This window comes from Podarcis melisellensis, assembly GCF_964234715.1.
Source record: "Podarcis melisellensis genome assembly, chromosome: 9".
Classification (NCBI taxonomy): domain Eukaryota; kingdom Metazoa; phylum Chordata; class Lepidosauria; order Squamata; family Lacertidae; genus Podarcis; species Podarcis melisellensis.
Genome location: NC_138541.1, coordinates 72832721 through 72945168, shown reverse-complemented (window position 1 = coordinate 72945168; position 112448 = coordinate 72832721). Strand labels below are relative to the sequence as shown.

General features: G+C 48.9%; 5 protein-coding genes and 1 long non-coding RNA gene across 12 annotated transcripts in view; 4 read left to right on the top strand and 2 right to left on the bottom strand.

Moving 5' to 3' along the window:
• Positions 1–17350: 17350 nt before the first annotated feature.
• On the top strand, positions 17351–20494 carry LOC309378031. The gene is made up of 2 exons (XR_014171800.1): positions 17351–18285; positions 19809–20494. It is a non-coding gene; the product is annotated as an uncharacterized lncRNA (long non-coding RNA).
• ISLR2 (immunoglobulin superfamily containing leucine rich repeat 2) lies at positions 19559–25375 on the bottom strand. Of its 3 annotated transcripts, none has more exons than XM_081925616.1 (2): positions 24771–25375; positions 19559–23201 (listed from the first exon to the last, which is right to left on the bottom strand). In XM_081925616.1, the coding sequence occupies exons 1-2, from the start codon at positions 24776–24778 to the stop codon at positions 21083–21085; spliced, it is 2127 nt and encodes a 708-aa protein (XP_081781742.1). In that variant the 5' UTR covers positions 24779–25375; the 3' UTR covers positions 19559–21082. The 3 variants fall into 3 exon arrangements, with proteins under 3 accessions (XP_081781742.1, XP_081781743.1, XP_081781741.1); XM_081925617.1 differs by lacking the exon at positions 24771–25375 and adding an exon at positions 24439–24457; XM_081925615.1 differs by lacking the exon at positions 24771–25375 and adding an exon at positions 24187–24389.
• Positions 25376–43126: 17751 nt separating this feature from the next.
• PML (PML nuclear body scaffold) lies at positions 43127–62316 on the bottom strand. Of its 2 annotated transcripts, none has more exons than XM_081925651.1 (9): positions 62128–62316; positions 58987–59456; positions 56465–56842; positions 54441–54649; positions 52025–52080; positions 51467–51550; positions 50210–50462; positions 48774–48826; positions 43127–43375 (listed from the first exon to the last, which is right to left on the bottom strand). In XM_081925651.1, the coding sequence occupies exons 1-9, from the start codon at positions 62311–62313 to the stop codon at positions 43373–43375; spliced, it is 1692 nt and encodes a 563-aa protein (XP_081781777.1). In that variant the 5' UTR covers positions 62314–62316; the 3' UTR covers positions 43127–43372. The 2 variants fall into 2 exon arrangements, with proteins under 2 accessions (XP_081781777.1, XP_081781778.1); XM_081925652.1 differs by having other exon boundaries at positions 43128–43375; positions 62095–62230.
• An 11-nt stretch (positions 62317–62327) lies between these two features.
• On the top strand, positions 62328–82548 carry STOML1 (stomatin like 1). The gene is made up of 9 exons (XM_081925710.1): positions 62328–62465; positions 62506–62536; positions 64678–64909; positions 67265–67371; positions 70034–70183; positions 71124–71327; positions 74406–74637; positions 79389–79616; positions 82065–82548. Exons 3-9 carry the CDS (start codon positions 64762–64764, stop codon positions 82265–82267), a joined length of 1272 nt encoding a protein of 423 aa, XP_081781836.1. The 5' UTR covers positions 62328–62465; positions 62506–62536; positions 64678–64761; the 3' UTR covers positions 82268–82548.
• A 5167-nt stretch (positions 82549–87715) lies between these two features.
• Positions 87716–106932, top strand: LOC309377916 (protein PML-like). Of its 3 annotated transcripts, none has more exons than XM_081925592.1 (9): positions 87716–87992; positions 90096–90568; positions 91858–92432; positions 93267–93301; positions 94858–94971; positions 96731–96998; positions 98342–98397; positions 100509–100626; positions 105818–106932. In XM_081925592.1, the coding sequence occupies exons 1-9, from the start codon at positions 87954–87956 to the stop codon at positions 106636–106638; spliced, it is 2499 nt and encodes an 832-aa protein (XP_081781718.1). In that variant the 5' UTR covers positions 87716–87953; the 3' UTR covers positions 106639–106932. The 3 variants fall into 3 exon arrangements, with proteins under 3 accessions (XP_081781718.1, XP_081781719.1, XP_081781717.1); XM_081925591.1 differs by having other exon boundaries at positions 87717–87992; positions 93264–93301; XM_081925593.1 differs by lacking the exon at positions 94858–94971 and having other exon boundaries at positions 93264–93301.
• A 1255-nt stretch (positions 106933–108187) lies between these two features.
• Positions 108188–112448, top strand: part of LOC309377965 (zona pellucida sperm-binding protein 3-like) — a 15644-nt gene continuing 11383 nt past the window's right edge. For both annotated transcript variants that reach the window (XM_081925702.1, XM_081925701.1), the window contains exons 1-3: positions 108188–108586; positions 110503–110621; positions 111315–111418. In XM_081925702.1, the coding sequence (XP_081781828.1) occupies positions 108203–108586; positions 110503–110621; positions 111315–111418 (607 nt within the window). In that variant the 5' untranslated portion in view covers positions 108188–108202. The remainder of the gene's footprint in view (positions 108587–110502; positions 110622–111314; positions 111419–112448) is intronic.

Genomic DNA, 112448 nt, shown 5'->3' with positions numbered 1-112448 from the left:
ATCAAAGAGTCAGTCAGTCAGTCAGTGTGTCAGAGAGAGAGAGACTGAGTGTTAGAGATCGTGTGTAGAGATAAGGTTGCTGCTAAGAGCAGCTGCAGACACTCAGTGTAGTGCAGCATTCATTTATGCTTAGACCTCATTAAGCTCTGTATATAGTTGTATAATAGTTGTAGATAGAATAAAAGAAGATATTCTACGGAGCTGCTCTCCGAGTCGTTTATGCTCTGCTAGACTCTGCTATACTCTGCTGTGCGACGACTGTCTTCTTGTTGGAGTGAATCCGGTGCTCACAACTCTAAGCTGTGAGTCCACAGCACTTTGACCTGTTCCTGTGCAGAAGGTGGTCTCTGGAAGTGCTACTCGCCTAGCCCAGTCGGGGCTGAAGTGGATGAGCCCAGTTAGTGGCACTGGCTCAAGGGTGATGCTGACAATTCGTATAAATATTTTCATGGAAATAAGTTCCATTGAACTCAACAGGGCTTACTTCCGAGTAGATGTTATTGGATTGCAGTGTTACACTTTCAACCAGAGGCTTCAGTCTGCAGCTTGTTCCAAATCCATGGCGGGTTTTCGTTTCACCTTCTCTCTCTCTTTTTCATTGCACAAACTCACTTAATAATTCACACATTCGCTGTCTCCTCCAGGCTGTGAAGAGCAGAGAGAAAGAGTAAAACGGTGATTGTTTTTCTCCCCAGTGAATAACTGATGAAGCAAGACCCTGTTAAAAGCACATTCCCAGACACACTTCTCCTTGGCTGCGAAGTCCTGTGGACTTCAAGTGGCTTACTCCCGGGTAAGTGGATACAGGACTGCATCCTAAGATGCACACCAGGGGCAGGCTTTGGGCCAAAGTCATTTCTCCTTGCAGCTGAAAATTTCTCCATAAGTATATAAAGAAGTCCATCCTGGTCTCCTTTGTTGTAAAATGGCTATTTTATTCTCTTCTGAAGATGCTTGCAAGGACAAGGGAGCGCTTTCAGCTATGCCAGACTAAGGCCATTTCAGGCTTTAAAACCAGCACAATCCTAGGCACACCTAAGAGTAAATACCATTTGTCACGGCCACCCAGGATGGGTCCCAGCTCACAAGAGACCTCACTCCGTTGCAGTTTATTTACAGGAAAAGTTTATTGAAGATTTCTGCTTCTCATACAGTTCAGCATTGTGGCCGTACGTCTGTCACGTTAGACCGCTGAAGTCCCCTCTGACTCCTCCCCTCTTCCACACCAACTTAATAGCCTGGCTCTAGACCACCTCTTCCTCTCCTTTCTTTTCCGCAGGGTCTTCCTGCCCCCCTGGGTTCCCTCTCTCCGTGACTCGCCTGAGGCTGAATCCTCTGCCGCCTCTTCCCCCCTCCTTCTGGCTTTGGGGCCGGGCTCCTCCCCTGAGCTCTCTCCACTTCCGTGCGCCTCTACGTTTGAACTTGGCGCGCGTACGTTGCTCCTGACCTTTCTTTCGACCGCTACACCACCCTTTGTTCTGCTCTCCACCCTTTCCGGCTGAACACCTTGCTCCAACCCCCTTTCTCTGTTCTCTCCTAATCCTGCTCCCTCCGAGAGGCTGACGACTCCACCCCCTTTACTCCGTTCCAGCTGAGACGCCTCTTGCTGCGTCTGTCTTCCACTGGGCTCCTCTCCGCTTCTCCCTTCTCCTCCCTTTTGCTTGATTAAGGTAACCCCCTTTTGAGAATCCTCTGACTCGCTGCTCAGACTCGTGGATTCCCTTAGAATTCCGTCATCTTCTTCCTCATCCTTCTGCCCCTCCTCCCACTCGCTCTCCGTCTCCTCTGTCATCTCCTCCTCTCTCCCAGAAACCCTGACATCCATCCCCCCCTCGAAGCCCCCCCTTCCCCCCTCCCGCTCGCCGGGTGCAGGTTGAGGAAAACGTGGTTCTTCCGGGGTCGGTTCAGGATACAGGTTGTCCACTTCAACGTTCTCCACTGGCAGCTCCGTATATGTGTGTTCGAACTCGGGTTCCCCACCCAAAGACATCACAGTCTCTTCCTCCATCACTGTTTCTCCTGGCGCTGCCTGCCAAGGACCTACCATCCATCTCTGACTCCATGCCTCCCTTGGCTGATCCACCCACCAACAAGGGCCTGTCTCCTCCCCCCCCAGTCTCGGATCCCTGGTCGGGCTTGTTTCGGGCGTATGGCCCTCGGGCGAGGAGAAACCCTCGAACGTGCTGTCCGACAAAGTGGGCGTGAAAAGCCAATCATCAAAATACTCCTCGGGCATGGGCTTGTGCGGAAAAAGTGCATGGAACTCCTCCTTCAACAGGGGTTCGTCCAACGCGTAACCCGGCACCCAGCTATTGGCAGAGGCCGGAGTGCCTTCCCTGGCGAGAAAATATTCAACTCCCTCCTCCCCCCATCTCGAGTCCAGTATCTCTGTGACCTCGTTAAGAGGTTCTGGTCTTGGCGATTCCCCCCTCTCAGGCGCCCTCCTACGTGGCTCTGGGGGTGCTCCTGACTCTTGAAACCTGTGTGGGGTTTTGTAGGGAGTGAGCACCGACCTATGAAAGACCGGGTGCACCCTGGAACCCTCCGGAAGGGCTAGACGAAAAGCCACCGGATTGATCTTAGCCTCAACTTGATATGGCCCTAGCTGCCTGTGTCCTAACTTCTTCTTGGCCAATGACCTGGCCGGCATCGCGTGGGCTGCTAACCACACCCAGTCCCCAACCTGGATGTCCTCTCCCGCCCTCCTGTGCTTATCGGCCTGCACCTTATACGCCTGTTTTGCCAGCTCCAAATGTCTCCGCAGCTCCTCGTGCACCTCTTGCAACTCCGCTGCAAACTGGTCGGCATCTTGAGGCCCCCCCCCTCCTGGTGCCGCAAATCTCGGGAAGGTCCTGGGATGACGGCCATTGTTCGCGAAGAAAGGCGTCACCCCGGTGGATGCGTGTTTCGTGTTGTTGTAGGCGAATTCAGCCATCGGCAGATAGTCCACCCACGCCGCAGGTCGCTGGTTGGCGTAGCACCGCAGGTACTGCTGCATGATCGCGTTGACCCTCTCCGCTTGACCGTTGGTTTGTGGATGCCTCGCCGATGTCAGGTTGATTTTGACGTGCAAGATGCCCAGAAGCTTTCGCCAGAAAGTGGAAACAAACTGGCGCCCCCTGTCGGACAAGACGGACTGCGGAAGTCCATGCACTCTGAAGACGTGATCGATGAAGAGCTTTGCGGTCTGTTCTGCCGTCGCCACCTTGGCACAAGGGATGAAGTGCGCCATCTTGGTGAACAAGTCCACCACCACTAACACCGCCGTCTTACCTCTGGAGCTGGGCAGGTCTGTAACAAAGTCCAACGCTACCCTCTCCCACGGTTGCTGCGGTGTCTCCAGCGGTTCTAGCAATCCCGCCTGCTTCTGGTGCACTGGTTTGGACCTCTGGCAGATATCACACCTGGCGACGTAGTCCGCCACCTCTCCTCTCATCTGGGGCCACCAAAAGTCTCTAGCCACCAACTCCATCGTCTTCTCTTTGCCGAAATGGCCTGCACTAGGGGCGTCATGCAATTGTTGCAGAACCTTGGCTCGAAGCTCGTCGGTGGGCACGTAAAGGGCACCCTTACGAGTCAAAAGTCCATCTTGCAATTGAAACTCATCGTTGTCTCGCGACCCTCCGCGTAGTTCCTCCATCTTAGACTGTGCAAACTGATCCCTTTGCAACGCGCGTCGCACCGCGTCCAGGTCGACTGCGATGGTAGCGCACGTCCACGCCTGTGGTGCGAAAATGTGCTTTGCTGCGATTGGAGCTGCTTCCTCCAAGTATTGCGGCTTTCGGGATAGCGCGTCTGCAATAACATTGGAGTCTCCTGGGATGTATTCTATTTTGAAGTCGAAGTCCGCGAAGAACTCCGCCCAGCGCATGTGTCGCTGGGTCTGCAACTTAGCCGTCCGCCAATACTCTAAGTTCTTGTGATCCGTGCGGACCTGCACCGTGTGCTTGGCTCCTATCAAGAAGTGTCGCCACGCTTTGAAAGCTGCATGAATGGCCAACAACTCCCTGTCCCATATGGTATAATTGCGCTCCGTCTTGCTGAGCTTCCGGGAGTAGAACGCACCCGGTCTCCAGTTGCCTTGTGAATCCTCTTGCAAAAGAACGGCCCCAACCGCTCTGTCTGACGCATCGGTCTCTACCCGCATGGGTCTGCCGGGATTCACGTGGAGCAGCTGCTCTTCGGAGGCGAAAAGACCCTTAAGCGTCCGGAAGGACCGCTCCGCTTGTTCGGTCCAGACGAACTTCTTCTTCTTGGAACTGAGGGTGTCAGTGATAGCCGCCGTCGCGTTCGCAAAGCCTTTAATAAACTTGCGGTAAAAATTGGCAAAGCCGATGAACCTCTGGACCTCTTTCCGATTTCGAGGGCTTTTCCAGTCCAACAGCGCTTGAACCTTAGCCCTGTCCATGGCCAGTCCCTCGTCGGACAACTTGTAGCCAAGGAAATCAACCTCTCTGACATCAAACTGGCATTTTTCCAACTTGGCGTACAGCCTGTGTTCCTTCAGCCTCTGCAGGACCTCCCTCACGTCCTTATCGTGATCCTCCGGCGATTCCGAGAAAATCAGGATATCGTCGAGAAAGCAGACACACTTTTTGTAGAGGAGACCTGCTAGCACGTGGTGCATAAATGCTTGAAAAACGTGGCTGCCATTTTGGAGGCCGAAAGGCATGACTCTGTATTCGTATGTGCCCAGAGGGGTGAACATGGCGGTCTTCCACTCATCTCCTTTCCGGATGCGGATGAGATTGTAAGCTCCACGTAGGTCCAGCTTGGTGAAAATCTTGCCCTTCCTGACGGTCGCTAAAAGGTCGTCAATCTTGGGCATGGGGAAAGCTTTGGGCTTAGTCAAGCTGTTTATGAACCTGTAATCCACTATAAGCCTTTTTTGGGGCGTGTCTTTCTTCTTCACAAAGAAAACAGGGCTGCCTCCCGCTGCTTTAGATTCCTGGATGAAACCGCGCTTGAGGTTATGGTCTATGAACTCCCGAAGCTCTTGCATTTCGTCCTCCGACATGGAGTACAGCTTGGCAGCAGGCAGTTGCGCCCCTGGCACTAAATCAATCGCGCAGTCGTAAGGTCTGTGAGGCGGCAACTTGTCAGCTTCCTTCTCACAGAAAACCTCCAAGAAGTCCTGGTACTTGTGAGGCACTGTTTGCACCATACCCAGATGCAACTGCTGCTCGGCTTCTCCTCCCTGATCGGTCTGAAAGCAATGCTGAGCACAATACGATGAACAAAAGGTGATCTGCCGCTGATACCACGCAACCGCGGGACTGTGCCTCTCCAGCCAACTCATGCCTAACACGATGGGCGTGTCCGATAAGTGGGTGACATTGAAACTAATAAGTTCTCGATGGTTGCCAATCTGCATCAGCATGGGAGGGGTTTGCTGCACCACTTGCCCTCCCAGCAACTTCCTGCCGTCTACCGTGACCACGTTCAGAGGCGTCGTTGCAGGCAGGAGCGCCATGTTGTGCTGCTTAACGAACTGCAGTCCCACGAAGTCGGCGTTGCTTCCCGAATCGATCGTTATTGGAACCTCGAGGAGTCTCCCATCAGGCAGCTGGAGTGTTGCTGTGAGCAGAACTGCCGGTTTGGGAGGCAAAGGGTCCACGCTCTGCGGCGATGCTGGGGGCTTGTCTACAGATCCGCCTGGCTGAGCCCCAGGAGCTCTGCTTCCAGCCAGGCACTGTCGTTTCCCTGAAGTCGCTCCCCTGGTTGCACCTCTGCTGTCACAGTTGCCAGTGCCGCAGTGTGCTTCTGGAGCCTCTGGGGGCACTCTTTCGCCATATGGTGCGCACTGTCACAGATGTAACACTTCCTGGTTCCTCTAGGAGGCTTCGCTTTGGCTGCACCAGGGACAGGGCTCTGGGATGGCTTCTGAGCCCTAGCACCACCAATCTCCATTGGCTCCTCGCTGTCCTTCCCCATTGGCGAGGGGTGCGCACGGCTGAAATCCCTGTGCACAAAAGGGAGAGTCCTCGCTTGCGCACGCGCTTGGGGCCCGTCCTCCTCGTGCCACGGACGTCCCTCATGTCGAATTCCAATAGCTAAAGCCCGTTGCACCACGTCTTCTAGGGTCTGGGGTCTGTCCCCCCTAGCGATCTCATCCTTGATGGGGGGGCTCAATCCCTCCCAAAAAAGATCTCTGACCGGTTTACTGTCCTTTGGCCAATCTAAGGCGGTGAGCAATGCAAAAAATTTAGAGTGGTATTGGCGCACAGTCGCTTTCCCCTGCCTCAGCCCGTGCATTTGACGGCGCGCAATGTCCACATCCACAGAGGATTGAAAACAAGAATCCATCGCTTTGATGAACGCAGTTGAATTGCGACGGGCCGGTCCATCTTCGCGCCACAGATTGCGTAGCCAAGCCCTGGCCTCCCCATGCAGGTGCGAAACAATGAACCCCACTTTCTCCTCCTCATCTTTAAAATCGTGACGGAGTAAATGCAGTGCATACACGACGTCCGCTCTGAAATTGGGATAGTCTTGCAAGTTGCCATTAAAATGCGGAACCAGGGCACCCCCCCGCCGTCCAAGCGCAATGCCCTCCGCTCTGGATCCTGGGGCCCCCGCCCTGTCCGCGTGTTCCCACCTTGCCTGCAAATCCTGGCACGTCTTCTCCAAGTCGTCATTCTTCTTCTGCGAAGCAATGACTGCCGATGTGAGAGCGGTAACCTGATCCCGCAGTGCAACCAGCTGCTCCTCAGCGCTCATGGCTGCTCCCGTTCGTGAGCTTCGCAAAAAAAAATTTTTTGCTTTCAGAGAGGGGACTTACTGTCACGGCTACCCAGGATGGGTCCCAGCTCACAAGAGACCTCACTCCGTTGCAGTTTATTTACAGGAAAAGTTTATTGAAGATTTCTGCTTCTCATACAGTTCAGCATTGTGGCCGTACGTCTGTCACGTTAGACCGCTGAAGTCCCCTCTGACTCCTCCCCTCTTCCACACCAACTTAATAGCCTGGCTCTAGACCACCTCTTCCTCTCCTTTCTTTTCCGCAGGGTCTTCCTGCCCCCCTGGGTTCCCTCTCTCCGTGACTCGCCTGAGGCTGAATCCTCTGCCGCCTCTTCCCCCCTCCTTCTGGCTTTGGGGCCGGGCTCCTCCCCTGAGCTCTCTCCACTTCCGTGCGCCTCTACGTTTGAACTTGGCGCGCGTACGTTGCTCCTGACCTTTCTTTCGACCGCTACACCACCCTTTGTTCTGCTCTCCACCCTTTCCGGCTGAACACCTTGCTCCAACCCCCTTTCTCTGTTCTCTCCTAATCCTGCTCCCTCCGAGAGGCTGACGACTCCACCCCCTTTACTCCGTTCCAGCTGAGACGCCTCTTGCTGCGTCTGTCTTCCACTGGGCTCCTCTCCGCTTCTCCCTTCTCCTCCCTTTTGCTTGATTAAGGTAACCCCCTTTTGAGAATCCTCTGACTCGCTGCTCAGACTCGTGGATTCCCTTAGAATTCCGTCATCTTCTTCCTCATCCTTCTGCCCCTCCTCCCACTCGCTCTCCGTCTCCTCTGTCATCTCCTCCTCTCTCCCAGAAACCCTGACACCATTGAACATAGTGGTACTTATTTCTGAGTAAAATGTATGGCAGCCATGGCACACTGCCCAAGCTACACCCCTTGCCAGCCCTGCTCTGCACCTTCCCACTATTCCCACTATTTTCCGGATGGAATGTGCCTTCGAATTGCATCCATGCCTCTTGCCCTCCTGGAAGGAGGATGGTTTGATGGCATGTATAAAAACCTCTGGCATTCATGTAGGGGAATGCAGCCTCCCATCGAAGGGTAAGCGTTGTGGGATGTGAAACACAAGAGCAGTCAACATTCCTAGAGTGAACATGTTTACACATGGGGAGAAATGTTTGTCCAGCCACCAGGTAAACTTCCTGTTTCCTTCTGGGCTGGGATAGACTTCCTCTGCATGTGACTAGAGATGGGTGTGGCCTCACCTGTGCAGGTAACGACAAAAGCACAGGGCAGGGCAGCCATATCTTTCTCTTTCATTACATGCATCGAAGAAGCAAAGCCAGAGATGCTTCCAGCCAAGAGAGGACAAAGGGACTGTCTTCTTATGAGATAGTTTCTAGGTATATGTTACTTTTCTAAGCTAAGTCTGCCTTCTGGGATCCTATTGTGAACCGAATGATGTGTGAGTAAACCTTTTTTATACTTTTATGGAAGACTGTGTCGTGTCTTATCTTTTATGAGGGAATAAGGGGGAAATACCAGGACAGTTATTATGGAGGCTTTAGCGAGCCTGAGCAAACGCATCCGCTGAGTTTAAAGAGGGGAATGTTACTCTGCTAAATTGTGAACTTGTTAACACAAGTTGGAAATGCTATAATCAGACAATATATCCTCTCCTGCGTCCCTGAACATTCCCACAAGGCTCACAAACACAGCACCACGCACTGCAGCCTTTGGCCCCGCCCACTACTGGCACACCGGCCCATCCAAAGGGAGATGCAGGCCTTGGGGCGGGAAAGGTCCCCCAACCCCCAGTAAGGCAAAACTAGCAACTTATATGGTTCTTGCCATATTGTCTTCACAACAACCTTGTGAGGTAGGTTAGGCAGTGAGATCAGTAACTCAGACCCATGGCTGAATGGTGATTTGAATGTGGACCTCCCCACTCCTAAGGGGCACCCACACCCTGCCTTTAAAGTGCATGGCTTCCCCTCAAAAATTCCTGGGAACTGTCCTTTGTTAAGGGTGCTAGGAATTGTAGCTACGTGAGGGTAAAATACAGTTCCCAAGATTCTTCTGAGGGGGTGCTTGGAATGTGCTTTAAACATACGGCATGTGTACTGGAGATGGTCAGAGGATGGGTGGCAGCTAACAGATTGAGGTTGAATTCTGACAAGACAGAAATACTGTTTTGGGGGGACAGGGAGCGGGCAGGTGTGGGGGACTCCCTGGTCCTGAATGGGGTAACTGTGCCCCTGAAGAACCAGCTGCACAGCGTGGCAGTCATTTTGGACTCACAGCTGTCCATGGAGGCGCAGGTCAATTCTGTGTCCAGGGCAGCTGTTTATCAGCTCCATCTGGTATGCAGGATGAGACCCTACCTGCCCGTGAAGTGCCTCGCCAGAGTGGTGCATGCTCTGGTTATTTCCCACTTGGACTACTGCAATACGCTCTACGTCGGGCTACCTTTGAAAGTGACCCAGAAACTACAACTAATCCAGAATTTGGCAGATGCTGTAAGATGCCTTTCAAATCCCTCCTAAAAGAATAAAGACACCACAGTCTTATTCATAAGCAATAAAAAGAAAGTTTACTCATGATCAGGCAGAGCACAGTGTGATTCCTGAAGGCAGGCTTTAGGCTTAAAGTTACAAACATGTACAGACAGGTTTACCCCATAAGGGAGATGTCCTGGGGGACTGCTTGGCTGACAGCCAGCAGTTCATTCCAGGAAGTTCGCAGGACGAAAGGAAGATGGAAAAAGAGAGAGAGTGGCAGCATGCCTTGGCCTTTTACCAGGCCTGGAAAGGTCACGCCCACAAGCAGGAAGGATGCTCCAGGCCAGGAGGAACAGGAAGTTTCGACTGGCTGGACCAAACATTCCCTTGCATGTCCACTCTAGCAAAACAAGGAATGTTGTATTTGACTGCTCCCAGTGAAATTTGACATTCCAGACTGAAAGACCTATATTGGCTCCCAGTAAGTTTCCAAGCACAATTCAAAGTGTTGGTGCTGACCTTTAAAGCCCTAAATTGCCTTGGTCCGGTATACCTGAAGGAGCGTCTCCACTCCATCATTCTCCCTGGACACTGAGGTCCAGCACCAAGGGCCTTCTGGTGGTTCCCTCCCTGTGAGAAGTAAGGTTACAGGGAACCAGACAGAGGACCTTCTCGGTAGTGGCGCCTGTGGAATGCCCTCCCATCAGATGTTAAGGAAATAAACAATTACAGTGGTACCTCAGGTTACATACACTTCAGGTTACAGACAATTCAGGTTACAGACTCCACTAAAACCAGAAATAGTACCTCGGGTTAACAACCATTAACCCAGCACTTCATTGGGAAGCTAGGCTGGATTATATTTTAACCCTTGCAGGGTCTAGGGGTTAAAAGGTCTGGCACCCACAAACTCATAGCAATATTTTGAAAATAATTTTATAGAATGCCACATATCTCATGCTCTCGGATGGAACGTGTTATGTACTGAGTTGAATAGGATCCAAACTGCAGCAGTCTGATTGGTCCTAGAACAATAGGATTCAGAATGCAGCAGTCTGATTGGTCCTAGAACAATGCAGCAGTATGATTGGTTAGCAGGAACCACCCAATCATGCTCCAGATAGCAGTGAATCCACAACCTGATTGGCTTACAGTAGAATTCCAGAATTAGCCAATCATGTGCAGCCTATTGTGTAAATAATGTATATAAAGCAGATACTTTGAGGGGACATTTATTCATTCCTCCTCACCACTATGAGCTGAATAAAGAGCATGAAATCACTTTGCGACTCTGAGTATATTTCAGAACGTGAGCCCTGACAGAGCAAATGCCCCTGGAACTTCTCACCACTTGAGGAAGCAAGGGGCATATGGCAATGTTTTGAACAAAGCACTCATTTAATTCACCGTTAACAGGAACCTTTCCATGCAGATGTCCGAAATAGATGGTTGGCTTTTTCTTGCTCCCTCTGCCCAAGAGCTCTTGATTCAACTCCCAGGCCTGTCTGAGGGGGCCACAGACAGCTTGGGGGGGGGGGACATGATTGGCTGACCTCAATTATCTGAGCATGGCAGGGGGAGAACAGAGAACTGTGGGGAGAGAGAAGGGAGAAGAGAAACCTTTGTAGGAACTGGTCAAAATAGCAGCAGTGGTTTCTGTGTCTGCCTTTGCCCTGGACAACGTTCTTGGTTCTTTCCTTACCTGCCTAGAGTCCTAATCAACACCTGTCCTAAAGATACCACAGTCTCCGCTGTGCCTCATTTCCAGATGGAAACACAGGCCCTGGGTGAGCGCTTGTAACCCCTAGAATCTCACCCTGCTCAGAAATTGGGTTGGTGTGCAACTGCATGCGAGTGGAGCAGAAGGGAAGGAAAACAAGGCAGATGAGAGAGAGCCGATTCCAAAGCTTACTGTATCCCATTGGGAGCTAGGTCACATTTAAAGGTAAAGGTAAAGGACCCCTGACCGTTATGTCCAGTCGCGGACAACTCTGGTGTTGCGGCGCTCGTCTCGCTTTACTGGCCGAGGGAGCCGGCATACAGCTTCCGGGTCATGTGGCCAGAATGACTAAGCTGCTTCTGGCGAACCAGAGCAGCACACGGAAACACCATTTACCTTCCCGCCGGAGTGGTACCTATTTATCTACTTGCACTCTGATGTGCTTTCGAACTGCTAGGTTAGCAGGAGTAGGGACCGAGCAACAGGAGCTCACCCCGTTGTGGGGATTCAAACCACCAGCCTTCTGATCGGCAAGCCCTAGGCTCTGTGGTTTAACCCACAGCGCCACCCGCATCCCTAGGTCACATTTGTTGTTGTTGTTGTTTAGTTGTTTAGTCGTGTCTGACTCTTCCTGACCCCATGGACCAGAGCACACCAGGCACTCCTGTCTTCCACTGCCTCCCACAGTTGGAGGACACATGAATTTCCCCCCTCCTTGTTTCATCCACACAACAACCCTGTGTGGTAGGTTAGACTGAGAGAAAGAGAGAGTAACTGGCCCAAGGGCCACCCAGTGAGTTTCATGGCTGAGTGCAGATTTGAACCCTGGTCTCTCCCAGTCCCAGGTGCTAGTCTGACACTCCAGCTACTACACATCACTGTTTCTTCTGCAAACCTTGAAATGTGCCAGAGTCTGATAGTACCTCCTTGTTTTGCATGAGTGTTCATGCCTTGGATACAGGTTTGAGATTGCTACTGGCACATATGGCAGAACCCACAACAAATGATGTTGGAAACGCTTCAGATCCACAGGATGTGGTCTGCTATATATTGTCAACACTCTCTTGAGACAAAAATTCACTCTATTTGCCTATTTCCATTCTGCTCCCAGGCTCAGAAGAAATGGCGCTGCAGAATCCAACTCCAATAACTCATCATAACTAGATTCCCGGTAGAAATATTAGGGGGCGCAGGAAAAGAAATCTATTACTCTCTTAATTAAATGGATGTGGAGAGGGCTGCATTTCCTCTCGTCTTTGTATGTCTTAAAGCATAAAACTCAATTAAAATGTACTCACAAGAGGCCATTTATCCATAATGAGAATTCTACATTTCTAATGCGCATTAAAATGTTGATATTGTTATCAGCTAAGGAGATAGAAAAGAGAAAGCACCATCTCATTTCTGATCTTGATTCCATAGGGGTGTAAATCAGAATAAGCCTCAATAGTTTTACAAAATTGGCACCAGTGCAACTTTGCCTCAGAGCCTGACAAGTATCTATCATCTGCATGTCTGGAAAGATTTTTGCATTTTGCATTTTTCCACTCTTCTTTGTTATTTCATATTCCTTCTTTTCCATACAAGCTAGACAATGACTTCATGCACGCTGACAAAAGCTGAGCTTTTGTAGCATAGAAGGGGCGGGGGCGGGGGGGAATCCTGAGAGGGATTGAAGGGAAAGTCAATGGTTCCAAAAAATTCATGCATTTTCCATAGTCCAGCAGACGTCCTTTGGCAAAGGATGTTGCATTTTTGAAATCCTTGAGCTTCAAGATGTTATTATTTATTGCATTGTATTTACACCCCACCTTTTCATCCAATGAGCTTGAGGCGGCTTGAGGGTCTCCCCCTCCTCATTTATTTCCCGCAACAACCCTGTAAGGTAGGTAGGCACTCAATGACTGCCCCAGTGATACCCTACTTTGGGGGGGGGGAGGAGGAAAGAATCACAGGCCATGGGGCTGCATTATCTGGATGGCGGTGGGAAGTAAGGCGGTGATGGTGCTGTGGTTGCAGTCTTGGACTAGGACCTGGGAGACCAGGGTTCAGATCCCTGCTCAGCCATGAAACTCATCTGGAGATCTTTCTTTTAGGAATTACAGGGAACGAAATTAGAAGAAAAGACTGTAAACTTTTTCAATACGCAGCCACAGCAGCAAGAATTCTACTGGCCCAGAAATGGAAACAAGAGGAGATACCGACAATAGAAGATTGGAGACTGAAGCTGACTGACTATGCAGAATTGGACAGATTAACCGGAAAAATTAGATATCTTCAAGACCATCGAGGACTGGGGGAAATTTGTTGAATATCTGAAAAGAATATGTGATGTGCAAACAACACTGGTGGGATTTCAAGAAGCACTGTGAACACAGAGATATATTGTTAAAAACAAATAGGAGTGGGAGGGAAGTTTAATGGCAATATAAACAGAGAAATGCGTAAACTGAGAAGAAATTATGGGTGATTGTCAGAGAAGCCGAAGGAAGTCTAAAAAGTATCAAATTTGTGAAAATTTGGCATAATTGTATTTTTGTGTTGGAAAATAATAAAAATTATTCCAAAAAAAAGAAACTCATCTGGAGTGACCTTGACCCAGAAAGCCATTGTATGAGTACAAGCAAAATGTGAAATACTAAGGCAGAGGGGGAATTTATCTCCCCACCCGCTGCAACCCCCCCCCCCCTCACTAACACTGCTTCAGCCTGGCTGGAATGAGTCTCTGAACTCTGATAACGTCTCTTGCTTGTCTCAGTGCAGGACCTGTGCAGACATTAGGACTTTAACTCCAAACCAGCATTTCCCCCTCCCCCTCCTTGAACCCTGCCCAACATCCAGAGCCCCTTGTTTTGCATGTAGAAGGCCTGGGGCCACCCCACCCCAGATGATGTTGGGCTTCATCTCCCATCAGCCCCAGCAAGCAGGGCCAGTGGTCACATCTGCACCATCCACAGAAAGCTCTCTTCTCACCCTTTAAGAGCCATGGCTTGACCCAAAGACTCCTGGGAGCTGCAGTTTGTGAAGGCTGCTGGGAATTGTAGGTCCTAAACCCAGTGGCATAGCGTGGAGGGTGCAGGGGGTGCTGGCCGCCCCGGGCGCAACATCTGGGGGTTAGGGTTAGGGGGCGCAAATCCACGGGTTAGGGGGTGCAAATCCGTGGGTTAGGGGGCGCAAATCCACAAGTTAGGGGGCGCAAATCCACGGGTTAGGGGGTGCAAATTATTTGCCTTGCCCCGGGTGCTGACAACCCACGCTACGCCACTGCCTAAACCCCCCAGCCTTCATTCCCTGGCAGGAGGGGTTGTGTCTAAGAAGGTTTGTGGTGGTCGGTCTGACACATACACAAACTATCTAAAAGCAAGCAAATCTGACTGGGGAAGGGCAATTGTCCAGGGGGAGAAGGTCTCTGGTGCAGGACACACGGAGGTCTCCAGGTAGGGCTGGGAATATTCGTGGTCTGAAACCCTGGAGACAATACTGAGTTAAATGGACCACTTGGTCTAACGGAGTCTAAGGCATAGCTGTCAACTTTTCCCTTTTCTTGCGAGGGATCCTATTCAGAATAAGGGAATTTCCCTTTAAAAAAGGGAAATGTTGACAGCTATGGTCTAAGGCAGCACCCAAAATTCCTATCCAGCCTGATGGACAAAGAACTCTGGTGGACGCAAAAGTTTGCTTGCTATTTTGTGACATCTGGGCTGTTCTTCATAAAGGGGCTTTGAATTTTGTTTGGGGGAGTAAGTGGCGTTTAACCCGCGTGCTAATGTAGCTCTATTTTCTCGGTACACTTGATGGACTCTCCCCCCCCCCCCCGTGAACGGCAGATTTATTCGCCAGGCCAACAGTGCCCAGGAGATGACATCATTACCCCTGACGTGGAAGACGCGGCTGCCCCAACCCATGCACGGCCTTTTCCGGCTCCTCCTCCACCAGCGCCCCGAGGGAGAAGCGCCACGTGCCAAGACCAAAAGCTGGAGGGGGGGCGCGCGTCAGTTTCTGCCCCTAAAGCACACATGCCAAAACCCTGGCATTGTGGCTACAAACCATCATTGCTGGAGCCAGTAAATGCTTTTAAATGAAGGTTGCTGAAAGCCACAGGAGGGAGAGTTTCTCTTGTGCTCAAGCTCTGCTTATCTGGTTGGCATCTGTGAGAACAGCATGCTGCACTAGGTTGGCCATTGGGCTCATCCAGCCGGCTCCTCTTAGGTTTTGATGGAGCCTCCAGGTCCAGGGGCAGTCTATCGAGATTCCTATGTTCTTAGGGGTATTTGCCCACGGTGAGAAGAGGGTGAAAGACCAGGTGGGCCATTGGCCTCATCCAACAGTCTCTTCTTACCTTCTTATCGGAGAGATGTGGTTGCACAGCTCAAGACTGGCTATGGCCAAAAGATGCTTTAAGCCAGGCTTCCTCAACCTCGGCCCTCCAGATGTTTTTGGCCCACAACTCCCATGATTCATAGCTAGCAGGACCAGTGGTCAGGGATTATGGGAACTGTAGTCGGTCCTAAACGGCCTCGGTCCTGTATACCTGAAGGAGTGTCTCCACCCCCATCGTTCAGCCCGGACACTGAGATCCAGCGCCGAGGGCCTTCTTGCGGTTCCCTCATTGCAAGAAGTGAGGCTACAGGGAACCAGACAGAGGGCCTTCTCGGTAGTGGCGCCCGCCCTGTGGAACGCCCTCCCATCAGATGTCAAAGAGATAAAGAATTACCTGACATTCAGAAGACATCTTAAGGCAGCCCTGTTCAGGGAAGTTTTTAATATGTAATGCTGTACTGTTTTTAACACTGATTGGGAGCCGCCCAGAGTGGCTGGGGAAACTCAGCCAGATGGGTGAGGTATAAATAAATAAATTATTATTATTATTATTATTATTATTATTATTATTATTATTATTATTGTCTCAAAACATCTGGAGGGCCGAGTTTGAGGAAGCTTTTCCAATGGATGCTTTGTCGGAGAAGGAATTCTTTCATCTGTATTAACGTGTGCACAAGAGCTTATTCCACTTTGCTTAAACCGATTTTAAGGGGGACGAGGGGTGGCGTGATCCTGCAGCAGTGGGGTCTTATCCCAGAGAGAAGATCCCGCTCGGTGGGCGAGGAACTTGCCGAACAACTGTCGAGGGAGTGCATGTTTACCGAGAGGGTAGAGGAAGCCTAGAGGGCAGCTCGGAAAGATTCCGTAGAAATTTCAAGCATCCAGATTAAATTTCATAAGAAGGAAGGGATATGAATCGTGCCCACTTAGCTCTTCTTTGTAATCACAAAGGTGCCCTAGCTTCGGGGGAGAGCACACACCCGGGAGCTTGAATAAAATAACGACTTCTGCTGATATGCAAGCCCCCCCCACACACACCTCAGACGCATTTAAAACATGAGTGTGCGCGCGTGCAGCTTTTTACAAGAGCGTGTGCACAAACACTACCTCTGTGCTACATGCAGGTTGTGTGTTTGTATGATTTAAAACTCTTGCATGCACGCGCACAATTCTATGGGAGCAGGAATACCCAAGCCCAGCTCCCTAACTAACTCACACCCCGCGCCTGCATTTAAAACTGCTGCTTATGCACATGATGCGTGTGCTCGTAAATCTTCACAGTAGCGTGAACACTAAAAGCTTGCTTCCGCGCACATGCAAGCCCCGTCCTTAAGTAAACACGCACACACAATTCATTTGAAACGAGGGCCGGCCGCGCACAAAGCGTCCCCGTGTTTCTGGCAAGCGGCCACGCCCTTCCCATGAGATCCCAGGAGCCATGCGGAATCCGAGCCAAGGCCCATCTGCTCTGCTCCGCCACCATCCTGCTAATTTTGTCTGGCAGTAATTGATATCCAAAGGCATTTCGCTATCCGTCCACTTTCGCTGCCCTGGCCCTGGAGAAGCCTCTCGTAGAAAGACCCAGCTGTCTGGGCAGGAGAAGACTTCGGGGGCAAAGTCCAGAGCTTTGCGCGGCGGAATGGTCAGGAGCAGGACCCCCAAATGCAGTAGGGCGTTTGTATTAAGTAAGGTACAATTTGCATTGTGTAACCATTAAGGCTGCAACTCCCATGCCCGCTTTTGGGAAAAAGCCTCGCTGAATTCCATGGGACTTACTTCTCAGTCGACGTGCACAGGATTGTGCTGTTAAGTCTTGAATCTAAAATTACCTAAATGCACACAACGGCAGCTGTGCGCGCATAATACAAACATGTGCTAATCATATACCGATATGTGCCAGACAGGCATAGATTGCCTACGTAGTCAATTAAGAATACATCTTTCCACAATGGCTAATAGATGTTGGGTTTAAAAACCTTTTTATATATGCCTTTTATTGCATATTTTTTCGTTTTATTGCTGCGAACTGCTTTGATATTTTTCTTTTGATGATATAGTGGTATATAAATATTTTTATAAATTAAGAAAAACATACCTTTCAAGGATCTGGTTCTGGCTGCTTCTCATGTGTTCCTATTTGGATTTTACTTCCGTCCAAGAAAATGCATGATATAGCCCAAGATATGTATTTTGATATGTATTTTGCTGGGTACACACACAGCAACAAATAAACATGCATTTTGTTGCACACATCGACAGTGTTTCACACTCTCTCTCCTTTCCTATCTGGAAGCGAATAGCCAAGTAGGAATTCTTGTGGCTTTGATCCTGCCATCCCTTTCCATGCACGGAGCTGCAATCCTTTGCACACTCGAGCAAGACCCGCTGCAGACACAATGGAACTTACTTCCGCGTAAACGGCCACAGAATTGTGCAGCAGCCCCTGAGGACTATGAGCTTTTCCTGCTCCCAAAAGCAGTTTGGAAAAACGCATAGGCTGGGTCAGTTTGTGGGACCTGGCAGACGCAGAGCACACCTAAAGTCCCGGTGCATAAGGCAAGGCTGCCTGCACATATGCTCAGCATGCCATTTGCGCTTAACTGTTGTCTTGAAAGAGGCATGTTGGAGCCTCGGGTGGGATGCGGATGGTTCGGAGGGCTCGGGGGTCCCCACCCTCAAAGCCCCTTTGCGCTTCCTGAAGGATGCGCTCCCTTTGCGTTGTCCCAAGCCTGAGACTCCGCTCGCGTTGGAATTCAGCCCTGCGCAAATACGCGCGCCATATGCAAGCTGTTCCGCGCAGCGGAGCGACCTGCCGCAAACTGCGCGGCTCGGCTCCGGCCTGCTCTGGGCGGTGGTGCTTAGTGGGCGCTCCTTGGAACTGAGATGGCGAAGGAGGCCAGCAGCAGGGGGCGCCAGAGCCAACGGACATGCGGAGCCAACGAATTCCTATCGCCGTCCCTGCCCAGCTCCCCCTCGCTGAGTTCCGCAAGGGAGCTGAAGAAGGTAGCAGGAAAAGCCATCCCTCTAAGCTGGAGGGGTTGGGAGAAGACAGGCAGGTGGGTCCTGGCAGAGGGCAGCTGAGGTTGGTGGGCTGGGGGCTCCATTGACCCTAATAGACCAACATCCTGCAGCTCTGGGATGGGCGACGCACCCTTTGCCTGGCTGAGAGTTTCCCTGAACCAGCCGTGATTCCTGTAATGCAGGGCGTTGGACTAGACGACCACCAAGACCTCTTCCAACTCTACAACTGATTCTATGATAGGGGGCTTACGTCGCTCTGCTTCTCTACGCGGCAGACTGGCAGACCTGTTTTGTTCTTTGGCCCAGGCAGGTTTTTTCAAACTCAAAGTCATCCCAAGCCAGAGTGCCCTTTGTGGGGCGTAGGCCGGGGCAATGTGTCCAGACGACAGGACCCCCCCCCCTTTTAGGGTGAGAATAGGAAGCGATGAGGGGTATTTTCATTTTAGGGGTCTTTCCACTTTGCCGTTTTCAAAACACCGCAAACAAAATGTCGTGTCTAGTCTGACACCTCATTTATGGCAGTTTCTTCCCAAAGAAAAACAATGGTATACCCCCTTACCTGAGAGTAAACTCCATTGGACGCAACGGAGTTTCCCCCGAGTAGACATGCACGGGAATTGCAGCGGAAGACACGTTGGGTTGTACTCAGCTGCTGGTTACTCAGAGTCGACCCATTCAAATTTATGGATCTCAATTATCAATGGACATTAATGGGTCTGCTCTGAGTAAAAGTCTGTTGACCACAACCCGTGTTTTACAACGCAGTTCCCATGCATGACTACTCGAAAGTAAGTCCCATTGCGTTTACTGGAGCTTACTTTCAGGTAAGACTTTCAGGTATGATTGCGGCAGCCTTATGTTTCTTAGCGAACAAGTGCGTGCATCTTTTATTTTTCTTTTGACCATTCCACCCCACCAGGAACTGCGGACTTTGCATTCTTCCTCGCCCATAAAAGGCCATCCATACCATTCACCTGTCCATAAAAATCCATAGCAGGTAGATACATCCTAGAGAATCCCATATCCTTTAAAAAGGGAATGATTTGGGTATTAAAGACTCCGGGGTGGGCCGGGGGTGGGGAGCCTGAAAAATAGATGCGGTTTGCTCAGCGCAGCTGTTTTAATGTTCAAAGCCGCCGCGGCATCTGGGTGCAACGTTTGATCGCCAGCTCCGTTTCATGCTAAACGGATCCTGGGGAGATTTGCTCAGACATTCCCTTCCGATCTAGCGCCGCTTTCATTCTCGGCTCTGAAATCTAACATAACACACTTTGCCTATTTGCAAATTACAAAACAAGGCTCCAAATGTCCACTTTTAAGTCTGTTTTTATTATCATTATTCTTGACTTTCCACATACAGAGGCACGGTGAAAAAAGGTTATCGTTGCTCAGCCTGTTCCTTTCTAAAGGATTCCTTGCACAATATTAATTAACAATCACACATTAGTGATAGCATCGTTATTTTTCTCTCTCTCCGCCCTGGAGACGATTGTGCTGGCTTTCTTAGTTGACATTGGGTTGCGCATATATATATATCTCTCTCTTTCTACTTTAAGAGAGGCAAAAACCACCATGATCATTCCAAGCCAAGCACGACTGCACCCTTTGCAAACGATATTTAAATTGTTTCCACTCTCAACACAGCAAAAAAATCAACCCACCGGGACCTCCCATCGTTTTTGCCTTTGAACATCACAGAACCACATCAAGGGCAAGCACGTTTCTCTAGAAGCAAGACTACTCTACCCAATAAACATTTAGCAAATACGGATCTTCGTGGAGGTGACGTGACTCAGACAGGGCTGCAGGGAGGGGGGAAGGGGGTCAGTATCCAGACCAAGAGCTGGGAGCCCTTAGGACTCAAACTCCACGCGTCCACCAGCGGTCCAAAGTCACGCACAGACATAACACACATTTATCTACAGCACGGCTCCATTTATTTAACACAGGTGATCCTGACCAGCCGATGAGACAAGCTGGGGATCTGGGCCGCTGCCTGGCACGGATCCTCATTTCACTGACCTCCTTGACCGCAAGCTCCTTCACACGGGGTTAAGGGGTTGGCGAGGGGAAGGCAATTCGGGGGTGGGGATTCGGGAGCTGTCCAGCACCATTAACCTCCTGAAATGAAATGGATACCCTTTCCCTAAACGCCAAGGGGGACTCTCGCTCCCAGACTAGGGCCAACGACTTTTAATGCGTTGTCGTCGTCGTGTTTTCGTTAATTTCCTTTTTAAAAAACAACAACAAAAAGCAACCATAACCAATTGTAAATTTCAATTTTAGAAAAGAAGTTGCATCTGCGAAAACGCGGAGGCGCGTGGAAAAAGTGGGATGCGTATTTCAGAATATTGGTGCGGGAGCGGACCCTAACCAATTTAGTTTCGAGCCTATCAAATCCACGAAAATGCGGAGGGAGTGCGTGGGAAAGGGGGTGCGTTGTAGAAGACAGGTGATGGGGTGGGGTGGAAAACGTAAGCTTTTGTGTTTGGAGCATATGCAGTAAGAGGGCTTTCAAGAAAGGGGGGGATGAATTTCTCCAGGCTGTGTTGCCCATACCCAACCCATTCTTTTGCCTGAATACTTAGGACATCTCTATAAATCCGTGGGGGGGGGGATCCCTCCTAAAATCAGCCCCTGAACAAAGCCAGCCTTAGGCGCCGGCTGCTGGACGCTCTCGGTGTTGGGGAGACGTCCCTTCCCTTTGGCAGGAGCACCTTTCCAGAGAAGGTCGCAGCCGATCAGGCAAGCGGTGCCCGAGCCCCAGTGAAGAAGGGCGCTTCCCTTCGGTTTCTGCGCGCCCGGAGCTCCGGGAACCGCCCGAGGGAAGCCTCAACGGGGCGGTTGCCTGTAGTTGCCGTTGATCTCCTGGGAGATCGTCACAGCCTCGGCTCCGAGCGGGAGCCGGTCACTGTATTCGGAGCCCACTTCGAATTCCTCCGGGTTTGTTTTGGATTGGGACTCCGGGATGGAGCTGGCGGCCAGGCTCTCGTCTCTCTCCAGCTGTCGTCCCCCAGGCAGCCCCCTCCCCCCCTCCGCCTCTCCCTCCGCCCTCTCCTCCTCTTCCTCCTCGCCTTCCCCTTCCCCCACCTCACTGGGGTCGTAATTCTTCTCGGATTCCAGGTAGGAGGCCCGCGGGTCGAAGTCCGCCGCCATGTGCTTCTCCATCTGGTCCGGGTTCTGGGCTTTCATGATGAGCTTGTAGGTCTTGCCCTGGTACTTGGAGAGCAGGTGGCAGCAAGTGGCGCCCAGCAGAGGGATGGTGGCCAGGCCCAGGAGGAAGACGCTCACCACCACGATGATGACCAGCGAGGGCACCTCCCGCTTGGTGGTGAAGACCACCTGGACCTGGCAGTCCTCCCCGACGTAACTCATGCAGACGGAGTAGTTGGTGCCGGGGCTGAGGCCTTGGAACCAGTAGGAGTTCACCCCTTCCTCGATCTGGGACCACTGCACCAGAGAGTGGCCCCTCCGGCCCGCCTCGCACAGGTAGAGCCTCCTCAGGTGGACCTTCTCTGGCTGGGCGTAGAAAGGGGTGATCTGCACCTTGGCCTCCCTCTCCGAGACATCCAGCGCGATGACCCCCAGGTCGAAACTGTGGGGCTTGAGGGCTCCGCTGCGGTTGAAGGCGTGGTTGGAGACGTACTGGGGGGCCTCGCTCGAGCCGCACTGCTTGGCCAAGACGGGCGGCCCCGACGGCCCGCTGGCGTTCCGGGGGCCGGGCGCGTGGTAGCTCCTGGGCGTGGGTCTCTCCGGAAGGAGCTTGGTCCTCTCCTCGGGCTTCATGACGCTGTTCTTGGAGGCCTTGCCCTCCGGCTTCCGATCCCCGGGCTGGGTCTTGCGGTCCCCCAGCGAGCCCGCCGAGTCCTTCGCGGGGGCGTCCGCCACGGCGACGTGGACCGAGCTCTGGTTGCTGCCCATCTCGTTGGCAGCCAGGCAGGTGTAGGTGCCTTCCTCCTTCTTGCTGAGATGCGGGATGAGCAGCGTGCCGTTGCCAAAGGCCTGGAACCTCTCCCGGTCTCCTCTGGACCAGCCGTCGGAGGGCAGGGCGTTGCCTTCTCCTTCCGCCGCCGGCGCCTTGATCTCCAGGGTCTCGCCGGCGGCCTGGATCCTCCAGGTGACCTCGGGCTGCGGGAGCCCCAGGGCGTGGCAGTGCAAGGCCAGAGCCAAGCCGTAGGAGAGCCGGGTGCGGTCCAGGTTGGGGTGGTAGCTCAAGCGGACGCTAGGGGGCGCGCAGTGCAGGTAGGGCACCTTGGCCAAAGGGAGCCCCTTCCAGGGCTCCGGGGCGGCGCAGGTGATGGCGTTGCGGTCTGGGATGGAGATCAAGGTGTTCTCGGTCCAGTTCTTGAGCCACATGAGCTGGCATGTGCAGTTGAAGGGGTTGTTGTAGATCTGCAGGTGGGACAGGGAGGTGAGCGCCTCGAAGGTCCCCTCGGCCACCTCGGAGAAGCGGTTGTTGTTGATGCGGAGGGAGCGCAGGTCCCGCAGGGTGCGGAACGCCTCTCCCGGCAGGTGGGACATCCGGTTGTTGTTCATCTTGAGGAGCTGGAGGGCGCTGAGGTTGCGCAGGTCTCCCCAGGGGAAGTCGGCGATCTGGTTGTGGCTGACGTCCAGGTTCTTCAGCTGCACCAGGATGGCCAGGGTGCCCTCCTCAATGGCCCCGATCCGGTTGTGCGCCAGCCACAGGGAGGTCACCTGCGTCACCTCCACAAAGGAGCCCCTGCGCAGCTCAGCGATCTTGTTGGCCGACAGACTCAGGGTGGTCACGTTCGACGGCAGCCCGGACGGCACCGCCTCCAGGTTCTTGTAGGCGCAGTCAGCGAACTGCTGGGCGTACTTGTCCACGCAGGCGCAGGGCTCCGGGCAGCCGCGGATCGGGGCCCACAGGAAGGTCGCCGCCAGCCAACAGCGCAGCAGCAGCAGCGGGGACGCCCCCGACAGCATCTTAGCCCTGCAAGGGTGCGGGGAGAGAAAGTAGAAGACCACCGTCAGAGTTGGTCTACAGCACAGCCAGCAGGCGGTTTCCTACCTCCAAAAACATCCACCGCGGCCACTCAACTACAAGTCCCATCACCCATGACCATTGGCCACGCGTGCTGGGGCTGGTGGCAGTGGGAGTCCTTAGGCGTCTCCTCCTATTTCTCCGTTTGCCAGCGTTAATCCATCTAGCCCAGTATTGTCGATACTGGCTGGTAGCAGCGGCTGTCCAGGATTTCAGGCAGGAAGCCTCTCCCAGCGCTACCGGGAGCTGCCTTCTGCATGCCCAGCAGGGGCTCTGGCGCTGAGCCACGGGTCCCTCCCTCCTTTCCGCGCTCTCTCTGCCGAGGCCACCCTTTCCCCTCGAGCTCTGCGACGCTGGTTCCCTCGCCAGAGCGTTCAAGGTGCCGCAGAGCCTGCAGCCCTAACCGTGGCTTCCCGTGGCTTCAGCGGGGCTTGTTCCCAGGATTGCAACCTTACTCTCTTTCTGTGGGGGGCAGAAAAGTCAGTAAATGAGAGAGGGGCTTCTCAGGAGAAAAGGAGCACCCAGCCACTTTCCCGCTCGCTCTGTTTGACTGCCAGCGCCCAGAAAAATAAGGGGTTTCCAAATGATAGAGAGCAGGCTGTCCTCTCTCTCTCTAGCCAGCCCCTCTCCTCTCCTGCCTCGCTCCTTCTCTTTCTCCGTCTAACTTGCAGATCAGCCCCTTCTTCCTTGTCACCAGCTAGCCCCGCTTGTCCTCCAGGTGACACGGATCGACCCCCGCAGATCCCAGCGCAGACTTCCTCCGGTTTCTATCCCCGACGGCAGCCCCTCGACGTCACCCCACCCTCTACACAACCTAACCTCCATATGGAGATAAGAATATCAGAACAATGTCATCCTGTATGGCAGGGGGTGGACTAGATGGCCCCTGGGGGTCCTTTCCAGTGGCCCATCCACTCCAGCATCCTGTTCTTACATTGGCCCCCGGGTGCCCATTATGGGAAGCCCCCCGGCAGGATTTGAGCACAAGAGCCCTCTCCCCTCACAGCGTTGCCAGCAACGGAAGCATCGCTGCCTCCGACTGTGGAGGCAGAGCGTGCTCATCGTGGCTAGTAGACCTCCATAGCCCCCTTCTCTCCATGAATGGGTCCCATCCTCTTCTAAAGCTACGAGAGATGTAGAGATTCACACCTCTTCCTCCCCCCCCCGCCCCCGCCGCACCACACACCCAGCCACTCCTTTCGGGAGGTGCACGGCGGTTTATCTTTGTGTTCCCAGCCTGGCTCTGCTATCTCCCTTCCCAAGCCTTTACTCTGCGCTTTAGGAGAGCCTTCTGCTCTGCAAACCGGGGGGAGCAGCTTCAGCGCCCCCCCAGCCCCCTCCCTACAGTCCGCTGAGCCCCGACAGCGGACTCTGCCGTGCGCCAGCGAGCGCATCCTTCCTCGCTCATCTCCCCGGATGCAGCCGCCTTGGGTACCAACATCCCATCTTCACTGGGTTCCTTCGCGGGAAGTATGTCCCCTCTCTCACGCAAGCCCGAGCCGTGCCCGCCTCCCTTACCGTTCCATCCTGGGCTCCCAAGGGTCCCTTCTAGGGCGGCAGCATCACCCGGAGGGACCCCACCACCGGACGAGTCCTGCGGAACTCCCGGCGCAGGACCGAAGGCGCCGCCATGGAGGCTCCCGTCCCGAGCGCGAAAAAGAGCGGCGGAGAGGCTCTCCCCGGCCCCGGAGATGCCTCCTAGCCCTGGGTCTGCCTGAAGACGGCGGCGGCGGCGGCGCTGAGCTCGCCCCCTCCTCTCCCTTCCTCCCGCACCTCCTCAATTCCAACCCACTTTAAAAAAAATAATAAAAAAAATCACAATCTCTATTACTAGGCCAAGCGCGCGCCCGAGGCGCCCGGGGATGCGCCTCGCTTATCCCACCTCCTTGGGTGGATGTAGAAATCGCAGCCTATGCCCACCCCCAAGTAAAGACCATGCAATATTTATCACGTCAATATGTCTCCAAGTCACCCTCCTTCGCCCTCCGCCACTCCGCAGCAATCCAGCCGGCAGGTGGGCTGCTGCTGTTATGATTATTAATATTATTACTATTTAATCCGCCTTTGAGGCGCAAATTGGAAGCAAATAGCTGAGCAGAGAATTGTATCTGGGGATCCAGGAGGAGATCAGAACGGGTGGAAGGCAGGAGCCGTCGAGATCCCTCTGGTCCTCCCTCCCCGACCTACTCTCATTGCCTCCTCTCCCCCACCCCACCCCCACCCCATTATTCCCGCTTCCTTTATTAATTAATATTTTTATTGATTTAAGTACAAAGTCCAAATTCATTATAAAAACAGGAAATAATCTCAGGCCGTCAGTAAAAACAATCTCCCTCACCCCCACGCGGCACAATAATTCACACGATCCTGATATTTGAGAGGTCAATCAGCTGTTGCAACAAGGAGCTTCGTGAAGGGTCCTGTGTTCAAATCCTCCTCCTTTTTCTCCTCGCCACCTCCTCCTGAACTCAGTTCCAGCAAAATCTCCCAAGTGTTTAATTGCCAGAACTGGACCCCTGCGCCAGCCCTCCGCACACTAAAAGAATAAGCTTGACAGGCTGCTTTTCAGGTTGTGCTTTATAATTTAAAGAAGGGAACGTGTTGCGGGCCAGAGTGCTGGAAGTGACATTTGTCCTTGGCGGGGGGGGGGGCATTTAGCCCAAGGGCCACATCTTATTGTGGCGACCCTTATTGTGGCAGAGCAAGGCAATGGACTCTGACTTCTCTGAACAGTAAGCAGGGCTGGCCCGAGGCATTCGGGAACCTGAGGCGAATTAGAAAATTGCGCCCGCAAGAATACTCGTTTGTTAAGCGTCCTACACGCGCGCCCGCAAGAGACGCGCCTCTTTCTTCTAGCGAAGGCCACGGCATAAATCGCACCGCTGTTGCATATGGTGTTTATCGCAGTTCAGAACGATACACAATTCAAGGAGAGGAAAGTAGGTGGTGCTGGCTGTGCCCGCCCCCCCAAATGCCTACCTTAATTTTTTCTGTGCTTTGTGCAGGAGCAGCAACCGGGCCAGGGAGCTGTGAAAGCGCCCCACTCGCGCGAGAAACCCGCGCTTTTGAAAGTAATTCTGTCGAAAAGCCGGAGATTAGGTTGCAAAGGAGGGTGTCTCCAAAGGAGGAGAGAAGGGCAATCAGAAGGCCAAAGCGAGGCAATAAATGAAAATGAGGACTGAAGTTGGTGCACACTCTTACTTGTGTAAGTAAGTCTCGTTGTTCTGAGTAAACACACCCGGGAATGGAAGTGAGAAATGCAAATTGCATTTCCTGATCGCAAAACCAGGAAGCAAAGCTGAGCACGAACGCGAGCGGTCTGGAGGGAGTGGGGGACGGGCTCTCAGAAAAACCACCTGCAAGGCTTTGCTCGATGGTCCCTCTCCGCCCTGGGGGCGAGCAGGGTGCGGGTGACGCCAGGAAGTAACGCTGCGCTTGCTTGACGGAAAGGGGCGGCAGCTGGAGGAGAAGCTGCTGCAGCCGCTGCTGGGGCAGACATAGCAGCAGCAGCCGCCAGGGCCACCCGGATCTGACCGCGCCCCGCGGATCCTGCCGCCCGAGGCAGTCGCTTCACCTCACCTCATGCGCGAGCCAGCCAGCCCTGGCAGTAAGCTATGTGCGCGCCGCGCAAAAGCCGGTGGCTTTCTATGCACGCGCTCCATAGAACCCACCTCTGCAATCAGAATTGCAGAGTTGCAAGGCACCTCTTAGGGTCATCTAGTGTCCAACCCCGTCATCAACAATCCCTGACTGTCCAACTTCTGTTTAAAAACCTCCTGAGCAGTCCATTCCCCCGTGGAGCAGCTTCAGGCAAGCGAGGCATCCTGGCAGTTCAAAGGCACCTTCTAGCCAGGCGAAGGCGCTCAAGGAGAGGGCAGAACAGGGCTGAGGAGGGGAGTGGCATCGGAGGTGCAAAGTCTGGGGAGAGTCCCGAGGCCTAGAGGTCAGCAGTGATCCACCCACCCAGCAAGTGAAGGCAGCGCAGGTCTTCCTCCTTTCTCAATCAAAATAGACCAGGGGTCAGCAACCTAAGGCCCATGGGCCACAAGTGGCCCACGGGCGTCGTTTAACCGGCCCCTGAGCCGCCCCCCCCAAACCGAGCCGCCCACTTGGCACTGCGCTAAACCAGTGCAACGCAGGGACTCGCTTCCGTGGTGCCGAAAATCATGTCTGTGCATGCGCAGTTGCTGGAAATCACATCTGCACAGATGCAGTCACTGGAAATCGCGTCTGCACAGACACAGATGCCAGAAATTGCGGGTGCACATGCTCGCGCATGCACAATCCAACCCACAGAGCGATCTCCACTGGAGTGAACCGGCCCAGGCAAGGTAAACCTTGCTGACCCCTGAAATAGACTCTTTCTGAAGGGCACTTTGCATGGCCCACTAAGAGAACCATTAATTGCAATTAATTTATTCACACTCCCAGTAAAACTGTTTATTTTAAGCAATTCGACACAAACGATGAACTTGATCTGGTGGTAGTCAGCGAGAGTCATTTACACCTCCGCACATGCACACCCTGCTGCTCCCACGGTCTGTCATGCACACCAGTTCACATTCCAAAGTTCTTTGAAGGTGGCCCATCGCTGGTTTATAACCCAGATCCAACTAGCTCAGATCTGGTTCCCCCTTATGCTGGTGGGGTCGGAAGGTGCGAGGAACATACTCGCCTATGTGGTGGGGATGTAACTGTGCTCAGGAGTTCTGGAACTACTTTGAATGCTGAGTTATGTCTTTTGTCCATTTTTGATGGTGCAAGTGCCAATCCTTTTTGTCAGCAATTCTATATCTGCTGACCACCAGTAGGTTAGTGATCTCTCGAAGATGGAAGGAGGCATCTTTCTACTCTTTGGACTTGTGATTTTAAAAAGTCATGTTTCTCACCATCTCTGAAAAACGGGTCCCCAGGGGGTGAGGCAAACGTTGCTTCTGTTTGTGGGGCTGTTGCTTCTGTTTGTGGGGCTGTTCATGATTAATATGACTCAACAACCTCATGGCCAACACGTTCTTGCCCCATATGGTTTTGTCTGGTGGTGTTTATGAATAGATTTTACTTTACTCTATTTATTTATTTATTTATTTATTTATTTATTTATTACGCTGCCCTTCATCAATAGACCACATTACAACATAATGCAGCAAAACTGTACTGCAGATAAAATTGCAGACAAAAACATTGTGCAATTTTATCTGAGCAAGGAACGTATGAAAAGCTTTAAATGATTAATTGTAGAACAACATTACATCCAAGATATAAACAGACCAGTTCAGGTATAGACACAATGTACTGAAAGCATATAAATTCCGTATTGCAACCAAAGGCAAAAATATGGCAAGGTATTGCTCTTCATTTAACAATATGGAGATTTAGACTGCCAGACTTGCTTCAGGTGTGCAGTTCATTTCCCCCGCTGTGCTCTTTTCCATGACATCACCGAAGGACTTGTGTCAGAGCATTCATTTTGTAAAAATATGAACCTTGTATCCCACTAATGTTTTGCATTAGGGGCCGCATTCACTGGGCGGTGTGTGTGTCCTGTCTAGGGCTGCATGTTGATGCTGGGTGGGGCCAAAGCTGGGAGTGGGTGGAGCCAGTGTCTCCCCAGCCATAGTATGATTGTTAAAAAATATGATCCTCAGAACTAGTTTCAATGCAGTTGTGCTCAGGTCAGGTCCTGCTTATGGGCTGACCACTGGGGCATTTGGTTGGCCACTGTGAGAGCAGGATTCTTGACTAGGTGGACCACTGGCTGGATCCAGAAGGCTCCTTTGATGTCCAGTCCAGTAATTTTTGGCCTCCCTGAGCTAACCTCCCAAGCCGATTCAACTGCAGCATGCACAGCATAAATGAGCACAAAACTGCCCCTTTGTCTTTCATTATGGCACAGAGCGGGTGATCATTGCACTCTCTGAAACAGACTCTGCCACAGGCTCTTGCGGATATTTTTTTATGAATGGTTTAAATTAAGCAATATATTATTGATAACGCTGAATCAGGCAAGCTGCATATTGAACTGCGTTTGGGGAGATTAGTTCAAGTGAGCAAAGCAATATATTGCTCCAAAAAGTAAATGTTATTTCACAGGCTGTTAAAACATTCATGCTTTATTTTCACCAGGATTGGATGGTCCAGGCTCCCTCAACCTCGGCCCTCCAGATGTTTTTGGCCTACAACTCCCATGATCCCTAACTAGCAGGACCAGTGGTCAGAGATGATCGGAATTGTAGTCTCAAAACATCTGGAGGGCTGAGGTTGAGGAAGCCTGGGCTGGACCAACATAAACAGCAACAGCAACAACAGTATGGCCACAGTGCAGAGAAAGAGTGGGCAGTTTGTGTTACTGGACTCCAGCAAAGCCAAGGGATTAGGGAAATGGGAATTGGGGTCCACAGCAGCATCTATAAGGCCACAGGTTACTCTTCCCTGGGGTAGAATGGAATTCCTGTTTCAATGCTTCCCACATATGCATTCAAATCTCATGCATATTTATTTATCTCATGTATATTCCAACTTTTCTGTGGACGTAAGTGTGGCTAACCTGGTTCTCTCTTCCTTCATTGAATCCCCACCATTGTGCTGGCCCCAGGGGGAAGGTTACGTTGGTGTAGTCAAAGTCTGGTCCTGGGTCACTAGCCTGGAAACAGTTCACAAGGAGCGGGGCAAGGTCCGAAGCCGTAAGCCAGGCGGGGACAGGAACACTGGAGGGTCAGGTCTGGGTCCGGGCAGGAACAGGTACTCAACGACGTTGCTCCCGCAACCTGGGACCGGGCTGACTGGCCTTTATCTTCTCTGAGGCCAGGGGCGGTCCCGGCCCCCAGGAGACCCGCCTCTCCTGGCCTTAAGGCGAGCACTCCTCCTGGGAGAAACCAGTTCCCTTCGCCTCTCTGCCCTGAGCCTCTGCAGTTCAGGAGAGGCCGAAGGGTTACTGGGCCCAGGGGGAGACTCACCTGTAGGCACTGAGTCCTCAACCACCTCGGGAGCCAGAGTGGACTCACCTGGTGCCTGCTCCTGAGGATCTGGCACAGGTGCAGGCACTTCAGAATCAAGGCCCTGCCCCAGTTCAGCCGGCCCTGGAGGCGGGGACTCCTGTGCAGGCTGGGATTCCTCTGGTTCAGCCTCTGAATCGGATTCCCAGGCCATCACAACCATAACCCTGTGAGGTAGGTTAGGCTGAGAGAGGCAGCGACTGGTCCCCAAGGTAACCCAGTGAGCTTCATGGCCAAGGGAGTGGGATTTGAACCCTGGTGTCCCAGGTTGTAGGCTGACACTCTAACCACTACGCCACATGGGATCTCGGATTTAGAGCTCTCAGAGCTAGAGTTCCTATCACCCTTGGCCAACTATGTTTCCTGGGATTCTTTGGGGGAAGCTAGTCTCAGAAGAATGAGTAGGAGGGCTCCCCAAACACAGCAAAGCCGACTTACCACATTTGGGAGCAAGTGAAGCAGTACACCTTGCTGTGGGATGTGAAACACAAGAGCAGTCAAGTACAACATTCCTAGAGTGAACATGTTTACACATGGGGAGGAATGTTTGTCTAGCCAGCAGGTAAACTTCCTGTTTCCTTCTGGGCTGGGACAGACTTCCTCTGCATGTGACTAGAGGTGGGCGTGGCCTCACCTGTGCAGGTAATGACAAAAGCACAGGGCAGGGCAGCCATCTCTCTCTCTTTGACTACATGCATCAAAGAAGCAACATCTGCTTAGCCAAAGATCAAGAGACTAGAGGTGGGTGTGGCCTCACCTGTGCAGGTAACGACAAAAGCACAGGGCAGGGCAGCCATCTCTCTCTCTTTCACTACATGCATCAAAGAAGCAACATCTGCTTAGCCAAAGATGCTCTCTTGGCTTCCAGCCCAGAGAGGACAAAGGGACTGTCTCCTTATGAGATAGTTTCCAGGTGTATGTTACGTTTCTAAGCTAAGTCTGCCTTCTGGGATCCAATTGTGAACAGAATGTGAGTAAACTCTTTTTATACTTTTATAGAAGACTGTCGTGTCTTATCTTTTATGAGGGAATAAGAGGAAAATACCAGGACAGTTATTATAGAGGCTTTAGCGAGCCTGAGCAAACGCATCCGCTGTGAGTTTTAAAAAGGGGAGTGTTACTCTGCTAAATTGTGAACTTGTTAACACAAGTTGGAAAAGGCTATAAGCAAACAATATATCATCTCCTGCGTCCCTGAACATTCCCACACTTGCTACCTAAAGAACCCACACGCACACACACCGTAAGATGGCAGAATCATAGAATCATAGAGCTGGAAGGGACCCCCAAAGGTCATCTAGTCCAACCCCCTGCAATGCAGGAATCACAACTAAAGCATCCATGACAGATGGGCATCCAGTCTCTGTTCAAAAACCTCTAACAAATGAGAATCCACCTTGCAAGGGAGTCCATTCCACTGTCAAACAGCTCTTACTGATAAAAAGTTCTTCCTAATGCGTGGTCTGAGTCTCAATCGTTTCTTGTCATCTGAATCCACTGGTTCAGTTCCTCTGGAGCAGCAGAAAACAAGCTGGCTCCACCTTGTTTCCAGAGTTGCAGGGGGTTTTACTAGAGAACTCTTGCAGAGTCTGTAACCTGAAGCATATCAATTGCTGTTATGGCCTAATCTGTATTGAAATTGTCCTTTGTTTTTTCGGGTGTTATGTTTCGCTGACTAGCTGTACGACTTAATCTGGTCTGTGACCGTTTAATAAAAAATTGATTTGACATATGGAACTCCCTTCCAACTCTACAATTCTATGTTATGATTCCTGGTGACAGCCCTTCAGATATCTGAAAATGGCTCATCTGCAAACCAACAAAATAGCGTCTTTCCATCCATCCCTCCCCCACAAAAAAGCCTCTTGCTTTTAGTCATACGCAAATATACGTGTGTCAAATGATTAAACACTCATTTGATGAATCAGCTAAGATTTCCTCAGCCTGGCAATGGCCTTCCTGTCTTCCCCAACACTGCTTGCCAGTTTGCCTTGACATGGCAGCTGTCCGTCTTGCGTGCTCACTGTGTGTGCTGCGAAGTGTGAAGGGGAAATGCATGTCTTCAAACACACTGGGAGAGCGGTGGTGGACGTGCGCCAGGAATGGCCCTTGGCCATGCTCCCTGACACTTCTGCATCACATAGGGACCACAGGGTAGTGGCCAAGCCCTGTGTGTTGCACACAGCAGGAACCAGGTTTGATTCCCGGTCTCTCCGCTGAAAAGGCTCGGTTGCCATGTGGCAGGAAAGTCCACAGCCTGAAACCTTGGAGAGACATGGAAGGATTTGAAGGGCCAATTTTCTGGCTCAGGATGTAGGGAGGGGAGGGAAATTTGCTCCTGTTTGCATTAAAAAAAAGGAAAAATCTTCATTGAATAATAATTTTAAAAACATAAAAAGGAAAGGGAAAAAATGCAGTTTCAAAGAAACAAACAGATGATAGGTAGATAGATAGATGATAGATAGATGATAGAACGATAGATAGATACTGTAGGTAGATAGATAGATGAACGATAGATAGATAGATATTGTAGATAGATAGATTAGATTAGATTTATATACTGCCCCTCACCAAAAGATCTCAGGGTGGTTCACAATATAAAAACACAAGATAAACACACAAATAAATAGTTAAAACGAAAACAATAAAGCAATTAACTCCCCCTATCCCACAAACACATTTAAAAGGCTGTAGAATATTGATCACCTCAAGGCTTAGTTGAAGACAAACATTTTCACCTGGCACCTAAAGGAGTTGTTGTTTAGTCGTTTAGTCGTGTCTGACTCTTCGTGACCCCATGGACCAGAGCACGCCAGGCTCTCCTGTCTTCCACTGCCTCCCGCAGTTTGGTCGAAACTGCAGTGATCCTTCATGGAAGGGGCTTGAATAACTCAGAGAAGCTATGAGCTATGCCATGCAGGGCTACCCAAGATGGATAGGTCATAGTGGAGAGTTTTGACCAAACGTGATCCATCTGGAGCAGGAACCGGCAAGCCACTCCAGTATCCCTGCCAAGAAAACTCCATAGACAAAGACAACCTAAAGGAGAGCAATCCACAAATGGGGAGCTATTGCGGAAAAGGCCGGTTCTCATGTTGCCACCTTCCGAACCTCACATGGAGGAGGCATGTGAAGAAGGGCCCCAAATGATAAGTGCGGAATTGAGGTCAGTTTTTATGGGGACAGGTAGTTCTTGAGGTATTGTGGTCCTGAGCCATATCCAAAACATATCAACCGGGCAGGTAAGCTTGTAATCCATTTCTCGCTGAGTTCAAAATAAATTCCAGAATTTATACATTAAAAACCAAACTCCGCCCCCCCCCCATGTTAGGTACATCGTGTGAAAAGGAAAGGGGAGCCTATGTCCGGTTTGCATTTTCATTAGGAATTTTTTGGTTCATATTTCTCAAAGCAGAGTGCCAAAATGAAACCTGACTTCTCTGAATCCTGCAAGGAATCCAGCCGAATGTTGTGTGCGTGTATTGCAGAAAAGTGTGCATGCCTATACTGATGAAAACATGCCTATACTGATGAAAATAGCATACAAAAATGCATTATGTTAAGTGAAAGTGCTTGCAAAAATGTGCATTGCTCAAGAGTGCATACAAAGAAAATATGTTTATCGGGAGAAATTGGCACAAAAATGCTGGTGAAGTTTTGTGAGTACAGTGGTATCTCGGGTTAAGTACTTAATTCGTTCCGGAGGTCCGTTCTTAACCTGAAACTGTTCCTAACCTGAAGCACCACTTTAGCTCATGGGGCCTCCTGCTGCCGCCATGCCGCTGGAGCACGATTTCTGTTCTCATCCTGAAGCAAAGTTCTTAAAGTACTATTTCTGGGTTAGCGGAGTCTGTAACCTGAAGCGTATGTAACCTGAAGCATATGTAACCCAAGGTACCACTGCACTTCAGAAAAAAATTGGCAAACTGCTATAGAAAGGTAGATAACTGCATTTTGGATTGGGGGCGGGGAGGGAAAGTGAAATTAACAAATTTGTCCCTTTCCCCTTACAGGACAGATGCCCTCCCTTCAGGCTTGGTGGTGTTCTTGATGAATCCCTGAGGCCATTCGTATGGCACTTGACTCATGCACACATCTCTGCAAGCCGTTTTCCTGAATGCCATGCATTTTGGATTCTATTTTCACACCTGCCTTCATTCCTGTGCACGCCTCACTCAAATGTATGGATTCTTGTAGACACCAATTAGAGAACTGCCTCGCAACATACAGAGAAGTGCCAGTCTCCAAGGATGGCTGTGTTTCAGTTTGCATACTTTTGGGGAGAGTGTGACTCTCATAGATCCCATCTGTTAGGGATGCTTTCAGTTGCGATGGGTGGCACTGTGGGTTAAACCACAGAGCCTAGGACTTGCCGATCAGAAGGTTGGCAGTTTGAATCCCCGCGACGGGGTGAGCTCCCGTTGCTCGGTCCCTGCTCCTGCCAACTTAGCAGTTCGAAAGCACCTCAAAGTGCAAGTAGATGAATAGGTACCACTCCAGCGGGAAGGTAAACGTCGTTTCCGTGCGCTGCTCTGGTTTGCCAGAAGCGGCTTAGTCATGCTGGCCACATGACCCAGAAGCTGTATGCTGGCTCCCTCGGCCAATAAAGCAAGATGAGCGTCACAACCCCAGAGTTGGCCACGACTGGACCGAATGGTCAGGGGTCCCTTTACCTTTACCTTTATCTGCATTGTAGGGGTTGGAGTATTTGACTCTTGGGGTGTCCCTTCCAACTCTACCATTCTGTGATTTTATGAAACAAATTCTCGCCTCCATTCCCAGCTCCCATATATTGAATTGGCGGAAGCAGGGGTGCCATCAAAATGTCTTGGGGTGGCCTTGATTATTTCCCACTGCCTTTGCTGAATTAAGAAACTGAGATGAGGCACTGTTCTTCCTGGGGCAGAATTAAAGGTCTGAGTTCTTTCATCCCATCCCATAATTCCTAGTCTTGGATTAGGAGGCGCTGAAGGAGTCCCCCTTGCAAAAGACCTCTTATCTTAAAAGGCAGCCTTCCACTTGGAAGCAGCTAATCGTTCCGCAGTAGGGTACAGCTCCAAGGTATTATGGCCTCCTTGCAAGCAAACTCCCTTCACACCAAGCTCTGCAGGGCCGCTATTATTAGCCCAGGGTGCTGTGTTCTCTGCAAGCCGTCTCTGCTCACCCAGATATTTCAACACAGGAGGCCAAGACAAGGGAAATTGAAAGAGGGTGAGGTGATGGGCTGCGGGAGGGGTCAGCAAACTTTTTCAGCAGGGGGCCAGTCCACTGTCCCTCAGACCTTGTGGGGGGCCGAACTATATTTTTTGGGGGGGATGAACAAATTCCTGTGCCCCACAAATAACCCAGAGATGCATTTTAAACAACAGCACACATTCTACTCATGTAAAAACACCAGGCAGGCCCCACAAATAACCCAGAGATGCATTTTAAATAAAAGGGCACATTCTACTCATGTAAAAACATGCTGATTCCCAGACCATCTGCGGGCCGGATTGAGAAGGCGATTGGGCCACATCTGGCCCCCGGGCCTTAGTTTGTCTACCCATGGGCTGGGGAGTGACTGTTCCTTAGCTCTCCCTCCCTCCTTGTCCCAGACCTGCTTTGATTTCAGTCCAAGCACTGCTGTAAATCACACCTAGGAAGCCTGAGCTGCCTTGGTTACTGGACCGAAGGTCAGTCTCCTGCTAGGTGTTGGGTGCTTGGTTCCTCTGAAAGTGGCTCGAGCAGATGCTGCATTTGCTTGCTGCCTTGACCCCTCCCTCTGGAGCACAGTACTTTTGACAATAGGAGGAAACTACTAACCAGAGACTGCAAGGTTGCAAAATTAGTTGGCGCTGTGGGTTAAACCACAGAGCCTACAACTTGCCGATCAGAAGGTCGGTGGTTCAAATCCCCATGACGGGGTGAGCTCCCGTTGCTTGGTCCCTGCTCCTGCCAACGTAGCAGTGCGAAAGCACATCAAAGTGCAAGTAGATAAATAAGTATCGCTCTGGCGGGAAGGTAAACAGCGTTTCCATGCGCTGTTCTGGTTCGCCAGAAGTGGCTTAGTCATGCTGGCCACATGACCCGGAAGCTGTACACTGGCCTCCTCAGCCAACAAAGCGAGATGAGCGCTGTAACCCCAGAGTCGGCCACGACCGGACCTAATGGTCAGGGGTCCCTTTACCTTTACCTAAGAACAACAGACTTGCAAGCTAAGTGGGTCAGAGCAGCTGGTTTGTGTTGCCTTTTTACATATGTGGTGGGAGTGTCCCAAGGTGAAAGACTTCTGGGAAAAGATTTATAATGAGTTGAAAAAGATGTTGATATATACTTTTATTAAAAAACCAGAAGCCTTTCTACTTGTAATAACAGGTTTGAAACTGCCCAAGAAAGATGTTAGACTGTTTTTGTATGCAACAACTGCAGCAATAATTTTGTTAGCCAAATATTGGAAATTACAAGAAGCACCAACAGTGGAGGAATGGCAGATGAAGATGATGGGCTTTTTGGAGCTGGCCAACCTGACCAGAAGAATCTGTGAACAGAAGGAAGAGGAGTACCAAGAAGAATGGAAGAAATTTAAGGATTATTTAGTAAAATATTCTAAGATAATATAAGTAGAACTATTTGTGTACTTGGCTTAGGAGTTAAATGTTTTAAATTGCATAACATTATGGATATATGTGAATATGATAAGAAAGAAAGATGTTAATTGATTAGGTTAATTTTATTAGAAATTAGTATTGACTTACAATGACTCCTATGGAAACTCAGCTAGAGGGATTTGAGGAACATAAGTTGGTAACTTATGTTACCAACATAACTTATGTTATGTTGGTAACATAAGTAAGATTATAATAGTTAGGATAAATGTTTGTATGTATGTTTGTTTGTTTGTTTGTTATATTGTAAGTAATGTTGTTTTTGTTGTTTGTTATAAATTTGGAAAATCAATAAAAAATTTGGAAAAAGAAAAAAGAACAAGGCAGGCCGAGGCTCAGTGGGGATGCACTATGGCTGAACTCGATGTCAGATGGGTCTGTGGCCTGGGTCCCCGTCCAAGTCACACCCCCAGTTGGCAATTGATCTTAGGCTTTTTCTTTCAAAAGCAGGGGGTGGGGAGTTGAAGGTAAGGTTTGCAGATTGTGCTGGCCCTAACAGACAGCATGTCCCTGCCCAAGGGGTGGGGGCAAGAAGCAGCTTTGCACAATGGGCTCAGTGCCCCCTGGCAATTTCAGTCCAGCAATGCTACCACATTCATAGAATTGCAGGTGGAGGGGTCCCAAAGGTCATCTAGACCAACCCCCTGCAATGCAGGAATCACATTGACCGATCCAATGCTAGTCTTGTTCAGGCACCTGAGGAATGGGTCCATATCCCTTGGCCAGGCCCAGTGGCGTAGCGTGGGTTGTCAGCACCCGGGGCAAGGCAAGTAATTTGCGCCCCCTAACCCGTGGATTTGCGCCCCTAACCCTAACCCCCAGTTGCTGCGCCCGGTGTGGCCGGCCTCCCTGCACCCCCCACGCTACGCCACTGGCCAGGCCTCTAATGTCCTCGTCTGCTCCATTAAGTGGGAAGCTCTGAAGGTGCCTTTGGCTGATCATCCTTCAAAGGCACTGCAGCGTGGAGGTTGCAGTGTCAGAATGTGACCTGGGAGACCAGGGCTGCAATCCCCTCTCGGCCTTGAAGCTCACTGGGCGACCTGGAGATCCAGTCACTGTCCCTCAGCCTGACCTACCTCACAGGGTTGTTGCAGGGATTAAATGAGAGGAGAAACCACTTGGAGAAAAAGGTGGGATATAAATGAAATAATAAGGGAGGATTGTAAGTTTTTTTTTATTGTGGGATGTGGGTACACCCCATTTCCACACATCATTGTCAGGACCTGGAGTATTCACAAAGCCAGTACAGTTCTTTGAATTGTGCCTTCGCTGCAGCAAGTAGGGCTACATTCATTATTGTCCAAGGGCGACACCTGCTGCCTGACATGAAGAAGTCTCTTTTGAATAGGAGTCTTCAAATATTTAACACAAGAAAAAGAAAATACAGTGGTACCTCAGGTTACATACGCTTCAAGTTACAGACTCCGCTAACCCAGAAATAGTACCTCGGGTTAAGAACTTTGCTTCAGGATGAGAACAGAAATCGGGCTCCGGCAGCGGGAGGCCCCATTAGCTAAAGTGGTACCTCAGGTTAAGAACAGTTTCAGGTTATGAACGGACCTCCAGAACGAATTAAGTATTTAGCCTGAGGGACACAGGTGGCGCTGTGGGTTAAAGCCTCAGCCCCTAGGACTTGCTGATCGAAAGGTCGGCGGTTCGAATCCCTGCAGCGGGGTGCGCTCCCGCTGCTCGGTCCCAGCGCCTGCCAACCTAGCAGTTCGAAAGCACCCTCGGGTGCAAGTAGATAAATAGGGACCGCTTACCAGCGGGAAGGTAAACGGCGTTTCCGTGTGCGGCTCTGGCTCGCCAGAGCAGCGATGTCACACTGGCCATGTGACCCGGAAGTGTCTCCGGACAGCGCTGGCCCCTGGCCTCTTGAGTGAGATGGGCGCACAACCCCAGAGTCTGTCAAGACTGGCCCGTACGGGCAGGGGTACCTTTACCTTTACCTTTACCACTGTACCGGAAAAGAGCAGAGTCTGTTCATGGTTTAAACCAGGCATAGGCAACCTTCGGCCATCCAGCTGTTTTGGCCTACAACTCCAATGATCCCTAGCTAACAGGACCAGTGGTCGTGGATGATGGGAATTGTAGTCCAGAACATCTGGAGGGCTGGAGGTTGCCTATGCCTGGTTTAAAATCATTCAAACATAAGAACTCAAGAACAGACCTGCTGAAGGAGAAGAAGAGTTTGGATTTGATATCCTGCTTTATCACTACTCCTCCTTCCTGCAAAGAGCTCAAAATCACTTAATGCCCGCTCCCCCACTTTATCCTACAATAACCCTGCAAGGGAGGTGGGGCTACTTCTGCACTCCACCCCAAGGAAAGCTGAGTCTTGTTCTCCCCTGCCTACGTACCAACTAGTTCCCATTCCAGTATGTGGAGGGGGGATTTGGCAAAGTGTCTCAGAATGCAACCTGACCCACTTTGGAAGAGCTAAAGGCAGCTGCAAACGTGCGAGAGATTATTAAGGCAAGATGCAAGGCTATCCAGTTCCAGCAGCACCTGTTGCAACTGAAAGGTGGACCTGGGGCTTTGTGTACACACAGGACAGCTTTGTTCTCCTGGTCTGGATACATGGTGCTTTGCAGACTTAATACAGATCAAGCCACACTCTTCTGTGCCCAATTTCTCTATCCTTTATCCTCTCCCCACTCTCTCTCTCCCTCTCTCCAGGGAAACAGCCTGAGGGGAAAAAATGCTGCAGGCAAACTAAAGAGAGGCAGAAAGAAGAATTCAATTCATGCATGGATTTTTATTTTCTTCTTCAGATAGAAGCATCCTGCTGGTACCTGTTTGCCATCTGAGGTGCGGTGGCCCAGACACAGGTTTTGCATCTCAGTGAGGACAGGGTCTCAGACTCACCACAGCTATGTGCCAGCAATTCCAAAGGAGGGCCAGAAATTATCAAATGCGTTCAATCAGATATATTATACTTCCATAAGTAAAAAGGTAAAGGGACCCCTGACCATTAGGTCCAGTCGTGACCGGCTCTGGGGTTGTGGCGCTCATCTCGCTTTAGGGGCCGAGGAAGCTGGCGTACAGCTTCTGGGTCATGTGGCCAGCATGACTAAGCCGCTTCTGGTGAACCAAAGCAGCGCATGGAAATGCCGTTTACCTTCCCGCCGGAGCGGTACCTACTTGTACTTTGATGTGCTTTTGAACTGCTAGGTTAGCAGGAGCAGGGACCGAGCAACAGGAGCTCACCCCGTTGTGGAGATTTGAACCGCCGACCTTCTGATCGGCAAGTCCTAGGCTCTGTGGTTTAACCCACAGCGCCACCCACGTCCCTCCATAAGTACTGACTGTAACCAAATGTTTGTTCTGAGTACCCGGCAGCTGTTTGAGAATCCAGGAAGCTCTAGCTTTCATCTGCAACTGGCTGCACATCAGTTTGAGCATTTTGAACTGTTGTGGTGTTGTGGTAGCACCACAAATCCACACAGTAGCATGAAATCTAGACCTGAAGTGGGAAATAGATGGCCCTACGTTGTCCAGGCTGACTGGAGTGCCTAAAAAATACAGCCATGTGGGAAGTTGCCTGATAGCAGTCAGACCATTTGTCCATCTGGCTCCATATTTCCCACCAAAGGCAGTTTTAGACAGCAGTCTCTCCCAAGGCAACCCGGAGATACCATAGTTTGAGCCTGGGCCCTTCTAAATGCACAGTATGTTCTCTACCACCAAGCTATGGCCCTTCTCAGATCTCATATGAGGCAAGTTCAGGTAGACAGTGAAGAGATGACTCACAGGCCCCATCCACCATTTAACTAGGCTGAAAAAGAAGAAGAATTTGGATTTGATATCCCGCTTTATCACTACCCAAAGGATTCTCCAAGCGGCTAACATTCTCCTTTCCCTTCCTCCCCCACAGCAAACTCTCTGTGAGGTGAGTGGGGCTGAGAGACTTCAGAGAAGTGTGACTGGCCCAAGGTCACCCAGCAGCTGCATGTGGAGGAGCGGGGAATCGAACCCAGTTCACCAGATTACGAGTCCACCGCTCTTAACCACTACATCACACTGGCTCTCTGAATCAGTGGCCCATCTAGCCCAGCATCCTCTTCTCACAGGGGCCAACCAGATGCCCATTATGTGAATCCTGCTAGTTGCCGATAGCTTGATCCACCATGAATTTGTCCCATTCCTGCTCATCTGCAGCCGGACATGGGGCACCCCCTCTACAGCACCCCCTGCCAGGAGTTCAGCCTACACTCGAGTAGGACCCTGGCAGAGACACATGCCCGAACACCACAGCGACTGATGCCAACTGACACTGGCACACTTAGGGATCCGCAGAGTTAGCGCAGTTGCGTGACAGACCTCAGCAACTCAGCAGTTAAAACAATGGAAGATGCTGAAATGGCAAAATTGACAATGAAACTAAGAGGAAGAGACATACATGAATTTAAAGAAGAATGGAAAATGTTTATTGCATATATAGAGAAGCATTGTACACAGGTTAATACATTAGCAGGGTTTTAAAATTACATGTAATTTTGTTATGAATGGATAATAAGTAATTTAAACAGGTTTCAAACTGGACAACAGACATGCGCTACATTAAGAAGTAACGGAACCAAGGAAGGGACTAGAGGGAAGCCAATTACTTCTTTTGTAGTGTTGTTGCTTTTATTTTTGTGTGCGTTATCTTTGAAAAATCAATAAATCGTTATTTATTTTTTAAAAAAAAGTGAAATCAACCGCCAACAGACATGACTGAAACTTAAGCTCAAATTTCCAATCAGTGCAGATCCCACAACTTCCTGCTGAAATCCTGATAACTTTTCATACCACTGATCTTGCAGGCTTTTTCTAACATCACCCCCCCCCCTTTGTCGTGCTACAGGGCAGGAATGTCCATCTAGAAAGCAATAATGTGGCAACGCAGGGAAAGCGTCTTAGAACAACTAATGAAGTGGACTGATCTAGGGACAATCCGTAATATTGCACTGATACTGCGTCAATGAATTGCTGCAGAAGAAAAGCAAACACAAGCCCACAACACCAGGCTGGAGGGGCCCTAAAAAAATTGAGCCTGGCTGCTGGATGAGGCCCATGACTCCTGTTCTCACAGTGGCCAACTAGATGCCTCAAATGGGAAACCCACAAGCAAGACATGGAGGGAATGGCCCTCGTCTTCTAGATTTCTCCCCAACAACCAGTAAAGAGTGTCATGCCTAAAGGCCAACATTAAGACATCCTCATTGCTCACAGGCAATGCCTCTATTGCCTTTTTGCTCCCTCCAGTCTTTTAAGTGGGTATCTATGTCCCAGTCTGTACCTGTATACAGTGGTACCTCTACTTACGGACGCGATCCATTCCGGGGTGCCGCTCACACACCGAAAAGTCTGTAAGTAGAGCACCGCTTCTGCGCATGACGTGATAGAGCACTCCTGCGCATGCACGAAGTTTGCAAATCGCTCCTGCAGATGCGCAAAGCACGCAGATCGCTCCTGCGCATATTGGCGAACCCGGAAGTAAACACTTCCAGGTTTGCCGCGTTCGTAACCAGAAAAAACGTAACGTAAACCTAACGCAACTAGAGGTATGACTGTAACTATTTAAAAAAAATCTATTTCTACAGTTAATCTCTTTGGGATGTTTTGTCATGAGTAGCAATCCAGAAATGAAATAAATGTGCCTAATTCTCTGTTAATGCCCTCTAAGGCACCAGCTGGCAGCAGTGAATTTCTGAAATGAGTCAGAATCCAGGTGGGGCTATTGATCTCCCGCCTCTTCTAGGCATCTGGCTGGAAGACAGGCTGGGCCTTTGCTTTGACCCAGCACTGCGCTCCTGAATTTCCAGTCCCCCATAAAAAAAACTGAGCATAACGTTCAGTCTTGCCAACCCTCCTTGATTTTTTCAAGCCTCCTGGGTGCATCTGTTCCCATGGCAGGAGAGAAAATAACCGAGGGGGTGCATGTAGCAAACACTCAGCTTTACGCATTGAACATGTTTCATGACAATAGTACCTTACAAAATTCCTAAGCTAATAATTGGACAGAAGGGATGGCACAGGCCAAATCTCAGCTGCCTTAAGACTGCCACCAGCCCTTGCCAGATAAAAGGAGAGGGGTGGCAAGCCATTGGGGAGAATCGATGGGCGGTGCCTTGGCCCACCGATGGGCTTAAGGTAAAATTCACCGCTGACCAGGGAAACACATGTTCCTTCTCAGAAGACCGCTGCCTGTGATCACCTGTTGCTCCAGGTGGATGCTAAGTACAAGGTATTGCAGCAGCAGCATCATCACCTAAAGGCACTTGTGCTGCCCGGGCAGGAATGAGGAGTGGGCAGCCTCAGGGTCAAGACGTTCTCTGCAGAATCAGCCAGCGGAAGGCAGAAAGAGAGATGTGGGCATCTTGGCAAGCGACGTCATGGCTGGGGTTTCGAGGTCAGCTTTGGAAAAGGCACCTCTGCCCTGCTGCTGTCGACACCCCCTCAGACCTCGGGCGGGCATTCCAGCAGTGGTGGGCAATCACTGAAAGGAAACAGACCATAGTGAATGTTTTCGTCCAGCAGACCAAGTGCAGCAGTGTAATGGCAGGTGCCAATCTGAACTTTTTGTTTTAATTTCTTCCTTTCATAAAATTTGTGCACGGCTTGTTCGTGGAGGAAAACATTGAAGCGGTTTACAAAAAGATAAAGTGAGACAATATGAAAATGCAGCAATACTTTAAAACATACTGTCAGGGGTTCAGGAGCAGAGGCACAGGGGAAAGAGGAAGCGGAGAGCGAAGGGGAACAATCCGAGGGCAGCGTAGGTGAGGATGACAGTGGGGCAAGAGATTCCATGAGCCTGTCCAGTGATTCGGAAGATTCCCAGAAGGGGGCACCGATAGCCAGAGCAAGGGGGGTCCCGGGAGGGACGCACCAGAAGCAAGGGACCAGCGGTGACTCCCAAAGCAGCAGCTGGAGATCGGGACCAGTTTCCCCACCAGAGCGTAGCGGGGGGGAAGAGTCCCAGGTGTCAGGACCGGTTTCCCCTCCAGGGGAAAGAGAAGATGAGTCAGGGCTGACCACGCCCCTATCGCTGAGTGAGGGAATAGAGGGGAAGTCAGATCCAGTTAGCCCCTCCGAAGGGGGAAGCAGTGAAAGAAGCAGTGTAACGGTCAGGAGGAAGGTTACCGGCTGGGCGCGCGCGCCAAGTTCAAATGCACAGGCGCGCGGGACAGCCGGGAGCGCGGACTGGGAGCCAGGTCCTAAAGCACGCCGGAGGCAGGGGGAAGAATCCGGGGACTCTTCAGCATCAGCATCAGAAGAGTCCAGAAAGGGCAACACCCCAGCGGGCAGAAGGACCCAGAGGAGAAAGGAGCAAAGGAGGAGGTGGAGCAAGGCTAGGGTCTTGAACTGGTGTCTGGGGGGAGGAGATTCAGACGGAGCTTCAGCGGTCTAGGGTTGAGACGTAGAGCTGCGCGCCGCGGCTTTGGAATCGAAACTGAACCTTAATAAAGACTTTTGTATATAACAAGAACTGGCATTGGTCCTCTGTGAGCTGGGACCTTGGGCAGCTCTGACACATACAAAAAGATAAAAGACTAAAACAGGTTAAAATTCTGCCCAGTATTTCTAAGCACCTGGGTAGGTTTGTCTAGGCACAAATGTTTTTAGCAGGCATGGACAGAAATACTGTTGAAGGCACCTGCTTGATATCAATAGGTGGGGAGTTCGAAACTTTTTCTGTGGCTTGTTACTGTAGCTCATGGCATCAGTAGGGAGGGCATAAACTTGGATGTAAAATATATCCTTCAATGAACGAAGGAGGAATCCTGGAAGAAATTGACAAGACCGTCTTTCCTTGGACATTTTTGAACAGAGGCTGGATGGCCAGGGATAGTTTGGTTGTTATTCCTGCACTGAAGGAGGTTGGACTAGATTACTCTTGAGGTCCCTTCCACCTCTACAATTCTGTGGTTCTATGATTTCCTAAGTCTTTATATGTAAAGGTCAGCATGGTAATATAAAGGATGTTTCCTGCATTGATTATGGTAAGATAAAGTTAGACATTGATGCCGAAATCCAGCATCGCCTGAGCTCTGCGAGTGTGGCTTTCTCCCAATTGAAGTGCAGAGTCTTTGAGGACCGGGACATTCGCAGGGAAACCCAAATGCTTGTTTACAAATCTATTTTGCTACCAACCTTACTGTATACTTGTGAAACATGCACCACTTACAAAAGCCATCTCCAACTCCTCGAAAGATTCCATCAACGGCATCTCTGAAAATTTTTACACATCACTTGGGAAGACAGGCAAACTAATGCCAGTGTACTGGAAGAAGCAAAGATCACCAGTGTTGAAGCAATGATTCTTCAATATCAACTTCGTTGGACTGGTCATGTTGTGCGGATGCCTGATTATCATCTTCCAAAGCAACTACTCTATTCCAAACTTAAAAATGGAAAGCGTAATGCTGGTGGTCAACAAAAGAGGTTTAAAGACTGTCTCAAAGTAAATCTAAAAAATGTAGTATAAACTCCGACAACTGGGAAACACTTGACTGCGAGCACTCCAGTTGGAGAACAGCCTTTACCAAAGGTGTCGTGGACTTTGAAGACACGCGAACTCAGAAAGTAAGGGGAAAATGTGCTCAGAGGAAGGCACGCTTGGCAAATCCACACCATCAACTCCCGCCCAGGAACCAATGTCCCCAATGTGGAAGGACGTGTGGGTCCAGAATTGGCCTCCAAAGTCATTTACGGACTCATTGTTAAAACCGTGTTCATGGAAGACAATCTTACTCGGCTACGAGTGATCGCCAAAGATGGTAAGATAAAGTTAGAACTCGGGAAACAAAGAAAGATAACCTGTTATTCATTTCTCACTAGGAATATATTCTTTAACTAGCAACTAAATAAGGATGTGGGTGGTGCTGTGGGTTAAACCACAGAACCTAGAACTTCCCGATCAGAAGGTCGGCGGTTCGAATCCCCGCGATGGGGTGAACTCCCGTCGCTCGGTCCCTGCTCCTGCCAACCTAGCAGTTCGAAAGCACGTCAAAGTGCAAGTAGATAAATAGGTACCGCTCCGGCGGGAAGGTAAACGGCGTTTCCGTGCGCTGCTCTGGTTTGCCAGAAGCGGCTTAATCATGCTGGCCACATGACCCGGAAGCTGTACGCCAGCTCCCTTGGCCAATAAAGTGAGATGAGCGCCGCAACCCCAGAGTTGGCCACAACTGGACCTAATGGTCAGGGGTCCCTTTACCTTTTAAATAAGGATAACAATATAAGGAGCAAACAAGAATTTGTAAGAAATGGACAATGAAATGAAGGAATTGTCATGGAATTCTACTCTTATGATCCAAAGCAGAACTCAACGTATAGTTAGCAGTGTAAAAACTTAAAACACGTTGCAGGATTCCCAAACAATAGACGAGAGGCCATTGTATTTCATCCAGCAGAGCTTTACTGCTACGTAAGGCAAATGAGCATGATGGTCGCAAATCCAATACATTCAGGACTGGCACTGTCCATAACTAATCCAGTTGCAGCAGACTTAACTTAAACTTACAATAACTTATAGTAAGACTCAACCTTAACACTGAGCATACGGAACACCAGAAGAAAAGAGAGAAGAGAGAAAGCAAAACCCAGGCTCCTTCTGGCCTCTTATTGTCAGCGTGACCTTGACAGAAGGAGATAACAGAATCAGTTTAAGCCAGCTGTACTCAGCCGCTCCGAAGGAATAACCCAAACACCACGAACCGTCTGCTTGTTTCTTTCACACAGAGAAGCTTCCAGAGAACCCTCTTGAATTAATTAGAGTAGGAAAGATGTCTACGCACAGATCAATACTTTCTGTACTAAGAAATGCATACTGACAGGAATGTCTGTAGGTGTTATGGCCAAATCCTCAACCTGAAGACCTCCTCCCCTCTCCATAACCAAACATGGGGTCAAAACAGCACTTAAACCCCAGATTTGCGATGGTGGGTGAGCTCTCACAAGCTCCAACATGGATCCCCTTTCCATTGTGCTCTCAAGGACCGGCCTGACATGATGCTTCACTCAGTGAAGAGGCCCCCCCCCCCTGCAACCAAATGCTTCTTTTCCATTTCCTCTTACCCCCTCTTACTTCTTAGGAGGCCCAGCTGCCAGTCTGGCCCAGTCTGCTGCCCTCCAGCTCCCTGGCAGCGTGGCCAATGGCTAGAGATGATGGACACTGGAGTCCTACCAGATCTGGAGGACAGGAGCCTGGGAGAGACAGCAACATCATCCTAGCAGCACCAGCAAACTCACTCCCTGCATTGCAGGGGAGCTGGACTAGATGACCCTCAGGGTCCCTGCCACTAGTCTATTACCGCAAGACCTCAAGGACCGCCTCTCCCCATGTGAACCGAACCCTGCAACCCTCTCCTGAGGCCCTTCCCTGGGTGCCTCCTCCAACTCTTTAGGGGCCAGGCAAAAACATTACTCTTCTCTCAGGCCTTTGGGTAACTAAACAATGTATGGGCTTTTAAACCGGGGGGGGGGCGGGGCGTGATGCTTTTGTTTGCTACTATGACATATATTTTTATATTATAAACCACCCTGTGATATTTTTATATTATAAACCACCCTGTGATACTCGGATGAAGGGCAGTATAGAAATTTAATGAATGAGTGCCTGGAGGCGGTAGGAGGATGGATGGCGGCTAACAGATTGAGGTTGAATCCTGATAAGACAGAAATACTGTTTTGGGGGGACAGGGGGCGGGCAGGTATGGAGGACTCCCTGGTCCTGAATGGGGTAACTGTGCCCCTGAAAGACCAGGTGCGCAGCCTGGGAGTCATTTTGGACTCACAGCTGTCCATGGAGGCGCAGGTTAATTCTGTGCCCACCTGGTACGCAGGCTGACACCCTACCTGCCCGCAGACTGTCTCGCCAGAGTGGTGCATGCTCTAGCTATCTCCTGCTTGGACTACTGCAATGTGCTCTACGTGGGGCTACCTTTGAAGGTGACCCGGAAACTGCAATTAATCCAGAATGCGGCAGCTAGACTGGTGACTGGGAGCAGCCGCCAAGACCACATAACACCAGTCCTGAGAGATCTGCATTGGCTCCCAATACGTTTCCGAGCACAATTCAAAGTGTTGGTGCTGACCTTGAAAGCCCTAAATGGCCTCAGTCCTGTATACCTGAAGGAGCGTCTCCACCCCCATTGTTCAGCCCGGACACTGAGGTCCAGCACCGAAGGCCTTCTGGCGGTTCCCTCATTGCGAGAAGTGAGGTTACAGGGAACTAGACAGAGAGCTTTCTCGGTGGTGGTGCCCGCCCTGTGGAACGCCCTCCCACCAGATGTCAAGGAAATAAGCAGCTATCCTATTTTTAAAAAGGCAGTCCTGTTGAGGGAAGTTTTTAATATTTAATGCTGTATTGTTTTTAACACTCGATTGGGAGCCGCCCAGAGTGGCTGGGGAAACTCAGCCAGATGGGCGGGGTATAAATGATGATGATGATGAATGATTCTATGACCTTGGAAGGTGGTGGACTCTTCTACCTTATGGGAGGCTTTTAAGGAGAGGCTGGATGGCCATCTTTATGTCGTTCCCATAATTCTGTACCCATCAACGGACCCTCAATGGACAAAGGGCGTGGGAGAAATCAGCAGGCTTGTAGGAACCTCAAGGTTTGCAGGAATTGGGGTGGGGGGGAGAATGCAATGCTGAGTGTCCAGGGAAAGAGGGGGACCCAAAAACAGACGGACTGGAGTAGCCTGGGAGAGGGCACAGCTGCCTATCTGGAACCCTGCAGAGAAGACCTGTGCCCCACTCCGCTTTGCCGCCGATCCCCCTCGCCTCCTCTAACTCCTGTCACCCCAGGAGTCATGGGACCTCTTGAAATGTGCAGGCTGCAGCTTTCCTTTCCACGGAGCCTGCGGTGGGGTCTCTGGCCTACTCACCATCATGTCGTCTTCAGTGTCCTCGGAGCTGCTGATCAGGATGCTGGCGACCTCTGCAAGCAGATGGAGGACAAACAAAGTGTCACCCACACTTCAGAGCGCACAAACCGTGGAACTCCCTCCTAGCCAGCGGGGCTCTGCTCTGCCCCCCCCCCCTTGCTGGAGACAGCAGGAGCCGAGAGAGCTGCTCTTGTGCTCGGGGGTCCTGCTTGCTCCCTTCCCACAAGGAAAAAGGCACACCAAGAACTCAGGCCAAATGTACCATATTTTCGCCCTATAGGACGCACCGGCCCATAGGACGCACCTAGTTTTTTGGGGGGGAAATAAAGGGGGGAAATTATTCCCCCCCAGCTGCGGATATCTGCCCGAAGCACGGGGTGCTCTGCTTCAGCGTGCCCCACGCTCCGGGCAGCAGGCTGCAGATATCTGCCTGAATCGCGGGGCGCTCTGCTTCGGCGCGCCCCACACTCTGGGCAGCAGGCTGCTATCCGCAGCCTAGGGAGCCCTGCGGGGACTCTCGTGGGCTCCCCAGGCTTGCTGATAGCTTCCTGAAGCCTGGAGAGCGAGAGGGGTCGGTGCGCACTGACCCCTCTCGCTCTCTATGCTTCAGCGAAAGCCTGCATTCGTCCCATAGGACGCACACACATTTCCCCTTCATTTTTGGAGGGGGAAAAGTGCGTCCTATAGGGCGAAAAATACGGTAAGTTTCAATAGTGGGAGTGGACCCTACTCGCAAATCAATAGTCAATAGTAATAAAAACTGATCCATTCAAAAGTATATATTCTGACAAGGATTACAAACTCAAATAGATATTACAAACTCTAACAGAAATTTCAAACTCATAAAGATATGTATAACACAATAATTCATTACAGAATTAGGGATAAGAGTTTATGAGTAGAGATAAGTTCATGTTAGTCCATAGTCAGATTCAACGTGAAGGTCTTAATTTCATTCATTGAGCAGAAGTCAGAAGTCAATTATGGATCAGAAGCCAGGACAGGGCCCTGTTTCGATGTATACACCTTCATCAGCTAATTTTTAAAGGTTCGTGTAAGTTTGAAGACGTTCGGATAAATGTATCCTGTTATTTTCTACATTTCTCATCGAATCTGGACTAACATGAACTTTTCTCTACTCATAAACTCTTATCTCTAATTCTGTAACGAATTATTGTGTTATACATAGCTTTATGAGTTTGAGTTTGTAATCTCTATTTGAGTTTGAAATCCTTATCAGAATACATACTTTTGAATGGATCAGTTTTTGTTAAAATAGACTATTGATTTGTGAGTAGGGACCACTCCCACTATGGAAACTTACATTGGCCTGAGTTCTTGGTGTGTTTTTTTCTTGGTATATTTAATAACAAGAACTCCCTTCTCACAAAGGGGAATCTGGTGAGCAGAGGAGGCCGGGCAAGATAGGACGTTACCCGATTCACAGATCTCGTGCACAGAATTCTCCAAGAGCTCCACCGCATTGACCGCCCCACACTGCTCCCTCTCTGGTGTCGATTCGCGGGGGGAAGGGGACCAGGAACTCAACCCAACATCCTGGACATGCATCTCGGAGTTCTGCCCGTCATCATGGTAGTGGTCCTCCAGCTTCATCACCTTGGGAGAAGCCTGAATGGACTTTTCCGTCTGTCCCATCAGCCGTTTCACTGGGCAGCTGATCGAGGAGACCTAAAAAGCAAGAGTAACACAAATTTAAAAACGAGACCAGCTATTTTTAATCCCAATAAATCAATAATAAATTATTATCAATAGTAAATCCATTGGAGAACCTCAGAAAATCTGCATTTGTGCAACGTGTTATGCGCTTGGGCGACTGCGGAAAAAACGGCAGACGAGCTGTGTGTTTCCAAAACACTTTTTATGACGCCTGGTGGGATTTTATTTCTAGAGCTTCAGATTTAAGATATTTGACTTAAAGATACCCTCCATACCCTCGTCCACAGGGAAACATGGATGCCTCAATTGGCATTGGTGGGTAACCATTTTCTTTTATTATATAATGTTTGCTTGCTTTGTAAATGACATGAAGTAACACACAGGTGGTACTGTGGTCTAAACCACAGAGCCTAGGGCTTGCCGATCAGAAGGTCGGTGGTTCGAATCCCCGTGATGGGTGAGCTCCCGTTGCTCGGTCCCTGCTCCTGCCAACCTAGCAGTTTGAAAGCACATCAAAGTACAAGTAGATAAATAGGTACCACTCTGGCGGGAAGGTAAACGGCATTTCTGTGCGCTGCTCTGGTTCGCCAGAAGCAGCTTAGTCATGCTGGCCACATGACCCGGAAGCTGTATGCCGGCTCTCTTGGCCAGTAAAGCGAGATGAGCACCGCAACCCCAGAGTCGTCCGCAACTGGACCTAATGGTCAGGGGTCCCTTTACCTTTAACACCCTAATACCACACTTTTGGGCTGTTAGTAATGGCAACGAGGGAAATCATTCTTAATAATAATATTAATTCACAACTCATGGATCCTTTAGCTGTGATTCCTGCATTGCAGAGGGGCGGGTAAATGTCTCTTGGGGTCTCCTTCCAGCTCTACAACTTTATGATCTTCCCTTGGCTGAAAGTACAGCACCCATCAGCTCAGAAGGAGCTGGGACAGCCTGTCAGCAAAGAGAGAGAAGAATCAAAAGAACAGAAGACACAAAACTGTTATGAGCAGCAGAGAACTTACAAATCCATGAGGTGTCTTCCTGAGACTGAGGGTGTACGTGGGCGCCTGGCTCCTTGGCTGGCTTTTCTCATTATGAAGACCTTTCTGTACGCAAAAGTGACAAAGGCAGAATTTTTAAAGCGCTGTAACAGTTAGGGGGCGACTGACAGTGAACCTTGGAGACCAAGAAAACAGGCTGATCCTGTTCTTCAGAACAAGCACATTGTTCTCCCGGGCAAACTGTCATCTCACATACCAACTAACCTTACATTCTTCTGTTTAATTTTCAAGAGATGTGTCCTTAAAGTGCTCATACCAGAACAAAGGAAATTTGCAGCAATATGAAACGGCTAAATTACAATACATCAAGAAGTTCAGTCCTATTGCTTGTGCACTGAACTCAGGGAATGATTTTTATTTTTATCCTCCCACATGTTACCAGTGCCAGGATATCTGTGTTCTCAACAGCAATGAATGGCCACTGCTATTTTCCACTGTCTTGGTACTTTCTACATTTTGCTCCCCTCTCAGCTCCCTGTTTCCTCTACGTCCACTTCCACGTTTCCTATCCCAGCTCACCGAACAGACCACCGGGGCAGCTGGCCGAGAAACAGAAGGCAGGCAGCCGACAGCATCTGCAAGAAAAGAAAGAGGGCAGAGTGTTCCAACGTGTTTGGATGAGGCCCTTCACTTCATTTCCCCCATATTATACCACCTTTTTCTCCATGGAGGTCATGACTCTCTCCCGCTCCTCATTTAATCCCAACAACCCTGTGAGGTAGGATAGCCTGAGAGCGAGTGACTGGCCCCAGGTCACATGCAGTGAGCTTCATGGCTGAGTGGAGATTCGAACCCTGGTCTCTCCCAGGTCCTAGTCTCTCTCTTAGCTCAGTTGGGAATGGACTCAGCTGTTCAGCACCAGCAGCAGAGCTCATTTAAGTGTGTGTGATCTAAAACTGAGCACCAAAACCTCCTCTCCTGTGGACTCCACCCACATGAGCTTCTCACGATGGGCTTTATTAAAGCAAAAGGGCTAATTGGACAGCGTCTGAAGGACTTAAGAGCAACAGAACAATCTGGCCATTATAAAGAAACTCTGTCCTTGGTATGCCTTGTTTTTCCCTTCTCAGTTTGATTCCCTGACACCATATTTGTATAAATTAACTATCCCAAAATACAGACGTGCCTTCGCACTGGCCAGATGGAATGTGATGCCCTCTGCCATACTTGAGGGCAGATACCAAAAGATTCCAACTGAGAAACGACTCTGCCCCTGTGTTGATGGCAATATGGAAACAGTGGCTCATGTTCTCCTGTCCTGTCCCCTTTATAAAGATCTGAGGAAGGAGATCATCACCCCATTCTTCCTTACCATCCCAGGCCGCCCATCTGCGGCCACATTGTTCTTTCTTTTATCAGATCAAAATGATCAGACAACAGCAAAGGTTGCTATCTGAAGGCAGCCCTGTTTAGGGAAGCTTTTAATGTTTGATGTATTAGAGTATTTTAATATTTTTTTGGGAAGCCGCCCAGAATGGCTGGGGAAGCCCAGCCAGATGGGCAAGGTATAAATAATAAATTATTATAAATTATTATTATTGCTAGGTTTATCGAGGGTGCAGTGAGATTAAGGGCCACTATCTGAACGATAATCTTGGTCATCTGATTGTCCTTTTTACCCATTGTTGACTTTTTAATTGTATATATTGCTTGTTTTATGTTGCTATGGCTGTTGGCTAATGCGAATTAAGTTTATCTACCGTATTTTTCGCTCTATAAGATGCACCAGACCACAAGACACACCTAGGTTTTGGAGGAGGAAAACAAGAAAAAAATATATATTCTGAATCTCAGAAGCCAGAACAGCAAGAGGGATCGCCGCGCAGTGAAAGCAGCAATCCCTCTTGCTGTTATGGCTTCTGGGGTAGCTGCTCAGCCTGCATTCGCTCCATAAGACGCACACACATTTCCCCTTACTTTTTAGGAGGGAAAAAGTGAGTCTTATAGAGCAAAAAATACGTATCTATCTATCTTTGCACAGAGCTCAAGTCAGCAAAGGAGGACCACAGGTCCAGGGTGGAGAACTTGTAATCTTCCAGCAGGGACTGGAGTCCAGCTCTCACCATCCTTGACCGCTAGCCCTAAGGACAATAGGACAGCCTGCTGAATCAGGCCAGTGGCCCACCTAGTCCAGCATCCTGGTTGCACAGCAGCCAGTAGGACGTCTCCAGGAAGGCTGCAAGCAGGATTCAAGTACAACAGCCATCTCCCGCCCCCTTGGGCCTCTGCAGCTACTGACATGCAGAGGAATGGTGCCTCTGATGGTGGGGGCAGAACAGAGCCCCTATCACTAGCAGCCATCAATAGCTTTATCCCCTTCTGGTGCATTCAGTGCTAGTCCTACTCATAGTAGACCCATTGACGTTAATGGACAAGACTAACCAAGGTTCATGCTTTTGAATTATGGTGCTGGAGGAGACTCTTGAGAGTCCCATGGACTGCAAGAAGATCAAACCTCCATTCTGAAGGAAATCAGCCCTGAGTGCTCACTGGAAGGACAGATCCTGAAGCTGAGGCTCCAATACTTTGGCCACCTCATGAGAAGAGAAGACTCCCTGGAAAAGACCCTGATGCTGGGAAAGATGGAGGGCACAAGGAGAAGGGGACGACAGAGGATGAGGCGGTTGGACAGTGTTCTCGAAGCTACCAGCATGAGTTTGACCAAACTGTGGGAGGCAGTGGAAGACAGAAGTGCCTGGTGTGCTCTGGTCCAGGGGGTCACAAAGAGTTGGACACGACTAAACAACAACAACAACAACAACCAAGGTTCAATGGCCAATGTGCCCTGCGATTCACATTCATTCTCACAACCAGCGGGACAGGGTGACAGAGAATTACGGCAATCGAAGCCCAAAGCTTTTTCCTGCTGAAAAAGCCAGCAGGGCCCCCTGGCAAGGGAGGGGCGAAGAGAGCAGGATTGCAGGAAGTGCCTCACCTTCGCAGCCTCTCACCCTGTTAAACAGGGCCAGGAGTTCGCCTCTGACCTCCGAGATGTTATCCGCCTGGACCCGGAAACCCACGGCCAGCACCTTCTCCCTGCGGAGATCGTCTAGGGACTCCTTGACGAAGGGGGCCATGTCCAGCACCTCCTGGTCCGAAGCAAAGAGGTTCATCTTCTCCACCAGCCGCTCGCCGGACTCCAACCTGCCGTGGTTAGAATCATTTAACAATAATTTATTATTTCTACCCAGCCCACCTGGCTGGGTTTCTCACTGGATCATTACCGCTTTACTGAACTGTCTTGGTGGCTCAGATCCATTTGTTGCTGTGCATTGCTTCAGTTAAATGCTATCATGTTTTAACATTCATATCGATGGCACTGTTTTGCTGTTTCTTAAATTATTATTACTTATTTTATAACATTTATAAACCTCTTGATTGGTAAACAAAAAATAGAAAACACCCCCCAAAGCGGTTTACAGAGAAAACAATAAAATAAAAACTTTAAAATGCTTTAAAACACACAAAAAGTTAAAGGGATTAAGTACAAATAAGTATTATAGTATTAATGCAAAATAAGGTTAAAATATGTTAAGATAATTATATGACAGAAAATAGAGAAAGATGGAAAGGAATTGCCGAAACAATTAATAGAAGTGGAATACAAAAAGGGAGGTGAGAGGAGGTCGTTGAAACAAGGGAATGAAAGATAGGGTATTGAAATGGTACGATGTATGTTTTAAATTGTTTTTGCTCAGTCTTGTTTAGTTTATTGTGTTAATGTTGTGTTGTGTATTGTTTATATAATGTATTGTATTGTTTTTCCTTTCTTTTATCTTTTCTTTTATCTTTTCTTTTTTCTTTTTTGTAAGGTTTAAAAGCAATAAATATTATTTAAAAAAATAAATAAAACACACAAAAAGTTAAAATACTAAAACAGATTAAAAATACCTCAACTTTTTAAAGCATCTAGGTAGGCTGGTCCAAACAAGAATGTTTTCAGCAGGCCCTGAAAGGAATACAGTGAAGACGCCTGCTTGTCTCACTAGGCAGGGAGTTCCAAAGTGTACATGACGTCACACTAAATGACCGAGTCCTTACAAAGGCGGAATGGAGATTATGGGGCATCTGTAACAGGGCTCATTCCGTCAATTGGCACGGTGGAGAGGACATACGTCAAGTAAGCAGATTTTGTGGGCCAACTGGTCTCAAGTCTTTAAGGGCTTTATATACTGTATCATATGTGGTGGGATTGTAGCAAAATTTTAAAAAATTGGTAAATTATATAAGATGAGTTGAAGAAAATGTTCCATTTAAAATTTGTGAAAAAGCCTGAAGCTTTCTTGTTAGGGATTGTGGGAAAAGACCTGCCAAATAAACTAAAAAACATTTTCATGTATGTGACAACGGCGGCAAGAGTCTTATTAGCACAAGGATGGAAGAATGAGGAAATCCCAACTAAAGAGCTGTGGCAAGAAAAACTGATGGACTGTGCGGAATTGGCAAAATTTACACACAAACTACGTGACAAGGATAACTGTGGCGTTAAAGATGAATGGGAACCTTTTACGAAGTATTTGAAGAAACAACAAAATTAACTGTACTTCTTGCAGGTTTTGAATAAACATTCACAAACTCTTCATCGGTAATGTATAGATAGATAAATTAAGGATCTTTACAATTTTACAACAGATAAAATTGTGTGTCGAGGAACCAGAGAGAGTCACTAAGAGAAGTTTCTTTTATCTCTTTTGGGGGGGAGGGGAGGGGGGAATGGGGGGGCAAGAATGTGGATGATGTATTTCTGTTAAAATTGTTATGCTGGAATTCTTAATAAAAACATATAATAAAAAAGGGCTTTATATACTGAGAGTATCGCCTTGAACTTAGCCTAAAATGGCAGCTCCAAAGACCTGGGCATGGGCATTTTTGCGCATATGCAGAACCCTTGGACCCAAACCCCCACGTAAGAGGCAAACGGGCTGCACAAACATTAAACCAAATAAAAACGAAGCCAACCTCTTGACGATGCGCTCGGCGCACTGCAGCTTCCTCTGCACGTCCTCGCGCTCCTGGTGGAGCTGGCTGTCCACCTTCGCCAGGAGCTCCTCCCCCTTATTCTGGATCCACTGGACCATCTCCTCCACCTTCTCCTGGATCTCCTCTCGGGTCTCCTTGCGCACCTTTTCCAGCTGCTGCAGCCGTTCGTGGACGGTACTGTACGTCTTCTCATAGCTCCTCCTCTTCTCAGCAAGCTCCGCCTTTATCCTGCCCAGCTCCTCCTTCCTGCCTTCGATTTCCGCGCGGATGTCGCAGTACAGCTTGGCGTTGTAGTGCTCGCCGTCGAGCAGAGCGCAGGAGCAGCACAGGGGCTTGCGGCATCCGCGGCAGTAGATGCTGTTGACGTAAATACAATGTTCAAGGAATGAATGAATGAATGAATGAATGGCCACGGCAAGAAAAAGAGGCTGGACTACAGTGGATGGGCCATTGGCTTGATCCAGGAGGCTTTCCTTAGGGTCTTAAACAGGAAGGTAGTGTGGCACAGCGGTTAGAGTGCTGGCCTAGGACTTAGGAGACCCAAGTCCCCACTCAGCTACGAAGCCCCCTGGGCGGTCTTGGTCCTGTCAACATCTCTCAGGCTCACCTCCCTCACTGAGCAGAATTCCCTGGAGAACAGGTATAAGTGTAATAATAGATAGATAGATGATAGATAGACAGATAGATAGATGATAGATAAATAGATACTGTAGATAGATAGATAGATGATAGATAGATAGATAGATAGATAGATAGATAGATAGATAGATAGATATAGATATAGATATAGATAGATGATAGATAGATATAGATATAGATATAGATAGATGATAGATAGATAGATAGATAGATAGATAGATAGATAGATAGATAGATAGATAGATAGATAGATAGATAAATAGATAGATAAGCAACACCAGGCTTTGTGCTATCAGTTTCTCTATGGAAGGGGAAGGAGGGAGAACACTGGGAAGAAAGGAAAATGAAAACCGAAGGGGAAGGAAGTGGAAAGTTATGGAGGGACAGATGAGCCTATTTCTCCCCAATACAGTGGTACCTCGGGTTACATACGCTTCAGGTTACAGACTCCGCTAACCCAGAAATAGTACCTCGGGTTAAGAACTTTGCTTCAGGATGAGAACAGAAATCGTGCTCCAGTGGCGCAGCAGCAGCAAGAGGCCCCATTAGCTAAAGTGATGCTTCAGGTTAAGAACAGTTTCAGGTTAAGAACAGACCTCCGGAACAAATTAAGTACTTAACCCGAGGTACCACTGTATCAGTTTTCCATGTACTTGGACCACAGGTCTATTCCATCCAATTTTTTCCAGATTTAAAAACAACATGCTTGAAAAAAATAGCATTTAAACTGTAAGCATTAGAGTGCATTTAAATGTAAGTACTAATTAAAACATAAGTATTAACTGTAAGCACTGCATTTAAACTGTAAACATCAATTTACTGTTGGTAATAACAACAATCATCTTATTGTGCCTTTCCCCCACAAGTAGGATTCAAGGCAGCTCACGAAACTTAGAACAAGCATGGACAAAAACCAGAAAGGTAATGTTAAAAAGTGATTAAACTCTTGAAAAATGAAAACCGTATAAAAAACAAAGCTATTAAAATACAGATAATGAAAACAGCACAGCACCTTTAAAAGCCCTTTCTTTAAAAAGCAGTCCATTCCCAAAGGCCTGTTGGAGTAAAAAAGGTATCCAACTGCCAGTGGAAGGCCCACAATGAAGGCACCAGTCGGGCTTCTCCGGGGAGGGTATTCCAAAGTTGCCTGGGAGAAGCCACCACCGAGAAGGCGCTCTTCTCCTGTCCCCCACCCAGACCTCGCCTGCTCATCATGGGGTCCCAGGTGGCTGGCAATGCAAAATGAAGTTGGACGTGTGCCGTATGAGTGGGCACAGCCCAGATGACTGCCTGCATTCCCTCTCCCCCTTCACAGGCACTGGCCTGGTAAAGGTAAAGGGACCCCTGACCATTAGGTCCAGTCATGGCCGACTCTGGGGTTGCGGAGCTCATCTCGTTTTGCTGGCTGAGGGAGCCGGCGTACAGCTTCCGGGTCATGTGGCCAGCATGACTAAGCCACTTCTGGCGAACCAGAGCAGCGCACGGAAACACCGTTTACCTTCCCGCCGGAGCGGAACCTATTTATCTACATTTATCTACTTGCACTTGACGTGCTTTCGAACTGCTAGGTTGGCAGGAGCTGGGACAGAGCAACGGGAGCTTACCCGTCATGGGGATTCGAACCACTGACCTTCTGGTCGGCAAGCCCTAGGCTCTGTGGTTTAACCCACAGCGCCACCCGCATCCCTTCAGAGAAGTGTGACTAGCCCAAGGTCACCCAGCAGCTGCATATGGAGGAGCGGGGAATCAAACCCGGCTCACCAGATTATGAGTCCACCACTCTTAACCACTACACCACACTGGCTCATAGTGGCCTAGTAGCTTCCTGCAAACTATGCATTCCCCCCCTCCAGTAGCATTACCTTATAACCTGGGTGTGCTCCGAACATAAAAGGTTGCTGGACTTCTTTGCCCCCTCCAGGAAGCTCTGGGCGGTATCCTTCTTCAGATCGGCCAGTTTCTGGGTCTCGTGGCTCTTCTGCTTCAAGTACCACTGGTGAGACTTGTAGCATTTCAGGCAGAGGAACTCGGAGCACTCAGAACACCAGAAGTCGGCCGCATCTTTGCAGTTATCGCACACCAAATCCCTGTCACCGGCGATCTTCCGGTAGGTGTTCAGCTTGGCCTGGAGGCTTGCAAAGAGGACGTTATCTTGGAAGGGGACCCCGGTGGCACGCGCGAAGGAAAACCGGCAGACGGGACACTGGCCCACGGGTTTGTTCTCGTCCAGGCACTCCAGGCAGACGGTGTGAAGGCAGGCCAGGAGCTTGGGGTTCGGGGCCTCCCTCTGGCACCTCCCGCACAGCAAGAACTCAAATTCCTCCTCCATCTCCTGCAAAAAATAATTCTTTTTTAATGAGAGGATGAAGAAGAAGGAGGAGGAGGAGGAGGAAGAGGAGTTTGGATTTGAGACCCAAAGGAGTCTCCAAGCGGCTAACCTTCTCCTTTCCCTTCCTCCCCCACAACAAATACTCTGTGAGGTGAGTGGGGCTGAGAGACTTCAGAGAAGTGCGACTGGCCCAAGGTCACCCAGCAGCTGCACGTGGAGGAGCAGGGAAGCGAACCCAGTTCACCAGATTACGAGACTACTGCTGCAATGATATTGGGAAATCTTAGCAGGTTAAAACTTTGGCTCATGCAAAAAAAGAGCATTATGGAAGAGCCAAAAGCTGTAGAATGCTGGGAATGCGTATCTGGGTTTAATTACAGACTTTCTGTCTTTAAAAGTGTGAACTGGGTTATCTCCTTCATCTGCAGGAAGAGAGCTCCTAGTTGATTTGTAGTTTTGACAACTGGTTGTTTCAGACTTAGATTCAGTGTGAAAAGGTTTATCAGGCTAAATTTACAACTCAAAGAATCTGGTCTGTCTCTGGGAATGAGGGGAGTGGGGCTGAGAAACTTCAAGAAGTGTGACTAACCCAAGGCCACCCAGGGAATCTGTCAACATGGACTAGTGCCTTATCTCGGCTGCAACAACAGGGTGGCTCACAAGAGGCGATGTGATGGGAGTTTATAAAACAATGCACAGAGACAGAGAAATATTTTTCTCCCTCTGTCATAAGACTGGATCTTGTGGACAAAGTTCAATATTGGAAGATTCTGGGCAGATCAAATAAAGTCCTTCAGCCAGCGCAGTTAAACTATGGAACTATGGACGGCTTTTAAGAAAACAGAATGCAATGCAAAGGCTTGACGGAACAGAGCTGCCAAATACTGGAGCTTTGATTTTGGAAAAACAAAAGGGAAACCAGGAGTGGATGCGCAGATGAAAAAGGATAAGACTCTGTGTGCAGTCTGAATGGAACCTGGAAAAGAGGGATATTAATACAGCTGCATTTCTAATGAACTGGAAGAGGAGGAAACGAAAGAACTGACAAACAAGATTGATGGACTGATATAGGAATACAAACCAGGAAGCTGTGGCCCTCCAGATCTTGTCGGCCTCCATTTCCCTTGGGCCCCGGACATCATGGCTGGTGCTCAGGAAATGGTGGGCGTGCACAGAGTAGTCCAAGAACACTGGGAGGGCCACAGGACCCCCCCCCAAGCCCCAGGAACCTAGGAAGCTGCCCTATACATTACACTCAGGTCCGTCCTGTGGGGCAAACATCCGGGCAGGGGGGGCTCAACTGTGGGAAAGGGTTTTTGCATACCACAATTCAGAGTAAGTGAAGTCAGGCACTCCGTCACTTGAAGAGAGGCACACACGTGTATGACAATTCCTAAGAGCAGGGGAAGAGGCTGCTGGATGAGGCCAGTGGCCCATTTAGTTCAGCATCCTGTTCTTTTAGCATCTGAACAGCTGCCTGTGGGAACCTGCAAGCAGGAGATGAGCCAAAGGTTTCACTAGGGCACCACTCCGACCCCCTGGTCATTTTGGCAGCCCTTTTCGGAACCTTTTGGACATGGGTAGGCAAACTAAGGCCCGGGGGCCGGATCCGGCCCAATCACCTTCTAAATCCAGCTTGTGGATCAGCATGTTTTTACATGAGTCGAATGTGTGCTTTTATTTAAAATGCATCTCTGGGTTCTTTGTGGGGCATAGGAATTCGTTCATTTCTCCTCCCCAAAATATAGTCCGCCCCCCCCCCCAAGGTTTGAGGGACAGTGGACTGGCCCCCTGCTGAAAAAGTTTGCTGACCCCTGCTTTTGGAGGATTCCCTCGTTCCTGACCCTCGTCCACACTGTCAGGGGCTTATGGGAACTGTAGTCCAACAGCACCTGGGTGCCCAAAGGTCTTCTTTCCCCCCTGATCTATAGGAGGCGTCACCCAGCTGCACATTAAGAGGCTGTTGCGTCCAGAAAAAGCAGATAAAGTGTGTGTGCATGGGAGGGGCTGGCACAGCGGGCAAGATCCACTCCCCCCCGCCCCCATCTCCAGGCACAGAGCCCCCCCCCCCCACACACAAGGCTCTTTGGCAGTACAGGAGGCTGTTGAGTTACGCAGGCCCCGCAGATTCAGCCAAGCCAAGACCCCCCCCCCCATTCTTCGGACGAGGGAAAGGAATCTAGAGGGTCGGAGAGATCAGGACATAACGGGGGTCAGTGGCGTAGCGTGGGTTGTCAGCACCCGGGGCAAGGCAAGTAATTTGCGCCCCCTAACCCATGGATTTGCGCCCCCTAACCCTAACCCCCAGATGTTGCGCCCGGCCCCCCCTGCACCCCCCACGCTACGCCACTGCGGGGGGTTGGACTAGATGACCCTCCGGGTCCCTCCCGCCTCTACAATCCTTTTTCCCCTCGGCCATGTAGCTCCCTGGGTGACCTTGGGAGCCAGTCCCGCCCTCTCTCAGTCCAACCGACCTCACAAGGTTGTTGTGGGGATGAAATGGGGACGGGGAGGGGGGACCAATTCACGCCCCCTTGCGCTCCCCGGAGAGCCAAGACGTGGCGTATCGACGCAATGCATAAATAAAAGTTAATGCATGAATAAATAAAAGTTAATGCATAAATAAAACGCAGCCACGCACGCAAGTCAAAGGAACTCAGCTGAAAGGCGCGACCTGCAGCGGTGTCCGGATCGCGGAGCAGCAATCGGGTCTGGGGATGGCGGCGGCTGCGAGGCGTCTGGGTTCACTTTCGCTTTGTCCCGGCGAGGAGGCGGCGGAGGAAGCAGCGCGGGGCTGCCGGGAAAGGAGGGCCCTCCGGGAGGGAGGAGCAGCGCTGGCCCGGCCCGCCTGCAGCGGCATCCGGCTCCCTTCAGGTGCTTTCTCGGGGCCAAGCCTCTCCGGTCCCGTGCATGCGTTTACCCGGGAGTAACAAATAGGAAAGGGCCGCGCTGCGTCCGGCAGGACTTGCATAGCATCCCAGGGAGTGGCTGTTGCAACGACAAGCCCGTGCAGCGTGCGGGGAGGGGGGTGGATTTACTTCCGAGGAAACAGGCGCAGAGTCCGGCGGCCTCGCTACAAGGCTGTGTGTACATGCGATGGCTTTAAAGCATTTTTTTTTTCATCGCGATGGATTCTGGCTACTGTAGTTTAAGGGCTGGTGGGGGTGGGAAGTCGGGGAAGGGTAAACTGCAGCGCCCAGAATTAGAAAGTGGGTGCCTCAGGTTTGCTTTAGAAACGCTGCACTGTAGCTTTAGGGTGAACCCCTTTGTTGTTGTTGTTTAGTTGTTTACTCGTGTCCGACGCTTCGTGACCCCATGGACCAGAGCACGCCAGACACTCCTGTCTTCCACTGCCTCCCGCAGTTTGGTCAAACTCATGTTTGTAGCTTCGAGAACATTGTCCCACCATCTCATCCTCTGTCATCCCCTTCTCCTTGTGCCCTCCATCTTTCCCAACATCAGGGTCTTTTCCAGAGAGTCTTCTCTTCTCATGAGGTGGCCAAAGTCTTGGAGCCTCAGCTTCAGGATCTGTCCTTCCAGTGAGCACTCAGGGCTGATTTCCTTCAGAATGGAGAGGTTTGATCTTCTTGCAGTCCATGGGACTCTCAAGAGTCTCCTCCAGCACCAGAATTCAAAAGCATCCATTCTTCAGCAATCAGCCTTCTTTATGGTACAGCTCTCACTTCCATACATCACTACTGGGAAAACCATAGCTTTAACTATATGGACCTTTGTTGGCAAGGTGATGTCTCTGCTTTTTAAGATGCTGTCTAGGTTTGTCATCGCTTTTCTCCCAAGAAGCAGGCGTCTTTCAATTTCGCGACTGCTGTCACCATCTGCAGTGATCATGGAGCCCCAGAAAGTAAAATCTCCCACTGCCTCTATTTCTTCCCCTTCTATTTGCCAGGAGGTGATGGGACCAGTGGTCATGATCTTCGTTTTTTTGATGTTGAGCTTCAAACCATATTTTGCTCTCTCCTCTTTCACCCTCATGAAAAGGTTCTTTAATTCCTCCTCACTTTCTGCCATCAAGGTTGTGTCATCTGCATATCTGAGGTTGTTGATATTTCTTCCAACAATCTTAATTCCAGTTTGGGATTCATCTAGCATATCTGGAACCCAGGCCAGGCTACTGATACACAACGATCTCTGTGCTGTTTTTCCTGCGCTGCAAGGGGTTGGGCTAGATGACTCCCTGAGATCCCTTCCCATCCTACAGCTCTTTGACTCTGCATCCTTTCATAGCTTGTCGGCAGAAGCTTGCAAGGGGACGCTGAGATTTCAAAAGTTGGCATCGGACTTTAGAAACCCATGTGCTTCCCACAGGCTCTCAATGCAGGGGTAGGCAAACTAAGGCCCCGGGGGCCGGATGCGGCCCAATCACCTTCTCAATTGGAATTAGCATGTTTTTACATGAGTCGAATGTGTCTTTTTATTTAAAATGCACCTCTGGGTTACTTGTGGGGCCTGCCTGGTGTTTTTACATGAGTAGAATGTGTCCTTTTATTTAAAATGCACCTCTGGGTTATTTGTGGGGCATAGGAATTTGTTCATTTCCCCCCCCCCCAAAAAATATAGTCTGGCCCCCCCACAAGGTCTGAGGGACAACGGCTGAAAAAGGTTGCTGACCCCTTAATGCATCAAAGTCCTCCTGATGGCAGAGGGAGTAAGTCTTGCAGCTCCCTGGAATTAAAAAACACTCACACACCTGCCTCCTTCCTCTGCTTGTTGTTTGTGTCACTTGTCCAGTGTAACTGACCAAACAGGAAGGAGAAGAAAAGCACCAGCTGCTCTCCTGTGATCAGAGCAAAAGTGTTGAGTGCAAATGTGCTTCTAATGCAAAACGATTTCAACTGAGGTGCAAAATGCATTCATAGTGCCAGTGTGAGATTTCTTGAACACAACTGCAATTGCTGATTGCTCAGGGGCAGAAAATCCAAAAGAAGTAAGTGCTTGGGTGGGGATGAAGATTTGAGATTTCTTGTTGACATGGCTACAACTCAGGCTTTAACGCTCATGTTGGAGCTTTTTCCTGCAGATGAGTGGCTAGTCGTTCCCTCTATTTCTAATGTTCAGGCTGTGGGAGCGCTGATATTTGCAGTAATACAAAAAGCATTTTAAAACAGGGCATTTCGTACAAACAAAAGAGGCGTCAAAACAAGGAGATATGTTCCATGCAGAAACTGCATGCAAACATCTTTCTGCTGATGCTTTGTCATTGCAGAGTTAAAGAATGCAGGGCTCTTTATAATGCACATAAAGGGGGAAAACTAAGAGAGCTACCGGTAACTTGGGAGCTAACCAGAACATGTTCAGCCGGTCAGGATACCAAGCATTGCCATTAGGAGACACTGACCAGTACCAGCAGTCGGGCAACTGGCCAGATGGACCTCGGAAGGCTTTCTTATCACCCGGTCACACATGGAACACACTGAAGCTGATGCAGAAGGGAACAGGTAAGTGGCTGGGTTTGAAGATAGGAGAAAAGTCCAACTGGCTCAGATCAAAGGTCTGCATCTGTCCCAGATAAGCTAATCAGATGCACTGGGGAAGCATGCAAGCGAGAGCCCTCCTTTACTCTTTATTATGACAAGTAAAAAGGATCCAGGGGTCTTAGGAGACTACAAGCTTAACATGAGCCAACAGTGTGATGCAGCAACAAAAAAAGCGGATGCTATTCTCAGTTGCATCAACAGAAGTATGGTGTTCAGCTCAAGGGAAGTAATAGTACCCCTCTATTCCACCTTTGTGGGAAGCGGGTGGCGCTGTGGGTTAAACCACAGAGCCTAGGACTTGCTGATCAGAAGGTCGGCGGTTCGAATCCCCGCAACGGGATGAGCTCCCGTAGCTCGGTCCCTGCTCCTGCCAACCTAGCAGTTTGAAAGCACGCCAAAAAGTGCAAGTAGATAAATAGGTACAGCTCCAGCGGGAGGTAATGACCTGGAAGCTGTACACCGGCTCCCTCTGCCAATAAAGCGAGATGAGTGCTGCAACCCCAGAGTCGGCCACGACGGAACCTAATGGTCAGGGGTCCCTTTACCTTTTATTCCACCTTCGTAAGACCACAGGAGGAATATTGTGTCCAGGTCTGGGCACCACAATTTAAGGAGGGTGTTGATAGGCTGGAACATGTTCAGAGGAGGGTGACTAAGATGATCAAGGGTCAGGAAGCCAAGCCTTATGAGGAATGGTTGAAGGAACAGGGTATGTTTAGCTTGAAAAAGAGGAGACTGGGAGAAGATATGATAGCCATCTTCAAATATCTAGAAGGCTGTCACATGGAAGTTAGTTTGATTCCACTTTGGAGGGTAGAACTCGAACCATTGGCTTCAAGTTACAAGAAAAGAAATTCCAACTAGTAAGAGCTGGTCCACAGTGGAATGGTCTCCCTAGGGAGGCTGTGGACTCTCTTTTCTGGTGGTTTTTAAGCAGTGGTTGGGTGGCCATCTGTCATGGATGCTTCAGCTGAGATTTCTGCTTTGCAGGGGGTTGGACTAGATCAGTGTTTCCCAACCTTTGGCCTCTAGCTGTTTTCGGACTACAACTCCCATCATCCCTAGCTAGCAAGGCCCAGTGGTCAGGGATGATGGGAATTGTAGTCCATAAACAGCTGGAGACCAAAGGTTGGGAAACACTGGACTAGATGACCCAGGGGTCCCTTCCAACTCTATGATTATGTGGTGTGGATTGGAGATACTGTACTGTTGTCTGTGCTCTGGTAACTTTTTTAGGTTAAGATTACTGCAACCTGTTTATACGTAGGGCTGCTCCTGAAGACAGTTCACAAAATCCAGCCAGTGCAGAAGTCAGCAGCCAGCTTGATCACTGCAGCAAGATGGTTTGGCGAAACTGCAGTTGCTGCCAATTAGTGTCTGGGCCCAATGGAAAGTGCTGGTTCTGACCTATAAAGCAAACTAAGGCCCGGGGGCAGGATCCGGTCCAATCGCCTTCTAAATCTGGCCTGTGGGCGGTCCAGGAATCAGCATGTTTTTACATGAGTAGAATGTGTGCTTTTATTTAAAATGCATCTCTGAGTTATTTGTGGGGCATAGGAATTCATTCATTTTTTTCCCCCTTCAAAATATAGCCCGGCCCCCCACAAGGTCTGAGGGACAGTGGACCGGCCCCCTGCTGAAAAAGTTTGCTGACCCCTGCTATAAAGCCTTAAACGGCTCAGGGCCACAAAACCTCAAGGACCACCTCTCATATGAACCTTACTGAACCCCGATATCATCCTCTCTTTGTGTGCCTCCACCACAAGAAGTCCAGAGGGTGACAGCACGAGAACAGGGCCTTTTCTTCAGTGGCTCCCCATTTGTGGAATGCTCTCCCCAGGGAGGTTTGGCTGGTGCCTTCATTATACACATTTAGGCACCAGGCAAAAACTTCAACCAGGCCTTTGGCTAGTTAATATTCTATGGCCTTTTAAATATTTTTGTGCAGGGGTTGTGTTCTGTTTTATTTTTGTTTAAACTATTTGTTTGTGCTTTTATCCTGTATCTTGTGAACAGCCCTGAGATCTTCGGATGAAGGGAGGTATATACATTTAATGCATCCCTACATTAGGCTGACCAGATGGAGACCCTGCCCGGCCCTTCAGAGATCCTGCCATTGGCCGGGTCCAGGATGCGGCCTTCTTGTGTTCTTCTACCCACACCACACCTTGACAGCACATAGCTTCCTGGGAACAGCAGTTTGTAAAGGGTGCTGGGAAATGGTGCTGTGTGAGGGGCAAACTAGTTCCCAGGATTTTTTGGGGGGGTGCTCTGTGAATGTGCATTAATTAGTTTGCTTCTCTTTGTTTTCCTCAGATGCCCCTCAAGAGTGTTTGTCATGGGTTTGCCATGGGGTGGTCACCACTTTTGTGTTGCTGGTCACAATCCTCCTCTTCCCCATCTCGGCCTGGTTTGTTCTGAAGGTAGGAACCGGAGATGGGGAGACCTGACGCCTGTTTGCTGTGGGTGAGCAGGTGGGAGGTTCCAACCAATCAGTTTCAGCTCCCTTGCAAATCCCTCTTCTCCAAGATTAGCCCTAATGCAGGTCCCGCATAGCACTGACATTGCTAGTGGCCATCGATAGCGCTTTCCTGCATGCATTTGTCTGAGGCAGAAATGTGGGATGTAAGAATCGGGTGCAGTCAAACACAACATGGCTAGAGTAGACATGAAGGTTGTCTCAGTCCTCCAGCCGGAAATTCCTGCTTTCCAGAACTGAGACGTAACTTCCTATGTGTAACTTGAGATGGACGTAGCCTCTCCTGAAGTACCGCATTTTTCGCTCTATAACACGCACCAGATCATAACACACACGTAGTTTTTAGAGGAGGAAAACAAGAAAGAAATATTCTAAACGAAACAGTGGATGTATGAGTTTTGTGGTTCATGCTGTGGCCACAGACATGTGATCTGACGGTGAGTTTGGGGTAGCCCAATGCAAAAATCCTGAGGATCCATGTGGATCCATGCTAAAGTCGCCCTAAAGTCGCAGGGGTGCTGGATGTCGCAGGGGCGCTGGGGGAGTCAACGGGAAGCAAGAGAATGAGAAGGATGCCACACACACACACACACACACACAGTATCAATCCTAAAGTCGCAGGAGAGCGCAGGGGCGCTGGGAGAGTGAACGGGAAGCAAGAGAAGGAGAAGGATGCCTCACACACACACACAGCCCCTACAGTGGCTAATCCAAAATCGGACAGCAAAAAAATGCAGGCAGGGACAGAGAGCACGGGGTTGTTTTAAAGCAGCCAACCCCGCTCTGCTTCTCTCCCTCCTCCCGGCTAGGCTGGCTGAAAAGCTTTGCTGCTACTTAGGAGCTCAGTGGGGAGGAGAGAGGGACATAGAGCACGGGGTTGTTTTAATAATAATAATAATAATAATAATAATAATAATAATAATAATAATTTATTTATACCCTGCCCATCTGGCTGAGTTTCCCCAGCCACTCTGGGCGGCTCCCAATCAGTGTTAAAAACAGTACAGCATTACATATTAAAAACTGCCCTGAACAGGGCTGCCTTAAGATGTCTTCTGAATGTCAGGTAATTATTTATCTCTTTGACATCTGATGGGAGGGCGTTCCACAGGGCGGGCGCCACTACCAAGAAGGCCCTCTGTCTGGTTCCCTGTAGCCTCACTTCTCGCAATGAGGGAACCGCCAGAAGGCCCTTGGTGCTGGATCTCAGTGTCCGGGCTGAACGATGGGGGTGGAGACGCTCCTTCAGGTATACAGGACCGAGGCCGTTAAAGCAGCCAACCAGACAGGAGCCGCTTACACTCGTGTAAGCGGCTCCTCTCCTCTTCCGCTCTGCTTCTCTCCCTCCTCCCCGGCTCTGCTCGCTGACAGGAGCCGCTTACACCCGCTTTGCTGTTTCAAAGGAAGCCACGGACTGCTCACGACTGCAGCAGATCCCCCCGCCATCCTTAGGCATTCGCTCCATAACACACACAGACATTTCCCCTTACTTTCTAGGAGGAAAAAACTGCGTGTTATGGAGCGAAAATTACGGTAGAAAGAACCAGAAGCGCAGGCTGGCGACCATCTTGTCTTCTCTTGTCTCTATCGATGCCATCTTAACAACAGCACTACAGTGGTACCTCGGGATGTGAACAGGATCCGTTCCGGAGCCCCATTCGCATTCCTGAATAGAACATAAGATGCGATGGAGCATCTGCGTGGGCCGTGTTTTGCCGCTTCCGCGCATGACGTCATTTTGAGCGTCTGCACATGTGCGAGTCGCGAAACCCGAAAGCACTCAACCTGAAGCACATTCAACCCGAGGTGCGACTTTACTGAAATGCACCCTTGGCTCCAGGCCGAGAGAAGGGGGGCTTTCTCCCATAAGAAGATAGTCACCATATTTAAACTATGTTCTAACCTTTTAAGTCTGCCTTCTGGGAACCTTTGTGTGAACAGATGATTATTTGTGAGTAAACATTTTATACTTTGCAGAAGACTGTGTAGCGTCTTATTTTAGCAGGGATTAAACGGGGAAAATACCAGGAAATATTTACAGAGACTCTAACGAGTCTGAGCAAGCGATCTGCTGTGCGTGTGTTTAAAAGGGGAATGTTAACTCTGCTGACTTTGTTGTACAGACAAGTTGGGATAGGATATCTTAGACAATATATCCTCCCCCGAATCCCTAAACAATCTCACAAGAAACACCTGAAATATTTTTCAATCAGAGGTTTGACTTTACTAGATCACAGGGAGCTGCCCTAAACCAGGCCAGACTATTTATTTGTTGGGCCCAGTACAGTGGTAACTCGGGTTACAGACTCTTCAGGTTACTGACTCTGCTAACCCAGAAATAGTACCTCAGGTTAAGAACTTTGCTTCAAGATGAGAACAGAAATCATGCTCCGGCGGCGGGAGGCCCCATTAGCTAAAGTGCTGCTTCAGGTTAAGAACAGTTTCAGGTTAAGTACAGACCTCCGGAACGAATTAAGCACTTAACCCGAGGTACCACTGTATTGTCTACTCTGACGGCTAGCAGTTCCGCAGGGTGGGAATGCAAAGAGCCTTCCTTTCGTTTATATTTGCACCTCTCAGTCCTTCTCTTTCCATTTCCTTTCCAGATAGTGCCTACTTATGAGCGAATGATCATGTTCCGTCTGGGGCGGATCCGGGCCCCCCAAGGGCCAGGGGTGGTTTTGGTGCTGCCCTTTATTGATCACTGGCAGCTGGTGGACCTCCGGACACGGGCCTTCAGCATCCCGCCATGCAAGGTGAGTTGCTGCTACCTCGAAAGATGCTTCTCCAAAGAGCGAGGCTGCCCTGGGCGCCCAAGGGAGCCGGTGGGGGTGAAAGCTCAGAGCAGTGCAGGAGAAGGGGGGGGGGCAACAGTGGAAAATGAAACTGCCTCCCTCCATGCAGCCCATCAGTGCTGGAGGGGGGAACCTGTTGCCCTCCATATGTGAGACTACAACTCCCATCATCCCTGGCTCTTGGCCATGCTGGTTGGGTCTGATGGGAGCTCTAGGATGAAGTATGCTATAGGGCAGTGTGGTCCCCAGAGTAGGCAGTAGGGTCCCAGGGGGAGGCAGGTAAGGAGGTGCAAATGATTACCAGGCTTTGAACAGCTGGATCAAGTCTATCAGTTTTGTTGAATTAATTGTGCTACATTGTTTAAATTGGATTTTAAACAAATGTGCAACTTATACATACCGTTTTGAATTTTATTACATTATTATCTTCCTTAGTGGGTTGTGCAAAACGCTGCTCTGGATAATGTTTTTCTAGAGTGGGGGAAGGGCACCGGGAATGAGTTTTTGGAAGCAAGGAGACAGCAGCCCCCCAAAACTGCTGCTGTAAGCGGTTTATTTATTTCCATTGCGCTTGAAGGAATTGCTCAGGGAAAGTTTCCCTGCGAGGATCACAAAGCTCACTGCGACTGTCTCTGGAGAGCCAGTGTGGTGTAGTGGTTAAGAGCGGTGAACTCGTAATCTGGGGAACCGGGTTCGCGTCTCCGCTCCTCCACATGCAGCTGCTGGGTGACCTTGGGCCAGTCACACTTCTCTGAAGTCTCTCAGCCCCACTCACCTGATAGAGTGTTTGTTGTGGGGGAGAAAGGGAAAGGAGATTGTTAGCCGCTTGGAGACTCCTGAAGGGGAGTGAAAGGCGGGATATCAAATCCAAATTCTTCTTCTTCTTCTCTGGCCTTTACAGCTGACGTCTCGGGATGGAGCGTGGGTCTCTGTGGGGGCTGATGTCCAGTTCCGTGTTTGGGATCCGCTGCTGTCGGTCATGATGGTGAAAGATCTCAACCTTGCCACGCGGATGACGGCCCAGAATGCCATGACCAAGATTGTGCTTAAGAAGTACCTGCGGGAGATTCAAACAGAGAAGCTGCGGATCGCAGACCAGCTCCTGGTAATAAAATCTGCTAATCTCTCTCTCTTTTTCTTTCTCTCTCTCTCTCTCTCTCTCTCTCTCTCTCTCACACACACACACACACAGAGAGAGAGAGAGAGAGAGAGAGAGAGAGAGAGAGAGAGAGAGAGAGAGGTGAGGCTGGGACTCTGCTTAAAAAAGAGAGAGAGTGTTGGTGTTTCGTGCGGGCTGACTGGCTTGACTGGTGCCCGCCTCTCGCTCCCTCGCAACGTGGGCTGGGCTGTGAGGAGGGAGGGAGGGAGGGGAATGCTGGGGGTGGCAGTGAGCAGAAGGAATATCTGCAGAGGCAGCAGGTCATATGAGGGGCACAACACACGCAAGAGACATGGATCCTTCTGCCACGGTGAGAAATCCCAAGGCTACCAGGTGGTGGGGAACCACACACATCCCCTCACTGCTCCCTTTGCAGGAGGCAGACCTCTCTTCCTGCTTGGGGAGGAACACTCTGCACATGCTCAGAGGCACTCTGATAAATTCTGATTTTAAAAATGTATACCCTTGCTTTCTGGGGCTCCCAGAGGCTGCTGCCCCAGCCGCAAATGGGGCACGGTTGGTATTATACGCTGCCTCTCCATATCCTTCAGAGGGGTCTCAAGCGTGCTCGGGTACTGCCTCATCTCTCCCACGGCGCCCTTTGCCTGGCTACTGTAGCCCCACTCCGAGATGACACCTTCCTTCCCTCTCTCCCTCGCTCCCACGTGCCCTCCTGTGCCCATTTATTCCCAACTGCGTGAGGGAGCAGATTTTGCGCCCCCTCACCTGCTTAGTGTGGCATTTGCCCTCCTATGTGTGTGACATCATACTGGGTTCATGGGGAAAGGGTTAACTAATTGTAAAATGACTAACCAATGGGAACCCAGGGGGCAGATGTATAAGGTTTAAGCACAGAGGTTTTTTAGTGAGTTAGAGTTGTTGAGGAGACAGTCTGGAGTTTGAAGAGACAGAGAAGATAAGTCTGTGGGTTGGGCTAGTCTGTGAGAGAGTGAGAGAATTTGTTAGGCATCAGTCAAACAGTTGAGATAATCAGTCAGAAGGTATTAGGAAGGTAAAAAGGTAAAGGGACCCCTGACCATTAGGTCCAGTCGTGGCCGACTCTGGGGTTGCGGCGCTGGCGTACAGCTTCCGGGTCATGTGGCCAGCATGACTAAGCCACTTCTGGCGAACCAGAGCAGCGCACGGAAACGCCGTTTACCTATTTATCTACTTGCACTCTGACGTGCTTTCGAACTGCTAGGTTGGCAGGAGCAGGGACCGAGCAACGGGAGCTCACCCCGTCACAGGGATTCGAACTGCCAACCTTCTGATCAGCAAGTCCTAGGCTCTGTGGTTTAACCCGTAGTGCCACCCCCGTCCCTATTAGGAAGGTATAGGCCGGTAAAGACACTAAAGTTAAGATACTGAGAGGAATATTACCTGAGAAACCATAAACTTGTTAATGTTTGTAAAATAAACTTGCGGTTTTTTGGTTCACTTTTAACAAGTCTGACTGTACTCAGTGTTTTTACCATAGAGTAACTTTTTGGTGGCAGCGGGGAAGCAAGCACAGTGGTGGCACAGGGATCAATAGACCGTTAAATGTCTGGGGACCCTGTGTGATCACCACACTGAGACCATGCTCCCCAGATCCCCAGGTGAGAACACCCCCACACCCCCCACACACAAACACCCCAGCCCTCCCTCAGGGTGCCATGCCCTGCTCACCCCCGAGAGCGCAGCACAGAGTGGCAAGGAAGGCAACGAGGCTCAGGTAGAGAAACAGCAGCTGCGTCCAAAGCTGTGGAGAAAGGCTTTTCTTTCTCTGCGATCGACGAGAAACAATCCCGCAATTGTTTTTTTAAAAAAAATTTTTTTTTTCATTTTTCAAACACATAATAAAAAACAAACACAACACAAAACAAAAACATACACAACATTAAACATATACCGACTTCCCCATACCTCCCTTTCGCTGCATCCTTATTCCACAATTCTTTAGCAACCCTTTAGTCAATTTATCTATTAGTTCCCTTTCATTAAATTTCCTTAAACTTATTAGTTACAGCTGTAATTCTCTACTTCTTACCCCTTGACATCTTAACACTCCTCAATTTTACAACAGTTCTTAAGATATGTTTTAAATTTCTTCCAGTCCTCTTCCACTGTCTCTTTCCCCTGGTCTCGGATTCTGCCGGTCATCTCTGCTAGTCCCATGAAGTCTGTCACCTTTGTTTGCCATTCTTCCAGAGTAGGTAGTTCTTGCATCTTCCAATACTTTGCCAGAAGAATTCTTGCTGCTGTAGTAGCATACATGAAAAAAGTCCTATCCTTCTTTGGCACCAGTTGGCCAACCATGCCCAGGAGAAAAGCCTCAGGTTTCTTAGGAAAGGTCCACTTAAGGACCTTCTTAATTTTATTATAGATCATTTCCCAAAAGGCTTTAATCTTTGGGCAGGTCCACCAAAGGTGGTAAAAGGTACCTTCAGTCTCATTACATTTCCAGCATTTATTATTGGGCAAATGGTAAATTTTTGCCAGCTTGACTGGGGTCATGTACCACCTGTAAATCATTTTCATTATGTTCTCTTTTAAGGCATTACATGCCGTGAACTTAACACCAGTGGTCCATAACTGTTCCCAGTCAGCAAACATAATGTCATGACCGATATCCTGTGCCCATTTAATCATAGCTGATTTCACCATTTCATCCTGTGTATTCCATTTCAACAGCAAGTTATACATTCTAGACAAATTCTTAGTATTGGGTTCTAACAGTTCTGTTTCTAACTTTGACCTCTCCTTCTGAAATCCTATTTTCCTGTCCTGCTTAAATGTCTCATTTATCTGATGGTAGTGTAGCCAGTCTCAAACTTTGAACTTTAGTTTCTCATAACTCTGAAGTTTAAGCTGAAACAATCCCGCAATTGACTCCTCGATCATGATTGACGTGTTGTACATGCCTGGACTAGATGACCCTTTAGTTCTCTTCCAACTATACAATTCTACAATTCCATGAATACCTGCAGGGTCCCAGTTTTCGCATGCCCTTGATCTAAATTCCCTGCCTTCTCTTCTTTCTAGGTGGAAATCAATGACATCACCAGGTCTTGGGGCCTTGAGGTGGACAGGGTGGAACTGATACTGGGAAGTGTCCTCCAGGCGTCCCAGGAGACTGTCCCACAGGCGCCGGGCTCAAGGCCTCCAATCCCAGGACTGGAAGGGCTGGACAGCACCATTCAGCAGCTGGCTCTTCAGTTCTTTGGCAAGACCCTGGCGGCTGCAGCCACCAGTCCAAATGGAGATTTTGAGACAGGTGACCACATCAGTTCTCCAAGCATGACTTAGTAAAATAATAATATTAATAATTTCTTAGGGCAGCCATCCCTTACTGTTTATCTCTAGTCACTCCTTGGTATAATACCATTGTAATATAACAGCGTAGTGTTGGGCTTGGACTTGGGAGACCTCGACTGGAATCCTTGCTTGGGCCATGAAGCACATGGGGCAACCTTTGACCAGTTTGCAACAAAACAAAAGGAGCGTGCTGGATCAGGCCAGTGGCCCATCTAGTCCAGCTTCCTGTTCTCACAGGGGCCAGCCTTAGGACCTGTGCACTGGCCTCTTAAGGGCAGGTAAAGGTTTCCGTCTGGTCAGCCCCATCAGTTCTTTCTGACCCAATGCCTGTAGAAAACCCGCAAGCGGGCTCCAAGCTCAAGAGCCCTCTCCCCTCCTTGTGGATCCTTGTGGAGAGCCAGTGTGGTGTAGTGGTTAAGAGCGGTAGTCTCGTAATCTGGGGAGCTGGGTTCGCATCTCCGCTCCTCCACCTGCAGCTGCTGGGTGACCTTGGGCCAGTCACACTTCTCTGAAGTCTCTCAGCCCCACTCACCTCACAGAGTGTTTCTTGTAGGGGAGGAAGGGAAAAGGAGAATATTAGCCGCTTTGAGACTCCTTAAAGGGAGTGAAAGGCGAGATATCAAATCCAAACTCTCTTATTTTCACCCCTCCCATTGCGTGAATCTCCTGACAATGTTTTTGGAAAGGAGGGGGCAGAAACTGCTCTTCCTGCCTGGCTCTGTGGGAGTCTGAGTGTTATCTATGTAGTAATTAGATGGCTGAGTGAGAGCTGTAACACTCATGCAAGCCAGTACAGTGGTACCTCTGGAGGCGAACGGGATCTGTTCCGGAGCCCTGTTCGCATCCTGAAGCGAACGCAACCCGTGCAGGTCGTGATTCGCCGCTTTCACGCATGCGCGTGACGTCATTTTGAGCGTCTGTGCATGCGCGAGCAGCGAAACCTGAAAGTAACACGCTCCGTTATTTCTGGGTCGCTGCAGAGCGCAACCCAAAAATGCTTAACCCGAAGCTACTTCAACCCGAGGTGTGCCTATAGCTTTTAGTTTTAGTTTGCAGTAGCTATTAGAAAATAAAGAAGTTATGCTTCACAGCTTTCTTCCATGTTGTTCATACTCTGCTGAGTTTGGTGCTTACAACTCACAGTTGTGGGTCCACTGTACTTAGACCTGATTTTCAAAAGTGGAAGGTCTCTGGAAGTGTGGTGTGGTGGTTAAGAGCAGTGGACCCGAAATCTGGTGAACTGGGTTTGATTCCGCGCTCCTCCACATGCAGCTGCTGGGTGACCTTGGACTAGTCACGCTTCTCTGAAAGTCTCTCATCCTCACTCACCTCACAGAGTGTTTGTTGTGGGGCAGGAAGGGAAAGGAGATTGTTAGCTGCTTTGAGACTCCTTCGGGTAGTGATAAAGCAGGATATCAAATCCAAACTCCTCCTCCTCCTCCAGTTTGCCCAGCCAGTCGGGGCAGAACCAGTTGTTGAGCCCAGTCATTGGCATTGGCTCAAAAGCGTACTGACACTCCTGTGGTTTCCAGCAACTGGTACCCAGACGCGTTTAGTGCCTTCAACAGTGGAAGGCATGAGCTCTACCACCTTTTCAACAAGCCTTTTAAAGAAGTATGTTTCCCAGTATGTGTCGGAATTGTTTTTAGATGTGCCACTTGTGTGTGGAAAACCCCTGAGTTCCTTTGTCGGGAGGAAGGTCGCGATATCGATTTGATAATGATAAGGATCATAATTCATTAATACCACTGTCTGTCCGTAGACAATGGTCATGATCTCTGGGGCTGATGGGAGTTATTCTGCATCTGAGAGTCAGTGCAATGTAGTGGTTATAGCATGGGTAACTACAGCCTGGGGGCCGGATCCGGCCCAATCACCTTCTCAATCCGGCATGCGGACAGTCCGGAAATCAGCGTGTTTTTACATGTTTAGAATGTGTGCTTTTATTTAAAATGCATCTCTGGGTTATTTGTGGGGCATAGGAATTCGTTCATTTTTTCTTTTTTTTTTCATGCATAATTTTTTTATTGGTTTGCATAAATTAAAGTACAAATCAAAATACAAAACAAACTATATCAGTGCTCTTATTATTCCACCAAAAATATAAAAGAAAAAGACTTCCTTTGGTCTTTCCACGAATCGTCCATACTGTTATAAACAATAAGTCCGCATTTCTTTGTTTGTAATACCATAAGTCGTTCTCATTCATTCCTTTTCTTTTGGCATTACCCTTTACTTCTTACAAAGCACCTTTGAAACCCGCTAGTGTTATCTGTTCTTCAGTTAAGCTTTCCAGATATTTCGTAAAACTTTCCCAATTTTCAACAAACCTCTGATCTTTTATATATCTAATTTTTCCTGTCAACCTATCCATCTCCACATAGTCAAGTAATTGGGATCTCCATTCCTCCATTGTCGGTAGAGTCTCTTGTTTCCAATTTTTAGCTATTAGGACCCTTGCTGCCGTTGTTGCATATTGGAACAATTTGTGATCTTTTTTCTTTATCTCCATTCCTACCAAGCCTAGCAGGAACGCCTCGGGTCTTTTAACAAAGGTGTATCTTAACATTTTCTTCATTTCATTATATACACTCTCCCAGAACCCTTTGACCTTTTGGCATTCCCACCACACATGGTAGAAAGTCCCCTCTCTTTCCTTACACTTCCAACATTTGTTGCAGGATCCGTACATTCTGGCTAGTTTGACCGGGGTCAGGTACCAGCGATAAAACATTTTCATTAAGTTCTCTTTGAGTGACACACAGGCCGTAAAATTAATGTGTTGTTTCCAGAGTTTTTCCCATTCTTCGAAATATATATTACGGCCCAGGTCTCTAGCCCAGTGTATCATTACTGCCTTAACCTCCTCGTCAACTAAGTGCCAATCTAGTAGATGCTTATACATTTTAGATAAGATTTTTGTATTATTCTCCAGAATCTCAGTTTGAAATCTAGATTTTGTGTCAGCATATCCTTTGTCCTTGACATCTTTCCTGAACAAATCGTTTAACTGGTGGTAGTGCAGCCAATCATATACTTGAGATTTAACCTGATCGTACGGCCTCAATTTCCACTTTCCTTCCTCCTTCATTAACAGTTGTTCATAAGTTGCCCAATTGGCTCTCATATTAATTTTTTTGACGGATATAGCCTCTAATGGAGACAGCCATTGTGGTGTTCTGGGTTCTAACACATCCTTATACCTTTCCCATATCTCCATCAGAGGCCCCCTGAATATGTGGTTCCCGAATCCTTTGTGCCCTTTCTTCCGCCCATGCCATAAATAGGCATGCCACCCGAATCGAGTATCGTGACCTTCCAAGTCTAGCACTTCCCTATCTTCCAGTTTTATCCATGTTTTAACCCAGCATAAACATGATGCCTCATAATATAACTTCAGATCTGGCAGGGCGAAGCCTCCCCTTTCTTTCGAGTCCGTCAATAATTTGAATTTAACTCTCGGCTTCCTTCCCTGCCAGATATACCTGGAGATCTCTTTGTGCCAGGCTTTGAATATCTTTGTGCCTTTAATAATCGGGATGTTTTGAAAGAGAAATAGGATTCTTGGGAGTACCGACATTTTGATTGTGGCTATCCTACCCCAAAATGACAATCTAAGCCGACCCCACGTTTCTAAATCCTTCTTGACTCCTTTCCATACTGTATCATAGTTATTTTTAAATAGATCTATATTTTTTGGCGTTACCCATACCCCTAGGTATTTCACCTTCTTTGTCACTTCTATTTCTATTTCTCTTTGTAATTCCTCAATTTCATCTGCCTGCATGTTCTTAGCTATTATTTTTGTTTTCCTTTTGTTTAGTTTGAAGCCCGCTACTTCCCCAAATTGGTCAAATTCTCCGAGTACCTCTTTTATTGAGTTCAGTGGGTCTTCCATTGTTACGACCAGATCGTCTGCAAAAGCCTTAGTTTTATGTTCGTGCTGGCCGACCCTGATTCCTTTGATTCCTTTGTTAGCTCTAATGGAGTTTAGTAGGACCTCTAACATCACTATGAATAGCAGTGGGGATAGTGGGCATCCCTGTCTTGTTCCCTTGGATACTAATATTTCTGCCGTCTCCACATTATTTATTATCAATCTCGCTCTTTGTTCCGTGTAAATTGCTTTTATCCCATTGTAAAATTCAGTACCTACTTCCATATGTTCCATTTGCTTCAGCAGGAATTCCCAGTTTACGTTATCGAACGCTTTCTCAGCGTCCACGAATAGCAGTAAGCCTTGTTTGTCACACCTTTCTGTTAGGTATTCTATAATATTTATAATGTTTCTTATATTCGTTCTTAAATTCTTAATTTCTTAAATTCGTTCATTTTTTCTTCTTCTTCAAAATATAGTCCGGCCCCTCACAAGGTCTGAGGGACAGTGGACCGGCCCCCTGCTGAAAACGTTTGCTGACCCCTGGGTTAAAGTGTCGGGTGAGAACCCAGGACAAACCAGGGCACAAATCCTCCACTCAGCCATGAGTGGGTGACCTTGGGGCCAAACCCTGCCTCTCAGCCTAACCTACCTCCCAGGGTTGCGGTGGGCATTCAGTGAGGAGGAGGAGGAGGGGAAAACCATGTATGCAGCCTCAAGCTCCTTGCAGGAAAGGGTGGGATATAAATGCACCAAATAATTATAAGCTGGAGGAGGGCCCTGCTTTGGCCACGCCTGCCATAACCTCCGTACCAATTGCCCTTTTTCTCCAGCTGAACATGTGGAGGTAGAGAACGAGATGGAGGAGCCACCGCATGCTGTCCACACAGAGCCAGGCGGCAGCAGTGAAGGAAGGAGGTTTAAAGCTGAGGAGCACCTCTCCGCGTTGGAGCGTTGCTTGTCCGAATCCTTAGTGAACCAGGTCAAGGCTTGCTACCAGATCAATGTCCGGCTGGCCAGTGGAGCAAAGACTACTACTTATTTCATTGATCTCTCTTCAGGTCAGTTTCTTTTGTTGAATGAAGCCATTGACAAAGGCCCCCTCCTATGGGGCTTCCCTCACTCAGCATCTGGAAGGTGCTGTCAGTGCAGAATGCTGCAGCACGATTGCTGACAGGTGTGAGGAGGCCTTGCCAGCATAGAACACCTGTGCCCAGAGATCTGCGCTGCCTGCTGATTGGCTATTGGGACAAGTGGGGCATGTACCTATGAGATTTCATTGCCCCACATATGCCCACTTGACCGCTTTGAAGGGCCCTGTTGCCAGGGCTACATGATGCCCATTCATAAGAAATCGGCCTTTTAGTGTGGCGGCACCTGCACTTTGGAACTCCCTGCCTATTGACACCAGACAGGCGCCTTTGCTGTCTCCTTTTGGCATCTGCCAGAAACATTATTGTTTAGACAAGCTTGCGCCCCGATGCTTAGGAAGTTGATGTGAGTTTTAAGCTGTTTTTAGCCTATGTCATTTTAACTTTTTGAAAGCCTTAATTTGGTGCTGTTAATTTTTCCTTGTTGATAATTTTACAGTGGTACCTTGGGTTAAGTACTTAATTCATTCCAGAGGTCCATACTTAACCTGAAACTGTTTTTAGCCTGAAGCACCACTTTAGCTAATGGGGCCTCCTGCTGCTGCCGCGCCACCGGAGCACGATTTCTGTTCTCATCCTGAAGCAAAGTTATTAACCTGAAGCACTATTATTGGGTTAGCAGAGTCTGTAACCTGAAGTGTATGTAACCTGAGGTACCACTGTATTGTTTTCTCTTTGTTGGGTGTTTGTTGTTTTTTACAATCAAGCAATGTGTACATTTTGGGAAGTAGATGGCCCTAAGGCAGCACATTGGATCCAGCCGTTGGGCTTCTCCACCGACAGCACCGAGAAGGTCTACCAGGCCTCTGAAAACAGCCATGTTTGGCAAACCCCAGGGGACCCACCTGTTAGTTACATCACATGAGAAACGGCCAATCTGAGGTGGCCATTTGGGTCCTCAGGACCTGTCAGGGTGGGGTGGAGTTGGGATCATAGAGTCTGGGCGTAACAGTGCTCTGGGTGTATAATAATAATAATAATAATAATAATAATAATAATAATAATAATAATAATTATACCCTGCCTATCTGGCTGGGTTTCCCCAGCCACTCTGGACGGCTTCCAACAAAAGATTAAAAATACATTAAAACATCAGTCATTAAAAACTTCCCTAAACAGGGCTGCCAGAACAGAGCAGTGTTCACTGCTCAGGCAAAAGAGGGAATATGCAAGTCCTAACGTTGACGTTGTGGGTTTTGTATTTTTTAAAGGTGCATTCTGCAGAAGGCGGAGTAGACTTTCTTGGCTGCTGTTCCAGAGGGGAAGGCTAGAACCAACGGGTGGAAATGTCAAGGGAACAGAATTCACCTAAACATTAGGCAATGACCTGGTTCTTCAGCTGTGATTCCCACATTGTGGGGGGTGGGAGTAGATGGCCCCTTAAGGTCCCTTCCACCTCTACAATTCTATGATTTTATGATAGAGACAGCTCCCCAATAGTGAGAGCTGTTTGACAGATTGGGCTTTCCTTTGCTGGAAGTAAATAAATAAATTTTATTTGTATCCCGCTCTCCCCAGCCAAAGGCAGGCTCCGAGCGGCTAACATCATATAAATAAGACAACATGCATAATACAATATACAATATGCAAATAAAATAACATTCAACATTCATTAAAACAATATAGAATAATATTGAATATCGGCATTTCAAAATTAAACAGAAATCCACTCAACAGTTACAATAAGTAATTTCGAAACTCCTAATTTCTAAGTAGTTAAAGCGGTGTGAAATTCTCTTTGGAGGGGGTTCAAGTTTTGTATTTTGATTTTGCTCTGTGAAACGCCCTGAGACCTCCGGGTATAGAGTGGTATGTAAATTCAATAAATAACAACAACAACAAACAAACAAACAACAGAGAGGCCCACAGCAAACTCCTAGTTTATTCAGTAAAGCATTACTGGACACAGTCCAAAAATCCTGTGGGAGCATTTCTGTTAGGACAGACACTAATCTGGCAAAATATACATCATGTTAGCTGTTCATCCTCTCTCCAACCGTTTCTGCCACCCCAGCTCCCCATCCAACAGTCCCTGGAAACCCTGACTCAACCCTGACTCAGCCTGACACATGTTAAAACTGGAATTGTTTTTCACTTTAGCATTTAGCCGTTAGGTTCATCCTAAGCTAGTTCTTGCCAGCTAGCTTCTTGAATATGTGACACCCAAAATTCCATGTTAACACAGTGGTATCAGTCAGGGATGCTGTAGTTAAAACACTGCCCTGAAGTTCCTGCCCTGGACAACCGAACCTCCAACAAATTTTCCTTTTCTATTATTTAGTGAACACCAGTTTCAAGAGCTGCTGTCCTGATTTGAATTCCTAGGCTACTGGTCTTCCTCCCTTTTTCCCCCTGCAGGACGTGGGCGAATAGGCCCTGGGCCGCCCGACCACAGTCCCGACGTGGTGCTGGAGGTGTCTGAGAGTGACCTGGAGGCCTTCATTCTAGGAGAGCTCCATCCTTTGAATGCCTACGTCTGCGGGAGGCTTCAGGTCCATGGAGACCTGAGTGTAGCCCTCAAGCTGGAAGAGCTCTTCAAAGTGATGAAGCAAGGAAGATGAACATGTTGGGAGTCCAAGAGGAGGGATCATTCAGTTTGCTGCCTAAGGGTTAATTCTGTCCTGGGAAGCCAGCTTAACCTAGGGGGTGGGAAGGTGTTGCTTAGCAACCAGACAGAGTGGCATGATGCTTACTGGTGTAGGGGTTCTGAGGGAGTTTTAACCCTGTATGTTAGTTAAGCGTCTCCCTGCCTGAACTAAGAAAGACACAGCCTCTCTTCCTTTCTCCACAAATGATACCCAGGTTTTTTCAGCTTGCTCAGTAAAGTGTCATCAATACTTTTCTCTCTGGCCTCTGTCTACGTTATTCAAGTGACTTTACTAACAGAACAAAGCCTGTGTAGCTATTTGAGTTAGTTCTAGTGCAACAACCAGGCTGTTGACTGGGTCCAGTTATGGGGATCATGTGTTTCGTGTGATGGAAACAATTGTGCAGGATCCCCAGTTTATTTTCAAACTCCACAAAGTGCTGCTTATGACCTCGTAAAGGTCCAGTCGTGACCGACTCTGGGGTTGCGGCGCTCATCTCGCTTTACTGGCCGAGGGAGCCAGCGTACAGATTCCGGGTCATGTGGCCAGCATGACTAAGCCGCTTCTGGCAAACCAGAGCAGCGCACGGAAACGCCGTTTACCTTCCCGCCAGACCGGTACCTATTTATCTACTTGCACTTTGACGTTCTTTCGAACTGGTAGGTTGGCAGGAGCAGGGACCGAGCAACGGGAGCTCACTCCGTCGCAGGGATTTGAACCGCCAACCTTCTGATTGGCAAAGTCCTAGGCTCTGTGGTTTAACCCACAGCGCCACCCGTGTCCCTTTGCTTATGACCTACAGAGCCCTAAACGACTTGGGGCCTGGCTGTTGGAAGGACCACCTTTTTCTGTACAAGTCTGACCTAATAGTTGTATTGGTATTATTGTCTCTTATCTGCCCTTCAGCAAGTGATCTCAGCGAGTGATCTCAAGGTTACATGAATCTTAGAACATAAGAAGCTAAGAAGCATTGCACTGGATCCGGCCAATGGCCCATCTAGTCCAGCATCCTGTTCTTACAGTGGCCAGCCAGGTTGCCCCAAAAGGAAACCTGCAGGCAGGATCTGAGCACAAGAGCCAAATTCTTGTGGTTTCCAGCAACTTGTATGCAGAAGCATGGCTGCCTCCAACTGTGGAGACAGAGCTTAGCCTTCATGGCTGGTAGCCATTGAGAGCCATCTCCGCAAATTTTTCCACTTGTCTCTTAAAGCCATCCACGTTGGCAGCCATCCCTGCCTCATGTGGGAGTGAGTTCCATAGGTTAACTTTGTGCTGCATGGAGAAGTCCTTTCTTTCAGCTGTCCTGAACCCTCTTAACATTCATTAGATGTCCCAAAGTTCTAGTGTGGGGAAAATCAAAAGACAATATTAAAAACAGTTAAAACCAGTTATATTCAAGAGCAGAGGGTGTGTAATGTATGCCCGTCCGTCCGTATGTGTATATCTGGGGGGGGGGGTGTCCCTTCCAACTCTGTTATCCCAGTAACATTTGAGTTTTTAAGAGCAACGCTGAAAAAGGCAGACATCTCCTACATGTTCCTGCGTGCTTGTCATGACTAAACCAACTCAATTTCTGTTGATTCACCTAAATGTGGAATTGGTTAACAATGTGTTGTCTTTGAATTTGGGAATTGGGGAGAGACGGGAAAGTCCTCACAGTGCCGGTTCTTCTCTGAGCTGGGTTTATTTACACACACCCATCTGAGTCACCAGTCACCTTCCTGCTCATTTGGGGTTGACTTACTATAGGACGGTGAGGGAGGGGCGAGAACACTCTAGAGTTGCAGGACTCCAACTCCCATCTTCCCTGGTTGTTGACCATGCCGGGGTGGGTGGTTGTACGCTCATGGGAAGTGGGATCCCACAGCCCCCGGCAGGGCAAGGCATGCCCATCCCTTCTCATTAACACTGTAATAGCAATCTGGCTTCTCCAAGTGAGTAGTTCTGGGCACCTCAGTCTAAGGAGGATGTACGAGCTGCTTAACCGCGGAACAGACTCCCTCAGAAGGTGGTGGGCTCTCCTGCCTTGGAGGTTTTGAAACTAGGGTTACCAGACGTCCCCGTTTCCCGGGGACAGTCCCCGGATTTGTGAATATGTCCCTGGACAAATGTCATCCCCGGAATGTCCCTGGATTTCATCTAACGTCCTGGGAAACGCAGCAGCGGTAGTCTCAGCAGCCCAGAGCAGTTGGCTCTGTCTGGCTTCAGGAGCTGTTCAGAAGTCCCCATATGATGGTGGTGCAGGGGCTCTAAGATGCAGCTCCCGGGATGCCTCCACCTTCCCTGACCCCAGCAACTCAGCTTCATGCTGCCTATAGGAGTAGTAGTAGTAGAAGAAGAGTTTGGATTTGATATCCCGCTTTATCACTACCCTAAGGAGTCTCCAAGCGGCTAACATTCTCCTTTCCCTTCCTCCCCCACAACAAACACTCTGTGAGGTGAGTGGGGCTGAGAGACTTCAGAGAAGTGTGACTGGCCCAAGGTCACCCAGCAGCTGCATATGGAGGAGCGGAGACGCGAACCCGGTTCACCAGATTACGAGACTACCGCTCTTAACCACTACACCACACTGGCTCTCAGCTCCTACTTGCATGCAAGCAGGAGCGGGGATGGGGATCTCCCAGGCAATGGGAAGCCTCCCTTCCCAGCTGAGGGATCCCCGGCCCTCCTGCTTGCACGCAAGTAGGAATGCCGCTCTTGGCCCTCTTCCACCTTCCATGCCTGACTGCGTACCGTTTCACCACCACCACCACCACTACCACCGAAGAACCAACAACTGAGGGGCTGCCCAGGCTCATGGAGAAAGCAGATAGGAGCCTCGGAGGAAGGGGAAACATAGTGGTTGAGGTCAAGGCAGCAGCCACCCCTCTGCCACCACCATCGCTGCAGCATCAATGTCCCGAACGTGTAGTATTTACTTAAAGTGTCCCCGGATTCATTGAAAAAAAATTGGTAACCTTATTTTAAACAGGTGGGGTGGGGGAGGAGATCTGCTAGAGCATGGGTCAGCAACCTTTTTCAGCCATGGGCCGGTCCACCGTCCCTCAGACCATGTGGTGAGCTGGACCATATTTTGAAAAAAAATATGAATGAATTCCTATGCCCCACAGAAAACCCAGAGATGCATTTTAAATACAAGCACACATTCTACTCATGTAAAAACACCAGGCAGGCCCATTCTACTCATGTAAAAACATGCTGATTCCCGGGCTGTCCGCGGGCCGGATTGAGAAGGCGATTGGGCCGCATCCGGCCCCTGGGCCTTAGGTTGCCTACCCCTGTGCTAGAGTTTCTTTAGCCGTGATTTCTGTTTTGCAAGGGGTTGGACTAGAATGGATGGCCCTTGGTCCAACTCTCCAGTGCTATGATTCTATGATGGAGGAGGAGTCTCTGGCTCCGCTCCATCTTTGAGGGCTGCTGCCACGCACCCTGAGGTGCCTTTCTCAGGGTAGGTATCTCAGGCACAAGTGGTGAGCCTTCCCCGCCCCCTGGGCTTGTCCTCGCTCTCTGCATTTAATGACTCCGGTTATGAACTTGCTCTTTTCTCGCACAGTCTCTGCCAACTGCCACCTCATGACAACCTATCTGTGGCTGCCACACCTGGACTGTAGTTCGGGGTTCATCAAATGCAGACAGTGGCGTAGCTTGGGTTGTCAGCACCCGGGGCAAGGCAAGTAATTTGCACCCCCTAACCCATGGATTTGCGCCCCCTAACCCATGGATTTGCGCCCCCTAACCCTAACCCCCAGATGTTGCGCCCGGAGCGGCCGGGCCCCCCTGCACCCCCCACGCTACGCCACTGAATGCAGAGCAGGTAGAAAACATGTCCTAGGGCCAAGGCCGGTTGGGTCTCAGGAAGAAGGCCTGTCCCATTACCTGCTTTTAAAAGGAGATGATAAGAACCGAAGCCTCCGGCATGCAAAGTATAGTATCCTAGAGTTGGAAGGTTCTCCAAAGGTCATCTAGTCCAACCCCTGCTGAATCAGGAGATCCGCTGCCACGGCATCCCACCACCTTCTGAGACAGTCTGTTCCATGGAGCAACACCTCAGGCCATCGCGATGTTTTGTTTATTTTTATTATGTATTTTGTGCTTTGCATATTGTAACTTTGTGTGGTGCACCACCCTGAGACCTGTGGGTATAGGCAGTATCATAGCTGTCAACATTTCCCTCTTTTGAAGAGAAATTCCCTTATTCCGAATAGGATTCCTCGCAAGAAAAGGGAAAAGTTGACAGCTATGGGCAGTATGCAAACAACAACAACACTCTCAGGTAGCATTTTAAGAGGAACAGCAATGAATGGTGCCCAGTATTCATAAATCATTGTGGTAAGTGATCTTCCTCTTGCAACAGAAACAGAGAAATTATTAACACCGAATTGCAGCAAGATGAGAGAAAGTAGCCAGGCAGGACAGGAACCAGCAATGCCAGCACAGAAGCTAAGGGAAGATAAATAAAGCAGCTATTTTGAGCAGCTCCCCACTAAATCAAGGAAATAAATACAGTGGTACCTCGGGTTACATACGCTTCAGGTTACAGACTCCGCTAACCCAGAAATAGTACCTTGGGTTAAGAACTTTGCTTCAGGATGAGAACAGAAATCATGTGGCAGTGGCACAGTGGGAGGCCCCATTAGCTAAAGTGGTACCTCAGGTTAAGAACAGTTTCAGGTTAAGAACGGACCTCCAGAACAAATTAAGTTCTTAAACAGAGGTACCACTGTACAAATACAGTGATACCTCGGGTTAGAGGTGCTTCAGGTTACAGACGCTTCAGGTTACGGACTTCGCTAACCCAGAAATAATACCTCAGGTTAAGAACTTTGCTTCAGGATGAGAACAGAAATCACAGCGGGAGACCCCATTAGCTAAAGTGGTGCTTCAGGTTAAGAACAGACCTCCAGAACGAAATAAGTTCTTAAGCAGAGGTACCACTGTACAAATACAGTGATACCTCGGGTTACAGGTGCTTCAGGTTACAGACGCTTCAGGTTACGGACTCCGCTAACCCAGAAATAGTACCTCAGGTTAAGAACTTTGCTTCAGGATGAGAACAGAAATCACAGCGGGAGACCCCATTAACTAAAGTGGTGCTTCAGGTTAAGAACAGACCTCCAGAACGAAATAAGTTCTTAAACAGAGGTACCACTGTACTTAACTAACTGACCAGTCCAGTGGTGTAGCGTGGGTTGTCAGTGCCCGGGGCAAGGCAAGTAATTTGCGCCCCCTAACCCGTGGATTTGCGCCCCCTAACCCTACCCCTAACCCCCAGATGTTGCGCCCAGTGCGGCCGGGCCCCCCCCTGCACCCCCCACGCCACGCCACTGGACCAGTCGTGTTGCAGATAGTTCCGTTCTGGTCCCCCCACCAATAAATCTTCGCCCCCCCCCCTAACACATAGCTGCCAACCTTCCCTTTATTGCAGGAAATTCATTGCTGATCCCTTATTTTCGAGGCTGCTGATCCCTTATTTTCAAATTTGAAAGCTGACAGTTATGCCCCAACATAAATCCTGGCTACGCCCAGGGGCGCACACAACAATCAGGAAGACTTTCCGTTTCTGTGAAAACGAAACCTAAAAAGCAGACGTTTCTGGGCAGCCTCCCTTCTCGGTTAAGAGCTCCTCTGGAAGAGGGAAGAGCTTCGTGGGAAGACAAGCATGGCTCAGGGGACCTCAGCGTCCCTCTCCGAGAGCCAGGTAAGACCCTGGACTTGTCCTGGGAGGACTCGGCTGAGTTTCAGGGAACCAGGAAACTCTCGGGGGCATTTACAGCCAAGGCATCCTTCGGAAGCTCTTTCCAGATTTGCCCCACTTCCGTGCCGTGACAAGCGATCAGTTTTTAGGGGGTCCAGCTTTTAGGGGGTCCTCAGTGCACCCTCTCCTCCTTTTCAAGCTACTGCAGCCCAGAGGGAGCTGTTCCTCCCTCTCCATTCCCTTGCCTTCTTTTGCATGGTGGGAAAAGGGAGCGGGGGGGGGGAGAGAGAAGGGGGGAAACTGCAGGACCAGGAAGACGCTCAAGGATTTTAGTGCGCACAGGCAAGGGGGTGGGCAGCAGGAGACCCCGATGCACCCCCCCCCCCGGCCCTGGCGCTGGTCCTGCAAGTGATAAGCTCTAACATAGGAACTTGGGTGGGTGTTAAAAGTAGAGGAGGGGGGGTGAAAGCGAAGGAGGGGGGGAGATATAGAGAATTAAGGACAGGCAGGGGGGAGAAACTCGGTTCAGTAAGGAAACCCAGCCAGATGGACGGGATATAAATAATAAGTTGTTGTTGTTGTTTACAGCTAAATCTACCAAGTTAATGTTTTCTGGACAATATTCAAACCAAAACAAAGCTATCCTCTAAAATTTTCAGTTGTCCAAATTTTGCAATGTTTACAGAAATTTATATTTTAGCAGTGAAAATGAAATGCAAGCATGCATTATGCTGGGAGGAATTGCTTGCAAAAATGTGTGCATTAGTCAAGACTGCATCTACAGATGTGTTTATTCTGAGAAAACTGCACTAAAGTGCTGGTGAATTTTCATGACAATTTTTTTAAAAAAAAAACTACCCACAAATTCCTGCAAAATGTGGAGAACTGGATTTAAGATTGGGGGGGTGAGAAACTGAGGGAAATGAAATTGGCTTCCATCTGTTATACAGGGCTTGGTGGAAGTGAAGAGGGGTCAGAGTCCCTAAGAGGCTCTGAACAGAATCAGTGGCGTAGCGTGGGTTGTCAGCACCCGGGGCAAGGCAAGTAATTTGCGCCCCCTAACCCGTGGATTTGCGCCCCCTAACCCTAACCCCCAGATGTTGCACCCGGTGCAGCTGGCCCCCCCCTGCACCCCCCACGCTACGCCACTGAACAGAATCGATATCACAGTCACCAGCAAATACTCTGTCTTACCCAGGACCAATCTAAAAGTGTTTTGGGAAAAGGCATTTTCATGTCCGCTGTTAGAGGCAGTAAGACTTTGCATACCAGTCACAGGGGGCTGGGAGTTATGCTCATGTCCTACTTGTGGCTTTCACAAAGGCATCTGGTCTTCCACCCTGAGAAGAGGATGCTGAGCTAGATCCACATTCTTACATTCTTGTGTGTCCTTGCAAGAATACCTTCATCTAGGTTTGGTCCTTTTCTTAACTCAGCAGGAAGCTGAAAGTTATCAGGAAATGAGTAATTATTAACTCATTCTGCCTTCTTGCAGTTGTGTTAGGCAATGCTAAGTACATAGTTTCCATTATAAATAATAATTCATGCCCTGCCTCAATGCGAAACTGTAAAAAGGAGAGCTCAGGGGGCATATAAGGTGTTGGGACAGCATCTTATCTTATGCCCAGCCATGTGCCTTAGTGCTCTGATACAACTGCTGGATTGTGTACCTTGTAGCCTGATCTGTGCTTGAGCCAGTTGTGCATTTGGCAACCATGGCAGCTGAGAGGCCAAGTGCCAGAAGAGGCTCCCCTTCTCCAAAGTAGTAGGTAGCCATGTCCTCTGGCTAGAGGATGAGCTCCAAGAGCTGGTACCAGATCAGCAGCCCCCTAAACCCCTGGGCTACTTCAACAAAAGCCGGTTCTGGGCCAGGAGATTCAGCTGCAAAGTGGGGCTTGTGGGATCTCTGATAGACAATGTAGATTCACCTTTGCTTTCCAAAATGTGCAGTTACAGAAAAAATGTCATACAGAAATGTGTAAGCTGGGAGGAATTTGCAACAAAATGCTGATGATTCCCCCACCCCACCCCATTTTCCTATCCCTACTTGAAGCTTAATGGACATCATCCAAACTATTGCCCCTTATCCTTGTTTTTCCACAACAGGAGATGGGTGAATTACAGTTCCTCTTGTGTGAGAGTTGCCATGGGGAAGTTCAGAGCCCCAAACTCCTGCCATGCCTTCACAACCTGTGCGCCCAATGCCTCGAAGAAAACCAGCCCAGTGGTCACTGTGCCATATGCAGATCCCCATACTCTCCCCCTGAACTGAAGCGCAACATGCTCTTTGCAAACCTTCAGTCCCAGCTGAGCATCTTCCAGAAGATCAGCCAAGGCCAAGATTTGGCCTGCAGCTGTAGCTCTGAGAGAGAGGCGGTGTTCTGGTGTTCCGAATGTGACTGGCACTTTTGCGATGGCGTGTGTTTCACAAACCACGAGAGAGTCAAGAAGAACAGCCTCCATGAAGTCAAAACACTGAAGAATCTCCAGGGCATGTCGAGCGCAAAGTTCCTTGCAGAGACCAGAAAGCAAAGTGTCATGAACTGTCCCAAAAAAACCCACAATAACGATGCTGCAAGGTAGGTGGTCCGTTAGCGCTTCATTCTCAGTCTGAGATCCAGGGCCGTCTTAAGCATATCCTGCGCTATGGTGCCAAGATCCCTTCGCCCTCCCCCCCATTTCCAGGGATGTTGACCTTTTCCCAAGCCTCTGCAGGGATCAATCTCCTCCCTCGAAGACTTGGGAAGGAAGCTGCACGCCCCCCAGCCATATGGTTGACGGGGCACAGCTGGCAGGCGTGCAGGGAAAGGGGAGGCCACCGGCAAAGCCGCGCAGGTCCCCCACTCGCTGGGGCGCCCCTGAAAGGCCGGCACCCTGGCACAATGCACCACTAAGCCCAATAGGAAAGACGGCTCTGCTGAGATCTTATTTTGAGTGCCAGGGTTGAGCCCACTGTCCCATCCTCTGCCTGAATGCTTGGGGGTTTCCTACCATGGGTGTCTGGTTGGCCACTGTGAGAATAGGTTGCTGGACTAGATGGGCCATTGGCCTGATCCAGCGGACTGCCTCCAACGGAATCCAACTTCCTGGATTCAGATGGGATGAGGTTTCCTTTTTGACTGTCTGGTCTAATTTTATTTTATATACAAATACAGCAGCATAGAAGCATCAGGTTACATGTATTTATTTAGAGCATTCGTGCCCTGTGGTTGAGCCAGAAATACTCCCAGAACAGATTACATACAATCAAAATGAGCCAGTACCGCAGGTCTATGTGAGTGTCCAGGTTCAGTAAACATTCTTTCCCTCTCCACATGTTTTATGATCAACTCAGTGCCATCAGTATTGGCAATTGTGACAACTTATCTTTTTAAAAAGGACACAGGTGGCACTATGGGTTAAACTACAGAGCCTAGAACTTGCCAATCAGAAGGTGGGCGGTTCAAATCCCTGCGAAGGGGTGAGCTCCTGTTGTTTGGTCCCAGCTCCTGCCAACCTAGCAGTTCGAAATCACGTCAAAGTGCAAGTAGATAAATAGGTGCCACTCCGGCGGGAAGGTAAACGGCATTTCCGTGCGCTGCTCTGGTTCGCCAGAAGCGGCTTAGTCATGCTGGCCACATGACCCGGAAGCTGTACGCCGGCTCCCTCAGCCAATAAAGCGAGATGAGCACCGCAACCCCAGAGTCAGTCACGACTGGACCTATTGGTCAGGGGTCCCTTTACCTTTAGCTTTATCTTTTTAAAAAGAACTAATTTTCGGTGTTACTAGAATTTAAAATAATCATAATGAAAAAACTATTAATAATAATAATAATAATAACTATGAGCCGCGGTCCCAATAACAAAGCCAATGGCGTTTGATTTACAGAGTCTATTGCAATGAGTGTAAGCGGCCCATGTGCGTGGTTTGCGTTACGCTGGACAGCAAACACCAGAGCCAGCACTGCGAAATACAGGACGAAATCAAGCGCATGCAAAACGAGCTGCAGAGCATGCAAAGAGAGCTCAAGAAAAGCAACCACAGTGAAACCTACCGCAGCCTCCAGGAGCTGGTGGCAAGCATGGAGAAGACGAGGAACGAGACGAGGGAGCTGATCCAGCAACAGATTGCCAAGATGGTGAAGGTGCTGCAAGAAAAGGAGGCCAAGTTCCTTGCAGAAGTGGAGGACCAGCACCAGCAACAAGTCAAGGATGTAGAGAGGATGCTCAAGGACGTGGAAGGCCTGGTCAAGAGGATGGCGTCCAGCGAGCAGCTGGTGGAGAAGATGCAGCTCTACGCCTCTGACCAGGTGGTCTTGGAGATGCAACCCTACATCAAAAGTTCATTGGAGAAGCTCAGAGATAACCAGCCACCAGTTGTCAATTTCCAGATCCAAGCGAGGGACTTTGCAGAGGTCAAGTCCCAGCTCCAGGCTCTGTATGAAAGAGTGACAAAGGCCAGAGGTGAGAGTCTTGAAGAGCAATGACTGGCTGGTGTGACTGGGTAGGAGAGGAAGTGAGCCCAGTGGCAGACCAGTGGCCTAGGCCCAGTGGTGGCACCAGGGCAGGACTTCTAAACTGGTTCTTTGCCAGACCAAAGAAATAATCAGAGCCACCTTGTTGGTGTTTCCTCTTACACACCCGCCAGTCAGAAGCTCTCAACATACTGACTGTCGTAGCTCATGTGCAGAGAGATTTCAGCTTTCATAGTATCTAGTTTGAATACTTTCTGCAGCTCATCTCCAGATAGGCAGAACAAAAAGATCTGTGCAGCTGCTGCCCACTTTTTGTGTGACAGATTTGCACAGATTGTAAGAGGTCATACTTTTTGTATGTGGCCATCACTGTGACAAACTTTTGAGTAAAGGAGAGTTGTTTAGCTGGTAGGCTTCAGGGTGGAAGTCTAGAGACCCCATCAACAGAATGAGCAGGAGGGGCTCCCAGAACCACAGGTGAAGGAATGCTCATGACCCATCTCAAAAAGTGCCGCTCATAAGACCATTAAGTCCAGTGTCCGTAGGATTTATGATTATATAGAACAATAAGGATGATTGACAGGCAAAAGTTAAGAAGGTCTTTTCATTAACGCTTTCTGGTGCAAGGATGGTCAGTTTTATAGAATAGTAAAGTTTCAAAGTGAAACACATTCCTTAACGTTTTGTGTAGGAAGATGGAAAACTAACAGAGATATGCCAGTAATGGCTGCAGGATTGAAATACTTGGTGATTCTGTCTCTGAATAGGAACAGACCAGTTTGCTCCATTTTCTAATTCATAATGCCTCACTCTTTTTTAGAAGCTGTCCCAGGTGGACCGGAAACTGCACCCAACCAGGTGAGAGATGCTTTCGCATACATTGGGACTGGCGAACAAGTGAGCCTCCAGACGCTACTGGACTCCAGTTCCCATCAGTCCCAGGCGGCATGGCTCATGGCTAAGGATGATGGGAGTTGTGGCCCTACAAATTCTGGAGGACTGAAGGTTCCTCCGTCTCTGATATTCATCTTGAACTGTCGTCTCCATATTGACAAACTCCAGCTGCACATATGAGGGATATTTTCAGAAAAGCCACGCAGGAGAGAAAAGAGAGAGTTCAAGGGAGAAGCTGACAGTTCAACCATTGGATAGCGAATGGGGTTAGATAGGCAGGGCAACTTGCTTTCGAATCTTTGAGCGGAAGTGAAATCCTAGCAGGGGCTGAATGGCTTGGAAAATATGGTCATAGAATTAGAATTCTAGAGTTGGAAGAGCCCCTGAGGGTCATTGTCATGACTGAGTTGAATAGGATCCAAAATGCAGCAGTCTGATTGGTCCTAGAACAATAGGATTCAGAATGCAGCAGTCTGATTGGTCCTAGAACAATAGGATTCAGATTGCAGCAGTCTGATTGGTCCTAGAACAATAGGATCCAAAATGCAGCAGTCTGATTGGTCCTAGAATAATAGGATCCAAAATGCAGCAGTCTGATTGGTCCTAGAATAATAGGATCCAAAATGCAGCAGTCTGATTGGTCCTAGAATAATAGGATCCAAAATGCAGCAGTCTGATTGGTCCTAGAACAATAGGATCCAAAATGCAGCAGTCTGATTGGTCCTAGAACAATAGGATTCAGAATGCAGCAGTCCTAGAACAATAGGATACAGAATGCAGCAGTCTGATTGGTCCACAGGAGCCACCCAATCCAGCTCTAGTGGAAGTGAATCCGCAACCTGATTGGCCTACAGGTGAATCCCGGAATTAGCCAATCACGTGGGGCCCATTGTGTAAATAATGTGTATAAAGCAGATATTGTGGGGGAACTTCCATTCCTCCTCACCACTGAATAAAGAGCATGAATAAAGAGCTGAAATCTACTATGAAGAAAGAGCATGAAATCCACTCTCGACTCCGAGTATTTTCAGTCATCTAGTCAAAGGCAGCTCACAGATAAAACAGAAACAGCTAAAAACTGGGGAGGGGAACATCCTTAAAAACAGTGTGCGCTTGTGTGTCTATTAAGATATACAGATCTTTGCAATAAAAACACCCCAACACCAGTCCTTTCCTTAAAAACAGGCAGTTTCCAAAAGCCTGTTGGAACAAGAGAGTCTTCGTCTGCCATCAAATTGGGCTGCTTAAAATCCTCTGTAAACAGTGTGTGTCGTGAACTAAGATTTTGTGCCTCACTGTGGAAACCTTCACAGAGTGTTCAGAACACAATTAGATACACACATTGGAAGTGACTCCTCACATTTTGGACCTCTGGGGTGGGAGGGAGTGGAGCCTTCACCTTGCTACTGTTTTATTATAAACACTACCACAAATAGTTAACTTCAGAGTATTCATGTGATAATAGAGGGAGTTTTCTCTATTAAAACACTCATAAAACTGTTTGCATTACCCATCCGCAGAGAGGGTGTGAAAAACAGCCTCCCCGCCATCGCCTTAATGTGGTGGCCAGAAAGACAGATGCCAGCGACCCAGATAGCCCCAGTAGCAGCAGCAGCGCAAGCACCAGTAATCTGGTAAGTCAGAAAGCACAATTCCCCTCCCTCTGTTCCTCCTCCGCTGTCCTGCATTCTCTGGTTGTGACGAATGTGGGAAGGGGGCTTCCTTCTAGGTGTGTGTGTGTGTGTGTGTGTGTGTGTGAGAGAGAGAGAGAGAGAGAGAGAGAGATTGGAACAGTAAAAATGTGGGGTAATGCATACGTCTGGAATTTCCTGGTAAAGGTAAAGGTACCCCTGACCGTTAGGTCCAGTCGCAGATGGTTCTGGGGTTGTGCGCTCATCTTGCGCTATAGGCTGAGGGAGCCGGCGTTTGTCTGCAGACAGCTTCCAGATGATGTGGCCAGCATGACTAAGCCGCTTCTGGCGAACCAGAGCAGCGCACGGAAACGCCGTTTACCTTCCCGCTGCAGCGGTACCTATTTATCTACTTGCACTTGACGTGCTTTCGAACTGTTAAGTGGGCCAGGAGCTGGGACTGAACAATGGGAGCTCACAGGGATTCGAACCGCCGACCTTCTGATCAGCAAGCCCTAGGCTCTGTGGTTTAGACCACAGCGCCACCCACGTCCCTGGACATACGCATAATACTGCAGTTGGAAGCAGTTTCCGGGTGGAAATTGCAAAAATGCCAGTCGGATGGCAACCCTTGTCGGCAGTGTCGGTTTGGGCAACTTTCTTTAAATTAGCTTTAAAGCTCAACAGCTTCAGGCCAACCCCCCCACCCCCCCCAAAGCTCAATAACGTTTGCGTCTGGATTTTATGGCAACACTGTATGATGTGGAAGAATCAGAGGGCTCATCTATACTTCCAATACTTCTCAACCATATTCTGTACTGATTTATTATCCTGTGTCCAATACCTGATTTTGTTAAAATCAGTTAAGATTTTTATTAAAGTTTTGTTGTGATACAGTAAGGTATAGAAAACGAATGTAAATAAAAAACAGAAACAGCTACCAAAAGTAAAAATAGAATACGGAGCCCTCTCTTAAAAGTAGTTCTCTCATCTCTCACCCTGGGAAACCGGCACTTCCCAGTTTCTCATCCAGCGTCCTCCATCAACTATTTTCCATGGCATGCAGTCCCTGGACACTAATAAAGATCCCAGACATAGGACTTGAAAGATATAAGAACAGAAAATGAAGAAGAGAAGGGGGAAGGGATAAAAAGAAAGAAGCAGGAAGAAGAAAGGAAGGGGGGGGGAGAAAAGAAAAAGAAACAAATAAAAATAAAACAGACTTCCGATTTTCCATCTTCCAGTTACATCAATAAGTTATTTAAGATATGCACTCCATGATAGCATCCATCTTCTCCACTTTCTGTTAAACAATATTTCTTTTAAATTCAAATGTCTCAGAATCACTCATTTCTTTTCCCTACAAAAATGCAAAGAGCCCAAAGTAGTAGTATTAATAATATAGTAGTAAATGCAACTGTGTTCAAAGATTAAAACCTCTCAGCTGTAAGATCAAGGGGGAATTTGGTTCATTTTTTATTAGGGGACAGGTCGCCTTAACATTTCTGAAGAAGATGGCCTGCATTGTCTTTAGAGTGGCATTTTCAATGAGAAATATTTGTGGGCCTAAGTTGAATTCTTCAGAAGAGCAAATTTTTATTAGATGGAATGTCTAACTTTAACGATTATTTTAACTGCGTAATATTTTTGTATGTGTGGTTTTGGGGGTTTTTTTGTATCTCACTTTGTAGTGGCTTTCGCTGCACAAAGGAATTAATTAATTAATGGCCATATCATCCTATTCCGTGCTCTTGTCTCCCAGGGCCACCTCCCGAAGTCGCCAGCAAAGAGGAACTATGCCTACCTGGAAAGGGCTGTCCAGACCCCTACAAAAGTGGTGAAAATGGAACATGATGATGATGGTGGTGCCAGATCCAGGCAGCTGCCTAGCAACAGGAGGCTGGAACAAACTTGGACCAGTTCTCAATCTCCAGGATGCTCCCCTTCCACAGGGAGCAGGGACAAGGGAGGAGAAGGCATGGACAGCTCAAAGTGCCCCCCCATGTCTGACCCAGAGCTGTCTGAGCCAGGTACAGACAGAAGCTGCTGTTTTACTCAGGGATTCTTAAGACCCAGTCACACATTTTTGATATCTTTTTTGAGAGGGGCAGGATACTAATGGCTTCTCATCGTGAGAAGTGAGCTTCTCATTGTGAAATCGACAGCCTAAAGAAGGCTGAATTGTTTAATCCATGTATTTTTATTTTTCTGTGGCATTCATATCCCACCTTTTTCGCCAAGGAGCTCCCCACCTCCCCATTCTTAGGCTGAAGGGCAGGGACTGGCCTCAGGTTACCCAGTGAGCTTCATGGCTGAGTAGGGACTTGAACCCTGGTCTCTCCCCGGTCATCGTCTGACCAACTACTACACCATGCTAGCTCTCAAATAGTAACATTGGTATGTCGCCAGCAGGATTTGAACCCGTGGGGCAAGATCCCAGTGGATTTCTAATCCATCGCCTGAACCACTTGGCCACCAAGTGTGAGGAACCTGGTGCCCTGCAAATGTCGTTGAACTACAACTCCCACCCACATCCCTGACCATTAAAATCTAACAGCCTCTGGAGGGATGCGGTCTCCCTACCCCTCGTTTAATCAGTCAGGTCATGTAGTGGATTGAAACCTTCTCTATTGATTAAAAAGCACCAACAATCAAACAGGTTTTCAAAAATACAGTGGTACCTCAGGTTACATACGCTTCAGGTTACAGACTCCGCTAACCCAGAAATAGTACCTCGGGTTAAGAACTTTGCTTCAGCATAAGAACAGAAATTGTGCGGCGGCAGCGGGAGGCCCCATTAGCTAAAGTGGTGCTTCAGGTTAAGGACAGTTTCAGGTTAAGAACGGACCTCTGGAACGAATTAAGTTCTTAACCCGAGATACCACTGTATATATTTTTAATACAGGTACATACACAAATCTCGGAAGAAGCATTACCTGAAAGAAAGGCAGGAATGCCTCTTTTAAACTGGAGCCAGCTGTGAGAGAAGTGTGCCTCGTCCAAAAATAAAAATGTGTTTGTTTGTGTGTACAGTGGTACCTTAGGTTAAGAACTTAATTCATTCCGGAGGTCCGTTCTTAACCTGAAACTGTTCTTAACTTGAGGTACCACTTTAGCTAATGGGGCCTCCTGCTGTTGCCTCGCAATTTCTGTTCTCATCCTGAAGCAAAGTTCTTAACCTGAGGTACTATTTCTGGGTTAGTGGAGTCTGTAACCTGGATCGTCTGTAACCTGAAGCGTCTGTACCCGAGGTACCATTGTATATTGAAACTTAACATTAGAAAGTGCTTTTTGATACTAGGAGCAACTTGGCATTGGGAAAGGGCAGCGCAGAAGGCTAGCCTTCATTGGATGTCCGGCTTTTCTCTTGCAGGTGATGCTCCTGTGAGCATTTCCTCGGGAGACGAAATCACCGACGACGAATCTGTGGTGAGTGCAGAGACCCAGGTGCTGCCACGCTGTCGCATGGTGCCCTCCTCACTGCCTTCTGGACAACGGAGTCCCTTGTGAAGGCCGTGGTCTCACAGCACGTTGGTGGCCCTTTTCACCTATACAGAATAATAAAAGAGCAATCCTTTTCTTGCACCTGATTGTGACATAGGCGCAGCGAAGCAAACCTTCGATGTTCGTAGAATTGCAGAGTTGGAAGGGACCCCACGGGTCATCTAGTCCAACCCCCTGCAATGTAGGAATCTCAGCTAAAGTATCCAAGACAGATGGCCAGCCAACCTCTGCTTAAAAACCTCCAAGGAAGGAGAGTCCACCACCTCCTGAGGGAAATTGTTACACTGTCAAACAGCTCTCACTGTCAGAAAGTTCCTCCTGATGTTTAACCAGAATATCCCTTCTTGTAACTTGAAGCCATGGGTTTGAGTCAGTGACGGATTTACGTATAAGCTAAACAAGCTATAGCTTAGGGCCCCACTCTCTTGCCCCCTCAAAAATAAACTTCTTCTTAATTGTATTTCACTATTAATATACTTCTACTTAATTGTATTTCAGTTCAACAATTACTTGGATAAAATACATATTTTGATATGTGCAAATGGCTTTAGTTACCTATTAGGTCCATAAATTACCAAAGAGCATATGTTCAACACAGGAAAAACCAGCAACAATTTGTTGTTGACAAAGGACAGCTGGACATATAAAGGGCCCCATTATCTTCAGTAGCTTAGGGCCTCATCAAACCTAAATCCGGCCCTGGTTTGAGTCCTACCCTCCAGAGCAGGAGAAAACAAGCTTGTTCTATCCTCCATGTGACAAGCCTTGAAATATTTGAAGATGCCTATCATATTTCCTTTCAGTCTCCTCTTTTCCAGGCTAAATATACCCCGCTCCTTCAACCACTCCTCATAAGGCTCAATTTCCAGACCCTTGATCATCTTGGCTGCCCTCCTCTGCACATGTTCCAGCTTGTCAACATCCTTCTTAAATTGTGGTGCCCAGAATTGGACACAGTATTCCAGGTGTGGACTAGAGTGGAACTGTTCCTTGCCTTGATCTGGGCACTAGCCTACAATAGAATTCCCCATTTTTGCTGCTGCATCACACTGTTCATTCATGCAAAGCTTGTGGTCTCCCAAGACCCCTGGATCCTTTTCACATGTACTGCTAGTAAGCCAGGTGTCCCTCCATCATATATTTGTGCATCTGGTTCCTCCTGCCTAAGTGCAGAACATTTGTACCCATTGAAATTCATTTTGCAAGTTTAAGTCCAGGTCTCCAATCTATGAATCCAGAGTCTGTCTTCTGCGGCATTGACTACCCTTCCCAGGTTGCTGTCACCTGCAAGTTTGATGAGCACCCCCTCAATTCCTTCATCCAAGTCATTTATAAAGATGTTTAACAACAACGGGCCCAGGACAGAACCCTGCGGCACCATTTGTCACTTTTCCCCAGAATGAGGAGGAATCACCTTAATGGTCCACTTTGTAAATCAGCCGAAAGGTGATGTTTGAATACAAAAATCTTACTCGTGACATTTTTCCTGCAATTCCTAGGGGTTTGGACCAGATGACCTTTGGGGGCAGGGCCAGATTTATGTATAAGCTAAACAAGCTATAGCTTAGGGCCCCACTCTCTTGGGGCCCTCCCAAAATGTACTTCTTAATTGTATTTCACTGTTAACATACTTCCTAATTGTATTTCAGTTCAACAATTGCTTTGATAAAATACATATTTTGTTATGTGCAAATGGCTTTAGATACCTATTAGGTCCATAAATTACCATATAGAATATATCCAACACAAAAAACAGCAGCAATTTGTTGTTGACAAAGGACAGCTGGACATATAAAGGACCCCATTACCTTCAGTAGCCTAGGGCCTCATCAAACCTAAATCTGGCCTTGCTTGGGCGTATCTTCCTTCTCGACAGTTCTGTGATTCTGCAAATAAAATCTTGTTAGTCTTTTAAGTTGTCACAGTGCTCTTTTTTCTGGGTCGGGGTTGCAGTGGTTGTGGCTGGGGGAGGGAGGTGAGTCAGTGGCCCATAATCTCTGAAGTGTCCCCCCCCCACTTGTCTGTCTTCTCGCCAGGAATCTAGCTTGCTACGGGACATCAGGAACAGATCACAGAATAGCCAGGAAGAATGCCTGAGGCAGGAATTTCAGTTGGGGCAAGGGACCATGGTGTTCTTCGACCTGAAGCTTCTACGTAAGGGGCTGAGAGCCACTTTTGAAATCAGATACTGCAAAATTATCGCTTGGGAAGAAGGGGTGGGGGAGAAATTCAGTTCGGTTTGCATTTGAAGGCAAATCTACTTGGTTTGCAATTTCCAAAACAATGCATAAAACGAAACCCAGCCATCCTGCAAAGTCTGCGCTTCTGCACAGTCTGAATTTCGCAGTGCAGTTATCCAGCCAAGTCACGTGCACAAAATTGCATATCCCAGGGTAAAGTGTGCATAAAAACACACATACATTGCTAAAAAGGATATATAATAATAATAATTTATTATTTGCACCCCACCCATCTGGCTGGGTCTCCCCAGCCACTCTGGGTGGCTTCCAACAAAGATTAAAAATACATTAAAATGTCACACATTAAAAACTTCCCTAAACAGAGCTGCCTTCAGATGTCTTCTAAATGTCAGGTAGTTGTTTATCTCTTTTACATCTGATGGGAGGGCATTCCACAGGGCGGGCACCACCACCGAGAAGGCTCTCTGCCTGGTTCCCTGGAACCTCACTTCTCACAGCAAGGGAACTGCCAGAAGGTCCTTGGCACTGGTCCTCAGTGTCCGGGCTGGACGATGGGGGTGGAGACACTTCTTCAGGTATACAGGACCGGGGCCGTTTAGGGCTTTAAAGGTCAGCACCAACACTTTGAATTGTGCTCGGAAACGTACTGGGAGCCAATGTAGGTCTTTCAGGACCGGTGTTATGTGGTCTCGGCAAGCACTCCCAGTCACCAGTCTAGCTGCTGCATTCTGGATTAGTTGTAGTTTCCGGGTCACCTTCAAAGGTAGCCCCACGTAGAGTGCATTGCAGTAGACCAAGCAGGAGATAACTAAACCATGCACTACTCTGGCAAGACAGTCTGCGGGCAGGTTGGGTCTCAGCCTGCGTACCAGATGGAGCTGCTAGACAGCTGCCCTGGACACAGAATTGACCTGTGCTTCCATGGACAGCTGTGAGTCCAAAATTACTCCCAGGCTACGCACCTGGTCCTTCAGGGGCACAGTTACCCCATTCAGGACCAGGGAGTCCTCCACACCAGCCCGCCCCTGTCCCCCAAGAACAGTACTTCTGTCTTATCAGGATTCAACCTCAATCCATTATCTGCCATACATCCTCCAACCGCCTCCAGACACTCACACAGGACCTTCACTGCCTTCACTGGTTCCGATTTAAAAGAAAGGTAGAGCTGGGTATCATCTGCATATTGATGGACACCCAGCCCAAACCCCCTGATGATCTCTCCAAGTGGTTTCATGTAGATATTAAAAAGCATGGGGGAGAGGACAGAACCCTGAGGCACCCCACAAGTGAGGGCCCAGGGGTCTGAACACTCATCCCCCACCACCACTTTTTGGACACGGCCTAGGAGGAAGGAGTAGAACCACTGTATAGCAGTGCCCCCAGCTCCTCTAGATGGTCCCGAAGGATATTATGATCAACTGTATCAATAGCCGCTACAAGAAAGTCTTATATTAGGGAAAACTGGTTTGCAGAAATGTGCAGATTGGACAAAACTCTGCACACAAATGTGTAGATGAGGAGAGATTTGAACTAAAATGTTGGTGGCTTTTCATGAGGAGTTTGTCTTTTTAAAAAAACTACAAACTGATGTGGAATTGTGGAGAACCAAACCTAAGACTGGAAAAAGAGAAACCGAGAGAAACCAAAATTGGCATATGTTCCTATCCCTACCTGGGAGTGAAGGGAGAGGCTGGCGTATTAGAGGGGCATCGGGAAAGGGGCTGCTCACCTGCTGCCCTCCTTCCAGCAGGGAAGATGCTACCAACGTTTTCTTCTTCCAACATACATTCCAATGAGAGCACAAGCTGCTATCAGATCAGATCAGCCTTCTGTTTTCCAGTGGTGCCTAGCCAGGTGTCACAGGGGAAATCCACAAGTACCTGATGATGCCACAAACCCACCTTGACTTGGAGGCTCAGTCAGGGCAAGTAGAATCCTGACAAGACTCAGGTCCTGTGGCAGGTGGCCTGTTCCGGCAGGTGGGTGTGTTTGTCATGCACATACCCTTGAAAGTCTGGGGTGCTCCGACATTGGGAGCCCCTTTCCCCAACTTTGTGGAAAGGGATAGCCTGGCCACCTTATGGTTAGATTACTGTGATGTTCTTTACGTGGGACTGCCCTTGAAGATACTTTGGGGACTGCAGCTAGCGCTAAAGTATTTTCGTAAGGCCCTTTGAGGTTTCCTCCAATCAAGCAGTGTGTAAATTTTACGAAATAGTTAAATAATAATATAATAATAATTTATTATTTATACCCTGCCCATCTGGCTGGGTTTCCCCAGCCACTCTGGGCGGCTTCCAATTGAATGTTAAAAACAATACAGCATCAGACATAAAAAAAACTTCCCTAAACAGGGAATCCTGTTGTCTTCAGTTATCTTTCAAAGGTAAAATAGTTGTTTATTGCCTTGACATCTGCTGGGAGGGCGTTCCACAGGGCAGGCGCCACTACCGAGAAGGCCCTCTGCCTGGTTCCCTGTAACCTCACTTCTTGCAGCGAGGGAACCACCGGAAGGCCCTCAGCGCTTGACCTCAGTGTCCGGCCTGGACGATGGGGGTGGAGACGCTCCTTCAGGTATACAGGGCTGAGGCCGTTTAGGGCTTGAAAGGTCAGCACCAACACTTTGAATTGTGCTCGGAAACGTACTGGGAGCCAATGAAGATCTTTCAGGACCGGTGTTATATGGTCTCAGCGGCTGCTCCCAGTCACCAGTTTAGCTACCGCATTCTGGATTAGTTGTAGTTTCCGGGTCACCTTCAAAGGTAGCCCCACGTAGAGCGCATTGCAGTCTCAGTCACCAATCTACTGTAGCTGCCACATTCTGGATTAATAAAGAGGTATAAGGGCGCTTTAAATGCATGGTGGTGATCTGAGCTTACCTATGGTCTTTCTAGCTACAAGGTATGCTGATGGTCACTAACTCAGGTGGTTTCTAAGGGGGGAGGAGCAAGGGTATTGCAAGGCACTTAAAAGATGCAGGAGCACAGATTCATGACACCCGCTGATTGGCCTCTGAGCAAACCAGATAACCACAGTGAATATGTTTGTAGGGAAGCGGAAGGAGATCAGATGCTCTCACACACACACCCTGGCGTTGCCTTCTAAAAATACCCTTAAAGCTCGGGAGGAATAGGTCAGTCTATCAATGGCATATGGCTACCTAGAACGTAAGAGCCTGCTGCGTCAAGCCAGTGTCCCATCCAGTCCAGCATTCTGTTCTCACAGTGGCCAACTAGATGCCTGTGGGAAACCTGCAAGCAGAATTTGAGCCCAAGAGCAACTCTCCCCTCCTGCTCTTTCCAGCAGCTGGGATTCAGAAACATCACTGCTTCCAACACTAGAGATAGAGCAGAGGCATCCTAAAGGTAAAGGGACCCCTGACCATTAGATCCAGTCATGGCCGACTTTGGGGTTGCGGCGCTCATCTCTCTTTACTGGCTGAGGGAGCCAGCGTACAGCTTCCGGGTCATGTGGCCAACATGACTAAGCCGCTTCTGGCAAACCAGAGCAACGCATGGAAACGCCGTTTACCTTCCCACTGGAGCAGTACCTATTTATCTACTTGCACTTTGACGTGCTTTCGAACTGCTAGGTTGGCAGGAGCAGGGACCGAGCAACGGGAGCTCACCCCATCACGGGGATTTGAACCGCTGACCTTCTGATCGGCAAGTCCTAGGCTCTGTGGTTTAACCCACAGCGCCAGAGGCATCCTGGCTAGTAGCCATTGGCAGCCCCCTCCCCCTCCGTGCATTTGTCCAGTTCTCTTTAAAAGGCACTGAAATGGGTGACCATCCCTGCCTCCTGAGGATGCAAGTGCCACAATCTGAATCTGTGCCGTACGAAGGAGGACTTCGTTTCTCTGTCCTGAATCTTTCAGCATTCCACTTCAAAGAGAAAAACAACTACCAGACTTTTAGAAGACATCTGAAGGCAGCCCTGTTTAGGGAAGCTTTTAATGTTTAATAGGTTATTGTATTTTAGTGTTCTGTTGGAAGCCGCCCAGAGTGGCTGGGGAAACTCAGCCAGATGGGCGGGGTATAAATAATAAATTATTATTATTATCATCATCATCATCCATTAATTCATGTTTTGAGAGAGGGGGAAAGACTTTTCTCTATTGACTTTCCTTATGCCATAGTTGGAGGCGGTTTGCCACTGAACCCCAACTCAGCCATGAAGCTTTCTGGATGACTTTGGGTTAGTCCCTGCCTCTCAGCCCAACCTACCTCATAGGGTTGTTGTGTGGGATTAAATGAGACGGGGGGAGAACCATGAAGAAAAGAAGGTGGGGTATAAATGCAGTAAATAAATGATAATAAATAAATCAGTAACCCATTTGGCCTGGCTTCTTGCCTGAAATAACCTGATGGCCCTTGAGTAATATTTATTTACAGTGGTATCTCGGGTTAAAGATGCTTACAGACTCTGCTAACCCAGAAATAGTACCTTGTGTTAAGAACTTTGCTTCCAGGATGAGAACAGAAATTGCATGGAGGCAGCGGGAGGCCCCATTAGCCAAAGTGGTACCTCAGGTTAAGAACAGTTTCAGGTTAAGAACGGACCTCCGGAATGAATTAAGTTCTTAACCCGAGGTAATAATAATAATAATAATAATAATAATAATAATAATAATAATAATAATAATTTTATTTATATCCTGCCCTCCCCAGCCGAAGCCGGGCTCAGAGCGGCTAGCATCAAATGTATAATACATTAACATAAAATCAGACAATTAAAATACATCCTCAAATCAGATCAGGATCAGAATAAAATCCAATCAGATGGCAACCCACAGATTAGGGTTGGGGACCTTAAATGCTCACCAGGCCCAACTGTTTGTGCTGAAATTATATGGGCCTGTGAGAAAAATTGGGAGGCCACTTTCATGCAAGTTCTTATGAAAGGGGAGAGGGAGTCAGACTGAACCCTGACCAAAGGTCTGGCAGAACAGCTCCGTCTTGCAGGCCCTGCGGAAAGATGTCATGTCCTGCAGGGCCCTGGTTTCTTGTGACAGAGCGTTCCACCAGATTGGAGCCACAGCCGAAAAAGCCCTGACTCTAGTTGTGGCCAACCTAACCACTGTATTTGTGATGTGCATGCCTCTGTGCTCAATCTGGACTAACCTCCTCTCACTGCTCTTTCAGCGGGTGACATCCTGCACCTGGTTGCCCTAGCAGAAGAAGAATACTGCTGCTCTGTCATGATCCGGCCGCTGTTGCCTTCCTCTGGCGGAGACGCAAGAAGCAAATTCTCTGAGACTGGGCTGGAGGGGTTCTTTGACTACGTCTGCTCCCTCTCCCTGCCCATTTTGGTGGGGTACGACATCTGGTCTGTGGACCATCTCCCAGCCCTGGTTGGCGCCCTGCAAGCTATCAACAAGGAGGAAAGATTTGAAGCCTCCATCTTTGGTTTCATCGATGCCTTGCCCCTCATTAAGGAGAAGGTCCCAGAGTTGCCCAGCTACACGCTGAAAAGCCTGGACGACACATATCGCTGGGGCGACCTGAACGACACTCGGGCCGACGACTGCGCCAAGGCCCTGAAGGATTTGTGTACTGTCTTGGAGGTTAACCCTGTGATGGAGAGAAGGACAGTCATTGCCTACTCCAACATACGGTCCTACGCCTCCCTGCAACCCCTCCTGTCGCAGAAGCTCCTCTCTGAGCCCTCTGCAAAAACCTTGGCGCTGCACAATGTCTGCCTTTCCATGCTCCAGCACATCTACCAAGAAGACCCAGAAAGGGGGCTGAGCAAGTTGTGCAGGTTCCTGAATCGCCACCGAAAGGACACGGAGGAGAAAATCCAAAAGCTGAGCAAGATTCGCTTCTACTTCCAACAACTGCAATTCGGCTTCTTGGCATCGGCTGCCGGCAGCAACCTCCTAGAATCTCAGAACTGGAAGGGACCCACGAGTCATCTGGTCCAACCCTCTGCAATGCAAGAACCGCATCTGAAGAATCCCTGACCATCCAACCTCTGCTTAAAAACCTCCAAGGAAAGAGCGTCCATCGCCTCTCATGGGAGTCTGTTCCACTGCTGAACAGCTCTTGCCATTTTTGCGGATGTTTAGTCGGAATCTCCTTTCTTGTGACTTGAAGCCATTGCCTCATGTCCGACCCTCCAGAACAGCAAATTCTACAATTCTATGCTTTTACCATGTTAATGAAATAAGTACTAATGCTTTTTTTTTACTAAAGCACATCTTTATTTTGCAATTAAGCAATTAAGATCCACAAGTAAACTATGTTTTTTCCTTCAAGTTTGTACCTAGACAACTATTTGTCAATCAAAATGCAATCAGGGAACCATAACAGAAATACTCAATCTGGCCCAAGCATAAAGATAAGGGAGGAAAATTAACTCAGTCAGCCTGTAACATCCTTCCATGCAGCTGCATGAGTTGATAAGGTTCAGCCATTATCACCAACCTCTGGGCCATAGTTGTCAACTTTTCCCTTTTCTTGCGAGGAATCCTATTCGGAATAAGGGGATTTACCTTAAAAAAAGGCAAACGTTGACAGCTATGCTCTGGGGTTGACTCATCTCAGCACTGGAGTTTAATTTGCAAGTCCAGCTGAAACCTTTTGAGTAAACCTATCTTTGTCCTCTAGTCTAGGACAGGGATGGGGCCCCTGTGGCCACCCAGATGTAGCTAAACTAAAACTCCCACCATCCCTGACCACTGGATACTCTGGGCAGGGTTCATGGGAGTTGAGAGTCCAACAACATCAGGTCCCCAAACTTTCCTACCCCATCCTAGAAAATGGCCCACAGGGCAACCCTGTATGTCTACTCGGAAGTAAGCTCATTGAGTTTAATGAGACTTACTCTCAGGTAAGTGTGTGCAGGATTGGAGACTAAATGTTGTATCTCAACACCTGAAGAGCACAACCAGATTGTTTGCCCGTTCCTTTGTGATTCCTGATTCCTGGCAGGCAGTAATAGCTGTGGGCTGTCAATGAGAGAATTTCAGGAGGTGCTGATTTTCTCTGCCTTCCAGCCCTACAGTTTGGTAATTCTACAATGCAACAGATCACCCTAATGCAGATATAGCAGCCAAACCAATTTAATATCGCAGCTCCAGACTACGTCAGTTCAAAAGCAGTTTCAGAACGGTTTCAGTTTCAGAACCCTTTTAAATGTATGTGGCGGGTGGAGCTATTAGTTTCGTATTGTTCTTATTTTTACTTTGCATTCTGTGTTTTTTATATTGTATTTTTATGTTGTGAACCGCCCTGAGATCTACAAATGAAGGGTGCTATATAAATTTAATAAACAAAAATAATAATAATAAATTCACGGACTAGTTGACCTCCATTTGCTGTCTGCTACAGCTTTCCCCAACAAGCACTGACTTGCACCTGAGACTAATTTTAGTTCCTTCCTTTTTCCCTCCAGAGTTTGCATTTAGCACAAGGTGTGTTTGGGTTCCTCGTTACCTGAGTCAGGTGAGAGTGGACTTTGGGGGTGGGATATAAAGGTTTGCAGAGAACAGTTGTGTTTGTTGCTGGATTTCTTGAAGAAGCAAAATGGGGTTTGGGGCGAACTTGGCTGTTGTCTTGCTCTGCTGGGGGGTTGCTTCTTATGACCCCTGGCAGTTTGCTCCGAGGAATTCAATTTGGAGAACTTCCAGGCCTGTGTCCCCAGCTCCCTCCTGGCCTGAGTCCTCTCCCTGGGCTTGGGTTGATGCTTCCCAGGTGAGAGCGTTGTCCTACCTTGCCCCTGTGGCTGTGCAGTGTGGAGAAGCCCAAGTGGTACTAACAGTGAACAGGGACCTGTTTGGGACTGGAAGGCTCATCCAGGCAACTGACCTCAGCCTGGGCTCCTCGGGCTGCCACTACACCTCCTATGATGCTGCCAAAGATGTAGTGATCTTCGACGTTGGGCTCCATCAGTGTGGCAGCATCCTGCAGGTAACTCTGTATTAATTACCCTTGTTGACCTATCCTATGCATGTTTCTGCATTTGTTTCCAGGATAGTTAAATGGCTTTGCCTGGGGTCCGGTTAAGAGGCCTAATTCTTACCCATCAGGTTATTGTGACACTGGCTACCCTGGGTTCTTTGAAACTACAATAGGTTCTGTGAAATGCTGAGATCCTGAATAGTTTAAACCTGGGGGTAGGAACATGGTGTCTTCACATGTGAACCAAATCAAATTCTTCCTCCATTCCTTGTTGCTCCTCCTCCTCTGCATCACCTGAAGGCTAGTCCTGAGGTTTGCACTTTTTTAATCTTTGGATTCAGCCAACAGCTATTTCACTTTGTGCAGTTGCTTGTTAGCGGGCTTTGGCATGCAAATTTGAAAGGGAGAATATAAACTGCACAAGGCTTTCTAGCTGAAATCTAGATAAAGGTACAGTAAAGGTAAAGGGACCCCTGACCATTAAATCTAGTCATGGATGACTCTGGGGTTGTGGCGCTCATCTTGCTTTATTGGCCGAGGGAGCCGACATACAGCTTCCAGGTCATGTGGCCAGCATGACTAAGCCACTTCTGGCGAACTAGAGCAGCACACGGAAACACCATTTACCTTCCCGCCGGAGCAGTACCTATTTATCTACTTGCACTTGATGTGCTTTCAAACTGCTAGGTTGGCAGGATCGGGGACCAAACAACAGGAGCTCACCCCATCATGGGGATTCGAACCGCCGACCTTCTGATCGGCAAACCCAAGGCTCAGTAGTTTACACCACAGTGCCACCTGCATCCCTGAAATCTAGATACAGTAAAAGGGCTCTATTGGGAGACTTGGATTGGGTTCTGTGGATCATTATCTGTCTGAAGCATTCTGGCCTGATATCATTCCCAATGGACTCCAAGAATTCCAAGCACATCCTTGGTCCAAGTGTTTGTAAACAGTAGCTGAAACAATCTCAAATGTCGTCCTGCACAAAAATTCCCTCCTGCTTTTAATATTTTATATTGCAACTTCATTTTTAAAAAATCGAATTGATTTACAACAGTTGGATAGATACAAAGTCACAAATCACCAGCTGACTTTTACAGAACATTAATTTTTCTGCATTAGCCTGTCAGCAAATGTTTTTTTCCAACTAGGATATCTTCTGAATTGCTATTAGCAGAGCATTTCACAGGACTGGGCCTGTGACACAAAATGCTTGGTTTCTCCCAAGTATTCATTTTTCAGCAAGCCAGTTTTTTTTCTAGGGAGGGGGAAGGCTTTTTATTTGTTGCTATTGTTGGACATTGGGTAGTCAAACTTTCTCTAATCCACCGCAAAGCATCTAGACAATCTTCCTTAAAAAAAAAATTCCAAAACCAAAAAAATAAAAATTGCAAACAAATTCAACATCCATATTCATTTTCTAACATAAACCTATTACATAGTTAATGAAATATACCTAATTACTCTAAACTTCTCTTTGCTGTATACAAATATAACAGTTAGAAATTTTATATTAAAGCTTTTATATTATAAATATTATTTCAAATTCCCCTATACCCGCCGTTCCCCTTCACCCATGTGTGATCTTTTTTTCCCCTTCTTCCATCTTGTTGTGGTGTTATAATTCTTTTATCATTTCCTTGCTCACCCCTCCACGTTTTACACGTTATCTATTAATATTCCAGTTCCGGAACCATATTTTTTCATACATTCCTTCACTCCCTCCCACTCTTTAATTATTGTGATTTGAATGGCCTCTAATAGTTGCCGTCATTTTTGCCATTCTAATAATGATGGTACCAGCATCTAGACAATTTTCCTGAAGCTCCTGCAGTACTTCTGCCCACCTGTGGTCTTAAATTATCCTTGGACTAAAAGTACACAATGAGGCTCAATGGGTCGTCTTGCATTCCCTCCTCCAGATGACTCCAGAATCCCTGGTCTACAGCATAAGCTTATACTATAAGCCTAGTCCCAGCGCCAATGCAGTTGTCATGCGAACCAGCCCAGCCGAAGTCCCTATTGAATGTCACTATCCAAGGTGAGTTGGGGAGATGGCGGCAATGGCAGGCACCTCGGAGCCGTTCACATGCACAGAAGGGCAGTGGCTCCCAAATATTTTTGGGCTACCCCCCCCCCGGTTGCATAAACTCATTCCTAGTGCCCCTACCATACCCTATGAAAATCACTTTTCAGAATAATGCTTTGCACGACCCACTAAGGAAGATTTTAAAAAGGTAAAGGACCCCTGACAGGTAAGTCCAGTCGCGAACAACTCTGGGGTTGCGGCGCTCATCTCGCTTTATGAGCTGAAGGAGCAGGCGTTTGTCCACAGAACGCTGTTTACCTTCCCGCCGGAGCGGTACCTATTTATCTACTTGCACTGGTGTGCTTTCGAACTGCTAGGTGGGCAGGAGCAGGGACTGAACAACGGGAGCTCACCCCGTCACGGGGATTCGAACTGCCGACCTTCTGATCTGCAAGCCCTAGGCTCTGTGGTTTAACCCACAGTGCCACCTGCGTCCCTGGTCTAAGGAAGATAATAATGCAATAATAGTTATGGTTCTGAATTTGTATTGCTCATTTCTTCAAAATCCAATTAAAACTTTCATTAATTCAACAAAAGTGATGAACTTGATCCAGTGAGACCAGCTATACAAGGTCTAGTAGTCATTTGCCCCCTTTGTGAACCACATCTGTGGGGGACTTTCGCCTTATTTCTTTCTCTTTCCAGGAGAAGCAACGTGAGCAGCGACGCCATCAAGCCAACTTGGGCTCCCTTCAGCTCCACCATTTCCGCAGAACACAGGCTGGGCTTCTCCTTGCGCTTAATGAACGGTACTTGAAAATTACGAAACAGGCCATTAGCCCAGTGTGGGGTGGCAGCACCTGGCAGGGCCCACTGCTCAGGCAAGGGAGTTTGGGGACAGGAGGCACTTTCACCTTTTTCCAAGCAAGCACCAGGCAGCTGGATCTGGCCACCCTAAATGCATCTGCAGCATCTCTGGCCGAGCATCACTCTGTGGGAATCAGAAGAGGTAGCTAAACAGGGCTGCCCAGGGCTACTGGGTGCAGTGACCATAGCCAGGCAAGCCTGTTATGTAGTGTAGTTTCACCCTGGGCCAACAGGGGGATACTGTATATAGTTTTCACTCAGGTCTGTAGATAGTTTTCACTCAGGTCCGCAGCAGTTATTTTAGGCGGGAACTCTGGGCTGTGGTTGTTACAATGTTGACAGCCGGCTGCCTATAAAAGCAGGCCGGCTGAGCTGTTTGCAGTCAGTTCTATTCCAGCTTACAAAATAAAGAGCTACTTGAAGAAATCGCTGTGCCGGCTGCTATGTCAACCCACCACTTAATACTGGCGACGAGGATGGGATGGATGGACATCAGAGCACAGCCAGATGCGGCCAGCCTCTGAACTGAGCTGAATCACAGAGCGAAATCACTGAGCGAAATCACTGGGCAGAACCAATTCAGAGCTGACTGTTCTGGCTAGAGCACTGTGTTCCATCCATCGCCCTTCACGCCGGCATCGGAATCATGGCTTCACTTGTGCCTCTACTGCCGTTTGCGCCAGCCTCTGAATCATGGGACTCCTACCTCGCTCGGTTCGACTGCTACCTCCAAGCCAACGAGCTGACAGCAGTATCAAAGGATCGGAAGCGGGGCCTATTCCTCAGCCTCTGTGGGCCTGAGGTGTTTGAGACGGCCCGAGCATTGGTTGCGCCTGAAGCAGTCCAGGCAACACCATGGGACACGATCCAAGAGAAGCTCCGCAACCACTATGCACCAAAGCCGTCCAAGATTGCTGCCCGCCATGCGTTCTACCACCGGAACCAGGCAGAGGGGGAGTCAATCAACAACTA

Excerpts from the sequence above, each read along its gene's own strand:
- ISLR2 (XM_081925615.1), bottom strand. The coding sequence starts at position 24,314 with ATGAGCACGCTCTGCCTCCACAGTCGGAGGCAGCGATGCTTCCGTTGC. Across the intron at positions 23,202-24,186 it reads ATGGGCACCCGGGGGCCAAT|GGCTAAGATGCTGTCGGGGG; the intron begins GTAAGAACAGGA and ends GCACCCTTGCAG.
- PML (XM_081925651.1), bottom strand. The coding sequence starts at position 62,313 with ATGCCGCTGCAGGCGGGCCGGGCCAGCGCTGCTCCTCCCTCCCGGAGG. Across the intron at positions 56,843-58,986 it reads GAGCACACCCAGGTTATAAG|CATCTACTGCCGCGGATGCC; the intron begins GTAATGCTACTG and ends TTACGTCAACAG. Across the intron at positions 50,463-51,466 it reads GGAAGACACCTCATGGATTT|GTCTCCTCGATCAGCTGCCC; the intron begins GTAAGTTCTCTG and ends CTTGCTTTTTAG.
- STOML1 (XM_081925710.1), top strand. The coding sequence starts at position 64,762 with ATGTTCAGCCGGTCAGGATACCAAGCATTGCCATTAGGAGACACTGAC. Across the intron at positions 67,372-70,033 it reads CGGCCTGGTTTGTTCTGAAG|ATAGTGCCTACTTATGAGCG; the intron begins GTAGGAACCGGA and ends TTTCCTTTCCAG. Across the intron at positions 71,328-74,405 it reads GGATCGCAGACCAGCTCCTG|GTGGAAATCAATGACATCAC; the intron begins GTAATAAAATCT and ends TCTTCTTTCTAG.
- LOC309377916 (XM_081925591.1), top strand. The coding sequence starts at position 87,954 with ATGGCTCAGGGGACCTCAGCGTCCCTCTCCGAGAGCCAG. Across the intron at positions 98,398-100,508 it reads TCACCGACGACGAATCTGTG|GAATCTAGCTTGCTACGGGA; the intron begins GTGAGTGCAGAG and ends TCTTCTCGCCAG. Across the intron at positions 100,627-105,817 it reads CTTCGACCTGAAGCTTCTAC|CGGGTGACATCCTGCACCTG; the intron begins GTAAGGGGCTGA and ends CTGCTCTTTCAG.